Below are 144,179 nucleotides of genomic sequence, written 5' to 3'. Positions count from 1 at the left end.
ACTCCAGTCCTCTATGGTCCAATCCTTATGGTCTTTGGCAGTCTTCAGCCTGGCTCTCCTTTGCTTCTCTTTGATGAAAGGCTTTTTTCTAGCTTTACATGACTTGAGTTCTGCCTCTAGGAGCCTGTTACGAACTGTTCTTGCTCTTCACCCCAGCTGCCTTTTGCCAGTCCTTTTGTAGGTCACTTGATGTCATCCTGCAGTTGCTGTGTGACATTCGAATAAGATGACGGTCATCCCAGTCAGTGGAAAGACGTTTTCGCCCTCTGCTGGTTTGTAGCTTTGTTGTCCCCAATGTCTGCTGCTTGACCTTGTTGTAATGGACTGCCGTCTTAGAAATTTTAAGGATGAAGGCAACATGATGCTCACTGTGTCCCTCTGCTAGTAAATCCAGAATTGAGCCCTTCTTTTCCTCACACAAGACTTTTCTCTTCTACTCCTTTGGCATGGCTAAAAGTTGTTTTTCATTCCTATTACTTTTGGGATATTCCTAGCACTTGTTTTGCCATCCAGCTTGTCCGATTGCAGGAGGATTGTGAAGACCACAGCAGGGTTTTTTTTTATACTTTCCTTCATTAAATAAGATTTGGTTCAGGTGATCACCTAATCAGAAGCACATTAAGTAGAATGAGGTGGACGCTGGATGGAATTCAGCTGACACTGGAATGGAAGTCAGTCATGGAGAGAAGCGGAATTATATAAAACAGGGCAGTGGGCTCTTCATTTTTGCTAGAGCTGTATTCATTTTATTAGTTCAATTACGCACTTTTTTTTACATTCTGTTTTTGTTTGTGAATCCAATAATACGGTAAATCTTTTTGTAGGACTGGAAGCTTCAATCTCCAAAACCAAACACTGCAACGCAGAATATTGTCAACTTAGTGGTCTCCTACACAGTCCACTGCCAGGCTTGGCTCCATAGAAGGCTTCACATGGCAAGCATGGAGGCTTTCAGAAGATCCTTTTTGGGTGTGGTGGATCACCTGGTGCTCCCTGTCTTGGTTGCGTTATTTTTATACATGGATGGATTGATTACAGTTTGTTGGTGATTTACTTTATGTAGCTTACTATCACTTTCCTCTTTTGCTTTCTCCTGTTACCCGTGTCGTAACATGTTTGAAGATAAGAGAAAATGTATTTTCCAAGGGTATGTCCACCATTAGGCAATTCTATGTTAATGGGCACAGGGAGATGAAGAAAACAAAAACTCACTTTCCAGACCAATGTCTGTTCTTCATACTCAGAGCAGTGTCCCCCGGCGTTCAGCTAGTATCATCATCCAGCTTCAGCCAATCAGAGACCTATGACTGCAGCATTCACATTTAACTCAAGAAATAGCGGTGGTCACGTGAGAAATATGTTAAGGTGGTCACGTGATAAAAAAAGGTCAGGGTGGTCACGTGAGAAATAGGTCAGGTTGGTCACATGAGAAATAGGTCAGGTTGGTCACATGAGAAATAGGTCAGGGTGGTCACAAAAGGAAGGTTAGGGTGGTCACAAGAGAAATAGGTCAGGGTGGTCACATGGGAAATAGATCAGTGTGGTCACGTGAGAAATAGCTCAGGGTGGTCACGTGAGAAATAGGTCAGGGTGGTCACGTGAGAAATAGGTCAGGTTGGTCACATGAGAAATAGGTCAGGGTGGTCACATGGGAAATAGATCAGTGTGGTCACGTGAGAAATAGCTCAGGGTGGTCACGTGAGAAATAGCTCAGGGTGGTCACGTGAGAAATAGCTCAGGGTGGTCAGGTGAGAAATAGCTCAGGGTGGTCACGTGAGAAATAGGTCAGGGTGGTCACGTGAGAAATAGGTCAGGTTGGTCACATGAGAAATAGGTCAGGGTGGTCACAAAAGGAAGGTTAGGGTGGTCACAAGAGAAATAGGTCAGGGTGGTCACATGGGAAATAGCTCAGGGTGGTCACGTGAGAAATAGCTCAGGGTGGTCACGTGAGAAATAGCTCAGGGTGGTCAGGTGAGAAATAGCTCAGGGTGGTCACGTGAGAAATAGCTCAGGGTGGTCACGTGAGAAATAGTGGCCAAATGCCGGAATAGGCGCATCTTCCAGATGTGCCTTTTCTGGGGTGGCTGGGGGCAGATATTTTTAGCCGGGGGGGGGGGGGCAATAGCCGTGGACCCTCTCCAGGCTATTAATATCTGCCCTCAGTCACTGGCTTTACTGCTCTGCCGGAGAAAATTGCGCGGGAGCCCACGCCAATTTTTTCCGCCATTTAACCCTTTAATTTAATAGCAAGAACGGCCAAATTTTGCATAGACACTACTAACATTAGTAGTGAGGAATATGCAAAAAAAATGGTGATATGAGATGGTTTACTGTATGTAATCATGTCTCATATCATGTCGGGTTTAGGAAGGAGAAAGCAAAAGCCGGTAATTGAATTACCGGCTTTCTGCTATATCGCGCTGGATGAAATATTAATATATATACATATATGTGTCTACTGACATATATATATATATATATATATATATATATATATATATATATATATATAGACAGTATATATGTTTTTTTAATTTTTTTAACACATGGATCCCTTCTATAGCGGTATGTCGGTTTTGCAAGCCTGCGATAAAAACACGCAGTACGGATGCCATACGGATTACATACGGAGGATGCCATGCGCAAAAAACGCTGACACACCCTGCCTACGGAGGAGCTACGGACCACTATTTTCGGGACTTTTCAGCGTATTACGGTCGTAATATACGGACCGTATTTTCATACGCTGTGTGTGACGCCGGCCTTAAAGGAATAATGCTTCAAAGTTTGACAATTGCTTTTTTTTTTTTTCATTTTTGTCAAATTTCTGATATTTTTTTATAAATAAACACAAAACATGTCAACCTAAATTTACCATTATCATAAAGTATGATGTGTGACGAAAAAACAGTCTGAAAATCACAGGAAAGTCTCTAACTGGGTCGCTGTGACCAGTGGGGTACCGCAGGGGTCAGTATTGGGACCTGTTCTCTTCAACATATTCATTAATGATCTGGTAGAAGGTTTACACAGTAAAATATCGATATTTGCAGATGATACAAAACTATGTAAAGCAGTTAATACAAGAGAAGATAGTATTCTGCTACAGATGGATCTGGATAAGTTGGAAACTTGGGCTGAAAGGTGGCAGATGAGGTTTAACAATGATAAATGTAAGGTTATACACATGGGAAGAGGGAATCAATATCACCATTACACACTGAACGGGAAACCACTGGGTAAATCTGACAGGGAGAAGGACTTGGGGATCCTAGTTAATGATAAACTTACCTGGAGCAGCCAGTGCCAGGCAGCAGCTGCCAAGGCAAACAGGATCATGGGGTGCATTAAAAGAGGTCTGGATACACATGATGAGAGCATTATACTGCCTCTGTACAAATCCCTAGTTAGACCGCACATGGAGTACTGTGTCCAGTTTTGGGCACCGGTGCTCAGGAAGGATATAATGGAACTAGAGAGAGTACAAAGGAGGGCAACAAAATTAATAAAGGGGATGGGAGAACTACAATACCCAGATAGATTAGCGAAATTAGGATTATTTAGTCTAGAAAAAAGACGACTGAGGGGCGATCTAATAACCATGTATAAGTATATAAGGGGACAATACAAATATCTCGCTGAGGATCTGTTTATACCAAGGAAGGTGACGGGCACAAGGGGGCATTCTTTGCGTCTGGAGGAGAGAAGGTTTTTCCACCAACATAGAAGAGGATTCTTTACTGTTAGGGCAGTGAGAATCTGGAATTGCTTGCCTGAGGAGGTGGTGATGGCGAACTCAGTCGAGGGGTTCAAGAGAGGCCTGGATGTCTTCCTGGAGCAGAACAATATTGTATCATACAATTATTAGGTTCTGTAGAAGGACGTAGATCTGGGTATTTATTTATTATGATGGAATATAGGCTGAACTGGATGGACAAATGTCTTTTTTCGGCCTTACTAACTATGTTACTATGTTACTATGTTACTATGAATTTGGCAAAGCGTTCCAGAGTTATTATCACATAAAGTGACACTGGTCAGATTTTAAAAATTTGGCTCCGTCACTAAGGGGTTAATGTATCATGAACGATCCAATCAGGAGATAACCGTGTGTTTTTCTGATTTATGAGCTGAACTGTGACATATTTACAGGCATCAATAGTTTATGAGTAGTGCAGGTAACACTGCCCAAAGGAAGAAGCCCCCGACCTCAAGTCACTGACCACCGTCTGAGGAGACTTCCTACACTTCCAGATACCTGGGTGAGGATTATTATGGTCTAATGGCCAATGGCCTTGCGACTGGATGAAGGCTCTGTAGAAAGATCAATCTTGTGAAAACCTAGATAGGACAACCATGGTCTTCTGGACCTTCATCTTGATAGTATCAGGCCATCAGGTTGCTGGTCTTCCTCTTCACCTTGTTCCTTCTATTCCACTGACCATGATGTCCTTCTCCAGTGATCTTTGGATGATGTGTCCAAAGTAGACACCTTGTAGCTTGGTGACAGAGTCATCTGGGTGATCTCTGAGTAATCCAGGAGAGTTTTCATATGTGTGAATGTGGATTAATTGCTAAAACTTTTCTATAAATTTTTTTGTTTGTCTCACGTAGTAAATGTCCGAGACTAATTCATCAGGACCCAGAGTTCTGCAAATATTTTGCCTGGCCTGGGTTTTCGCTCTTTCTGGACTGAGCACCCTGGGGCCCGGCTGTGTTGGCCATGGGATGTTTGTTCTTGTGCTGTGGAGCCTGGGAGTCTTGTTTGCTCTGGGAGTCAGAGGTTGCAGCAGTCAGAGGTCTAAGCACTTTGAGCTTGTCCGAGTTCCCAGAGACATGCAGAGTGTGAGAGGTGTTGGCCAAGACCTGGCTTCTCATCGCGCCAGGGTCTGACCTGCTGTCCTTTTTCATAACCTGGCTGCCGGCCAAAGCTAACAGATCATTATTAAAATCACTGGCCATACTCTATGGGACAAGGACGAGAGGCACAAGGTCTTGTGCTGAGGAGAGTCTGCGTGAGAAGGCCTGGAGGTGGCGTAAACACCTCTGCATAATCCCCTGTATTTCAAGGAACACACTGTCAGTATTCAGTATCACTAATACTCCATCATTGTACTCCATGAGTATCTCTTGTGTCAGCTCAGGTCTATATAAGTGTATAAAGCATATATAGCAAGTCACAGTACCTTAATGATAATCACGTACTTATCTATACAGTAGCCGTCCCCAAGAGCCTCTAATCTAGGTCATACTAATAATACACATAGTATATTATTGCAATAAAAAATATATATTCTCGATGTAAGGGTTAATCACAGTTTACTCTATTGTTGGAGATTTGTGATGTGATATATGATATGGCGACTACAGGGCAGCAGCAAGAGGCTGGAGTTAGAGTGCTGGAGGTTTTGGCGGTTGTGGGCAGTTGGGGGAGATTCGACATGAGCTGACTCAGTGAGGACAATCTAGTACACAGAATTCTGGGCTAGGCCATGTGAGGTCTTATCTCTAAAGACTTATTGAAGTCCTGCATTGGAGAGATTGGTATTCCCTAAGAGCTTCAAGACGTTTCAGTTTATTCAGGACTCAACCCAGCAAGGACTCTACTACTTCAATCTCAGGTACCATCTTACATCTGAATATATATGCGCATACTTGTATATGAATAGCCTTATAGAGGTCCAGCTAGTTAGGAGAAAAAACTCTTCTGTAGAGGCACTTTGAAAACTCCTCCGAGTAGGCGATTACTAACGTACTGGCACAACACTGTCATTTTATTGATTTATGTATAGAAAGGGTTACTTGTCTTGTATTTTGCTCACATATAACTGTTAATTCTGTTACTGTCCCGGCATATACTCTTAGACGGTGTTATTCAGAGGAACTGCTGTCTTTGTGTTTGTTGTACACTGTTTACTTTCCATCCTTTCCTTTGCTTTATAAACTAATTAGTAAATATTCATGTTATCTAATCTTTGTGTGTGTCTGCTGCTCACTGTTGTACCTCTCGTCCTGTGGCCGTACCTTCATCCTGTGGCCATACCTCGTCCATGTTTCATTTCAGCTGGCTACTTACTCACAATACAGAAAACGACTGGAGATGGTCGTACAGTACAGGCCGCAAGGCCCTTTGGAGGACCTGTTCCAGTCACTCTACTGACGACTCAAAATGGTCCAAGCCTGAGCTTGCCTGCAAGGTCCATACTCTGATATGTCAGGGTTCCACCGTGACTGCCAACACTAAGTTGCGGGTCACACCAATATGTCAGGGATCCCGGATAGGATATCTTTATCGTCCCCACTAATCACACCAATTTGTCACGAACTGGGGTTATTTGGTTGCCCCTGGTTCCCTCTGAAGGAGATTTATCTATATCCCACTTCCCAGTTCTGGTTTGGAACTTGCAGCTCTCTGGCGCCCCCCTTACCCTCAGGTCAGATTTGGTACTGCACCAAGGATAATTAGTCGCCAGAAAGGCTGCCTGTTATGTACTGGTTATTGGGCATGATGTAGCGAGGGCGATATAACTACTCCCACTCAGGCAAGAACAATAATTATCAATGCCACCGTCGCTACAGCAATTCCCAATTGCACAGAACAAGTATGCTGCCACCAGCTCTGATTAAACGGGTCAGAAGCCAACCCAAATTAGTAGCGCAATTCACTTCAGAGGACACAGTTTGTTTATAGAGCAGAAGAGAAAAGCTTAGTAAAATTATATATTTTACTCCATTAAAAGATAGGCAGTGTTTACAAAAAGATTAAAAAGATATTATAAAAGAGATGATCATATGTACAATACAGATTACAAAATAAAATAGCGATTAAAATAGAAGATTACTGTTGTGAATTCTGCTCTTGGGTTCCCTCCAGTGGTTGTTGGTGGGAATGCAGTTGTCTCTGACTCGCAGTCCTGGCCAGGTGTATCGGATTATTACAATTCTGACTGGGATATTTAGGTGTGCAGGATCCTTTAGCCCTTGCCAGTTGTCAATGTTACTTGTGAAGTGTTGGATCACTTTCTGGCTTCTCCTGTTGCTGCCAAATTCAGCAAAGATAAGTGTTTGGTTTTTGTATCTGTGGCACACTGCTGTGTGCTTGTTTCAGTTTTATTCCTGCTCTGATTGTAGGATTCACTGGAGTTGCATATTTACGCTCCTACATCTTTTAGTAGATGTAGGAAGTTTTTATTATATTCTGCTGTGTATGTTTTGAAGGGTTTTAATACTGACCGCACAGAACTCTGTCCTATCTGGTCCTATCTAGCTAGAGTGGCCTCCTGTGCTAAATCCTGTTTTTCTGCCTGTGTATGTTTTTTCCTCTCCGACTCACCGCCAATATTTGTGGGGGGCTGTCTATCCTTTGGGGATTTTCTCTGAGGCAAGATAGTATTCCTATTTCCATCTTTAGGGGTATTTAGTCCTCCGGCTGTGACGAGGTGTCTAGGTGTGTTAGGTACACTCCACAGCTACTTCTAGTTGCGGTGTTAAGTTCAGGATTGCGGTCAGTATAGTGGACACCTTCTCCAGTGAAAGTTCTCATGCAGCTCCTAGGTCACCGGATCATAACAGATTACACTCACATTTTGCTTAAGTCATTGCCGACAAACCATGCTGGTTGAGGATCCAGACATCACAGTGCATGACAAAGGGTCTGCATGGATTAAGGTCCCAGGCAAGAATGAAAGCCGGGCTAAGTGCAGGAACCTACACCTCTGAGCTTCTGACATCACTAAAGGGGCTGGTTAATGACATGCACTGATGGGACAGTTCTTTACATTTTCCAAGGTCTGAGACAAAAGAAATTCCTAAGTGAGAAGGGAAGGACAACAGGTGGCTTTGCAGGATTGGTCACCTGCAGTTTAAAGCCACACCCTGCTCACACACTAGCTACAAGTTACCCAGTGTCTCGGCCATAGGGCTTTTTTGTTCTATTCAGGGGGGAGAGAGGGGGGTCAAAGCTGCCGTGTGTTTTCGGGACCATGGTCACATGTGCAAAAATCCCCCAGCAATGGTATTTTACATTATCGTGACACCTCCCCCTTTTTGGACTGTGCTACTGAGGCAGAACCACTCGGTACTCCTCCATGCACATCTCAGCAGGTTCACCCTGGCGGGATAACCCATCCGCATTGCTATGTTCCCTGCCCGTTTTGTGCTCGATGGTAAAATCAAACTGCTGGAGGGCAAGGCTCCAGCGTAGCAACCGTCCGTTGGTTCCACACACGGCTTGTAGCCAGCGCAGAGGGTTGTGGTCGGTCACCATAGTGGAGGTGCGACCGTCCAAGTAGGGCTGCAAGCGTTGCAGGGCCCAGACTATGGCCAGGCACTCCTTCTCGATGGTGGAATAGGCCACTTCCCTCGGCAGAAGTTTACGGCTCAGGTACAACATGGGGTGCTCTTGGTCCTCCGAGTCAACCTGGCTGAGCACAGCACCAAGGCCAAACTCGCTGGCGTCGTTCTGCACCAAGAACGGTCGACTGCTGTCGACTGCTTTCAACACAGGGGCGTTGCACACTGCTGTTTTCAACACCTGGAAGGCACCCTCACAGCCATCAATCCAGTTGACGATGTGTGGTAGCTTCTTCCTGGTGAGGTCCATCAGGGGTTTTGCCAGGCTAATATAGTTCTGTACGAAGCGCCTATAGTACCCTGCAGTGCCCAGGAAGGACATCACCTATTTCTTGGTCCTGGGGGTGGGCCAGTTCACGATCGCGCCCACCCCTACTCTGGAACCCTCTACCACAACATATCAGACTCTCGCCTATTATTGAAACCTTCAAAAAGAACCTGAAGACCTACCTCTTCCGACAAGCCTACAACCTGCAGTAACCAGATAGACCAAACCACTGCATGACCAGCTCTACCCTCACCTACTGTATTCTCACCCATCCCTTGCAGATTGCAAGTGCACCGTGTTCACTAGAGGCAGTGCAGAAGATCCAGTAATCCAATGATAGGAAGTTACACACGCACCATAATAACAACCTACTGACGAAATAATCCTCCCGCTTATCACCATACTCACAGACCCGAGCTGCCATATACTGTACCTGTAGTCTCCTGACCACTTTTATAAGGGCTCCCCTTAGCATTATTCTTAACACACCATCCCTCTCGCAATGGGGCTGTTTGATCTATCAGAATAGGAGATAAGAGACACAAAAGGGCAAAAGGTAGACAAAGACGACAATAAACATGTAATATAAACATAGAAAATAAATAAATTGTGTAGGTTTAACAATATTCCCATGGCAAATCCTGAAAGGGGGCTGTTTCTGTGACACTACGTGAACCCACTTCGCAATATAAGAAACGTTTGGTGACTAAATCGCCCTTAACTCCTGGGGGGAGAGAACGTAAAAAAATGTTTTAGTTGTGGGAGGAGCCAAGTAAGAAATGTAACCACTTGGCTATCAAAGCATCGAAGCATCCCGCCAAACGTTTATTACTAAGAATAAGAAAGAAAAAAGAGGCGGAAAAGGGGAGAGTGAAAAACCTGCATACTCCTTTAACTGCAAATTATTAATTGTACCCGTTTGTTTTAGCACTGGCCAGTACTAATTAAACAGCCGTCTATGAAGGGAGAAATGAAGCAGAGACCAGGGAAACCCCTCCCCAGCCACAATACATTAAAGTTTTGGCTTTCTTGTTGGGTGCCTGGTCTTCTAGGTGCCCCACTCTACCTTGCACATCTCTATCCAACCTTCCCAACTTGGCGCCAAACCAGTGGAAGGGCATCCAGTGGTGACAAGACATGCAAGTCCTGGATTTTTGGCAGATACAAGTTCGGTTTGAATTAAATTCAATTCAAAGAAGCTTTATTGGCAGGACCAAATAAACATTAGTTTTGCCAAGGTTTCTCACAGAATTAAGGTAGATAATCCACACAGTGCCGCCGAGGCGCCATCTCTACGTTCGGTTAGAGTGAACGGAAATCCCACCTAGGAAATCCCACCTATAGAGAATCCTCTGATCTTGCATAGACTTTAGATGAGGTCTGAGACGTCTTCTCTTCTGAAGTGTTATGTGAGAGAGATCCAGAAAAAGTTGTATCTCATTCCCCAGATGTGTCAAGAACTTCAAAGATCGAGAACTCGTCATTATTCTCTCATTAGTTTCAAAATCATGTCAAACAACAAGTTATGTCCAGAGGGTGAGGTGTAGATCCTTTAGGTTTTAGAGCCCTGTGGACCCTATCTAACTTAACCCTGCTGTTGTCTTCGGTCAAAAATGACCGACCTTGAACTTCAATATTCTTTAAAGTATTCAAGATGCGGCTCTGAAACCCGTGGCCGACCGACCCATCCTCATTTAAGTCAATCAACCACAAGTTTCAGAACCGCATCTTGAACACCCCAAAAAATACCAAAGTTCACAATCGGTCTCCCCAGATCGAAGACAACAGCAGAAGATAGAGGGTCCCCCAAAATGGAGTTAAAGTTCGTTTGTAGCAGGTTCTTAGGCTTCTCCTGGTTATCAGCTCCAGCACCTCTCGCACCCTTATATTGCACCTTCTTCCCCTATTATCCAGGTCATCAGTATGAGAAAGGGGGTCATTTACCATTTTGTTTTGTGATATTATTAATTGGTGCAGGTGAATTTTAGTCTTATCCATTGACCAGGGCTTTGTATTCTCCATTAACACGCTGTCATCAGAAAATAGTTGGGCAGCTAGGATTATTAGACAGTTGTTGTTTTTATTGTTTAACCCCTTAACGACCGCCGATACGCCTTTTAACGGCGGTCATTAAGGGTACTTAAACCACAGCGCCGTTAATCAACGGCGCTGTGGAAAAAGTGAATAGCGCCCCCCCAGAGTCTGATTTTCTCTGGGGTCTCGCCTGCCGAGGGGTAGCTGAGACCCCAGAGAACATGATTTGGGTCGGTTTTTACCGACCCTGCTTTTGCGATCGCTGGTAATTAACCGTTTTGCATTTATTTTCTCTCCCCTCTGATGTGATCACACATTAGAGGAGAGAGAAATAGGGTCCCCTGAGCCCCCCACGGTACCTTATGTACTGAAAAAGCTGTCCCCGGCCCTCCTCCGTCTCCTCCGGCATTAAGAAAAATCTAGCTTTCCCAGGATTTGGGAGCTGATTGGGGTCGGTTTTTACCAACCCCAGGGGCGACCCCCGGGGCGATCGCAATCCCGGAGGTCTTTACAGACCCCTGGGGTTGCGATCGCCCCATATAACATACAGTATATATATATATATATATATATATAAAAAAAGTTAGTTTTGCATTTTCTCTCCCATCTGATGTGATCGCACATCAGAGGGGAGAGAAATAGGGGCCCCCGAGCCTCCCACGGTACCTATTAAGTCCCCGCAGATGCTGTCCCCCGGTCCCCGGCCCACAGCTCCTGGCCCCCCTTCTTCTTCTCGGCTGGAAGAAAATGGCGGGCGCATGCGCAGTGCGCCCGCCAAGATCTGCCAGCGGACACCCGGCAACCAGTGAGAATTTTCTCATTGGCTGCTGGGTTTTGATTACTGTAATATGTCCTATCACAGTGATCAAAACCCCTAATATTTGATGAACATGGCAGCACTTGGGCTGTACCTCTCTCTTCTCTCCTTGTAGTTGTTCTGGGAGAGAAGAGAGAGACTACAGTTGAAGTGCTGCCTTGTCAGTGACAAAAAAAACCCTTTTTTTATATAATTTTTTTTCTAATAATTTTTAAATAATTTTTTAGGGTTAGGGTTACGCATATTAGGGTTAGGGTTACACAGATTAGGGTTACACATATTAGGGTTAGGGTTACGCATATTAGGGTTAGGGTTACGCATATTAGGGTTACGCATATTAGGGTTAGGGTTACACAGATTAGGGTTAGGGTTACACAGATTAGGGTTAGGGTTACGCATATTAGGGTTATGCATATTAGGGTTATGCATATTAGGGTTAGGGTTACGCATATTAGGGTTAGGGTTACGCATATTAAGGTTACGCATATTATGGTTAGGGTTACACAGATTAGGGTTAGGGTTACGCATATTAGGGTTATGCATATTAGGGTTAGGGTTACGCATATTAGGGTTAGGGTTACGCATATTAGGGTTACGCATATTAGGGTTAGGGTTACACAGATTAGGGTTAGGGTTACACAGATTAGGGTTAGGGTTACACAGATTAGGGTTAGGGTTACGCATATTAGGGTTATGCATATTAGGGTTAGGGTTACGCATATTAGGGTTAGGGTTACACAGATTAGGGTTAGGGTTAGGGATAGGGTTAGGGTTAGGTTTACGCATCTTAGGGTTACGCATATTAGGGTTAGGGTTACGCATATTAGGGTTAGGGTTACACAGATTAGGGTTAGGGTTAGGGATAGGGTTAGGGTTAGGGTTACGCATCTTAGGGTTACGCATATTAGGGTTAGGGTTATACATATTAGGGTCAGCAGAGGAAATAAATAAAATGGCTCGCAGAACTTTCAGGCGGAGCAAGCTTACAGCCTGCTTTGCTCCGGCAGTTCCGGCAGTGAAACAGAATCTGCCTCTGAAGCTGAGCAGCTTTCAGACAGTGATGACCACTCTTCCTCCACGGGATCCCCCAGCCCGGTGGTAGCGGAGTCGTCACTGCTAAAGCTTCAGAAGCAGGACCAAGTACCGCAGTCCCCCCCACCGCTGTGGTATAATGACACCTCATTTTCCCCTCAAATTCCCCCTTTTCTGCAGTCCCTGGAATAAGAGTAGATGTCGCCAATTTTACCTCCATTTATTTTTTTCAAATTTTCATTAGCCCCGAAGTCCTGCAATTAATCGTCCACCAAACAAACCTATATGCCCGACAATATATTTCCCAAAAACCCACTGCCTTTCATTCCTGTTCCTGGATCCCCACAAATGTCCCCGAAATAAAAAAATTCTTAGGCCTCACCCTGAATATGGGTTTCTAAAAAAAACCACTCTCCGCTCTTACTGGGCAACAAAAGCTGTCCCTGTATTTGCAGCCGTCAATGTCCCGAGTCCGTTACGAAGCCCTGATGAGATTCCTCCACTTCAGTGACAATTCCCAAGCCCTTCCAAGAACTGACCCCAACTATGATCAGCTAAATAAATTGAGACCCCTAATTTCCCTCCTAAAAACTTCCTTTCTAAATTCCTATACCCCAGAGCAAAATGTGGCAGTCGACGAGTCCTTGATGAGCTACAAGGGCCGTCTGTCATTCCGCCAATTTATTCCCTCCAAGAGAGCCAAATACGGCATAAAATTATACAAAACTTGCGAGAGCTCATCAGGGTACACGTCCACCTTGCTAATTTATGAAGGTAGGGACCGCCAAATAAACCCCCCAAACTGCCCATAGACAATTGGTATCCCAGGCAAAATTGTCTGGGAGCTAATGACGCCCTTTCTCAATCAAGGGTACCACGTGTATACTGACAACTACTACACGAGCATCCCCCTACTGTATGTAAATCCCTCCATGCTGCAAATACAGGGGCCTGTGGGACAGTCAGGAAAAACAGAGCGGGGTTTCCGTCACAGTTGGTGTCCAGACGTTTGGAGAGGGGGGCGTCATTCTCATTCGCAAGTGACCAACTTCTTGCAGTGAAGTGGAAAGACAGGAAGGACGTCTATATGCTTTCCACACTGCATGCGGACACCACTGTGACGGTCAGATAGAGGGGTGCCACCAGGGACAAGGAAAAACCAGTCTGCGTCACAGACTATAACAAACATAGACTTGTCAGACCAGGTTCTGCAACCATACCTGGTCAAGAGGAAGACCAGGGCGTGGTATAAAAAGGTGGCAATCTACCGTATTTAAACTGCCACATATAACAGCTTTGTCCTGTATGAAAAGTCCCAAGGACCACTTACGTTCCTGCACGTTCAGGAAAAAGTTGTAGAGAGCCTCATATTTGAGTCAATGGCACCGGAAGAAGCCTTCGACTCTGAGGATTCCCGGAGACTTGCAGAACGCCATTTTCCTCACCCTGTCCCTGTCACTCCCACCCAAAGGTATCCTCAAAAAAGATGCCGAGTTTGCAGAAAGCATGGCAGACGGAGTGATTCCCGATTCTATTGCCCCACATGCCCATCCCAACCAGGCCTTGGTATCTCCCCCTGTTTGGAGACCTACCACACCACCTACAATTATTAGTTTGTTTGTTTTTTCAATAATTTGTATTTTCTGCTTAGCGGCCCCAGTAGAACAATTTGGAACAATTGATAAAGAATATTTTAATTAGTAGATCCCATTTTACCCCATTTCACAATTAATTCCAGAACTTGATCAATCCCATACCAAACGACTATCCCAACAAATTCTCGTCCACGTACCCACGTCTGTACGCTCCAGAGTGTGGACCCCACAAATGTTCTTGCAAAGTCAGGTCATCTGAAAATTCTAGGACTCGATCAATCCCATACCAAACTACTATCCCAACAAATTCTCATCCACGTACCCACGTCTGTACGCTCTAGAGTGTGGACCCCACAAATGTTCTTGCAAAGTCAGGTCATCTGAAAATTCTACGACTCGATCAATCCCATACCAAACTACTATTCCAACAAATTCTCGTCCACGTACCCACGTCTGTACACTCTAGAATGTGAACCCCAGAAATGATCTTGAAAAGTCAGATCATCTGAAAATGAATTCTAGGACTTGATTACTCACAAACATTTTTGACCATTTATCTAACTTTGACTGTTTTTACGACTGTCTTGCTACACAAAACTTTGGCTTCCATTTATATTACTTATATTTATGTTGATGATACGGGCATGATCATTATATTGTAGGATTTCTAAAAATGAGGAAGTTCCGTATTTATATACTATGGGCTTTACTTTATGGTTCTTGCCGAACCTCTGGTACCAGACAATACTTTCTATAGAGAACTGGTTGTTTTGTGCATATAGCGGTTCTGACCTTGGCGGGTGGAGCTTGCTATGGTGTACTGTTGTGAATTCTGCTCTTGGGTTCCCTCCAGTGGTTGTTGGTGGGAATGCAGTTGTCTCTGACTCGCAGTCCTGGCCAGGTGTATCGGATAATTACAATTCTGACTGGGATATTTAGGTGTGCAGGATCCTTTAGCCCTTGTCAGTTGTCAATGTTTCTTTGGAAGTGTTGGATCTCTGCCTGGCCTCTCCTGCTTATCTGCCAGTTCAGCAAAGATAAGTGTCTGTTTCTTTTCCTGTGGCACACATGCAGTGTGCTTATTTTCAGTACTGTTCATTTGTTTTTCTTTTGTCCAGATTAGACTGTGTCTGTGTTTTCTCAGTCTGGTTGGTTTCACTGGAGTTGCAGATATACGCTCCTACATCTTTAGTTAGATGTAGGAAGTTTTTTGTATATTCTGCTGTGGATTTTTTGAAGGGTTTTAATTCTGACCGCACAGAACTCTGTCCTATTCTGTCCTATCTAGCTAGAGTGGCCTCCTGTGCTAAATCCTGTTTTTTCTGCCTGTGTATGTTTTTTCCTCTCCGACTCACTGCCAATATTTGTGGGGGGCTGTCTATCCTTTAGGGATTTTCTCTGAGGCAAGATAGTATTCCGATTTCCATCTTTAGGGGTATTTAGTCCTCCGGCTGTTACGAGGTGTCTAGGTGTGTTAGGTACACTCCACGTCTACTTCTAGTTGCGGTGTTAAGTTCAGGGTTGCGGTTAGTATAGTGGCCACTTTCTCCAGTGAAAGTTCTCATGCAGCTCCAAGGTCACCGGGTCATAACAGTGTACCACGTCTATTGGCACATTCGTCTCTCATATAGGGATTGATGAGCTAGAAGGACGTTGTACGAGCAGTCTCTGAAAGTGTCGGCCATTCTAGCCCTGATGGTGTTCGCACATCTTTGGAACAAACTCCGCTTTACCACATAGTTGGCTGCATTTTCCTACACATTTTGCCCTTCATTCCAGTACAGTTTATGACGACCTAATGTTATCAAACTCTGTGTCGTATATGTGGGTTCAAATTGCTCAATATACCCCTGATTAAAATTTTTGAGGGGTGTAGTTTCCAAAATGGGGTCAGTTGTGGGGGGGTTTCTGCTGTTAGGGACATCACATCCAAAATGGCGTCCGGTCTCACAAGAGATTAAAAAGTCAAACGACGCTCCTTCCCTTCTGAGCTCCGCAGTGCATCCAAACAGTGGTTTACACCCACATATGGGATATCGACATACTCAGGATAAATTGCACAACAACTTTTGGGGTCCAATTTCTCTTGCTACTCTTGGGAAAATAAAAAATTGGGGGCGAAAAGATCATTTTTGTGAAAAAAATATGATTTTTAATTTTTTCGGCTCTACGTTTTAAACTTGTGTGAAGCACTTGGTGGGTCAAAGTGTTGACCACACACCTAGATAAGTTCCTTAGGGGTCTAGTTTCCAAAATGGTGTCACTTGTGGGGGTTTCCACTGTTTAGGCACATCAGGGGCTCTCCAAACGCGACATGGTGTCCGATCTCAGTTCCAGGGAATTCTGTGTTGAAAAAATCAAATGGCGCTCCTTCCTTTCTGAGCTCTGCTGTGCACCCAAACAGTGGTTCCCCCCCACATATGGGGTATCAGCATTCTCCGGACAAACTGCACAACACATTTTGTGGTTAGTTTTCTCTTTTTACACTTGTGAAAATAAAAAAAAATTGGTTCTGAAGTAAAATGTTTGTGAAAAAAAGTTAAATGTTCATTTTTGCCTTCCACATTGCTTCAGTTCCTGTGCAGCAACTGAAGGGTTAATAAAGTTCTTGAATGTGGTTTTGCGCACCTTGAGGGGTGTAGTTTTTAGAATGGTGTCACTTTTGGATATTTTCTGCCATATAGACCCCTAAAAATGACTTCAAATGTGAGGTGGTCGCTAAAAAAAAATGGTTTTGTTAATTTTGTTGTAAATATAAGAAATTGCTGGTCAAGGTTTAACCCTTATAACTCCCTAATAAAAAAAATGTTGTTTCCAAAATTGTGCTGATGTAAAGTAGACATGTGGGAAATGTTACTTATTGACCATTTTGTGTGACATATCTCTCTGATGTAAGGGCATAAAAATTGAAAATTTGAAAATTGCAAAAGTTTCAAAATTTTCGCCATATTTCAATTTTTTTTAATAAATAAACGCAAGTAATATCGAAGAAATGTTACCACTAACATGAAGTACAATATGTCATGAAAAAAAATTCTGAGGATCAGTGGGATCCGTAGAAGCATTCCCGAGTTATAACCTCATAAAGGGACAGTGGTCAGAATTGTAAAAATTGGCTCGGTCATTAAGTACCAAATTGGCTCTGTCACTAAGGGGTTAAAATACATAGTAACATAGTAACATAGTTAGTAAGGCCGAAAAAAGACATTTGTCCATCCAGTTCAGCCTATATTCCATCATAATAAATCCCCAGATCTACGTCCTTCTACAGAACCTAATAATTGTATGATACAATATTGTTCTGCTCCAGGAAGACATCCAGGCCTCTCTTGAACCCCTCGACTGAGTTCGCCATCACCACCTCCTCAGGCAAGCAATTCCAGATTCTCACTGCCCTAACAGTAAAGAATCCTCTTCTATGTTGGTGGAAAAACCTTCTCTCCTCCAGACGCAAAGAATGCCCCCTTGTGCCCGTCACCTTCCTTGGTATAAACAGATCCTCAGCGAGATATTTGTATTGTCCCTTATATACTTATACATGGTTATTAGATCGCCCCTCAGTCGTCTTTTTTCTAGACTAAATAATCCTAATTTTGCTAATCTATCTGGGTATTGTAGTTCTCCCATCCCCTTTATTAATTTTGTTGCCCTCCTTTGTACTCTCTCTAGTTCCATTATATCCTTCCTGAGCACCGGTGCCCAAAACTGGACACAGTACTCCATGTGCGGTCTAAGTAGGGATTTGTACAGAGGCAGTATAATGCTCTCATCATGTGTATCCAGACCTCTTTTAATGCACCCCATGATCCTGTTTGCCTTGGCAGCTGCTGCCTGGCACTGGCTGCTCCAGGTAAGTTTATCATTAACTAGGATCCCCAAGTCCTTCTCCCTGTCAGATTTACCCAGTGGTTTCCCGTTCAGTGTGTAATGGTGATATTGATTCCTTCTTCCCATGTGTATAACCTTACGTTTATCATTGTTAAACCTCATCTGCCACATTTCAGCCCAAGTTTCCAACTTATCCAGATCCATCTGTAGCAGAATACTATCTTCTCTTGTATTAACTGCTTTACATAGTTTTGTATCATCTGCAAATATCGATATTTTACTGTGTAAACCTTCTACCAGATCATTAATGAATATGTTGAAGAGAACAGGTCCCAATACTGACCCCTGCGGTACCCCACTGGTCACAGCGACCCAGTTAGAGACTATACCATTTATAACCACCCTCTGCTTTCTATCACTAAGCCAGTTACTAACCCATTTACACACATTTTCCCCCAGACCAAGCATTCTCATTTTGTGTACCAACCTCTTGTGCGGCACGGTATCAAACGCTTTGGAAAAATCGAGATATACCACGTCCAATGATTCACCGTGGTCCAGCCTATAGCTTACCTCTTCATAAAAACTGATTAGATTGGTTTGACAGGAGCGATTTCTCATAAACCCATGCTGATATGGAGTTAAACAGTTATTCTCATTGAGATAATCCAGAATAACATCCCTCAGAAACCCTTCAAATATTTTACCAACAATAGAGGTTAGACTTACTGGCCTATAATTTCCAGGTTCACTTTTAGAGCCCTTTTTGAATATTGGCACCACATTTGCTATGCGCCAATCCTGCGGAACAGACCCTGTCGCTATAGAGTCCCTAAAAATAAGAAATAATGGTTTATCTATTACATTACTTAGTTCTCTTAGTACTCGTGGGTGTATGCCATCCGGACCCGGAGATTTATCTATTTTAATCTTATTTAGCCGGTTTCGCACCTCTTCTTGGGTTAGATTGGTGACCCTTAATATAGGGTTTTCATTGTTTCTTGGGATTTCACCTAGCATTTAATTTTCCACCGTGAATACCGTGGAGAAGAAGGTGTTTAATATGTTAGCTTTTTCCTCGTCATCTACAACCATTCTTTCCTCACTATTTTTTTAAGGGGCCTACATTTTCAGTTTTTATTCTTTTACTATTGATATAGTTGAAGAACAGTTTGGGATTAGTTTTACTCTCCTTAGCAATGTGCTTCTCTGTTTCCTTTTTGGCAGCTTTAATTAGTTTTTTAGATAAAGTATTTTTCTCCCTATAGTTTTTTAGAGCTTCAATGGTGCCATCCTGCTTTAGTAGTGCAAATGCTTTCTTTTTACTGTTAATTGCCTATCTTACTTTTTTGTTTAGCCACATTGGGTTTTTCCTATTTCTAGTCCTTTTATTCCCACAAGGTATAAACCGCTTACACTGCCTATTTAGGATGTTCTTAAACATTTTCCATTTATTATCTGTATTCTTATTTCTGAGGATATTGTCCCAGTCTACCAGATTAAGGGCATCTTTAAGCTGGTCAAACTTTGCCTTCCTAAAGTTCAGTGTTTTTGTGACTCCCTGACAAGTCCCCCTAGTGAAAGACAGGTGAAACTGTACAATATTGTGGTCGCTATTTCCTAGATGCCCGACCACCTGCAGATTTGTTATTCTGTCAGGTCTATTAGATAGTATTAGGTCTAAAAGTGCTGCTCCTCTGGTTGGATTCTGCACCAATTGTGAAAGATAATTTTTCTTGGTTATTAGCAGAAACCTGTTGCCTTTATGGGTTTCACAGGTTTCTGTTTCCCAGTTAATATCCGGGAATACAACATTTGGCTTAAAGTCAAGCTGTCTTTGAGCGATAATATGCTAGTTCCTAACTCCCTTTGTCGCCACCAGTGGTCCGTTTTCCACCAGCAGGCATCGGAAGCTGACAAGGAGGGAGCATCATCTTTGGGAAGTAGTCTGGGGTTGATTTCATATTTCATTGAACAATCCCTAACTAATAGAACATGGGCGGACTACTCAGTGGGGGAATTTTTACATCAAGAACAGTTTTGACTATGCAGATTCTCCTCCCGAGCCAGCTTAGAGGTTTTCTGAGTCTTCAATTATTAAAGGGTACTTATGCCTCAGCGCCGCTTTTTCATGTCACTGAGAAATAAATGTATAGCACCCCCAGAGTTGGAATTTTTCCAGGGACTTGGCTACCGGGGGTACCTGAGACCCTAGAGAACATGATGTGGGGCGGTTTTTACTGACCGGAGTGTTGTGATCACCATTATTAACGGTATAATGGCGACCACAAAACAAATAAGATTTTCTATTGAATTTCTCTCTCCTCTGATGTGATCGCACATCAGAGGAGAGAGAAATAGGATCCCCCTGATCCCTCCCCGGTACTTCCGGAGTCCCTGCATCCCCCCGTGAATTCCCCCTGGCTGCCGGCGTCTTCTTCCTGGAGAAAATGGTGGGTGCATGCGCAGTGTGCCCGCCAAGGTCTGTCGGCCAGCACCCCGGAATAATAGAAATTTTTTCTTATTGGTTCATTTTGATCACTGTGATAGACTCTATCACAGTGATCAAAATAAAACAAATAGTAAATCAAACCCCCTCTTTTAGCACCCCCTTAGATAGGGAAAAATAATAAAAAATATATATTTACTTCCATTTTTCCATTAGGGTTAGAGTTGGGCTAAAGTTAGGGTTAGGGTTGGGCTAGGGTTAGGGTTGAGCTAGGGTTAGGGTTAGAGTTGGGCTAAAGTTAGGGTTAGGGTTGGACTAAAGTCAGTTGGGCTAAAGTTAGGGTTAGGGTTGTGGTTATGGTTGGGATTACAATTAGGGTTGGGATTAGGGTTAGGGGTGTGTTAAGGTTAGATTTGTGGTTAGGGTTATGGTTGGGATTAGGGTTAAGGATGTGTTGGGGTTCGGATTGTGGTTATGGTTATGGTTAGGGTTGGGATTAGTGTTAAAGGTGTGTTTAAGTTAGAGTTGGAGTTAGAATTGGGGGTTTCCACTATTTAGGTACATCAGGGGGTCTCCAAACGCAACATGGTGCCACCATTGATTCCAGCCAATTTTGCGTGCAAAAAGTGAAATGGTGCTCCCTCCATTCTGAGCCCTGCCATGCGCTAAAACAGTGGCTTTCCCCCACATATGAGGTATCGGTGTACACAGGAGAAATTGCACAACACATTTTGGGGTCCATTTCCTCCTGATACCCTTATGAAAATTTAAAAAAATGGTTCCAAAGTAAAAAATTTTGTGAAAAAAGTAAAATGTCCATTTCACAGAAGTTTATAACGTAGAGCCGTGAAAATAAAAAATAATTTTTCTTTCCTCAAAAATTATTTTTAGCCCACAATTTTAATTTTCACATGGGTAACAGGAGATATTGGACTCCAAAAGTTGTTGTACAGTTTGTCCTGAGTACACTGATACCCCATATGTGGGGGGGAACCACTGTTTGGAAACACTCAGAGCTCGGAAGGGAAATAGTGACGTTTTGGAATGCAGACTTTGATGGAATGGTCTGCGGGCGTCATGTTACATTTGCAGAACCACTGATGTACCTAAACCGGAATGGCTGGAATCAATGGTGGCACCATGTCGCGTTTGGAGACCCCTGATGTGCCTAAACAGTGAAAAACCCTTAATTCTAACTCCAACACTAACCCCAACACACCACTAACCCTAATCCCACGTCTAGCCATAACCCTAATCACATCCCTAACCCCAACACACCCCTAACCACAACCCTAACCCTAACACACCCCTAACCCTAATCCCAACCCTAACCCCAACACACCCCTAACCCTAATCTTAACAATATTTCCAACCCTTACCCTAATTCCAACCCTAACTCTAATTACAACCCTAACCCTAAGGCTCACTTTGCGGATTTGTGTGAGGATTTTTCCGCACAGTTTTTTAAAAATCCGCAGGTAAAACACACTGCGTTTTACTTGCATATTTATTGCGGATTTCCAGAGTTTTTTGTGCGGATTTCACCTGCGGATTCCTATTGAGGAACAGGTGTAAAACGCTGCGAAATCCGCACAAAGAATTGACATGCTGCAGAAAATACAACGCAGTGTTTCAGCGTGGTACTTTCTGCACCATGGCCACATCGGATTGGTGTTCCATACATTTACATGGTACTGTAAACCTGATGGAAAACTGCTACGAATCTGCAGCAGCCAATCCGCACTGTGTGCATATAGCTCAATTCTAACACTAATTCTAACCCTAACCCTAATTGCAACCCTAACCCTAGTTCTAACCCTAACCCTAGCCCTAACCCTAAAGATAACCCTAACCCTAGTTCTAACCCTAACCCTAGCCCTAACCCTAAAGATAACCCTAACCCTAGTTCTAACCCTAACCCTAGCCCTAACCCTAAAGATAACCCTAACCCTAGTTCTAACCCTAACCCTAGCCCTAACCCTAAAGATAACCCTAACCCTAGTTCTAACCCTAACCCTAGCCCTAACCCTAAAGATAACCCTAACCCTAGTTCTAACCCTAACCCTAGACCTAACCCTAAAGATAACCCTAACCCTAGTTCTAACCCTAACCCTAAAGATAACCATAACCCTAGTTCTAACCCTAACCCTAGACCTAACCCTAAAGATAACCCTAACCCTAGTTCTAACCGTAACCCTAATTGCAACCCTAACCCTAGTTCTCACCCTAATTCTAACCCTAACCCTAGTTCTAACCCTAACCCTAGTAGAAAAATAAAAGTAAATACATTTTCTTTATTTTATTATTGTCCCTACCTATGGGGGTGATAAAGGGGGGGTTTATTTTATTTTTTTATTTTGATAGGTTCTACCACAGCGATCAAAATGTACCTGGAACGAATCTGCCGGCTATTTTGTAAGATGGCGGCGCCCATGCAGAAGACAGACAGACACCGGGAGGGACACCAGAGGTCTTTAAGTATGCGGGGGTGGGATCGGACAGCGGGGGTGAGATCAGACTGTGGGGGAGCAGACAGGAGGATGAAGGGGAGCAGAGCACACGACAGGACAGGACGGGGGCGGTGGATCGGTGGCAATGGCGGGGGCAGATCAAGGTTTCGAGCCATGGCCGATGATATTGCAGCCATGGCTGGATTGTAATATTTCACCAATTTTCATTGGTGAAATATTACGATCGCTCTGATTGAAAGTGAAACGTCACTTTCAACCGCCAATCAGAGCGATCGTAGCCATGGGGGGGGGGGGCGAAGCCACCCCCCCTGGGCTGAAGTACCACTCCCCCTGTCCCTGCAGGTCGGGTGAAATTACAGTTAACCCTTCACCCGGCCTTCAGGGACGTGATCATTCTGTGACGTATATGCGTCACAGGTTGGATTGGCACCGACTTTCATGACGCATACGCTTTGTCACAGGTCGGGAAGGGGTTAAAGAAAACCTTTGGGTTTGTTAATTGAGATATCTCATTTAAGGTTTCATATATACTTGTATTTATCAGGAAATCCAAGACAGATCAGCTTGGGAGGGGCGCAACTATTAGATTGGACCTCATTTCAAACCCCGCCATTTGCCCTGTAGCTAATGCTATAAAATGGTTGGAATCGAGGCCTAAAGTCCCTCACCCCAATGTTTGTTCATTCCAATAAGGAACCAATTTAACGCAGTACTAAAATAATGCTTGACTAATCTATGGAAAGAGAATGTCCTCTTTGGATTGATTTACATTCATTTATCCACGGGGTTGAGAGGAGAGCAAGCCCGAGGTCCTGTGCTGGAAACCATCATTTGGTTCTTCTTCAATGCAGGTCTTCTGGCCCAGCGTCGGGGGAATGAAATGGATGGATCTGATGCCGGAATCGAGGAATCCGAAGGCCGAATCCTGACTTCATTTACTAAGGAACGATCTGGATAAACACAACACTCCAGATCTTCGTGCCTTGAGGAGAAGGGATCTTTCCTTTCTAAAGTTAGAATTTAAGAGCTCTCGTGTTTTTACTATTTTAATTTATAGGTTTTGTGTTACCGCTCGCTGCCGTGCCACCACCGCAACACCCCCAGCTCCAGGCCCACAGCATTGACCCCTCGGGAAGAACAGTGTTCGGGTTATAAGACGCACCCCCATTTTTCCCCTTACTAAAAGTGTGTGTTATAACCCGAAATATACGTTTTGGTTTATTTCTTCATTTTTAGTGGGTGAAAAGTTGGGACATTTATTTTTTCATTAATTTTTTCATATTTTTTGTAACTTTTTTTGGGACTTTATACTGTATTTGTTAGTCCCCGTAGGGGACTTGAAGTTGCAATCATCAGATCGCTTGAGCTATGATACAGTAATACCAGAGCATGGCTGTACATAGCAGAAGTCATGGTTTCCCATGAATGCCGGCCATGACCTTTTACAGGAATACAGTCATGGCATTCACAGGCGTCTTCACTAGACCCATGGTCATCATGGCCTCAGACCCCCGCTATCATGTCATGGGTGTGCGTCCCACTGCCAATTGACAGCAGAATTTGACAGGTTAACATGGTGTTGGAGCTCTGCTCCACCTGCAGCCGTCACAGGCAGATGATGGCTGATTATTACAGCAATCATCTGCCGGCATATGGTGTATCTGAGCATCATTTGTCGAAAAGTTGTTAACAGAGATGATCTGTCCTACTGTAGGATACATGATATCATTCACATATTAATATTGTCCATTCTGAGAAACACGATTTATTACAATATTAATAAATAACAGTATTGTGCTCATCAATAATATAATGTTCCTTACAGGAAAATAATTATCTCTACATGAAAATATATATTCATTGCATAAATCAATAAATTAAACTGACCCCACTCAGGCTTGGACTGGCCAATAGGCGAGCAGGAGAATCCTCCGGTGGGCTGCTGTACAGGACTGGCCACTACCCTCTTATATGAGCAGTACCAGACACTATATACATGGATCACTATGTACAGGCGGCATCTTATTCATTAACAATCAGATCATTGTTATATAAATCTGTTATTCAGGATCATGTCACAGTTACATGTAGCTGAAAGGTGGCTACTGGAGTTGGTTACCGGTGGGGGCCTGGAGTGGGTTACCAGTGGGCCCTGGAGTGGATTACTGGTGGGCCGTGGAGTGGATTACTGGTGGGTCCTGGAGTTGGTTACTGGTGGGCCCTGGAGTGGATTACTGTTGGGCCCTGGAGTGGATTACTGGTGGGTCCTGGAGTGGATTACTGGTGGGCTATGAAGTGGGTTACTGGTGGGCCCTGGAGTTGGTTACTGGTGGGCCCCGGAGTTGGTAAATGGTGGGCCCTGGAATAGGTTACTAGTGGGTCCTGGAGTTGGTTACTGGTGAGCCATGAAGTTGATTTCAGGTGGGCCATGGAGCTGGTTACAGGTGGGCCCTGGAGTTGGTTGCTGGTGGATCCTGGAGTTGGTTACTGGTGGGCCCTGGAGTTGGTTACAGGTGGATCCTGGAGTTGGTTACTGGTGGACCCTGGAGTTGGTTACTGGTGGACCCTGGAGTTGGTTACTGGTGGACCCTGGAGTTGGTTACTGGTGGACCCTGGAGTTGGTTACTGGTGGACCCTGGAGTTGGTTACTGGTGGACCCTGGAGTTGGTTACTGGTGGACCCTGGAGTTGGTTACTGGTGGACCCTGGAGTTGGTTACTGGTGGACCCTGGAGTTGGTTACTGGTGGACCCTGGAGTTGATTTCAGGTGGGCCCTGGAGTTGTTTACTGCTCAGCCCTGGAGTTCAGTAAATAAGGCAGCACACTGCAGCGCTAAAACATGCAAACTTGAAAACACAAACTTTGAACTGCATTACTGCAAATCTCGTGTTTTCAAGTTTGCATGTTTTAGCGCTGCAGTGTGCTGCCTTATTTACTTAACTATATACGAGTTGGCGACTCTAGGTTCAGCACCTGTTCACACTGAGTCTATGTTTGGATGTGCCGGTCAGGTTTTTGAAATGTATTCTCCAGCCCTGGAGTTGGTTACTGTTAGGCCCTAGAGTTGGTTACAGGTGGGCCCTGGAGTTGGTTACAGGTGGGCCTTGGAGTTGGTTACAGGTGGGCCCTGGAGTTGGTTACAGGTGGGCCTTGGAGTTGGTTACTGGTGGGCCCTGGAGTTGGTTACTGGTAGACCCTGCAGTTGGTTACTGGTGGGCCCTGGAGTTGGTTACTGGTAGACCCTGCAGTTGGTTACTGGTGGGCCATGGAGTTGGTTACTGGTGGGCCCTGGAGTTGGTTACTGGTGGGCCCTGGAGTTGGTTACAGGTGGGCCCTGGAGTTGGTTACTGGTGGACCCTGGAGTTGGTGACAGGTGGGCCCTGGAGTTGGTTACTGGTGGACCCTGGAGTTGGTTACTGGTGGACCCTGAAGTTTACTGGTGGGCACTGGAGTTGGTTACTTGTGGACCCTGGAGTTGGTTACTGGTGGGTCCTGGAGTTGGTTACTGGTGGACCCTGGAGTTGGTTACTGGTGGACCCTGGAGTTGGTTACTGGTGGACCCGGGAGTTGGTTACTGGTGGGCACTGGAGTTGGTTACTGGTGGGTCCGGGAGTTGGTTACAGGTGAGCCCTGGAGTTGTTTACTGCTGGGCCCTGGAGTTTGTTACTTGGGAATCCTGGAGTTGGTTACTGATGGGCCCTGGAATTGGTTACTGGTGGGTCCTGGAGTTGGATACTGGTGGACCCTGGAGTTGGGTCCTGGTGGGAACTGGAGTTAGTTACTGGTGGGTCCTGGAGTTGGTTATTGGTGGGTCCTGGAGTTAGTTACAGGTGGATCCTTGAGTTGGTTACTGGTGGGTCCTGGAGTTAGTTACAGGTGGGCCTTGGAGTTGGTTACTGGTGGATCCTGGAGTTGGTTACTGGTGAGCTATTAAGTTGGTTACTGGTGGGCCCTGGAGTTGGTTACCGGTGAGTCCTTGACACCCCAGTCCAACACTGCACACATAGTATGTACAGTATGTAATGAAAGTACACATTTCCCATGATGGATGGTGGCCACTCCTCACCTTACAAGGTAATAAAATAATAATAATATAGAACCTCCCCACCCACCATAGCATCTAGGTGACAAAATACATAGAATGTGGCCTTCAGCAAGGTGATAATAAAAGAGATCCTGCCCTTTTCCTTGCAGGGCAATATAGATAGACAGGAGCTGTGACCCCGCCCCCTGCAGAGTGATACAGATAGAAGGGAGCTGTGGCCCCACCCCCTGCAGTGACACAGATAGAAGGGAGCTGTGACCCCACCCCCTACAAAATGACACAGTTAGAAGGGAGCTGTGGCCCCACCCCCTGCAGGGCCATACAGATAGAAGGGAGCTGTGACCCCACCCCCTGCAGAGTGACACAGATAGAAGGGAGCTGTGACCCCACCCCCTGCAAAATGACACAGTTAGAAGGGAGCTGTGGCCCCACCCCTGCAGGGCCATACAGATAGAAGGGAGCTGTGACCCCACCCCCTGCAGGGCCATACAGATAGAAGGGAGCTGTGACCCCACCCCCTGCAGGGCCATACAGATAGAAGGGAGCTGTGACCCTGCCCCCTGCAGGGCCATACAGATAGAAGGGAGCTGTGACCCTGCCTCCTGCTGGGTGATACAGATAGGAGGGAGCTGTGACCCCGCCCCTTGCAGGGCCATTTAGATAGAAGGGAGCTGTGATTCCACCCCCTGCAGGGTGATGCTGTTCCTTTTCAGTTCAGCATGGCTTGTTTGCAGAAGACAAGGTCAGAGGAGTGGGGGAGGTTGATAGTCACTGTCTCTTCTATTCCTCCTCCTTTTCTTTCTTTGGTGGGCACGGTTTTACATATGGAAGGGTTTCCCAGACTTCCACTATTCGTTGTGGTGATAGACCATGGACCACCAGGACATCCATGTAGTGACAATAGTCATCATTCTTCAGACCAAACGAGAAGAATCGTCTATCATGGTGAAACTCAACTTTGGTAGCTAAGGCCAGGAATCCCAAGAAGACGTCATCCAAAGGGAAAACGGGAATAATGGATGCAGCCCAATGGAGAGATGGAACTAACTCTGCAGGTATGAGGAAGCCCCCGCCAGACACAAATCGTGGGTAGTACCCATGAGGGTAGACGGATAGTGGCACCGCGTACTTTCCATAGCGCTCGGGAAATGGGTGAACCTGTAGTTGTCCATGTATCTTAAGTCGATGAGTTGGGTCTGAGGAGGTAATGTAGGCCGCCAGTGCATGGGGGTTAACGAACTCGTCATCATCACCTGCATGGAAAGAAACACCAATAAGTGATCCAAATAAATGGCATCATACAGAGAATGAGAACATTACATGGTCATAAACCGTCTCGACAGCTCAGATCTCCAGACCCTTCAGGAAGACGTATTGTGGAAGTTTTATAAGTAATTTTTATGGGTCCTAAATAAAATTTAAAATATGTATCCTGAGTAAAGAAGGAAGGGTCCCTGCGGTCTTCCATAGCTGGTCTGACTGTATTTGAGGGGGCCTTGCACTACTCTGCTTAAGGCTAAAAGTGAATAAAACCATTTAAAAAGGATTAAGAAGAACATCCATCACAAGTGCAGATCAGAAAGCCCTTATCAGCAAAACTATAGACTAAAGCAGGGGTGGGGAACCTTAGGCCTGGGGGCCGTTTATAGCCCATGTCAAGGATACCAGCCAGGGGTGAGAGAACGCAGATCCAACACACAGATGACACCAGAAAGATCAGCCAGATCCCACCACTGTCACCATTATGTCAAGGAAATGCAACTCCGCTGCCTCCAATCATCAGGACAAATACACAATTGAGTGAGACGAGGCCGCGGCTGCTTCCACTACCGGCCTGGATATTGAGGAACTCACAGTGAGCATACGGTATATACACCTCCAATTCCAGCGTGTGGAATATATATGTATAAATACCATGGAAAAGTCACTGCCAGCACCTAAATAACAAAGCAAACTGAACCGCTAATAGCTGCCACCACCAATCATTATACAGGCTGGCTGGACCCCCATTACAGGCAGTGTATGAATTCAGAGGTGCGGTTTACAGAACAAAAGGAACAGCACTAATCAATTTTACATATTTAATCCAGAAAGATAGGCAGTGTTTATAAAAACTATATAAAGGTGATAGAAAATGGACAAAACCATACAGTATATACAATTACATAAAAAGGAATAAAGAAAGAGCATTACTAAACCTGTTTCACGGAAATAGCTCAGAGTGTAGCAGAGGGAGGTACCCTTTAGGAAAACAGATAGAAACCACAGCAAGCTGCACCTTTCAGGGACTGAGAAAGGACCAAACTCAATTTCCGCTTTTTATTAGATTAAAGTTACGCCCACATACCTCACTTTGATGAGCTCATGTGAGGGCTGTTTTTGAGATATGCTTGGCCCTTCAGAATTGTATGATATCCCTAACTTACAGGATATCTGTTCCCCTGGAGGTCCCAGGCAGTAGATATCGTCATCATGTTTCCGATCGTGATTTTGCCTTTTGATAGAGTAAATATGGCAAGGATATGGCAAGGATTCCTATGTTTCTAGATTCCTCACTTAATTAGTTTCTCTCTTCTCTAGTTGTAATTAATCTCATATGTAGAATGTGAAGGAGGATATGTACCCTTCTCACGAGATGTCTGTGTGGATTTTAATTTTTCTCTTTGATAGCCCACGATGACAGATTCCTGGGGACCACAGTGCTTGGGCCAGCATCTGTGTTTTTATGACTGCCTGCTCTTTAATTTCTTGTTACCCTGCAAGGGTGAGCATGCACACGCTGCGCTTACTAATGAACGCTGCAACGTGTGCAATGAATGATTATGTCCTGGCCATTTGCAGCCCGTGTTTCCTCCTGTAATGTATACACAGTAGTGATGAGCGAGTTTACTCATTGCTCGGATTTTCCGAGCGCGCTCGGGTGATCTCTGAGTATTTGTTAGTGCTCGGAGATTTAGTTTTCTCTCAGCTGAATGATTTACGGCTGCTGGACAGCCTGAATACATGTGGGAATTCCCTAACATACAGGTAACCCCCACATGTACTTATGCTGGCTAACAGATGTAAATCATGCAGTTGCAGCGCCGAAAACTAAATCTCCGAGCACTAACAAATACTCGGAGATCACCCGAGCGTGCTTGGGAAAACCCGAGCAACGAGTATACTCGCTCATCACTAATACACAGTAGTCTTGGTGTCTCCTATGTGTTGTATGTACAGCAGTCTCGGTGTCTCCTATGTGATAAATACACAGCAATCTCAGTGTCTTCTATGTGACGTTAGCACAGATGTCTTGGTATCTCCTATGTGATGTATGTACAACAGTTTCTGAGTCTTCTATGTATTTTATGTATAGTAGTCTATGTGTCCCACAAGTGATGTACACAGCACTCTCAGTGTCTCCTATGTGATGCATATGGAATACTCAGTGTCTACTATATGATGCATATGGAAATCTCAGTGTCTCCTATGTGATGTATATACAGTAGTCTCATTGTCTCCTAGGTGATGCATATGGAAGTCTCATTGTCTCCTATGTTATGTACATACAGTAGTCCGTTATCTCGTAGGTGATGCATATGGAAGTCTCACTGTCTCCTATGTGATGTATATACAGTAGTCTGTGTCTCCTAGGTGATGCATATGGAAGTCTCAGTGTCTCCTATGCAATGTATACATAGTAGTAGTAGTAGTATATACCGTAGTCTTGGTGTCTCCTAGGTGATGCATATGGAAGTCTCACTGTCTCCTATGTGATGTATATACCGTAATCTTGGTGTCTCCTAGGTGATGCATATGGAAGTCTTAGTGTCTCCTATGTGATGTATATACAGTAGTCTCGGTGACTCCTAGATGATGCATATGGAAGTCTCATTGTCTCCCATGTGATACATATACAGTAGTCTCAGTGTCTCCTAGGTGATGCATATGTAAGTCTCACTGTCTCCTATGTGATGTATATACCGTAGTCTCTGTCTCCCAGGTGATGCATATGGAAGTCTCAGTGTCTCCTGTGTTATGTATACTCCAGACATCCCACTGCTAGAGTTCTGTAAATGTTACGAGAGCAGTGATGAATTTCCCCCTGTGAAGAGATCTGCAGTGTAATACACATGTGTGTTTGGAACAACTTACTGCTGCGAGTTCTTTACAAAACTTTTCCCAAAGAGTTGCCTTCACTTCAGACCAACACAAGCCTGGAAAAGCATTAAAGGGTAGCAACATCATCCATCCCACCTAACATCACACCTCATAGGAGAGGAGCAGCTTCTGGCGTCACAATAGAGGTGAGCTAATTAAATGTTTGACCAAATATAGTAGAGTAATTTTCAAATAGATAATTGGCAGAAATTACCGGACACTATCCAGAGTGGGCAGACCCGCTGTATTGTATGGACTTTTTACTTTGTGGTTTCACTTTGTGCAGGATAAGGCTGTTCTTTTGTTTGCTTATAGCAATACCGCTTCCTGTACCTCAACCATGGCTGAGTGAGTACAATACATATATTTTTTATATATATAAATAACAAATCTGCTCTTTCAACCTATGTGCCATATCCCCTGATTCTTTCTGGCAAAACAAAAGAAAGCTCAATTCCATCTTGCTCAAGACAGGAGGACATCGAACACAGTGAGGTGCCAGCTTACCACCTCCTCTTATATTCCATGTAGAAGGAAGGAGCACAGTGAGAGAAGCACATAAAGGAATACACAGAAAGACTGCACTGAGTGTAAAGTTAATCACAGGTTACTGTATTGTTGGAGATTTGTGATGTAATGTAGGCCAGAGATGGAGTGCGAGGAGTTTTGGCGGTTGTTGGGCGATTGGGAGGAATTGAAGGTGAGTCTGAGGTGGAAGTGAAGCTTCGGATCTTTGGAGAAAGTCTAGATAGGGTGGTGCAACTCTAGATCTGTTGTTGGTGACTGCGTTGCGTTGTTTGGCTTGTGATAAGCCGACTTGTTGAGGACAACCAAGTACAGAGCATCTTGAGCTAGGTCACATGGGGCCTTATCTCTAAGGACTCAGGAAAGGCCTATGTTGGAGAGGATGGCTTCCCTAAGAGCTTCAAGACGGTGTTTTGGATTATTCGAGACTCAGCCCAGCAAGGATCCTTCAATTTCAGTCTCAGGACATAACGGTACCGTCTTACATCTGAATATAGCCTTATAGAGGTCCAGAAAAGGCCTCTTCTGTAAGAGACACTTTGAAAACTGCTCGAGTAGGCAATTACCGTACTCAAGTACTGGCACAACACTGTCATTTCATTGATTTATGCATAGAAAGGGTTAATCGTCGTGTGTTTTGCCCGCATATAATTGTTAACTCTGTGTAAGTGTACCTGCGTATACTCTTAGATGGTGTTATTCAGAGTAACTACTGTAATTGTATTTGTTATTTATACACTGTTTACTTTCGTTCCTTTGTTTTTACAAACTGGTTATTAAATATTCACATTATCTAATCTTAGTGCTTGTCAGCTGATTGTTGCTGTACCACTTGTCCTGCGGCCGTCCCTTGTCCACGTTTCACTGAGCATTCTAACCAGTCTTTTCCCTCACCCTATAGCTGGATTCACATCTGAGCTGCTCAGCAGAGGTGTATCTGACCACATTCCAACTAGGCGTGCCTGGCCTCGCTCAGTTCATTTCCACTGACGGAGACCACACATGTCTAGAATCCTGACAGCATGCAGTGCGCATTGTGAGAACTCTGAAGTCACAAAGAATGACTGCAGACTCATAACCAACCTGGACATCCCCTTTAATTCCACCTCTCGTGTCTCCCCTTTTCCCCATAGTTTGTAAGCTTGCGAGCAGGGCCCTTACTCCTCTTGGTATCTATTTTGAACTGTGATTTCTGTTATTCTGTAATGTCTATTGTCTGTACAAGTCCCCTCTATAATTTGTAAAGCGCTGCGGAATATGTTGGCGCTATATAAATAAAATTGTTATTATTATTATTAATGCTCCTAACATAAATAAAAACATGAGAGTTAGTATCACAAATAACATTTACATCCAGGTACCTTATAGATGGCGTCATCTCTCGAGACGTTCTCCTTTTCTTCTTCATCTTGTCCAGACCCCATGATGAGTTTTCTCAGCCACAGCCGTCTCTGCAGACTTCCATCTTCTGCAGAAAATCCCCACATGATGCCCTTAAAGATAGAAGTGTCATTATAATGCTCCTGTATAAAAAATTGCCCCTCACTATATTGTCTGCACAAATTATGACCCCCACACTGTCCCTCTTATGGTACATGCTCTCCACACTGACCTCTCCTTTCCATACCGGTCCCCTCTTCACACTGTCCTCTCATACTGTGTCCCCCTCTATAGAGCCCAGTATTTATACTGTACTCTCTCATCACACTCCCCCTCCTTGGTATACTGTCCCGTCCTGGCTGTGCCCTTAAACTGTCCCTCCATTCTAAGCCCCCACTACTCAGTTTCTATTCTGTGCCCACTCACTTTTCTCCCCCCATACTGTCTCCTCACACTATTTCCCTCCCGCCTCATACTGTCTCTTCTCACATCCCTCCTGTTCACCATACTGTCTCCTCATGAATTTACCCTCTCACTTTCTATACTGCCTGCTCACCTGACTCCCCATACTGTGCCTGCACACATCCCATCACCTCACTCCCCGTACTTTGTCCACATACATTTTTCACATCTCTACTCATTTTGTGTGCACATACATTCCCCCGTTCGCTCCCCATACTGTCTGCACCCATCACCCATACTGTTTCCTCATACATGCCAATTCTCCCACACTGTTTCCTCACACATGCCCCCCATTCCCCCGTACTGTTTCCTCACACATGCCCCCCATTCCCCCGCACTGTTTCCTCATACATGTCCCCAATTCCCCCGTACTGTTTCCTCATACATGCCCCCCATTCCCCTGTACTGTTTCCTCATACATACCCCCATTCCCCCGTACTGTTTCCTCATACATGCCCCCCATTGCCCCGTACTGTTTCCTCATACATGCCCCCCATTCCCCTGTACTGTTTCCTCATACATGCCCCCCATTGCCCCGTACTGTTTCCTCATGCATGCCCCCCATTGCCCCGTACTGTTTCCTCATACATGCCCCCAATTCCCCCATACTGTTTCCTCATGCATGCCACCATTCCCCATATTGTTTCCTCATACATGCCCCCCATTCCCCTGTACTGTTTCTTCATACATACCCCCCATCCCCCATACTGTTTCCTCATACATGCCCCCCATTGCCCCGTACTGTCTCCTCATACATGCCCCCCTTTCCCCTGTACTGTTTCCTGATACATGCCCCCCATTCCCCTGTACTGTTTACCCATTCATACCCCCCATTCCCCTGTACTGTTTCCTCATACATGCCCCCAATCTTTGGTGTCTTCAGCTCCATTACCCCGCCGTCTGGAGCTGGAGCACTTACCACCAACTGCAACGCTGCCTGTGACCTGGATCTTCACCTCTGAAGAGCCGGCAAGTGACATCAGCAGCGTGATCATGTGACCTTCACTGATGCAGAAGTGGCGGCAGTGGTCAGGGCTTAGGGTACTAGCACCTGAACACGCTAGTACATCCTTGGGAACCGACGTGCAGCACTTTCTTGGAGCCGGCTGTCAATTTGACAGCCGGCTCAGAGAACGGGAGAATCTTGGTGTGGGGGCGGCAGAATTCTGCCGACAGGCAGCCTCCTCCTTGGACCGTCGCATCAGGTGGCCCGCTGGCGCCCCCTGTCAGCTGCGCCCGGGGCACATGCCCTGGCTTCCCCCCTGGATACGCCACTGCTGCTCAGTACTGCTGAATATTGTCCACCATGCTGCTGCTGCTTTCTGTGTGCTAACAATGGCCTATGGAGCAGGAATACCTGTTAGTGTGCAGTGCTCTGTATGGGATACATCATAGCTCGTGATGAACAAATTCATTCAGCACTGTTTGTTACTTGCACAAATAGTGTCACGCCGTTAACGGCGATAAAGGGACAGGACGGCGTACTGGGACCTGCACCTGTCCCTGCCATTATAATGGGGCCCTGACTTTCCCTTATCTCAGGGGTACCTATGATGTTTAGGAGGCCTGAGCCGCCAGCGTATCCCTGTCTCCTGTGTAGGCCCTATCAATGGCCCCCTCACCCCCCAAAGGAGGTGGACTGCACCAGTGTATAAATACAACAATAAACAGAGTATACAGACAAGGTAACTAAAAGTCTCAAACTCACCAAATGCTCACACAACCACAGAGGGTACACATAGAAGGAAAGAGAAGGAAAAAACTAGGAAGGAAAACAGGTTTAACATGCAACCAAGACAGCAGACATCAATCTCTGTAAATAAACCTCCAAGCTCCTAATACACCACGCTCCTTTAACCTCCAAGCCAGGCAGCTGAACTGATCACTGACAATAGCTGAAGTCAAGGCTGGGTCTATATAGAGGAGGAGATTAAAAAATCAACTTCAGCTGAGAGACCCAGCTCACAGCAACTCAGCAACAAGATTAACTCCTGCACTGCTGGCACAAAGCAGCCAGGTCAGAATACGGGAGAAGAGCTTCTGTTCACTGTGTGTGAATGAGGCCCAGAGCGCTGCGGTTCTCTGGAACCTCTCTGTCGCGGTAGCCCTGTGACAAATAGTATGAAATTCAAGCTATTCATTACTCAGCGAGTAATTTGGTATTTGCCTTTCGTATATTTGGATGACCCGCACAGCATGTTTGGCGCTTTATTTGCTTCCCAATCACATTACTGCCGGCACCATCATTGGTGTGGCATTACTGTGATTGGCTGCCCGAACAGCAGGTGTTTGTTGTGCTGTCATGTGCATGACAGCACGGCAAACACCGCTTCTGATCGGCGGTGAAATCATCCCCACCGGCCACAGACCGTGGTTCCCATGCTGTCAAAAGACAGCGTGAGTGCTCAGCTGTGATCGAAGGTCTAAAGTTTACCTCTGGTCACTGGTGTCACCTGATGGGGCTACAGCTCTCGACAGCCGACGCCTGCTGCTGCTAATAACAATGAGAGCAGGAGCGGCTGATGGGAGTATTTATTAGCCGGCTACTGCACTTTAAAGAAATAATTTGTAAAAATAACCCAGAGTGGGTTCCCCTGTATTTTTGATAACCAGCCAGGCAAAACTCAGAGCTGGGGGCTGCAACCCTCAGCTGTCAGCTTCAAAAATGCTGATTATCAAGACTAGAGGGATCCCAACTCCATATTTTTTAATTATTTAAATAAATAATAACAAAATAATGGCATGGGGTGAGATTTTCTCACTGTGATCTGCGGTGAAGTCACTGAGCTGGAACTGCGGTGACCTCATCACTGACTTTTTCCTACGGTGCTGAGTTCACCGCAGTTCAGCCCAACTGGGAACACATCCTAAGTGACCGGAGGTAAACTCGATGACCTCACCGCCAGTCACTAACGCTGTGCTCGCAGCAGCTCAGTCATCAGTGGTTCTCAGTCTGGACGGTCGCATCTTGGCAACGTCCAAGTTGAAAACTATTTATCCCCAGACACGGATTATGGCGTGGGACAGAATGTCAGACAGGTGAGTTATATGGTTGTTTTTTATTTTTGTTTTCTTGCAGGAGACAAGGGATTCAGTGGAATTAGGCATTAGGTGAGTATATTTGTGTTTGTTATTTATAAATACAAAAGTTAAATTGTGTTTTGTTTTATTTCTAACTAAATACTTTATTATGGCTGTGTCTTTATTTACCATACAGCTAAAGAATTAGTAATGGATAGTATCTTATAGACACTTCTGCATTACTAATCCGTGGGCTTGATGTCACCTGACAATACAAAGGTGACATCAACCCGACAAATATGAATTGCCACCGCTACAGGGCAAATGGGGAGAGCCGGGCAAAGCATCTAATGTGCCTTTTCTGGGGCGGCTGTGGGCTGCTATTTTTAGGCTGGTGGGGTTCAATATCAATGGCCCCTTACCAGCCTGAGAATATCAGCCCCCAGCTGTCTGCTTTAGCAAGGCTGGTTGTCAAAAATTAGGTGGACACCACGCTTATTTTTTTACATTATTTATATAAATAATTAAAAAATACGGCATGGGGATCCCTCTATTCCTGATAACTAGCTTTGCTAACACTGACAGCTGAGGGTTGCAACTTCCAGCTGTGACTTTTGCCTGGCTGGTTATAGAAAATACAGAGAAACCCACACCGTTTTTTTTTCATTTATTTAATTTTAGCGCAGGAGCCAGCTGATGAATACTCCCATCAGCCACTCCTGCTCTTACTGTTATTAGTGGCAGTAGGTGTAGGCTGATGGGAGTAATAGTCCCATCAGACACCGCCTGCTATCATTGTTGTCAATTGAATTCAACTCTCATCATTCTCCCCTGCTCGTGCTGATCTCTGGCAGAGCAGGGGAGAATGAAGAGAGTAATTTTCAGCACCCGTCGCTGGGGAACAGCACTTACTGTAACACTGCTTCCCTGGCGCCTGCGGTGTGGTACTGATGCGGCACACAGGCAGCACACGGTTGCAACACGCGTGCCACACATATTACACAAACAGACATTGACATCCCCGATACCAATTTGACATTAGGGAGAGTGCCGTGGGAAAATTACTAACTGTGCTTGCGATAACATCAGAAAGGTGAAGTGAGTTCATTGGCTGTGAACTTCCAGGACCTTTCTGATTGCACCAGGAGTGTAAGAACTTTCTCACGCTCGCGGTGACATGAGACAGGTCTTGCCAATTCACCGCGAGACACCAGGCAGTGGTAGCAAACTCTGGTCAGTATCTCTGCTGGATGGCAGGCTGTATGGTCACATCATGCAACCATGCAGCCTGCCATCTACATGTAGCAGAGCTAAACCCCTCGTGGGACAAATGGATAATCATCATCTCAACGGAAACGTGAGAAATACGGTTGTTGTTTTTTTTAACTTTTACAGATGACAATGGCGTCGGGGGAATGGGCGAGGTCATAAGTATGGTTTAATTAAGATTTATTAAAGGAGTCTGTGTCTTTATTTCAATTAAAGGACTTTTTCTGGGTGTGTGTGTTTTTCTACAATATGACTATGTCACTTGACAATACAAAGGTGACATCAATCCCCCATCCCAACTATCACCCCACTTGCCACCGCTACAAGGCAAGTGGGAAGAGTGAGGCCAAGTGCCAGAATTGGTGCATCTTAGACATGTGCCTATTCTGGGGTGGCTTGGAGCTGATGTATCGAAGGCCCCTTCCTAGGGTATTAATATCAGCCCTCAGCTGTCTGCATAGCCTTTGCTGGTTATTAATTATAGGAGGACCCTACATCATTTTTTGGGGGGTCCTCCATTTTAATAGCCAGTAAAGGCTAAGTATACAGCTGGGAGCTGATATTAATAGCCTGGGAAGCTCCATGGGTATTTCCCTCTTCCCATGTTATAAACATCGGCCTTCAGCCATCAGCTTTCCATCTGCTGGATAAGAAAATTAAGCTGGAGCCCACACCATTTTATTCTGAAAAATATTCTTTTAATAATTAAATACATGTACAGTAAGCTGCATGTACACTGTATTGATTGTATATGTCACTGACATCTGTATATCTATCTATTCTATATGTATATACTGTATGTAATCCATCTCTTCTATCCTGTCGGTTACTGCAATGATTTTACTGTACGCAGCAGATGAATTGCCAGCTTTTATTCTATCTATCTATTCAATCCATTTCAGCTTTTTTCTCAGGCCCCCAGACCTGTTTGTTGGGTCCAGCAGAAAAATATTAAACTTTCCCATTGACTTGCATTGATCCATCATTCGGTACAAATACACGGATATTAGAAAGTATTTGTGCCACTTTTCCCAAATCCGAATATTTCAATATTCGCTCATCACTAATCATAGCAGCTAGTCTCCTTCCACCAGCTCAGAATCATTTACAAATTAATAAAAGATATCCTGCAGAGGGGAAAACTGGGGAAATATGTAGGATACAAGTAATGGTTAAAATGATAAACGCCATAATGAGAAAAATACAAAATGAGAATCATGTTTTGTTTTTGTTTTTTGGGTTGTCATAACACAGTGCAAAATGCAGTAATAAGTGATCAAAACATCATGTCTACCCCTAAATGGTATCAATATATATGTCAACAAAATAATACAAGTCGGGCGGCACAGTCTCCAGAGCGGAGGTTATAACCAGACTCATAATAGGTGCTCGGCAGCGGTAAAAACAGCCATAATATTTCCGACCTCCGGTGCTCCTCAAAACAGAAAAAAACAGCTGTGTAATCCAAAATTGTGAGAAAGAAAATGAGGGCACTCACCGGTCTTCTTGAAATACAAAAACTTTTATTGGCAACACATTCAGATAAAATTCATGGCCGGGAACGACGGAGCCGGAGCTCTGGTGAGCAGGGGAGAACAGGGACGACGGCCGTTTCGCGCTGTGCTTGCGCTTCTACGGGTCCAGAAGAAGGGTCCGTAGAAGCGCAAGTACAGCGCGAAACGGCCGTCGTTCCCGGCCATGAATTTTATCTGGATGTGTTGCCAATAAAAGTTTTTGTATTTCAAGAAGACCGGTGAGTGCCCTCATTTTCTTTCTCACAATTTTCAATATATACGTCAACTCGCTCTCAGATTGCTACATCAACAAAGAACTTATAATCTTACGGCTCTCAGAAAATGCCAACACAAGCAAATATTTTTCTCACGAATTTCCAAATTTTTTCCAACATCTTGAAAAAAGCAAAATAAAAGAAACTATATATGTTTGGCATCTCTGTGACATCTTCTCAAGTCATTTTAACTAATTACTGTAGAGACATGGGGTGTTAGCGGGTGCTCTAGTCTGCTTGCTAAAACCGCGTGAACCGGGGCTCATCGCCCCCACTCTCCTTTCCCTGTGGACATAATACTGCTCAGACAACACAGGGTGAGGTTATAACAGTATGGCAATACTTTTATTGAACCACAAAACAGGCAAATACCATGTAGAACAGTCCAAGCAAAATACCCAAGATGGTGCACATTACAGAGTCTCACCCTTCAGCTGACTCGCTGGGTAATGGCAGCTGAGACTTCAGAGCTTCCAGAGCCAACTACCCCCACCTGTGTCACGCAGAGAGAAGGTAATGACAAGCTTAAGAAGCTGACAATCCATTCAGGTACAAGGCCAGTTGACCAGAGGGTCAAAACCTAGCCTCTCCGAAGATCTTCATGGAGCCAGGTGACCGGTGGGTCCCAATCCTGACTTTCCAAAATGTATACATGGGGCTCAGGGGACCGATGAGTCCACATCCTGACCTCTGCAAACCTATCTATGGGTTCAGTGATGGTCAATGGAGCAGTTATGTATTCTTTCAGCCAGGGCAGTGGTCCCCTAAGCTGACATTCTGTAGAATGTCAAATCCGTGTCTGTGGAGATGAAGACATTTTCTGGCAGCTATCCTCTAGAGTGTTCCTTGCTGTAGTTTTGTAAAGAGTCTCTGGTTCTCTGGATGTCTTTGATATATTGAATCTCTTGTTAGGCTACTTTCACACATCAGGTTTTTGCCGCCAGGCTTAATCCGGCGAATTTTGAATAAACGGATCCTGCAAAAGTTGCCGCCGGATCCGTTTTTTCTCATAGACTTGTATTAGTAACAGATTGCCTCATGTTTCATCCGTTTTTCGCCGGGTCCATCAAAAATGTGTTTTCCGGCAGCACGAGAAAAAGGACATAGTAACTTTTTTTGTCCATCGAAAAAAACGGACAGCAATGACTCCGGCGGCATCCAGAGTTTGCTATAATGAAAGCCTATGGCGCTGGATCCATGAAATGATGAATCCGGCAACCGATTCCATTTTTTTCAATTAAGCATGCCCTGTAGCAGCACTTTCCATTCTGGAGTCCGTTCTCTCTCTCTCTCCCCCCTGCCCCCCACCCCGGACCAGCTAGTGCCCGGATATCAGCTTGTCGGATCCAGCAAAAAAAATGATTTGTCGCATCAGTTTTTCACAATTTGTAACTGATCCGTTTTTTTCAAAAGTAACTGAATTCAGCCTGATGGCGAAAACCTGATGTGTGAAAGTAGCCTTACAGAGACATATCCCTTTTTATAGTTCACAACTGTTCTACAAGCCATCATTCAAGGGGAAGAGGTGATGTGATTAACTCGCATTGTTTGATTATTCATAGTTTATCCTTCAATGTTTGCAAGTCAACCAACTGCATGGCCTCCTATAATATGTAATTAACATATCATCAAACATCCTTGTTCAGTGACCCTGCATCCTTGTTTTGCAAAGATAACAATACAATAGACTGTAGGAGCTGAGATAAGAGGTAAATAACTGTCAGGAAATAGGAAGAAGTTCTGACTACTTCAGTTACACATACAGGGCTCTCAGTTGCAGTTTCCTGTGCCTGCCAGCAGAAGGCTGGAATCCTAAACCCCCTCATTTCCCCCTCCCTCAAGAATTTTTGTGGCTTTGAGCTGCAAAGCAGATATCCTTAAAACTCCTTCCCCCCCCTCCCACCTAATACCAGCCAAAACTGGTACAGAATGCATGGGATTCTATTGTTCTTTTAAAGTCATATTTATGGGCACCGATCAGGGCTAGAGATATAAGGATTATATATTCCGTATGTCCATCAAGAAATCTATCACTCACTGAAACCGCTAGAAGCTAAACCCAACGAGTGCAAGGAGCGGGTTTCTGTTACTGATCTGCAACACAGGACTAAGGTAGAAGAAAGGGGGAAAACTGACCCTGCACTATGACTAGGCTGAAACCCTACAATGGAGTGGGTGACCCATTCCTTGCGAATAGACCCACTGACGATCCTAGGTTAATCTCAAGCGAAGACCTATAGATAAGGGGAAGGGGTTCCCTAAAAGAACTAAGGACTGGGTACGAAAACGGGTCACCTCCTAATGGAAAACAGAGACTATGGCTAGCAGAACCAGAGGTACCAGCACTGCACAAATAACACTCACAGAACACAAAGCAAAGCACCAAGCTAGAGCTCAGGGGGATTGACTCCTTTCTAAAAAAAATTCTGTATTCTCACACTCTGTGTAAATTCAGCAAAACGGAGGCCGGCTGCTCATGCACAGAGATGTACTGAACTGTACACCTAGGCCTGGTATGTCTCTGTGCATGCGTCTTGTAAGCTCTTGGAAATATCATGATGTAATGACATATGCCGCGGCTTTACAACTTGCACTCTAGGTTGGGCCGAGTCGTGACAAGAAGTCCCAGCCAAACTTGGAGATGCAGCATGTGGTAGCGGTAAGATGTGCTGAGAACTGTACGCAGGGCGGTGAGCAGCAGAGATATTAGCTGCTTGTATTAACTAGGGGATCCTAGTTAATGATAAACTTACCTGGAGCAGCCAGTGCCAGGCAGCAGCTGCCAAGGCAAACAGGATCATGGGGTGCATTAAAAGAGGTCTGGATACACATGATGAGAGCATTATACTGCCTCTGTACAAATCCCTAGTTAGACCGCACATGGAGTACTGTGTCCAGTTTTGGGCACCGGTGCTCAGGAAGGATATAATGGAACTAGAGAGAGTACAAAGGAGGGCAACAAAATTAATAAAGGGGATGGGAGAACTACAATACCCAGATAGATTAGCGAAATTAGGATTATTTAGTCTAGAAAAAAGACGACTGAGGGGCGATCTAATAACCATGTATAAGTATATAAGGGGACAATACAAATATCTCGCTGAGGATCTGTTTATACCAAGGAAGGTGACGGGCACAAGGGGGCATTCTTTGCGTCTGGAGGAGAGAAGGTTTTTCCACCAACATAGAAGAGGATTCTTTACTGTTAGGGCAGTGAGAATCTGGAATTGCTTGCCTGAGGAGGTGGTGATGGCGAACTCAGTCGAGGGGTTCAAGAGAGGCCTGGATGTCTTCCTGGAGCAGAACAATATTGTATCATACAATTATTAGGTTCTGTAGAAGGACGTAGATCTGGGGATTTATTATGATGGAATATAGGCTGAACTGGATGGACAAATGTCTTTTTTCGGCCTTACTAACTATGTTACTATGTTACTATGTTACTATGTATTGTTCTCTAGATCTTATATTACATCCTGGGGTCTCTCATAGCCCAGAACGTAATAAGGAACATTTAATTATGTGAGAATAAATTTGCTGCAACTCGAATTTCCCAGAAAAATCTGTACATTTTGGGAAGTTTGAATCTCGTCAAATCTACTCATCTCCAGGAACAAAACTTTTGCCCACGACTCCAATAAAACGTTGATAATCCATTTGGTTCTGAATGACCAGCACTTAGGACATGACCAAGCTCCTTTCTGTTGATGCCACTTAGATTCAGTATGAGCCCAGGTTTTGTTCGGACTGGCGGCATCTGTTACTGGAGCATTTCTTGTTGGTATATTGGCTGTTAGGTATTTTGTCCATTATAATGTGTCATGGCTCTAAGCACAATTTATTTATTATTTTAGCTGCCGTCAGCTTGATCTCGAGCCATAGTGACTTGATGGATGAATGATTTGTAGAATGATCGATCTTGTGAAAGTCTAGATAGGTCCAATAGGGTCTTCTCCATTGTTATCTTATTACTATAAAGCCTTCAGGTTGCTGGTTTTCCTGTTCGCCTTGTTCCTTCTATTCTTCCGATCATAATGTCCTCCAGTGATTGGCCTCATCGTATGATACATCCAAAGTAGACAAGTTGTAGCTCGGTGATCCTTGCTTCCAGTCACATGTCTGGCTTGATTTCTTCTTCTTGCCATCCATGGTATTGATAACATCCTTCTCCACCACATTTCGAAGGCGTCGATTCTTCTTCTGTCTTATTTCTTTATCGTCCAGGTTTCACATCCGTACCTTACCACAGTGAAGACCACACTATGTACGAGCCGAGTCTTCATCACTGGTGAAATGTTGCTTGATTTGAAGACCTTGTTTAGTGACTTCATTGTGGAGGTGCCCATAGCGATTCTTCTCTTGACTTCCGGTGTCGTTGTTGCATCTTCAATGAGCATTGATCTGAGTAGGTTGAAATCCTTTACAAGTTACGGTTCATCACCGTCCATCTCAGATGTGTCAGATGTGTCCCGGTCGTACATGGCAGTAGTCAATATCTTTGTCTTCATTGTATTGAGTATCAGCCCCATGTTCGAGCTTCCATCTTGACACTCGATAATAAATCTCTGTATTTAGGATTGTCTATGATTCTAAAGACAGATCTGAGTATATATAAGGGTTATTCTCATCCCATAACATGAGGGCATATTGCATCATTTTCTGATCCATGAAGTTGTGGCCACTTAGACCACCCCCAATCCTGAGAAGACAGATGCGGTTCCTCATCACATTTCCCTTTCTCCCTCTATACAGTGATCATTGAGTGACATGTGCTGAATAGAGGCATCAGAGAAGCTGGTGATTACCAGGTGACTTCCGTGTGACCCCGATAAGCTCTGCTCATGACTTCTGTCACTCTAAGCAGATATCTTTCTTATAACTGTGGCTCCTCAGGTTGAGGGCATGTTCACACACAGTTTTTTTTTTCAGTGGATCTTCTCTAAAATCTTTCTCTGCCTATTTATTTCTATGGGAAATCCACTTTGGTTTTCATATTAAGAATATTTTTGAGAGTTTTTTTTCATTCCCCTGAAGAAAAGATGATGTTCTAAGGGCAGCACACATGCCCCTGTTGAGGAAGCCATTACGGCGAAACAGCGCTGTCGGGGTATTTGAGGGTGCAGACACCGGGACTAACACTTATGTAAGTAATATGATTTAGTCTACTCATGGGCAGGAGCCTTTACGAATGCAGCTATTTGCACTAGGCTCTTTGCATCTCTTATTATATTACCATCTGGTCACCACAACAAAGATTAATTGCACTGAGCATTTTTTATAAAGTGTTGTTGGTTGAGTACTTAAACTGATTAGGTGTTTTATGGCATTAACTACATATGTCCCATTGTTCATAATCACTGGTCTTTGTATGACCCTCAATAATTTGGTGATATTCCCTTGTTACATTTTTAATATTTATATGTGAAATAAATTATTAAATTTTAAAAATACGTTATTTTGTTTTTTCCTCTGTTTTTTCTATTATACATATGGGGGATTTGATTAGTTCCTCTAAAGTGGTCACCGATGATAATTATTAAAGATCGGGCTCATCTAAACTGGTCACCGATGATAATTACTAAATATCGGGCTCATCTAAAGTGGTCACCGATGATAATTACTAAAGATCGGGCTCATCTAAACTGGTCACCGATGATAATTACTAAATATCGGGCTCATCTAAAGTGGTCACCGATGATAATTACTAAATATCAGGCTCCTGTAAAGTGATCACCAATGATGATTACTAAAGATCGGGCTCCTGTAAAGTGGTCACCGATGATAATTACTAAAGATCGGGCTCTTCTAATGTGGTCACCGATGATAATGACTAAAGATCGGGCTCCTGTAAAGTGGTCACCGATGATAATTGCTAAAGATCGGGCTCCTGTAAAGTGGTCACCAATGATAATTACTAAAGATCGAGTTCCTCTAAAGTGGTCACCGATGATAATTACTAAATATCGTGCTCTTCTAAAGTGGTCACTGATGATAATTACTAAAGATCGGGCTCATCTAAAGTGGTCACCGATGATAATTACTAAAGATTGTGCTCCTGTAAAGTGATCACCGATGATAATTACTAAAGATCGGGCTCCTCTAAAGTGGTCACCGATGATAATTACTAAAGATCGGGCTCCTGTACATTGGTCACCGATGATAATTACTAAAGATCGGGCTCCTGTACAGTGGTCACCGATGATAATTACTAAAGATCGGGCTCCTGTACAGTGGTCACCGATGATAATTAATAAAGATCGTGCTCCTGTACAGTGGTCACCGATGATAATTAATAAAGATCGTGCTCCTGTACAGTGGTCATCGATGGTAATTAATAAAGATCGGGCTCCTGTACAGTGGTCATCGATGGTAATTAATAAAGATCGGGCTCCTGTATAGTGGTCACCGATGATAATTACTAAAGATCGTGCTCCTGTACAGTGGTCACCGATGATAATTACTAAAGATCGTGCTCCTGTACAGTGGTCACCAATGGTAATTAATAAAGATCGGGCTCCTGTACAGTGGTCACCAATGATAATTACTAAAGATCGGGCTCCTGTAAAGTGGTCACCGATGATAATTACTAAAGATCGGGCTCCTGTAAAGTGGTCACCAATGATAATTACTAAAGATCGGGCTCCTGTAAAGTGGTCACCGATGATAATTACTAAAGATCGGGCTCCTGTAAAGTGGTCACTGATGATAATTACTAAAGATCGGGCTCCTGTAAAGTGGTCACCAATGACAATTACTAAAGATCGGGCTCCTGTAAAGTGGTCACCGATGATAATTACTAAAGATCGTGCTCCTGTAAAGTGGTCACCGATGATAATTACTAAATATCGTGCTCTTCTAAAGTGGTCACTGATGATAATTACTAAAGATTGTGCTCCTCTAAAGTGGTCACCGATGATAATTACTAAAGATTGTGCTCCTGTACAGTGGTCACCGATGGTAATTAATAAAGATCGGGCTCCTGTACAGTGGTCATCGATGGTAATTAATAAAGATCGGGCTCCTGTATAGTGGTCACCGATGATAATTACTAAAGATCGTGCTCCTGTACAGTGGTCATCGATGATAATTAATAAAGATCAGGCTCCTGTACAGTGGTCACCGATGATAATTAATAAAGATCGGGCTCCTGTACAGTGGTCACCAATGGTAATTAATAAAGATCGGGCTCCTGTATAGTGGTCACCGATGATAATTACTAAAGATCGTGCTCCTGTACAGTGGTCACCGATGGTAATTAATAAAGATCGGGCTCCTGTACAGTGGTCACCAATGGTAATTAATAAAGATCGGGCTCCTGTATAGTGGTCACCGATGATAATTACTAAAGATCGTGCTCCTGTAAAGTGGTCACCGATGATAATTACTAAAGATCGTGCTCCTGTAAAGTGGTCACCGATGATAATTACTAAAGATCGTGCTCCTGTAAAGTGGTCACCGATGATAATTACTAAAGATCGTGCTCCTGTAAAGTGGTCACCGATGATAATTACTAAAGATCGGGCTCCTGTAAAGTGGTCACCGATGATAATTACTAAAGATCGGGCTCCTGTAATGTGGTCACCGATGATAACTACTAAAGATCGGGCTCCTGTACAGTGGTCACCGATGATAATTACTAAAGATCGTTATTCTGCCACCGATATACGTGGATGAGATGTGTCTGAGGGATGTGATCACAAATCGCTATATAAACAATGGCAGGTAGCGTTACTCACTAACTGTGCCACCAGTCTCTATCAGCCGCGCGTGGTGATCCGGAAGGATGATGCAGTGATACATTCAACAGGTTTATTTACAGTACCTTGGTGAGAGTGAGGACTGTAGGTTAGAGCTGTTACAGAATCACCAGATAGAGATAATAGAAGCTTCAGGTTAGAGGTAACAAGAGAATCCTTTCTCCAGCTCTGCAGCACATGTGGGATCCAAGATGGCACGGAGTACAAAACAGGAAGAGAAGGAAAAAGATAGGAGGAGCTAAAGACAGAAAGGTGTTGTGGGAAAATTCCATAACAAATATTACAGTGATATAGCAAACGGCCAGTAGATGGCAGCAAAGTATAACAAATGATAGAACCAGGCTTATTAGCACTACATAATGTCCATGTATGGGTGAAAGTGTATCATAATAAACTGAGCAGCACACTCCCCGTCTGAAATCCTTGGATTTCACTATACCATAAGTCTCGAATTGGGAGTGTTCACCAGAAGTGCATGGAGGGATACCTCAACCTGTAAGATAAAAACAACGCATGCAATGCAACAATAACATATTGAATAACAAGTCTAGAACGATTTCTTGAAGTAATCCAAAGGATAATCCATCTTCGGATTGGAGAAGCCGCGCTAGGCCAAACTGTCTCCAACCCATTTGTAATCCAAAGGTTGAAGTTCCTTGAAAGAGTTCCTACTGATTGGATGGATAATCAATCCTCAACCGGTATGAGTAAGATAATCTCTGATATAGGCCTAATGAAAGTTTTGGGGTCACCTTGCTTAGTAACTGTCACTTCTACCTTGCGTACCTTGCCATCGTCACTTGGAAAGGTTTTAGATATAAGTCCCATAGGCCATTTGTTTCTTTCCTCCTTCTGGTCTTTCATGAGGATAATATCTCCTACTTGTAAATTTGGCTTTACTTGTTGCCATTTTCTTCGTTTTTGGAGAAGTGTCAGGTACTCCCTCTTCCATCTATTCCAGAAACAATTAGCCAGATGTTGCACATATTTCCACCGTCTCTGATATTTGTTACCGGACACAGAGTCTTCAGGCGGGTTAGGAAAAGTTCCAAGTTTCTGGGTGAGGAGAGTTGCCGGAGTGAGAATTGTAGGAGATTCTGGATCCGTAGATATGGGTACAAGAGGTCTTGAGTTTACTATAGCAGAGACTTCTGCTAAGAAAGTGGTCAAGGTCTCGTGAGTGAGTCTTGAAAGATTTGAGTCCATCAGCATAGATTCTAGTTCCTTGTGAAAAACATTCTGCTGCACATTGCGTATCACAATGAGTTCACTCAGAGCAATGTCTTCTGCAGAGAGAGGCTTATGGCAGATATGCCAACCGTGACAATCAGTGTTACTGTCCTTATTGCGATAGCATTGTACAATGTGTACTAACCTTGCAATGGCACGAACCAGCCTCGTCCATCTTGAGAAGCGATCAAAACGCCGACAGTCCAAGCCAACCTCCTCCTTGAGTTTGGTGATGAAGGTGCTGACATCAGGACGGATCTCTGGGTCGACATCTGGATCCTCAAGGCTGAAGCTGTCTTCAACGGCAGTCTCTTTGCACTGTTCGTGAAGGAACTCCGGTCCTGTCAACCAAGAAGAGCTTGCGAAGGCACCAATAGACACTGGTCTAGTAGCAAGGTCCGCAGGGTTAAGATGGGATGGGACGTGCTGCCATTGCTGGGGTTTGGAGGATTTCCTGATCCTTTCCACTCGGTTACTGACATAGACGTAGAAGCGTTTCGTCTGGTTGTATATGTAGCCCAGAACTACCTTACTGTCTGTGTAGAATCTTATGTCATCCACGTGAATAGCTAGTTCGCTCTGTATGAAGTCTGCAATCTCTATGGCTAGTACAGCCCCACAGAGCTCGAGTCTGGGTATGGTGTGCTCGGGTTTAGGAGCCAGTTTAGCCTTTCCAAACAGAAATCCAACATGGGCTTCATTGTTAGAGTCTACAACCTTCAAGTAAGCGACAGCGGCAATAGCTTCAGTGGAGGCATCAGCGAATACATGAATCTCCTTCCTTTGACTTGTAGTTAGGGATGCTGGAGTGTAACAACGTGGTATGTGGATCTTATCAAAGGCGCAAAGAGATTCTCTCCATGACTTCCACTTTAGTTGTTTGTCTGCAGGGAGTGGTATATCCCAGTCCTTAATGTACTCTGAGAGTTGTCTCAGCAGGAGCTTGCCTTGTATAGTCAGGGGTGCGACAAACCCAAGTGGATCATATAGACTGTTCACCACTGACAGAACCCCACGCTTAGTAAATGGTTTTTCTGCACCACTAACCTGAAAGCTGAAGGAGTCATTTAGCAAGTTCCACCTCAGGCCTAGACTTCTCTGTACTGGTGGATTGTCTGAGCCTAGGTTCAAGTCCCTAAATTCTGCGGCATGATCATTAGGGTGAAAGGCCTTCATGACAACAGCACTATTGGAGGCAATTTTATGCAATCTTAAATGAGCTTTAGAAAGCATACCTTGTGTCCGTTGGAGCAGATCTATGGCTTCCTCCACTGTAGGAAGGGATTTAAGACCGTCGTCCACGTAGAAGTCCTTTTCAACGAACTGTTGAGCATCCTTCCCGAACTCTGCTGCACCATCGGAGGTGGTCCTACGTAGGCCGTAGGTGGCGACTGCAGGAGAAGGACTGTTTCCGAAAACGTGCACCTTCATGCGGTATTCGATCATTTCCTTGTTGGTGTCGTTGTCTCGATGCCATAGAAAACGGAGATAATTTCTGTGATCTTGTTGCACGATGAAGCAATGGAACATTTGTTCGATGTCGGCGGTAATGGCGACTGGTTCCTTTCTGAATCTCATGAGCACTCCCACCAGGTTATTAGTCAGGTTCGGACCAGTGAGGAGAACGTCATTCAGAGATACGCCGTCATGTTTGGCGCTTGAATCGAACACCACCCTGATTTGTTTCGGCTTTCTTGGATGATACACTCCAAAGGAAGGTAGATACCAGCATTCTTCATCAGCTTGCAATGGTGGAGCTGGCTCTGCGTGATCATTGCGAAATATCTTGTCCATAAAAGCTATGAAATGTTCCTTCATTTCAGGCTTGTTCCTTAATGTTCTCTGCAGTGAGATGAATCTAGATAAGGCCTGTTCTCTGTTGTTAGGAAGCCTGGTCCTTGAAGCCTTGAAGGGTAAGGGAGCAACCCAGCGGTCAGATTCATTTTTGAAGAATCCACTGTCCATGATTTTAAGAAACTCCTTGTCTTCTATGGATAAGGCAACTTTGTTGTCATGTTTTGTTGTGTGAAACACTGTTCTCCCTAAGTCATCACCGTAGGGAGTGGGAATGATGTCAGGCTCCTGGATGGAATCAGAGAACCTCTCTTTCACTTCGTAGTGATGAAGGCATGGCTTAAAGTGAGTTGCGCGACCATTTTGGAGCACATACGTTTTACAGGCGTTGACTTCGGATGCCTTGTGACTCCTATCCAGACATACATCGCCCACGATTACCCAGCCTAGGTCGAGTCTTTGGGCGTATGGAGCATCATCTGGGCCGTTGCATTGTTGGCGTACCTTGTGGACCTTCAGAATGTCCCTTCCGAGTAGGATTAGAATATCAGCATTCATGTCCAGAGGAGGAATTTCATTAGTCAGGTGCCTCAAGTGGCGATGATAAAGTGCGGCTTCCGGAGTGGGAATCTCCTCCCTGTTATCAGGTATCTGGTCACATTCAATTAGGGTTGGCAAAGGTATATGCACGTTTCCCTTGATTGAAGAGACTATGTACCCAGAGGCTCTCCTGCCAGAAGTCTCAATACGACCAGAGCAGGTGTTGAGGGTGTATGGAGTCATTTGTCCCTTTATGTTGAAGATCTCAAAGAATTTGGGCCTTGCTAGAGATCGGTTACTTTGCTCATCTATTATGGCATACATTTTGGAGGCCTTGTCGGGTTGTCCTTCTGGATAGACCTCAATCAGACATACCTTGGCACAGCATTTAGGATCAGTCCCTTCTCCACATACCTCAGTACATGAGGAGGAAACAGCGGTTGCAGTTGGGTCAGGGACCTGTGGCTCCCCGCCATGCTTTTGAGCAGGGTTAGATGCTGCAGAAGGTTGTGAGTTGTATGGAGCTGGCGTGGGATGCATGGCTGTGACGTGTTTATCACTGCTGGATTCAGTGCACTTAATGGCGGCCTTACACTCCTTAGCGAGGTGGTCTGAGGAGGTGCAACACTTATAACATATCCCAAGCTCCTTGAGGGTATCTATACACTCCTGCAAAGTCCTTGCTCTGAATCCACGGCATTCTTTAAGTGGGTGAGGCCTTTTGTGGATAGGGCACATACGGTTACTGTCCATGACTTTAGGAGCAACATTATTTGTCTTAGTGAAGGCAGGTGTAGTAAGTGGAACGTCAGTCTTTCTCACAGATACTGTGTTCCTTGAATCTCTACGTTTGGCAATGTTATCATACCTTGTAGATGATGATGATGCTGGTGGAGTAGGCTCAGTGAAGTCGAAGCTGGGATCACTCTTCTTCCGAGCTTGGTCACTGATGAACCTGGAAAAATATGAAAAGGGGGGAAAGGACACATTATACTGCCTTTTATACCGTGAGCCGTGGTCTGCCCATTTATCCTGCATGCCGTGTGGCAACTTGGACACTATTGGATTAACGCCATGAGCAGTATCTAGGTAGCTCAGTCCTGAGAGACGTGGGTCTAATTTTGCCAATTCTATTTCCTTTAGCAGGTCGCTCAGATCTTGAAGTTTTCTATTGTCCTTGTTAGTTATCTTTGGGAAGGTTTGCAGTCTTTTAAATAAGGCACATTCTATAGCTTCTGAGCTGCCATAGGTTTGTTCCAGTCTCTCCCAGGCTGCAATAAGACCTGCATCTGAATAGTCCACATGAACTGCCCTTATTGTCTTTATGCGCTCTGCTGATTCAGGGCCTAACCAGTTAACAAGCAAATCCAGTTGTTCCTTGCCGGTGAGATTAAGGTCTTGGATCACTGCTTGAAAGGTGGATTTCCAGGCTCTATAATTCTCAGCACGATCATCAAACTTTGAGAGACTAATGTCTATTAACTCCCGGCGAATCATGTATCTGGCGAAGTCAGACATATCCGATCTCCCGGTCATTGTTGCAGGATGAACTTGTGGTATCCGTAGGGAATGTAAGTTCTCTGGCTTATATGACTGCGACAAATCAGGACAAAATGATGCGGCATAAGGGTTAAACTGCGGATTAGTCTCTATAGGTTCTGCTGGCTGTGGCCTAAATTGTGAGTCAGTGCTGGAAGTTACCTTGTCCGCAGTAGGTGGCGACATTTCTTGACTTGCGGGCGCATCCGTGTTAGAAACTGGAGGTGGTGCTGGTGCAGATGTTGCATGTCTTAGCACGTAGTCTGAAGTTCGATCAGCTGCGTCTTCCATTTCTTCTGGAATAAGACAGTCCGGATTATCATCTTGTCCCAGTGCTTGTTCAAGGACCTTCAGTTTAGCAAGGGCTGTTGCTTCTTCCTTTTCTGCTTGGAGTATTTTTAATTTCCTTTGAGCTTCCATCTCATTTCTTTGAGCTTCCACTTCCACTTCAGCCTCCCTTTTAGCAAAGGAGCTTTTTACCCTAGCTTCCTCTGCAGCTGCACGGATCTCCAGTAGCTTGTCAGACAATGTTGATTTCCTGGAGTGAGATGATCTGGAAGACCGAGCTGTGATTTTGGTCGATGTTGTGCGCTGTGACCTAACCTCTTGGAGGTGAGCAATGCGGAGTTCTGCTTTATCCTGGGCATCTCGTACTAATGAGGTCTTTTCTTGGAGAAGAGTTTCCCTTTCAGTTACTTCTGCATGGGCATCTTCCATGTCACAGTTACTCAGGAATGTGATGAACTTTGCAGACAGTCTCTGGTAGCGATCATAGGCGGCAGATAAACTCTTCAATGTGGCGGTTAAACCTGCAGCGTCACTGTGATAGCGTGGAAGAGCTGCTAAATAGTAACATAGTAACATAGTAACATAGTTAGTAAGGCCGAAAAAAGACATTTGTCCATCCAGTTCAGCCTATATTCCATCATAATAAATCCCCAGATCTACGTCCTTCTACAGAACCTAATAATTGTATGATACAATATTGTTCTGCTCCAGGAAGACATCCAGGCCTCTCTTGAACCCCTCGACTGAGTTCGCCATCACCACCTCCTCAGGCAAGCAATTCCAGATTCTCACTGCCCTAACAGTAAAGAATCCTCTTCTATGTTGGTGGAAAAACCTTCTCTCCTCCAGACGCAAAGAATGCCCCCTTGTGCCCGTCACCTTCCTTGGTATAAACAGATCCTCAGCGAGATATTTGTATTGTCCCCTTATATACTTATACATGGTTATTAGATCGCCCCTCAGTCGTCTTTTTTCTAGACTAAATAATCCTAATTTCGCTAATCTATCTGGGTATTGTAGTTCTCCCATCCCCTTTATTAATTTTGTTGCCCTCCTTTGTACTCTCTCTAGTTCCATTATATCCTTCATGAGCACCGGTGCCCAAAACTGGACACAGTACTCCATGTGCGGTCTAACTAGGGATTTGTACAGAGGCAGTATAATGCTCTCATCATGTGTATCCAGACCTCTTTTAATGCACCCCATGATCCTGTTTGCCTTGGCAGCTGCTGCCTGGCACTGGCTGCTCCAGGTAAGTTTATCATTAACTAGGATCCCCAAGTCCTTCTCCCTGTCAGATTTACCCAGTGGTTTCCCGTTCAGTGTGTAATGGTGATATTGATTCCCTCTTCCCATGTGTATAACCTTACATTTATCATTGTTAAACCTCATCTGCCACCTTTCAGCCCAAGTTTCCAACTTATCCAGATCCATCTGTAGCAGAATACTATCTTCTCTTGTATTAACTGCTTTACATAGTTTTGTATCATCTGCAAATATCGATATTTTACTGTGTAAACCTTCTACCAGATCATTAATGAATATGTTGAAGAGAACGGGTCCCAATACTGACCCCTGCGGTCCCCACTGGTCACAGCGACCCAGTTAGAGACTATACCATTTATAACCACCCTCTGCTTTCTATCACTAAGCCAGTTACTAACCCATTTACACACATTTTCCCCCAGACCAAGCATTCTCATTTTGTGTACCAACCTCTTGTGCGGCACGGTATCAAACGCTTTGGAAAAATCGAGATATACCACGTCCAATGACTCACCGTGGTCCAGTCTATAGCTTACCTCTTCATACAAACTGATTAGATTGGTTTGACAGGAGCGATTTCTCATAAACCCATGCTGATATGGAGTTAAACAGTTATTCTCATTGAGATAATCCAGAATAAGATCCCTCAGAAACCCTTCAAATATTTTACCAACAATAGAGGTGAGACTTACTGGCCTATAATTTCCAGGTTCACTTTTAGAGCCCTTTTTGAATATTGGCACCACATTTGCTATGCGCCAGTCCTGCGGAACAGACCCTGTCGCTATAGAGTCCCTAAAAATAAGAAATAATGGTTTATCTATTACATTACTTAGTTCTCTTAGTACTCGTGGGTGTATGCCATCCGGACCCGGAGATTTATCTATTTTAATCTTATTTAGCCGGTTTCGCACCTCTTCTTGGGTTAGATTGGTGACCCTTAATATAGGGTTTTCATTGTTTCTTGGGATTTCACCTAGCATTTCATTTTCCACCGTGAATACCGTGGAGAAGAAGGTGTTTAATATGTTAGCTTTTTCCTCGTCATCTACAACCATTCTTTCCTCACTATTTTTTAAGGGGCCTACATTTTCAGTTTTTATTCTTTTACTATTGATATAGTTGAAGAACAGTTTGGGATTAGTTTTACTCTCCTTAGTGATCAACTCTGCCCCATAAATGTTCTAGGTTATCATGGAACTCGTCTCTAGTAGTCTCAAAGTTCTCTCTGGCCTTTTGTGTCGGCTTGGTTACACGTTTGGGTCGTACGTCCTGCTCTGCAGTAAGTGTGGACTCTGCTCCTGCAGCATCTATGGTGTCGGGAACATGATGTGCTTCACTTGCAGATGGGTCCACGGTGCCGTTTGTGGACATGTTTTAGCTAAGATGGCGGACGGTTAAGACTTGCTAGCAGACAATGCATATGCACACAGACACTGTAGACTTAGGTCTCTTGTTACTCTTCTGCCACCGATATACGTGGATGAGATGTGTCTGAGGGATGTGATCACAAATCGCTATATAAACAATGGCAGGTAGCGTTACTCACTAACTGTGCCACCAGTCTCTATCAGCCGCGCGTGGTGATCCGGAAGGATGATGCAGTGATACATTCAACAGGTTTATTTACAGTACCTTGGTGAGAGTGAGGACTGTAGGTTAGAGCTGTTACAGAATCACCAGATAGAGATAATAGAAGCTTCAGGTTAGAGGTAACAAGAGAATCCTTTCTCCAGCTCTGCAGCACATGTGGGATCCAAGATGGCACGGAGTACAAAACAGGAAGAGAAGGAAAAAGATAGGAGGAGCTAAAGACAGAAAGGTGTTGTGGGAAAATTCCATAACAAATATTACAGTGATATAGCAAACGGCCAGTAGATGGCAGCAAAGTATAACAAATGATAGAACCAGGCTTAATAGCACTACATAATGTCCATGTATGGCTGAAAGTCTATCATAATAAACTGAGCAGCACAATCGGGCTCCTGTAAAGTGGTCACCGATGATAATTACTAAAGATCGGGCTCCTGTAAAGTGGTCACCGATGATAATTAATAATGATCGTGCTCCTGTAAAGTGGTCACCGATGATAATTACTAAAGATCGGGCTCCTGTAAAGTGGTCACCGATGATAATTAATAATGATCGGGCTCCTGTAAAGTGGTCACCGATGATAATTACTAAAGATCGGGCTCCTGTAAAGTGGTCACCGATGATAATTACTAAAGATCGGGCTCCTGTAAAGTGGTCACCGATGATAATTACTAAAGATCGGGCTCCTGTACAGTGGTCATCGATGATAATTACTAAAGATCGAGCTCCTGTACAGTGGTCACCGATGATAATTACTAAAGATCGAGCTCCTGTACAGTGCTCATCGATGATAATTACTAAAGATCGAGCTCCTGTACAGTGGTCATCGATGATAATTACTAAAGATCGAGCTCCTGTACAGTGGTCACCGATGATAATTACTAAAGATCGGGCTCCTGTACAGTGATCACCGATGATGATTAATAAAGATCGGGCTCCTGTAAAGTGGTCACCGATGATAATTACTAAAGATCGGGCTCCTGTAAAGTGGTCACCGATGATAATTACTAAAGATCGGGCTCCTGTACAGTGGTCATCGATGATAATTACTAAAGATCGAGCTCCTGTACAGTGGTCACCGATGATAATTACTAAAGATCGAGCTCCTGTACAGTGCTCATCGATGATAATTACTAAAGATCGAGCTCCTGTACAGTGGTCATCGATGATAATTACTAAAGATCGAGCTCCTGTACAGTGGTCACCGATGATAATTACTAAAGATCGGGCTCCTGTACAGTGATCACCGATGATGATTAATAAAGATCGGGCTCCTGTAAAGTGGTCACCGATGATAATTACTAAAGATCGGGCTCCTGTACAGTGGTCATCGATGATAATTACTAAAGATCGGGCTCCTGTAAAGTGGTCACCGATGATAATTAATAAAGATCGTGCTCCTGTAAAGTGGTCACCGATGATAATTAATAAAGATCGGGCTCCTGTACAGTGGTCATCGATGGTAATTAATAAAGATCGAGCTCCTGTACAGTGGTCACCGATGATAATTAGTAAAGATCGGGCTCCTGTACAGTGGTCACCGATGATAATTACTAAAGATCGGGCTCCTGTAAAGTGGTCACCGATGATAATTAATAAAGATCGGGCTCCTGTACAGTGGTCACCGATGATAATTACTAAAGATCGGGCTCCTGTACAGTGGTCACCGATGATAATTACTAAAGATCGTGCTCCTGTACAGTGGTCACCGATGATAATTAATAAAGATCGGGCTCCTGTAAAGTGGTCACCAATGGTAATTACTAAAGATCGGGCTCCTGTAAAGTGGTCACCGATGATAATTAATAAAGATCGTGCTCCTGTAAAGTGGTCACCGATGATAATTAATAAAGATCGTGCTCCTGTAAAGTGGTCACCAATGGTAATTACTAAAGATCGGGCTCCTGTAAAGTGGTCACCGATGATAATTAATAAAGATCGTGCTCCTGTAAAGTGGTCACCGATGATAATTACTAAAGATCGTGCTCCTGTAAAGTGGTCACCAATGGTAATTACTAAAGATCGGGCTCCTGTAAAGTGGTCACCGATGATAATTAATAAAGATCGTGCTCCTGTAAAGTGGTCACCGATGATAATTAATAAAGATCGTGCTCCTGTAAAGTGGTCACCGATGATAATTAATAAAGATCGGGCTCCTGTACAGTGGTCATCGATGGTAATTAATAAAGATCGAGCTCCTGTACAGTGGTCACCGATGATAATTAGTAAAGATCGGGCTCCTGTACAGTGGTCACCGATGATAATTACTAAAGATCGGGCTCCTGTAAAGTGGTCACCGATGATAATTAATAAAGATCGGGCTCCTGTAAAGTGGTCACCGATGATAATTAATAAAGATCGGGCTCCTGTAAAGTGGTCACCGATGATAATTAATAAAGATCGGGCTCCTGTACAGTGGTCACCGATGATAATTACTAAAGATCGGGCTCCTGTACAGTGGTCACCGATGATAATTACTAAAGATCGGGCTCCTGTACAGTGGTCACCGATGATAATTACTAAAGATCGTGCTCCTGTAAAGTGGTCACCGATGATAATTACTAAAGATCGGGCTCCTGTACAGAGGTCACCGATGATAATTACTAAAGATCAGGCTCCTGTACAGTGGTCACCGATGATAATTACTAAAGATCGTGCTCCTGTACAGTGGTCACCGATGATAATTACTAAAGATCGGGCTCCTGTAAAGTGGTCACCGATGATAATTACTAAAGATCGGGCTCCTGTACAGTGGTCACCGATGATAATTACTAAAGATCGTGCTCCTGTAAAGTGGTCACCGATGATAATTACTAAAGATCGGGCTCCTGTACAGTGGTCACCGATGATAATTACTAAAGATCGTGCTCCTGTAAAGTGGTCACCGATGATAATTACTAAAGATCGGGCTCCTGTACAGTGGTCACCGATGATAATTACTAAAGATCGGGCTCCTGTAAAGTGGTCACCGATGATAATTACTAAAGATCGGGCTCCTGTACAGTGGTCACCGATGATAATTACTAAAGATCGGGCTCCTGTACAGTGGTCACCGATGATAATTAATAAAGATCGGGCTCCTGTACAGTGGTCACCGATGATAATTACTAAAGATCGAGCTCCTGTACAGTGGTCACCGATGGTAATTACTAAAGATCGGGCTCCTGTACAGTGGTCACCGATGATAATTACTAAAGATCGTGCTCATCTAAAGTGGTCACTGATGATAATTACTAAAGATCGGGCTCCTGTACAGTGGTCACCGATGATAATTAATAAAGATCGGGCTCCTGTACAGTGGTCACCGATGATAATTACTAAAGATCGGGCTCCTGTACAGTGGTCACCGATGATAATTACTAAAGATCGAGCTCCTGTACAGTGGTCACCGATGATAATTACTAAAGATCGGGCTCCTGTACAGTGGTCACCGATGATAATTACTAAAGATCGGGCTCCTGTACAGTGGTCACCGATGATAATTACTAAAGATCAGGCTCCTCTAAAGTGGTCACCGATGATAATTACTAAAGATCGAGCTCCTGTACAGTGGTCACCGATGGTAATTAATAAAGATCGTGCTCCTATAAAGTGGTCACCAATGATAATTACTAAAGATCAGGCTCCTGTACAGTGGTCAGCGATGATAATTAATAAAGATCGTGCTCCTGTACAGTGGTCACTGATGATGATTACGAAAGATCGGGCTCCTGTACAGTGGTCACCGATGATAATTACTAAAGATCTGGCTCCTCTAAAGTGGTCACCGATGATAATTACTAAAGATCGAGCTCCTGTACAGTGGTCACCGATGATAATTACTAAAGATCGAGCTCCTGTACAGTGGTCACCGATGGTAATTAATAAAGATTGTGCTCCTGTACAGTGGTCACTGATGATGATTACGAAAGATCGGGCTCCTGTACAGTGGTCACCGATGATAATTAATAAAGATCGTGCTCCTGTACAGTGGTCACCGATGATAATTAATAAAGATCGGGCTCCTGTACAGAGGTCACCGATGATAATTAATAAAGATCGGGCTCCTGTACAGTGGTCACCGATGATAATTACTAAAGATCGGGCTCCTGTAAAGTGGTCACCGATGATAATTAATAAAGATCGTGCTCCTGTACAGAGGTCACCGATGATAATTAATAAAGATCGGGCTCCTGTACAGTGGTCACCGATGATAATTACTAAAGATCGGGCTCCTGTACAGTGGTCACCGATGATAATTACTAAAGATCGGGCTCCTGTACAGTGGTCACCGATGATAATTACTAAAGATCGGGCTCCTGTAAAGTGGTCACCGATGATAATTACTAAAGATTGGGCTCCTGTAAAGTGGTCACCGATGATAATTACTAAAGATCGTGCTCCTGTACAGTGGTCAGCGATGATAATTTCTAAAGATCGGGCTCCTGTAAAGTGGTCACCGATGATAATTACTAAAGATCGTGCTCCTGTACAGTGGTCACCGATGATAATTACTAAAGATCGTGCTCCTGTACAGTGGTCACCGATGATAATTTCTAAAGATCGGGCTCCTGTAAAGTGGTCACCGATGATAATTACTAAAGATCGTGCTCCTGTACAGTGGTCACCAATGGTAATTACTAAAGATCGGGCTCCTGTAAAGTGGTCACCGATGATAATTAATAAAGATCGGGCTCCTGTACAGTGGTCATCGATGGTAATTAATAAAGATCGAGCTCCTGTACAGTGGTCACCGATGATAATTAGTAAAGATCGGGCTCCTGTAAAGTGGTCACCGATGATAATTACTAAAGATCGGGCTCCTGTAAAGTGGTCACCGATGATAATTAATAAAGATCAGGCTCCTGTACAGTGGTCACCGATGATAATTACTAAAGATCGTGCTCCTGTAAAGTGGTCACCGATGATAATTACTAAAGATCGGGCTCCTGTACAGTGGTCACCGATGATAATTACTAAAGATCGGGCTCCTGTACAGTGGTCACCGATGATAATTACTAAAGATCGTGCTCCTGTAAAGTGGTCACCGATGATAATTACAAAAGATCGGGCTCCTGTACAGTGGTCACCGATGATATTTACTAAAGATCAGGCTCCTGTACAGTGGTCACCGATGATAATTACTAAAGATCGTGCTCCTGTAAAGTGGTCACCGATGATAATTGCTAAAGATCGGGCTCCTGTAAAGTGGTCACCGATGATAATTACTAAAGATCGGGCTCCTGTACAGTGGTCACCAATGATGATTACTAAAGATCGGGCTCTTCTAAAGTGGTCACTGATGATAATTACTAAAGATCGTGCTCCTGTACAGTGGTCACCGATGATAATTACTAAAGATCGTGCTCCTGTAAAGTGGTCACCGATGATAATTACTAAAGATCGGGCTCCTGTACAGTGGTCACCGATGATAATTACTAAAGATCGTGCTCATCTAAAGTGGTCACTGATGATAATTACTAAAGATCGTGCTCCTGTAAAGTGGTCACCGATGATAATTACTAAAGATCGGGCTCCTGTACAGTGGTCACCGATGATAATTACTAAAGATCGTGCTCATCTAAAGTGGTCACCGATGATAATTACTAAAGATCGGGCTCCTGTACAGTGGTCACCAATGATAATTAATAAAGATCGGGCTCCTGTACAGTGGTCACCGATGATAATTACTAAAGATCGAGCTCCTGTACAGTGGTCACCGATGATAATTACTAAAGATCGAGCTCCTGTACAGTGGTCACCGATGGTAATTACTAAAGATCGGGCTCCTGTACAGTGGTCACCGATGATAATTACTAAAGATCGTGCTCATCTAAAGTGGTCACCGATGATAATTACTAAAGATCGGGCTCCTGTACAGTGGTCACCGATGATAATTAATAAAGATCGGGCTCCTGTACAGTGGTCACCGATGATAATTACTAAAGATCGGGCTCCTGTACAGTGGTCACTGATGATAATTACTAAAGATCAGGCTCCTCTAAAGTGGTCACCGATGATAATTACTAAAGATCGAGCTCCTGTACAGTGGTCACCGATGGTAATTAATAAAGATCGTGCTCCTATAAAGTGGTCACCAATGATAATTACTAAAGATCAGGCTCCTGTACAGTGGTCAGCGATGATAATTAATAAAGATCGTGCTCCTGTACAGTGGTCACTGATGATGATTACGAAAGATCGTGCTCCTGTACAGTGGTCACCGATGATAATTACTAAAGATCTGGCTCCTCTAAAGTGGTCACCGATGATAATTACTAAAGATCGAGCTCCTGTACAGTGGTCACCGATGATAATTACTAAAGATCGAGCTCCTGTACAGTGGTCACCGATGGTAATTAATAAAGATCGTGCTCCTGTAAAGTGGTCACCGATGGTAATTAATAAAGATCGGGCTCCTGTACAGTGGTCACTGATGATGATTACGAAAGATCGGGCTCCTGTACAGTGGTCACCGATGATAATTACTAAAGATCGAGCTCCTGTAAAGTGGTCACCGATGATAATTACTAAAGATCGAGCTCCTGTAAAGTGGTCACCGATGATAATTAATAAAGATCGGGCTCCTGTACAGTGGTCAGCGATGATAATTAATAAAGATCGGGCTCCTGTACAGTGGTCACCGATGATAATTAATAAAGATCGTGCTCCTGTAAAGTGGTCACCGATGGTAATTAATAAAGATCGGGCTCATCTAAAGTGGTCACCGATGATAATTAATAAAGATCGTGCTCCTGTACAGTGGTCACCAATGATAATTAATAAAGATCGGGCTCCTGTACAGTGGTCACCGATGATAATTAATAAAGATCGTGCTCCTGTACAGTGGTCACCGATGATAATTAATAAAGATCGGGCTCCTGTACAGAGGTCACCGATGATAATTAATAAAGATCGGGCTCCTGTACAGTGGTCACCGATGATAATTACTAAAGATCGGGCTCCTGTACAGTGGTCACCGATGATAATTACTAAAGATCGTGCTCCTGTACAGTGGTCACCGATGATAATTAATAAAGATCGGACTCTTGTACAGTGGTCACCGATGATAATTACTAAAGATCGTGCTCCTGTACAGTGGTCACCGATGATAATTACTAAAGATCGTGCTCCTGTACAGAGGTCACCGATGATAATTACTAAAGGTCGGGCTCCTGTACAGTGGTCACCGATGATAATTAATAAAGATCGGGCTCCTGTATAGTGGTCACCGATGATAATTACTAAAGATCGTGCTCCTGTACAGTGGTCACCGATGATAATTAATAAAGATCGGGCTCCTGTACAGTGGTCACCGATGATAATTACTAAAGATCGGGCTCCTGTACAGTGGTCACCGATAATAATTACTAAAGATCGGGCTCCTGTACAGTGGTCACCGCTGATAATTAATAAAGATCGGACTCTTGTACAGTGGTCACCGATGATAATTACTAAAGATCGGGCTCCTGTAAAGTGGTCACCGATGATAATTACTAAAGATTGGGCTCCTGTAAAGTGGTCACCGATGATAATTACTAAAGATCGGGCTCCTGTACAGTGGTCACCGCTGATAATTAATAAAGATCGGACTCTTGTACAGTGGTCACCGATGATAATTACTAAAGATCGTGCTCCTGTACAGTGGTCACCGATGATAATTAATAAAGATCGGGCTCCTGTACAGTGGTCACCGATGATAATTACTAAAGATCGGGCTCCTGTACAGTGGTCACCGATAATAATTACTAAAGATCGGGCTCCTGTACAGTGGTCACCGCTGATAATTAATAAAGATCGGACTCTTGTACAGTGGTCACCGATGATAATTACTAAAGATCGTGCTCCTGTACAGTGGTCACCGATGATAATTACTAAAGATCGTGCTCCTGTACAGTGGTCACCAATGGTAATTACTAAAGATCGGGCTCCTGTAAAGTGGTCACCGATGATAATTAATAAAGATCGGGCTCCTGTACAGTGGTCATCGATGGTAATTAATAAAGATCGAGCTCCTGTACAGTGGTCACCGATGATAATTAGTAAAGATCGGGCTCCTGTAAAGTGGTCACCGATGATAATTACTAAAGATCGGGCTCCTGTAAAGTGGTCACCGATGATAATTAATAAAGATCAGGCTCCTGTACAGTGGTCACCGATGATAATTACTAAAGATCGTGCTCCTGTAAAGTGGTCACCGATGATAATTACTAAAGATCGGGCTCCTGTACAGTGGTCACCGATGATAATTACTAAAGATCGGGCTCCTGTACAGTGGTCACCGATGATAATTACTAAAGATCGTGCTCCTGTAAAGTGGTCACCGATGATAATTACTAAAGATCGGGCTCCTGTACAGTGGTCACAGATGATAATTACTAAAGATCAGGCTCCTGTACAGTGGTCACCGATGATAATTACTAAAGATCGTGCTCCTGTAAAGTGGTCACCGATGATAATTACTAAAGATCGGGCTCCTGTAAAGTGGTCACCGATGATAATTACTAAAGATCGGGCTCCTGTAAAGTGGTCACCGATGATAATTAATAAAGATCGGGCTCCTGTAAAGTGGTCACCGATGATAATTACTAAAGATCGTGCTCCTGTAAAGTGGTCACCGATGATAATTACTAAAGATCGGGCTCCTGTACAGTGGTCACCGATGATAATTACTAAAGATCGTGCTCATCTAAAGTGGTCACTGATGATAATTACTAAAGATCGTGCTCCTGTAAAGTGGTCACCGATGATAATTACTAAAGATCGGGCTCCTGTAAAGTGGTCACCGATGATAATTACTAAAGATCGTGCTCATCTAAAGTGGTCACCGATGATAATTACTAAAGATCGGGCTCCTGTACAGTGGTCACCAATGATAATTAATAAAGATCGGGCTCCTGTACAGTGGTCACTGATGGTAATTACTAAAGATCGAGCTCCTGTACAGTGGTCACCGATGGTAATTACTAAAGATCGAGCTACTGTACAGTGGTCACCGATGGTAATTACTAAAGATCGTGCTCATCTAAAGTGGTCACTGATGATAATTACTAAAGATCGGGCTCCTGTACAGTGGTCACCGATGATAATTACTAAAGATCGTGCTCATCTAAAGTGGTCACTGATGATAATTACTAAAGATCGGGCTCCTGTACAGTGGTCACCGATGATAATTAATAAAGATCGGGCTCCTGTACAGTGGTCACCGATGATAATTACTAAAGATCGGGCTCCTGTACAGTGGTCACCGATGATAATTACTAAAGATCAGGCTCCTCTAAAGTGGTCACCGATGATAATTACTAAAGATCGAGCTCCTGTACAGTGGTCACCGATGGTAATTAATAAAGATCGTGCTCCTATACAGTGGTCACCGATGATAATTACTAAAGATCAGGCTCCTGTACAGTGGTCAGCGATGATAATTAATAAAGATCGAGCTCCTGTACAGTGGTCACCAATGATAATTACTAAAGATCAGGCTCCTGTACAGTGGTCAGCGATGATAATTAATAAAGATCGTGCTCCTGTACAGTGGTCACTGATGATGATTACGAAAGATCGTGCTCCTGTACAGTGGTCACCGATGATAATTACTAAAGATCGTGCTCATCTAAAGTGGTCACCGATGATAATTACTAAAGATCGGGCTCCTGTACAGTGGTCACCAATGATAATTAATAAAGATCGGGCTCCTGTACAGTGGTCACTGATGGTAATTACTAAAGATCGAGCTCCTGTACAGTGGTCACCGATGGTAATTACTAAAGATCGAGCTCCTGTACAGTGGTCACCGATGGTAATTACTAAAGATCGTGCTCATCTAAAGTGGTCACTGATGATAATTACTAAAGATCGGGCTCCTGTACAGTGGTCACCGATGATAATTACTAAAGATCGTGCTCATCTAAAGTGGTCACTGATGATAATTACTAAAGATCGGGCTCCTGTACAGTGGTCACCGATGATAATTAATAAAGATCGGGCTCCTGTACAGTGGTCACCGATGATAATTACTAAAGATCGGGCTCCTGTATAGTGGTCACCGATGATAATTACTAAAGATCGAGCTCCTGTACAGTGGTCACCGATGATAATTACTAAAGATCGAGCTCCTGTACAGTGGTCACCGATGGTAATTAATAAAGATCGTGCTCCTGTAAAGTGGTCACCGATGGTAATTAATAAAGATCGGGCTCCTGTACAGTGGTCACTGATGATGATTACGAAAGATCGGGCTCCTGTACAGTGGTCACCGATGATAATTACTAAAGATCGAGCTCCTGTACAGTGGTCACCGATGGTAATTAATAAAGATCGGGCTCATCTAAAGTGGTCACCGATGATAATTAATAAAGATCGTGCTCCTGTACAGTGGTCACCAATGATAATTAATAAAGATCGGGCTCCTGTACAGTGGTCACCGATGATAATTAATAAAGATCGTGCTCCTGTACAGTGGTCACCGATGATAATTAATAAAGATCGGGCTCCTGTACAGAGGTCACCGATGATAATTAATAAAGATCGGGCTCCTGTACAGTGGTCACCGATGATAATTACTAAAGATCGGGCTCCTGTACAGTGGTCACCGATGATAATTACTAAAGATCGTGCTCCTGTACAGTGGTCACCGATGATAATTAATAAAGATCGGACTCTTGTACAGTGGTCACCGATGATAATTACTAAAGATCGTGCTCCTGTACAGTGGTCACCGATGATAATTACTAAAGATCGGGCTCCAGTACAGTGGTCACCGATGATAATTAATAAAGATCGGGCTCCTGTATAGTGGTCACCGATGATAATTACTAAAGATCGTGCTCCTGTACAGTGGTCACCGATGATAATTAATAAAGATCGGGCTCCTGTACAGTGGTCACCGATGATAATTACTAAAGATCGGGCTCCTGTACAGTGGTCACCGATAATAATTACTAAAGATCGGGCTCCTGTACAGTGGTCACCGCTGATAATTAATAAAGATCGGACTCTTGTACAGTGGTCACCGATGATAATTACTAAAGATCGGGCTCCTGTAAAGTGGTCACCGATGATAATTACTAAAGATTGGGCTCCTGTAAAGTGGTCACCGATGATAATTACTAAAGATCGTGCTCCTGTACAGTGGTCACCGATGATAATTTCTAAAGATCGGGCTCCTGTAAAGTGGTCACCGATGATAATTACTAAAGATCGTGCTCCTGTACAGTGGTCACCGATGATAATTACTAAAGATCGTGCTCCTGTACAGTGGTCACCGATGATAATTAATAAAGATCGGGCTCCTGTACAGTGGTCACCAATGGTAATTACTAAAGATCGTGCTCCTGTATAGTGGTCACCGATGATAATTACTAAAGATCGGGCTCCTGTACAGTGGTCACCGATGATAATTACTAAAGATCGGGCTCCTGTACAGTGGTCACCGATGATAATTACTAAAGATCGGGCTCCTGTACAGTGGTCACCGATGATAATTACTAAAGATCGGGCTCCTGTACAGTGGTCACCGATGATAATTACTAAAGATCGGGCTCCTGTACAGTGGTCACCGATGATAATTATTAAAGATCGGGCTCCTGTACAGTGGTCACCGATAATAATTACTAAAGATCGAGCTCCTGTACAGTGATCACCGATGATAATTAATAAAGATCGTGCTCCTCTAAAGTGGTCACCGATGATAATTACTAAAGATCGAGCTCCTGTACAGTGGTCACCGATGATAATTACTAAAGATCGAGCTCCTGTACAGTGGTCACCGATGGTAATTAATAAAGATCGTGCTCCTGTACAGTGGTCACTGATGATGATTACGAAAGATCGGGCTCCTGTACAGTGGTCACCGATGATAATTACTAAAGATCGAGCTCCTGTACAGTGGTCACCGATGGTAATGAATAAAGATCCGGCTCATCTAAAGTGGTCACCGATGATAATTAATAAAGATCGTGCTCCTGTACAGTGGTCACCAATGATAATTAATAAAGATCGGGCTCCTGTACAGTGGTCACCGATGATAATTAATAAAGATCGGGCTCCTGTACAGTGGTCACCGATGATAATTAATAAAGATCGGGCTCCTGTACAGAGGTCACCGATGATAATTAATAAAGATCGGGCTCCTGTACAGTGGTCACCGATGATAATTACTAAAGATCGGGCTCCTGTACAGTGGTCACCGATGATAATTACTAAAGATCGTGCTCCTGTACAGTGGTCACCGATGATAATTACTAAAGATCGTGCTCCTGTACAGTGGTCACCAATGATAATTAATAAAGATCGGGCTCCTGTACAGTGGTCACCGATGATAATTACTAAAGATTGGGCTCCTGTAAAGTGGTCACCGATGATAATTACTAAAGATCGTGCTCCTGTACAGTGGTCACCGATGATAATTACTAAAGATCGGGCTCCTGTAAAGTGGTCACCGATGATAATTACTAAAGATCGTGCTCCTGTACAGTGGTCACCGATCATAATTAATAAAGATCGGGCTCCTGTACAGTGGTCACCAATGGTAATTACTAAAGATCGTGCTCCTGTATAGTGGTCACCGATGATAATTACTAAAGATCGGGCTCCTGTACAGTGGTCACCGATGATAATTACTAAAGATCGGGCTCCTGTACAGTGGTCACCGATGATAATTACTAAAGATCGGGCTCCTGTACAGTGGTCACCGATGATAATTACTAAAGATCGGGCTCCTGTACAGTGGTCACCGATGATAATTACTAAAGATCGGGCTCCTGTACAGTGGTCACCGATGATAATTACTAAAGATCGGGCTCCTATACAGTGGTCACCGATGATAATTAATAAAGATCGGACTCTTGTACAGTGGTCACCGATGATAATTACTAAAGATCGTGCTCCTGTACAGTGGTCACCGATGATAATTACTAAAGATCGGGCTCCTGTACAGTGGTCACCGATGATAATTACTAAAGATCGAGCTCCTGTACAGTGGTCACCGATGGTAATGAATAAAGATCCGGCTCATCTAAAGTGGTCACCGATGATAATTAATAAAGATCATGCTCCTGTACAGTGGTCACCAATGATAATTAATAAAGATCGGGCTCCTGTACAGTGGTCACCGATGATAATTAATAAAGATCGTGCTCCTGTACAGTGGTCACCGATGATAATTAATAAAGATCGGGCTCCTGTACAGAGGTCACCGATGATAATTAATAAAGATCGGGCTCCTGTACAGTGGTCACCGATGATAATTACTAAAGATCGGGCTCCTGTACAGTGGTCACCGATGATAATTACTAAAGATCGTGCTCCTGTACAGTGGTCACCAATGATAATTAATAAAGATCGGGCTCCTGTACAGTGGTCACCGATGATAATTACTAAAGATCGTGCTCCTGTACAGTGGTCACCGATGATAATTACTAAAGATCGTGCTCCTGTACAGTGGTCACCAATGATAATTAATAAAGATCGGGCTCCTGTACAGTGGTCACCGATGATAATTACTAAAGATCGGGCTCCTGTACAGTGGTCACCGATAATAATTACTAAAGATCGGGCTCCAGTACAGTGGTCACCGATGATAATTACTAAAGATCGGGCTCCAGTACAGTGGTCACCGATAATAATTACTAAAGATCGGGCTCCTGTACAGTGGTCACCGCTGATAATTAATAAAGATCGGACTCTTGTACAGTGGTCACCGATGATAATTACTAAAGATCGGGCTCCTGTAAAGTGGTCACCGATGATAATTACTAAAGATCGGGCTCCTGTACAGTGGTCACCGATAATAATTACTAAAGATCGGGCTCCAGTACAGTGGTCACCGATAATAATTACTAAAGATCGGGCTCCTGTACAGTGGTCACCGCTGATAATTAATAAAGATCGGACTCTTGTACAGTGGTCACCGATGATAATTACTAAAGATCGGGCTCCTGTAAAGTGGTCACCGATGATAATTAATAAAGATCGGGCTCCTGTATAGTGGTCACCGATGATAATTACTAAAGATCGGGCTCCTGTAAAGTGGTCACCGATGATAATTACTAAAGATTGGGCTCCTGTAAAGTGGTCACCGATGATAATTACTAAAGATCGTGCTCCTGTACAGTGGTCACCGATGATAATTACTAAAGATCGGGCTCCTGTAAAGTGGTCACCGATGATAATTACTAAAGATCGTGCTCCTGTACAGTGGTCACCGATGATAATTACTAAAGATCGTGCTCCTGTACAGTGGTCACCGATGATAATTAATAAAGATCGGGCTCCTGTACAGTGGTCACCAATGGTAATTACTAAAGATCGTGCTCCTGTATAGTGGTCACCGATGATAATTACTAAAGATCGGGCTCCTGTACAGTGGTCACCGATGATAATTACTAAAGATCGGGCTCCTGTACAGTGGTCACCGATGATAATTACTAAAGATCGGGCTCCTGTACAGTGGTCACCGATGATAATTACTAAAGATCGGGCTCCTGTACAGTGGTCACCGATGATAATTACTAAAGATCGGGCTCCTATACAGTGGTCACCGATGATAATTAATAAAGATCGGACTCTTGTACAGTGGTCACCGATGATAATTACTAAAGATCGTGCTCCTGTACAGTGGTCACCGATGATAATTACTAAAGATCGGGCTCCTGTAAAGTGGTCACTGATGATAATTACTAAAGATCGTGCTCCTGTAAAGTGGTCACTGATGATAATTACTAAAGATCGTGCTCCTGTAAAGTGGTCACTGATGATAATTACTAAAGATCGGGCTCCTGTACAGTGGTCACCGATGATAATTAATAAAGATCGGGCTCCTGTACAGTGGTCACCGATCATAATTACTAAAGATCGGGCTCCTGTACAGTGGTCACCGATGATAATTAATAAAGATCGGGCTCCTGTACAGTGGTCACCGATGATAATTACTAAAGATCGGGCTCCTGTACAGTGGTCACCGATGATAATTACTAAAGATCGGGCTCCTGTACAGTGGTCACCGATGATAATTAATAAAGATCAGGCTCCTGTACAGTGGTCACCGATGATAATTAATAAAGATCGGGCTCCTGTATAGTGGTCACCGATGATAATTACTAAAGATCGGGCTCCTGTAAAGTGGTCACCGATGATAATTAATAAAGATCAGGCTCCTGTACAGTGGTCACCGATGATAATTAATAAAGATCAGGCTCCTGTACAGTGGTCACCGATGATAATTAATAAAGATCGGGCTCCTGTATAGTGGTCACCGATGATAATTACTAAAGATCGGGCTCCTGTAAAGTGGTCACCGATGATAATTACTAAAGATTGGGCTCCTGTAAAGTGGTCACCGATGATAATTACTAAAGATCGTGCTCCTGTACAGTGGTCACCGATGATAATTACTAAAGATCGGGCTCCTGTAAAGTGGTCACCGATGATAATTACTAAAGATTGGGCTCCTGTAAAGTGGTCACCGATGATAATTACTAAAGATCGTGCTCCTGTACAGTGGTCACCAATGGTAATTACTAAAGATCGTGCTCCTGTATAGTGGTCACCGATGATAATTACTAAAGATCGGGCTCCTGTACAGTGGTCACCGATGATAATTACTAAAGATCGGGCTCCTGTACAGTGGTCACCGATGATAATTACTAAAGATCGGGCTCCTGTACAGTGGTCACCGATGATAATTACTAAAGATCGGGCTCCTGTACAGTGGTCACCGATGATAATTACTAAAGATCGGGCTCCTGTACAGTGGTCACCGATGATAATTAATAAAGATCGGGCTCCTGTACAAAGGAGGGCAACAAAATTAATAAAAGGGATGGGAGAACTACAATACCCAGATAGATTAGCGAAATTAGGATTATTTAGTCTAGAAAAAAGACGACTGAGGGGCGATCTAATAACCATGTATAAGTATATAAGGGGACAATACAAATATCTCGCTGAGGATCTGTTTATACCAAGGAAGGTGACGGGCACAAGGGGGCATTCTTTGCGTCTGGAGGAGAGAAGGTTTTTCCACCAACATAGAAGAGGATTCTTTACTGTTAGGGCAGTGAGAATCTGGAATTGCTTGCCTGAGGAGGTGGTGATGGCGAACTCAGTCGAGGGGTTCAAGAGAGGCCTGGATGTCTTCCTGGAGCAGAACAATATTGTATCATACAATTATTAGGTTCTGTAGAAGGACGTAGATCTGGGTATTTATTATGATGGAATATAGGCTGAACTGGATGGACAAATGTCTTTTTTCGGCCTTACTAACTATGTTACTATGTTACTATGTTACTATGTACAGTGGTCACCAATGGTAATTACTAAAGATCGTGCTCCTGTATAGTGGTCACCGATGATAATTACTAAAGATCGGGCTCCTGTACAGTGGTCACCGATGATAATTACTAAAGATCGGGCTCCTGTACAGTGGTCACCGATGATAATTACTAAAGATCGGGCTCCTGTACAGTGGTCACCGATGATAATTACTAAAGATCGGGCTCCTGTACAGTGGTCACCGATGATAATTACTAAAGATCGGGCTCCTATACAGTGGTCACCGATGATAATTAATAAAGATCGGACTCTTGTACAGTGGTCACCGATGATAATTACTAAAGATCGTGCTCCTGTACAGTGGTCACCGATGATAATTACTAAAGATCGTGCTCCTGTACAGTGGTCACCGATGATAATTACTAAAGATCGAGCTCCTGTACAGTGGTCACCGATGATAATTACTAAAGATCGAGCTCCTGTACAGTGGTCACTGATGATGATTACGAAAGATCGGGCTCCTGTACAGTGGTCACCGATGGTAATGAATAAAGATCCGGCTCCTGTACAGTGGTCACTGATGATGATTACGAAAGATCGGGCTCCTGTACAGTGGTCACCGATGGTAATGAATAAAGATCCGGCTCCTGTACAGTGGTCACTGATGATGATTACGAAAGATCGAGCTCCTGTACAGTGGTCACCGATGGTAATTAATAAAGATCGTGCTCCTGTACAGTGGTCACTGATGATGATTACGAAAGATCGGGCTCCTGTACAGTGGTCACCGATGGTAATGAATAAAGATCCGGCTCCTGTACAGTGGTCACCGATGGTAATTAATAAAGATCATGCTCCTGTACAGTGGTCACCAATGATAATTAATAAAGATCGGGCTCCTGTACAGTGGTCACCGATGATAATTAATAAAGATCGGGCTCCTGTACAGTGGTCACCGATGATAATTAATAAAGATCGGGCTCCTGTACAGTGGTCACCAATGATAATTAATAAAGATCGGGCTCCTGTACAGTGGTCACCAATGATAATTAATAAAGATCGGGCTCCTGTACAGTGGTCACCGATGGTAATTAATAAAGATCATGCTCCTGTACAGTGGTCACCGATGATAATTAATAAAGATCGGGCTCCTGTACAGAGGTCACCGATGATAATTAATAAAGATCGGGCTCCTGTACAGTGGTCACCGATGATAATTAATAAAGATCGGGCTCCTGTACAGTGGTCACCGATGATAATTACTAAAGATCGTGCTCCTGTACAGTGGTCACCGATGATAATTACTAAAGATCGTGCTCCTGTACAGTGGTCACCAATGATAATTAATAAAGATCGGGCTCCTGTACAGTGGTCACCGATGATAATTACTAAAGATCGGGCTCCTGTACAGTGGTCACCGATAATAATTACTAAAGATCGGGCTCCAGTACAGTGGTCACCGCTGATAATTAATAAAGATCGGACTCTTGTACAGTGGTCACCGATGATAATTACTAAAGATCGGGCTCCTGTAAAGTGGTCACCGATGATAATTAACCCCTTTACCCCCAAGGGTGGTTTGCACGTTAATGACCGGGCCAATTTTTACAATTCTGACCACTGTCCCTTTATGAGGTTATAACTCTGGAACGCTTCAACGGATCCCAGTGAATCTGACATTGTTTTCTCGTGACATATTGTACTTCATGACAATGGTAAAAATTCTTTGATAGTACCTGCGTTTATTTGTGAAAAAAACGGAAATTTGGCGAAAATTATGAAAATTTCGCAATTTTCCAACTTTGAATTTTTATGCAATTAAATCACAGATATATGTCACACAAAATACTTAATAAGTAACATTTCCCACATGTCTACTTTACATCAGCACAATTTTGGAACCAAAATTTTTTTTTGTTAGGGAGTTATAAGGGTGAAAATTTGACCAGCAATTTCTCATTTCTACAACACCATTTTTTTTTAGGGACCACATCTCATTTGAAGTCATTTTGAGGGGTCTATATGATAGAAAATACCCAAGTGTGACACCATTCTAAAAACTACACCCCTCAAGGTGCTTAAAACCACATTCAAGAAGTTTATTAACCCTTCTGGTGCTTCACAGGAATTTTTTGAATGTTTAAATAAAAATGAACATTTAACTTTTTTTCACAAAAAATTTAATTCAGCTCCAATTTGTTTTATTTTACCAAGGGTAACAGGAGAAAATGGACTGCAATCATTGTTGTACAATTTGTCCTGAGTACGCCAATACCCCACATGTGGGGGTAAACCACTGTTTGGGCGCATGGCACAGCTCGGAAGCGAAGGAGCGCCATTTGACTTTTCAATGCAAAATTGACAGGAATTGAGATGGGACACCATGTTTCGTTTGGAGAGCCCCTGATGTGCCTAAACATTGAAACCCCCCACAAGTGACACCATTTTGGAAAGTAGACCCCCTAAGGAACTTATATAGAGGTGTGGTGAGCTCTTTCACCCACCAAGTGCTTCACAGAAGTTTATAATGTAGAACCGTAAAAATAAAAAATCATATTTTTTCACACAAATTATCTTTTCGCCCCCAATTTTTTATTTTTCCAAGGGTAAGAGAAGAAATTGGACCCCAATAGTTGTTGTACAATTTGTCCTGAGTAAGCTGATATCCCATATGTGGGGGTAAACCACTGTTTGGGCGGATGGGAGAGCTCGGAAGGGAAGGAGCGCCGTTTGACTTTTCAATGCAAAATTGACAGGAATTGAGATGGGATGCCATGTTGCGTTTGGAAAGCCACTGATGTGCCTAAACATTGAAACCCCCCACAAGTGACACCATTTTGGAAAGTAGACCCCCTAAGGAACTTATCTAGAGGTGTGGTGAGCACTTTGACCCACCCAGTGCTTCACAGAAGTTTATAATGCAGAACCGTAAAAATAAAAAAATCATATTTTTTCACAAAAATTATCTTTTCGCCCCCAATTTTTTATTTTTCCAAGGGTAAGAGAAGAAATTGGACCCCAATAGTTGTTGTACAATTTGTCCTGAGTGCGCTGATACCCCATATGTGGGGGTAAACCACTGTTTGGGCGGATGGGAGAGCTCGGAAAGGAAGGAGCGCCGTTTGACTTTTCAATGCAAAATTAACAGGAATTGAGATGAGACGCCATGTTGCGTTTGCAGAGCCCCTAATGTACCTAAATAGTAGAAACCACTCACAAGTGACACCATTTTGGAAAGTAGACCCCCTAAGGAACTTATCTAGATGTGTGGTGAGCGCTTTGACCCACCAAGGGCTTCACAGAGGTTTATAATGGAGAGCCGTAAAAATAAAACAAAAATTTTTTCCCACAAAAATTATTTTTTAGCCCCCAGTTTTGTATTTTCCCGAGGGTAACAGGAGAAATTGGACCCAAAAATGTGTTGTCCAATTTGTCCTGAGTGCGCTGATACCCCATATGTGGGGGGAAACCACTGTTTGGGCGCATGGGAGGGCTCGGAAGGGAAGGAGTGCCATTTGAATGCAGACTTAGATGGAATGGTCTGCAGGCGTCACATTGCGTTTGCAGAGCCCCTAATGTACCTAAACAGTAGAAACCCCCCACAAGTGACACCATTTTGGAAAGTAGACCCCCTAAGGAACTTATCTAGATGTGTGGTGAGCGCTTTGACCCACCAAGGGCTTCACAGAGGTTTATAATGGAGAGCCGTAAAAATAAAACAAAATTTTTTTCCCACAAAAATTATTTTTTAGCCCCCAGTTTTGTATTTTCCCGAGGGTAACAGGAGAAATTGGACCCAAAAATGTGTTGTCCAATTTGTCCTGAGTGCGCTGATACCCCATATGTGGGGGGAAACCACTGTTTGGGCGCATGGGAGGGCTCGGAAGGGAAGGAGTGCCATTTGAATGCAGACTTAGATGGAATGGTCTGCAGGCGTCACATTGCGTTTGCAGAGCCCCTAATGTACCTAAACAGTAGAAACCCCCCACAAGTGACCCCATATTGGAAACTAGACCCCCCCGGGAACTTATCTAGATGTGTTGTGAGAACTTTGAACCCCAAGTGTTTCACTACAGTTTATAACGCAGAGCCGTAAAAATAAAAAATCTTTTTTTTCCCACAAAAATTATTTTTTAGCCCCCAGTTTTGTATTTTCCCAAGGGTAACAGGAGAAATTGGACCCCAACAGTTGTTGTCCTATTTGTCCTGAGTACGCTGATACCCCATATGTTGGGGTAAACCCCTGTTTGGGCACACGGGTGAGCTCGGAAGGAAAGAAGCACTGTTTTACTTTTTCAACGCAGAATTGGCTGGAATTGAGATCGGACGCCATGTCGCTTTTGGAGAGCCCCTGATGTGCCTAAACAGTGGAAACCCCCCAATTATAACTGAAACCCTAATCCAAACACTCCCCTAACCCTAATTCCAACGGTAACCCTAACCACACCTCTAACCCTGACACACCCCTAACCCTAATCCCAACCCTATTCCCAACTGTAAATGTAATCTAAACCCTAACTGTAACTTTAGCCCCAACCCTAACTGTAGCCCTAACCCTAGCCCTAACCCTAGCCCTAACCCTAGCCCCAACCCTAACCCTAGCCCTAGCCCTAACCCTAGCCCTAACCCTAGCCCTAACCCTAGCCCTAACCCTAGCCCTAACCCTAACCCTAGCCCTAACCCTAGCCCTAACCCTAACCCTAACCCTAGCCCTAACCCTAACCCTAGCCCTAACCCTAGCCCTAACCCTAGCCCTAGCCCTAACCCTAGCCCTAACCCTAGCCCTAACCCTAACACTAGCCCTAACCCTAGCCCTAACCCTAGCCCTAACCCTAGCCCTAATGGGAAAATGGAAATAAATACATTTTTTTATTTTTCCCTAACTAAGGGGGTGATGAAGGGGGGTTTGATTTACTTTTATAGCGGGTTTTTTAGCGGATTTTTATGATTGGCAGCCGTCACACACTGAAAGACGCTTTTTATTGCAAAAAATATTTTTTGCGTTACCACATTTTGAGAGCTATAATTTTTCCATATTTTGGTCCACACAGTCATGTGAGGTCTTGTTTTTTACGCGACGAGTTGACGTTTTTATTGGTAACATTTTCGGGCACGTGACATTTTTTGATCGCTTTTTATTCCGATTTTTGTGAGACAGAATGACCAAAAACCAGCTATTCATGAATTTCTTTTGGGGGAGGCGTTTATACCGTTCCGCGTTTGGTAAAATTGATAAAGCAGTTTTATTCTTCGGGTCAGTACGATTACAGCGACATCTCATTTATATCATTTTTTTATGTTTTGGCGCTTTTATACGATAAAAACTATTTTATAGAAAAAATAATTATTTTGGCATCGCTTTATTCTCAGGACTATAACTTTTTCATTTTTTTGCTGATGATGCTGTATGGTGGCTCGTTTTTTGCGGGACAAGATGACGCTTTCAGCGGTACCATGGTTGTTTATATCTGTCTTTTTGATCACGTGTTATTCCACTTTTTGTTCGGCGGTATGATAATAAAGCGTCGTTTTTTGCCTCGTTTTTTTTTTTTTTTTCTTACGGTGTTTACTGAAGGGGTTAACTAGTGTGCCAGTTTTATAGGGCGAGTCGATACGGACGCGGCGATACTAAATATGTGTACTTTTATTGTTTTTTTTTTTTTTTATTTAGATGAAGAAATGTATTTATGGGAATATTTTTTTTTTTTTTTCATTATTTAGGAATATTTTTTTTTAATTTTTTTTACACATTTGGAAAATTTTTTTTTTACTTTTTTACTTTGTCCCAGGGGGGGACATCACAGATCAGTGATCTGACAGTTTGCACAGCACTCTGTCAGATCACTGATCTGATAGGAGTGCAGGCTTCACAGTGCCTGCTCTGAGCAGGCTCTGTGAAGCCACCTCCCTCCCTGCAGGACCCGGATCCGCGGCCATCTTGGATCCGGGACCTGGAGCAGGGAGGGAGGGCGGCAAGACCCTCGCAGCAACGCGATTACATCGCGTTGCTGCGGGGGTCTCAGGGAAGCCCGCAGGGAGCCCCCCTCCCTGCGCGGTGCTTCCCTGCACCGCCGGCACATCGCGATCATCTTTGATCGCGGTGTGCCGGGGGTTAATGTGCCGGGGGCGGTCCGTGACCGCTCCTGGCACATAGTGCCGGATGTCAGCTGCGATAGGCAGCTGACACCCGGCCGCGATCGGCGCCGCTCCCCCCGTGAGCGCTGCCGATCGCATATGACGTACTATTGCGTCCTTGGGAAGTAGGGCCCACCCCCCATGGACGCAATAGTACGTCTGATGGCAGAAAGGGGTTAATAAAGATCGGGCTCCTGTATAGTGGTCACCGATGATAATTACTAAAGATCGGGCTCCTGTAAAGTGGTCACCGATGATAATTACTAAAGATTGGGCTCCTGTAAAGTGGTCACCGATGATAATTACTAAAGATCGTGCTCCTGTACAGTGGTCACCGATGATAATTACTAAAGATCGGGCTCCTGTAAAGTGGTCACCGATGATAATTACTAAAGATCGTGCTCCTGTACAGTGGTCACCGATGATAATTACTAAAGATCGTGCTCCTGTACAGTGGTCACCGATGATAATTAATAAAGATCGGGCTCCTGTACAGTGGTCACCAATGGTAATTACTAAAGATCGTGCTCCTGTATAGTGGTCACCGATGATAATTACTAAAGATCGGGCTCCTGTAAAGTGGTCACCGATGGTAATTACTAAAGATCGGGCTCCTGTAAAGTGGTCACCGATGGTAATTACTAAAGATCGGGCTCCTGTACAGTGGTCACCGATGATAATTACTAAAGATCGGGCTCCTATACAGTGGTCACCGATGATAATTAATAAAGATCGGACTCTTGTACAGTGGTCACCGATGATAATTACTAAAGATCGTGCTCCTGTAAAGTGGTCACTGATGATAATTACTAAAGATCGTGCTCCTGTAAAGTGGTCACCGATGATAATTACTAAAGATCGGGCTCCTGTAGAGTGGTCACCGATGGTAATTAATAAAGATCGGGCTCCTGTACAGTGGTCACCGATGATAATTACTAAAGATCGTGCTCCTGTACAGTGGTCACAGTTGATAATTACTAAAGATCGGGCTCCTGTACAGTGGTCACTGATGATAATTACTAAAGATCGGGCTCCTGTACAGTGGTCACTGATGATAATTACTAAAGATCGGGCTCCTGTACAGTGGTCACCGATGATAATTAATAAAGATCGAGCTCCAGTACAGTGGTCATCGATGATAATTACTAAAGATCGGGCTCCTGTACAGTGGTCATTGATGATAATTACTAAAGATCAGTCTCCTGTACAGTGGTCATTGATGATAGTTACTAAAGATCGGGCTCCTGTAAAGTGGTCACCGATGATAATTACTAAAGATCGTGCTCCTGTACAGTGGTCATCGATGATAATTACTAAAGATCGTGCTCCTGTACAGTGGTCACCGATGATAATTACTAAAGATCGAGCTCCTGTTCAGTGGTCATCGATGATAATTACGCGCGCCGAATTTTTGCCTGTAGGACATTTTTGCAAGAGAGCTTGGCTGAGTAGATTACACAAGAAGGAAAACACACAGCAAGTCAGCAGGATCTAGGAGCAACATGGCAGATGTGACAACCTACATGGTGAGCTGCAGCATGTGCTACATGTTCACAGATCGACCAGAAGAAGAATTAAATTTCACCTGTCAGAAGTGTAGACTAGTGGCCCTTTTAGAAGAAAAGGTGCGGGGTCTGGAAGAAAGAATAGCAACTTTGAAACTCATCAAAGAGAATGAAGACTTTCTAGACAGAACAGAAGCATCTCTACTGGTCACAGAAGGTGAAAAAAGTGTCAGAGAACCTCCAAAAGCAGATGAGTGGAAGCATGTGACCAAAAGAAGCAAGAAGACCATGGAGAAATCACCAACCACACAACTGAAGAACCGATATCAAATCTTTGTAGAGGATGAAGATGGCACACCTAAGGATGAAGCAATACCAGCAAGCAAAAAAGAAAAGGGCACACAGCAACAAGTGACAGCAAAAAGTACAGCCAAGAAGCAACGAAGAGTGGTGGTGGTGGGAGACTCACTACTGAGAGGCACAGAAGCAGCCATCTGCAGACTGGACATAACTGCAAGAGAAGTATGCTGCCTTCCAGGTGCGATGATCAAGGATGTGACCGATAGGATACAAAAGCTCTTCAACTCCAAGGACGTCCACCCATTTCTTCTGATACATGTTGGCACCAATGACACGGCAAGGAAGGACCTACCGACAATCTGCAAAGACTTTGAAGAGTTGGGGAAGAAAGTAAAGGAACTGGATTCACAGGTAGTTTTTTCTTCTATCCTTCCAGTAGACGGGCATGGCACCAGGAGATGGAACAGGATCCTTGATGCAAACAACTGGCTAAGACGATGGTGCAGACAACAAGGATTTGGATTCCTGGACCACGGTGTGAATTACTTGTACGATGGACTCCTCGCCAGAGACGGACTACACCTCAACAAACCTGGGAAACACACATTCGCCAGAAGACTCGCTACACTCATCAGGAGGGCGTTAAACTAGAAGAAGAGGGGACGGGAAGAAAAACATTAGACTTGAACAAAGAAGATCCAGGAAAACATACTCAGAAGGGAGGTAAGAACATTTCTAAAACAATCCACAGTGAGGAGATTGGAACAAAACAAAATCCTCTAAACTGCATGCTCGCAAACGCCAGAAGCCTGACAAACAAGATGGAAGAACTAGAAGCAGAAATATCTACAGGTAACTTTGACATAGTGGGAATAACCGAGACATGGTTAGATGAAAGCTATGACTGGGCAGTTAACTTACAGGGTTACAGTCTGTTTAGAAAGGATCGTAAAAATCGGAGAGGAGGAGGGGCTTGTCTCTATGTAAAGTCTTGTCTAAAGTCCACTTTAAGGGAGGATATTAGCGAAGGAAATGAGGATGTCGAGTCCATATGGGTCGAAATTCATGGAGGGAAAAATGGTAACAAAATTCTCATTGGGGTCTGTTACAAACCCCCAAATATAACAGAAACCATGGAAAGTCTACTTCTAAAGCAGATAGATGAAGCTGCAACCCATAATGAGGTCCTGGTTATGGGGGACTTTAACTACCCGGATATTAACTGGGAAACAGAAACCTGTGAAACCCATAAAGGCAACAGGTTTCTGCTAATAACCAAGAAAAATTATCTTTCACAATTGGTGCAGAATCCAACCAGAGGAGCAGCACTTTTAGACCTAATACTATCTAATAGACCTGACAGAATAACAAATCTGCAGGTGGTCGGGCATCTAGGAAATAGCGACCACAATATTGTACAGTTTCACCTGTCTTTCACTAGGGGGACTTGTCAGGGAGTCACAAAAACATTGAACTTTAGGAAGGCAAAGTTTGAACAGCTTAGAGATGCCCTTAATCTGGTAGACTGGGACAATATCCTCAGAAATGAGAATACAGATAATAAATGGGAAATGTTTAAGAACATCCTAAATAGGCAGTGTAAGCGGTTTATACCTTGTGGGAATAAAAGGACTAGAAATAGGAAAAACCCAATGTGGCTAAACAAAGAAGTAAGACAGGCAATTAACAGTAAAAAGAAAGCATTTGCACTACTAAAGCAGGATGGCACCATTGAAGCTCTAAAAAACTATAGGGAGAAAAATACTTTATCTAAAAAACTAATTAAAGCTGCCAAAAAGGAAACAGAGAAGCACATTGCTAAGGAGAGTAAAACTAATCCCAAACTGTTCTTCAACTATATCAATAGTAAAAGAATAAAAACTGAAAATGTCGGTCCCTTAAAAAATAGTGAGGAAAGAATGGTTGTAGATGACGAGGAAAAAGCTAACATATTAAACACCTTCTTCTCCACGGTATTCACGGTGGAAAATGAAATGCTAGGTGAAATCCCAAGAAACAATGAAAACCCTATATTAAGGGTCACCAATCTAACCCAAGAAGAGGTGCGAAACCGGCTAAATAAGATTAAAATAGATAAATCTCCGGGTCCGGATGGCATACACCCACGAGTACTAAGAGAACTAAGTAATGTAATAGATAAACCATTATTTCTTATTTTTAGTGACTCTATAGCGACAGGGTCTGTTCCCCAGGACTGGCGCATAGCAAATGTGGTGCCAATATTCAAAAAGGGCTCTAAAAGTGAACCTGGAAATTATAGGCCAGTAAGTCTAACCTCTATTGTTGGTAAAATATTTGAAGGGTTTCTGAGGGATGTTATTCTGGATTATCTCAATGAGAATAACTGTTTAACTCCATATCAGCATGGGTTTATGAGAAATCGCTCCTGTCAAACCAATCTAATCAGTTTTTATGAAGAGGTAAGCTATAGGCTGGACCACGGTGAGTCATTGGACGTGGTATATCTCGATTTTTCCAAAGCGTTTGATACCGTGCCGCACAAGAGGTTGGTACACAAAATGAGAATGCTTGGTCTGGGGGAAAATGTGTGTAAATGGGTTAGTAACTGGCTTAGTGATAGAAAGCAGAGGGTGGTTATAAATGGTATAGTCTCTAACTGGGTCGCTGTGACCAGTGGGGACCGCAGGGGTCAGTATTGGGACCTGTTCTCTTCAACATATTCATTAATGATCTGGTAGAAGGTTTACACAGTAAAATATCGATATTTGCAGATGATACAAAACTATGTAAAGCAGTTAATACAAGAGAAGATTGTATTCTGCTACAGATGGATCTGGATAAGTTGGAAACTTGGGCTGAAAGGTGGCAGATGAGGTTTAACAATGATAAATGTAAGGTTATACACATGGGAAGAGGGAATCAATATCACCATTACACACTGAACGGGAAACCACTGGGTAAATCTGACAGGGAGAAGGACTTGGGGATCCTAGTTAATGATAAACTTACCTGGAGCAGCCAGTGCCAGGCAGCAGCTGCCAAGGCAAACAGGATCATGGGGTGCATTAAAAGAGGTCTGGATACACATGATGAGAGCATTATACTGCCTCTGTACAAATCCCTAGTTAGACCGCACATGGAGTACTGTGTCCAGTTTTGGGCACCGGTGCTCAGGAAGGATATAATGGAACTAGAGAGAGTACAAAGGAGGGCAACAAAATTAATAAAGGGGATGGGAGAACTACAATACCCAGATAGATTAGCGAAATTAGGATTATTTAGTCTAGAAAAAAGACGACTGAGGGGCGATCTAATAACCATGTATAAGTATATAAGGGGACAATACAAATATCTCGCTGAGGATCTGTTTATACCAAGGAATGTGACGGGCACAAGGGGGCATTCTTTGCGTCTGGAGGAGAGAAGGTTTTTCCACCAACATAGAAGAGGATTCTTTACTGTTAGGGCAGTGAGAATCTGGAATTGCTTGCCTGAGGAGGTGGTGATGGCGAACTCAGTCGAGGGGTTCAAGAGAGGCCTGGATGTCTTCCTGGAGCAGAACAATATTGTATCATACAATTATTAGGTTCTGTAGAAGGACGTAGATCTGGGGATTTATTATGATGGAATATAGGCTGAACTGGATGGACAAATGTCTTTTTTCGGCCTTACTAACTATGTTACTATGTTACTATGTTACTAAAGATCGAGCTCCTGTACAGTGGTCACCGATGATAATAAATAAAGATCGGGCTCCTGTACAGTGGTCACTGATGATAATTACTAAAGATCGGGCTCCTGTACAGTGGTCAGCGATGATAATTAATAAAGATCGTGCTCCTGTACAGTGGTCAGCGATGATAATTAATAAAGATCGGGCTCCTGTACAGTGGTCAGCGATGATAATTAATAAAGATCGTGCTCCTGTACAGTGGTCACCGATGATAATTAATAAAGATCGAGCTCCTGTACAGTGGTCAGCGATGATAATTAATAAAGATCGTGCTCCTGTACAGTGGTCAGCGATGATAATTAATAAAGATCGAGCTCCTGTACAGTGGTCAGCGATGATAATTAATAAAGATCGAGCTCCTGTACAGTGGTCACTGATGATAATTAATAAAGATCGGGCTCCTGTACAGTGGTCAGCGATGATAATTAATAAAGATCGGGCTCCTGTACAGTGGTCAGCGATGATAATTAATAAAGATCGGGCTCCTGTACAGTGGTCACCGATGATAATTAATAAAGATCGAGCTCCTGTACAGTGGTCACCGATGATAATTAATAAAGATCGGGCTCCTGTACAGTGGTCAGCGATGATAATTAATAAAGATCGGGCTCCTGTACAGTGGTCACCGATGATAATTAATAAAGATCGAGCTCCTGTACAGTGGTCAGCGATGATAATTAATAAAGATCGGGCTCCTGTACAGTGGTCAGCGATGATAATTAATAAAGATCGGGCTCCTGTACAGTGGTCACCGATGATAATTAATAAAGATCGAGCTCCTGTACAGTGGTCACCGATGATAATTAATAAAGATCGGGCTCCTGTACAGTGGTCAGCGATGATAATTAATAAAGATCGGGCTCCTGTACAGTGGTCACCGATGATAATTAATAAAGATCGAGCTCCTGTACAGTGGTCACCGATGATAATTACTAAAGATCGGGCTCCTGTAAAGTGGTCAGCGATGATAATTAATAAAGATCGGGCTCCTGTACAGTGGTCAGCGATGATAATTAATAAAGATCGAGCTCCTGTACAGTGGTCACCGATGATAATTAATAAAGATCGAGCTCCTGTACAGTGGTCAGCGATGATAATTAATAAAGATCGAGCTCCTGTACAGTGGTCAGCGATGATAATTAATAAAGATCGGGCTCCTGTACAGTGGTCAGCGATGATAATTAATAAAGTTCGGGCTCCTGTACAGTGGTCAGCGATGATAATTAATAAAGATCGGGCTCCTGTACAGTGGTCACCAATGATAATTAATAAAGATCGGGCTCCTGTACAGTGGTCAGCGATGATAATTAATAAAGTTCGGGCTCCTGTACAGTGGTCAGCGATGATAATTAATAAAGATCGAGCTCCTGTACAGTGGTCACCGATGATAATTAATAAAGATCGGGCTCCTGTACAGTGGTCACCGATGATAATTAATAAAGATCGGGCTCCTGTACAGTGGTCAGCGATGATAATTAATAAAGATCGGGCTCCTGTACAGTGGTCAGCGATGATAATTAATAAAGATCGGGCTCCTGTACAGTGGTCACCAATGATAATTAATAAAGATCGGGCTCCTGTACAGTGGTCAGCGATGATAATTAATAAAGATCGGGCTCCTGTACAGTGGTCAGCGATGATAATTAATAAAGATCGGGCTCCTGTACAGTGGTCACCAATGATAATTAATAAAGATCGGGCTCCTGTACAGAGGTCACCGATGATAATTAATAAAGATCGGGCTCCTGTACAGTGGTCACCGATGATAATTACTAAAGATCGGGCTCCTGTACAGTGGTCACCGATGATAATTACTAAAGATCGGGCTCCTGTACAGTGGTCAGCGATGATAATTAATAAAGATCGGGCTCCTGTACAGTGGTCACCAATGATAATTAATAAAGATCGGGCTCCTGTACAGTGGTCACCAATGATAATTAATAAAGATCGTGCTCCTGTACAGTGGTCACCAATGATAATTAATAAAGATCGGGCTCCTGTACAGTGGTCAGCGATGATAATTAATAAAGATCGGGCTCCTGTACAGTGGTCACCAATGATAATTAATAAAGATCGGGCTCCTGTACAGTGGTCACCAATGATAATTAATAAAGATTGAGCTCCTGTACAGTGGTCAGCGATGATAATTAATAAAGATCGGGCTCCTGTACAGTGGTCACCAATGATAATTAATAAAGATCGGGCTCCTGTACAGTGGTCACCAATGATAATTAATAAAGATCGTGCTCCTGTACAGTGGTCACCAATGATAATTAATAAAGATCGGGCTCCTGTACAGTGGTCAGCGATGATAATTAATAAAGATCGGGCTCCTGTACAGTGGTCACCAATGATAATTAATAAAGATCGGGCTCCTGTACAGTGGTCACCAATGATAATTAATAAAGATCGTGCTCCTGTACAGTGGTCACCAATGATAATTAATAAAGATCGAGCTCCTGTACAGTGGTCAGCGATGATAATTAATAAAGATCGGGCTCCTGTACAGTGGTCACCGATGATAATTAATAAAGATCGGGCTCCTGTACAGTGGTCACCAATGATAATTAATAAAGATCGGGCTCCTGTACAGTGGTCAGCGATGATAATTAATAAAGTTCGGGCTCCTGTACAGTGGTCAGCGATGATAATTAATAAAGATCGAGCTCCTGTACAGTGGTCACCGATGATAATTAATAAAGATCGGGCTCCTGTACAGTGGTCACCGATGATAATTAATAAAGATCGGGCTCCTGTACAGTGGTCAGCGATGATAATTAATAAAGATCAGGCTCCTGTACAGTGGTCAGCGATGATAATTAATAAAGATCGGGCTTCTGTACAGTGGTCACCAATGATAATTAATAAAGATCGGGCTCCTGTACAGTGGTCAGCGATGATAATTAATAAAGATCGGGCTCCTGTACAGTGGTCACCAATGATAATTAATAAAGATCGGACTCCTGTACAGTGGTCACCGATGATAATTACTAAAGATCGGGCTCCTGTACAGTGGTCACCGATGGTAATTAATAAAGATCGGGCTCCTGTACAGTGGTCACCGATGATAATTAATAAAGATCGGGCTCCTGTACAGTGGTCACCGATGATAATTAATAAAGATCGGGCTCCTGTACAGTGGTCACCGCTGATAATTAATAAAGATCGGGCTCCTGTACAGTGGTCACCGCTGATAATTAATAAAGTTCGGGCTCCTGTACAGTGGTCACCGATGATAATTAATAAAGTTCGGGCTCCTGTACAGTGGTCATCACCAACGATAAATACAAAACACGGGAAAATGGGAAAATCTAATTACAAAACAAGTGCGATTGCAGCATGACAGCCGGTGAACACGTCCGTGCCACATCTCAGATCCTGGGTCGGCTTAGTTTTACGCTACATAAATACAGATGTTGTGGGACTTTGGGGGTCTTGATTTTATCACTCCCTGAGGGGAACCCTCCACTTTACAAGCCTGTAATGGTTGACTTCACGTTTCACACACTTCCTGCTGAGCAGATTCCTGCACATATCTGTTTCCCAGGACTGTGATGTCTGAGGAAGTCGGTCACACAGCGGGATCTGCTCCAGCTATTTATACACATGATTCTGGACACGTTTTCACATTTATCATCTTCTTCAAATGCAAATGAATCTAGAATGTTCTGCGAGAAATGAGACATGGAGGAAGGCAGGCGACGCAACACTGTGCAGAGGAAAAAACCGCATCAAAGTAGTTATATTCTTCCACATAGGGGCAGTATTATAGTAGTTATATTCTTGTACATAGGAGCAGTATTATAGTAGTTATATTCTTGTACATAGGAGCAGTATTATAGTAGTTATATTCTTGTACATAGGGGCAGTATTATAGTAGTTATGTTCTTGTACATAGGGGCAGTATTATAGTAGTTATGTTCTTGTGCATAGGGGCAGTATTATAGTAGTTATATTCTTGTACATAGAGGCAGTATTATAGTAGTTATATTCTTGTACATAGGGGCAGTATTATAGTAGTTATATTCTTGTACATAGGGGCAGTATTATAGTAGTTATATTCTTATACATAGAGGCAGTATTATAGTAGTTATATTCTTGTACATAGGGACAGTATTATAGTAGTTATATTCTTGTACATAGGGGCAGTATTATAGTAGTTATATTCTTGTACATAGGGGCAGTATTATAGTAGTTATATTCTTGTACATAGGGGCAGTATTATAGTAGTTATGTTCTTGTGCATAGGGGCAGTATTATAGTAGTTATATTCTTGTACATAGGGGCAGTATTATAGCAGTTATATTCTTGTACATAGGGGGCAGTATTATAGTAGTTATATTCCTGTACATAGGAGCAGTATTATAGTAGTTATATTCTTGTACATAGGAGCAGTATTATAGTAGTTATATTCTTGTACATAGGAGCAGTATTATAGTAGTTATATTCTTGTACATAGGGGCAGTATTATAGTAGTTATATTCTTGTACATAGGAGCAGTATTATAGTAGTTATATTCTTATACATAGAGGCAGTATTATAGTAGTTATATTCTTGTACATAGGGGCAGTATTATAGTAGTTATATTCTTGTACATAGGGGCAGTATTATAGTAGTTATGTTCTTGTGCATAGGGGCAGTATTATAGTAGTTATATTCTTGTACATAGGGGCAGTATTATAGCAGTTATATTCTTGTACATAGGGGGCAGTATTATAGTAGTTATATTCTTGTACATAGGGGCAGTATTATAGTAGTTATATTCTTGTACATAGGAGCAGTATTATAGTAGTTATATTCTTGTACATAGGAGCAGTATTATAGTAGTTATATTCTTATACATAGGGGCAGTATTATAGTAGTTATATTCTTGTACATAGGAGCAGTATTATAGTAGTTATATTCTTGTACATAGGAGCAGTATTATAGTAGTTATATTCTTGTACATAGGGGCAGTATTATAGTAGTTATATTCTTGTAATTAGGGGCAGTATTATAGTAGTTATATTCTTGTACATAGGGGCAGTATTATAGTAGTTATATTCTTGTACATAGGGGGCAGTATTATAGTAGTTATATTCTTGTACATAGGAGCAGTATTATAGTAGTTATATTCTTATACATAGAGGCAGTATTATAGTAGTTATATTCTTGTACATAGGGGCAGTATTATAGTAGTTATATTCTTGTACATAGGGGCAGTATTATAGCAGTTATATTCTTGTACATAGGGGGCAGTATTATAGTAGTTATATTCTTGTACATAGGGGCAGTATTATAGTAGATATATTCTTGTATATAGGAGCAGTATTATAGTAGTTATATTCTTGTACATAGGGGGCAGTATTATAGTAGATATATTCTTGTATATAGGAGCAGTATTATAGTAGTTATATTCTTGTATATAGGAGCAGTATTATAGTAGTTATATTCTTGTACATAGGGGCAGTATTATAGTAGTTATATTCTTGTATATAGGAGCAGTATTATAGTAGTTATATTCTTGTACATAGGGGCAGTATTATAGTAGTTATATTCTTCCACATAGGGGCAGTATTATAGTAGTTATATTCTTGTACATAGGAGGCAGTATTATAGTAGTTATATTCTTGTACATAGGGGCAGTATTATAGTAGTTATATTCTTCCACATAGGGGCAGTATTATAGTAGTTATATTCTTGTACATAGGAGGCAGTATTATAGTAGTTATATTCTTGTACATAGGGGCAGTATTATAGTAGTTATATTCTTGTACATAGGGGGCAGTATTATAGTAGTTATATTCTTGTACATAGGAGCAGTATTATAGTAGTTATATTCTTATACATAGAGGCAGTATTATAGTAGTTATATTCTTGTACATAGGGGCAGTATTATAGTAGTTATATTCTTGTACATAGGGGCAGTATTATAGTAGTTATGTTCTTGTGCATAGGGGCAGTATTATAGTAGTTATATTCTTGTACATAGGGGCAGTATTATAGCAGTTATATTCTTGTACATAGGGGGCAGTATTATAGTAGTTATATTCTTGTACATAGGGGCAGTATTATAGTAGATATATTCTTGTATATAGGAGCAGTATTATAGTAGTTATATTCTTGTACATAGGGGGCAGTATTATAGTAGATATATTCTTGTATATAGGAGCAGTATTATAGTAGTTATATTCTTGTATATAGGAGCAGTATTATAGTAGTTATATTCTTGTACATAGGGGCAGTATTATAGTAGTTATATTCTTGTATATAGGAGCAGTATTATAGTAGTTATATTCTTGTACATAGGGGCAGTATTATAGTAGTTATATTCTTCCACATAGGGGCAGTATTATAGTAGTTATATTCTTGTACATAGGAGGCAGTATTATAGTAGTTATATTCTTGTACATAGGGGCAGTATTATAGTAGTTATATTCTTCCACATAGGGGCAGTATTATAGTAGTTATATTCTTGTACATAGGAGGCAGTATTATAGTAGTTATATTCTTGTACATAGGGGCAGTATTATAGTAGTTATATTCTTGTACATAGGGGGCAGTATTATAGTAGTTATATTCTTCCACATAGGAGCAGTATTATAGTAGATATATTCTTGTATATAGGAGCAGTATTATAGTAGTTATATTCTTGTATATAGGAGCAGTATTATAGCAGTTATATTCTTGTACATAGAGGCAGTATTATAGTAGTTATATTCTTCCACATAGGAGGAGTATTATAGTAGATATATTCTTGTACATAGGAGGCAGTATTATAGTAGTTATATTCTTGTATATAGGGGCAGTATTATAGTAGTTATATTCTTGTACATAGTAGCAGTATTATAGTAGTTATATTCTTCCACATAGGGGCAGTATTATAGTAGATATATTCTTGTACATAGGAGCAGTATTATAGTAGTTGTATTCTTGTACATAGGAGCAGTATTATAGTAGTTATATTCATATACATAGAGGCAGTATTATAGTAGTTATATTCTTGTACATAGGGGCAGTATTATAGTAGTTATATTCTTGTACATAGTAGCAGTATTATAGTAGTTATATTCTTGTACATAGGGGCAGTATTATAGTAGTTATATTCTTGTACATAGGAGCAGTATTATAGTAGTTATATTCTTGTATATAGGAGCAGTATTATAGTAGTTATATTCTTGTACATAGGGGGCAGTATTATAGTAGTTATATTCTTGTACATAGTAGCAGTATTATAGTAGTTATATTCTTCCACATAGGGGCAGTATTATAGTAGATATATTCTTGTACATAGGAGCAGTATTATAGTAGTTGTATTCTTGTACATAGGAGCAGTATTATAGTAGTTATATTCATATACATAGAGGCAGTATTATAGTAGTTATATTCTTGTACATAGGGGCAGTATTATAGTAGTTATATTCCTGTACATAGGGGCAGTATTATAGTAGTTATATTCTGTACATAGGAGCAGTATTATAGTAGTTATATTCTTGTACATAGGAGCAGTATTATAGCAGTTATATTCTTGTATATAGGAGCAGTATTATAGTAGTTATATTCTTGTACATAGGAGCAGTATTATAGTAGTTATATTCTTGTACATAGGGGCAGTATTATAGTAACTATATTCTTGTACATAGGAGCAGTATTATAGTAGTTATATTCTTATACATAGAGGCAGTATTATAGTAGTTATATTCTTATACATAGAGGCAGTATTATAGTAGTTATATTCTTGTACATAGGGGCATTATTATAGTAGTTATATTCTTGTACATAGGAGCAGTATTATAGTAGTTATATTCTTGTATATAGGGAGCAGTATTATAGTATCATCATGGGCGACTTCAACATCCCCATTGACACTTCCCTCTCAGCTGCCACTAAACTTCTATCTCTCACTTCCTCCTTTGGCCTCACTCAATGGTCTTCTACAGCCACCCACAAAGATGGTCACACACTGGACCTCATTCTCACCCGCCTCTGCTCCCTATCTAACCTCTCAAACTCACCTCTTCCTCTTTCTGACCACAACCTACTTACATTCTCTTCCCTTTCCACTCCTTGTCTACAACCCCCACCCCACAAACTCTCACACCCTCGCAGAAATCTTAAACACCTTGATCTTCACTCACTCTCTGAATCCCTCCTCCCTCTCACAGACATAAGCTCCCTACACAATGCGGATGATGCTGCCGCTCTATATAACACCACAATAGCTGCAGCTTTGGAATCTCTTGCCCCTCTCACACATACCAAAGCTCGCAAAATCAACAGACAACCCTGGCACACCAGCATGACAAAAGAACTGAGGCGAGCTTCCAGAGCTGCTGAGCGCAGATGGAAAAGATCCCACTCCATCGAGCACTTCATCGCATTCAAACAGTCCCTCACTGCTTTCAAAACCATGCTCGCCACAGCAAAACAAACCTACTTCTCATCTCTCATATCCTCCCTGTCTCACAACCCCAAACAGTTATTCAACACCTTCAACTCTCTCCTCCGTCCCCCAGCACCTCCTCCCTCCCCACTCATCTCAGCTGAAGACTTCGCCTCATTTTTCAAGCAGAAAATTGAGAACATCAGAGACAATTTTAGTAAACAACCCCCAGAACCCTTCCTCCCAACTACCCAGCCCTCCACCTCCAAAACCAACTTCTCCACCATTACAGAAGACGGACTCTCCACTCTACTCTCAAGATCGCATCTCACCACCTGTGCACTTGACCCACTCCCATCCCACTTCATCCCAAACCTCACCACAGTCTTCATCCCAACCCTAACCCATCTCTTTAACCTATCACTAACAACTGGCATTTTCCCCTCAAGCTTTAAACATGCCACAATCACACCTATCCTCAAAAAGCCCTCTCTTGACCCATCCTCTGTATCTAGCTATCGCCCTATATCACTTCTCCCCTTTGCCTCAAAACTACTGGAACAACATGTCCATATTGAACTGTCCTCCCATCTATCTTCCTGCTCCTTCTTCGACCGCTTTCAATCAGGCTTCCGGTCACACCACTCCACTGAAACTGCCCTAACTAAGGTCACCAATGACCTATTAACCGCCAAGAGCAAGCGACACTACTCTGTCCTCCTCCTCCTGGACCTGTCCTCTGCCTTTGACACAGTGGACCATTCCCTGCTGCTGCAGACCCTCTCATCTCTTGGCATCACAGACTTGGCCCTATTCTGGATCTCATCATACCTAACTGACCGTACATTCAGCGTCTCCCACTCACACACCACCTCCTCACCTCGCCCCCTATCTGTCGGAGTCCCGCAAGGTTCAGTTCTAGGACCCCTGCTCTTCTCCATCTACACCTTTGGCCTGGGACAGCTCATAGAATCTCACGGCTTTCAGTATCATCTCTATGCTGACGACACACAGATCTACATCTCTGGACCAGATATCACCTCCCTACTAACCAGAATCCCTCAATGTCTGTCTGCTATTTCATCCTTCTTCTCCACTAGATTTCTAAAACTTAACATGGACAAAACAGAATTCATCATCTTTCCCCCATCTCACGCGATCTCCCCAACGAACCTATCCATTACAGTAAACGGCTGCCCACTCTCCCCAGTCCCACAAGCCCGCTGTCTCGGGGTAATCCTTGACACTGATCTCTCCTTTAAACCACATATCCAAACCCTTTCCACTTCCTGCCGCCTCCAACTCAAAAATATTTCACGGATCCGCACATTCCTAAACCAAGAATCTGCAAAAACTCTAGTCCATGCCCTCATCATCTCTCGCCTTGACTACTGTAACCTCCTGCTCTGTGGCCTCCCCTCTAACACTCTTGCACCCCTCCAATCTATTCTAAACTCTGCTGCCCGACTAATCCACCTGTCCCCCCGCTATTCCCCGGCCTCTCCCCTCTGTCAATCCCTGCACTGGCTCCCCATCACCCAGAGACTCCAGTACAAAAGCCTAACCATGACATATAAAGCCATCCACAACCTGTCTCCTCCATACATCTGTGACCTCGTCTCCCGGTACTTTCCTGCACGCAACCTCCGATCCTCACAAGATCTCCTTCTCTACTCCCCTATTATCTCCTCTTCCCACAATCGCATACAAGATTTCTCTCGTGGATCCCCCCTACTCTGGAATGCTCTACCACAACATATCAGACTCTCGCCTACCATCGAAACCTTCAAAAAGAACCTGAAGACCCACCTCTTCCGACAAGCCTACAACCTGCAGTAACCACCGATTGACCAAACCGCTGCACGGCCAGCTCTACCCTCACCTACTGTATCCTCACCCATCCCTTGTAGATTGTGAGCCCTCGCGGGCAGGGTCCTCTCTCCTCCTGTACCAGTTGTGACTTGTATTTTTCAAGATTATTGTACTTGTTTTATTATGTATACCCCTCCTCACATGTAAAGCGCCATGGAATAAATGGCGCTATAATAATAAATAATAATAATAATAATAATAATAATAATAGTAGTTATATTCTTGTGCATAGGGGGCAGTATTATAGTAGTTATATTCTTGTACATGGGGGCAGTATTATAGTAGTTATATTCTTGTACATAGGAGCAGTATTATAGTAGTTATATTCTTGTACATAGGAGCAGTATTATAGTAATTATATTCTTGTACATAGGGGCAGTATTATAGTAGTTATATTCTTGTACATAGGGGCAGTATTATAGTAGTTATATTCTTGTACATAGAGGCAGTATTATAGTAGTTATATTCTTGTACATAGGGGCAGTATTATAGTAGTTATATTCTTATACATAGAGGCAGTATTATAGTAGTTATATTCTTGTACATAGGGGCAGTATTATAGTAGTTATATTCTTGTACATAGTAGCAGTATTATAGTAGTTATATTCTTGTACATAGGGGCAGTATTATAGTAGTTATATTCTTGTACATAGGAGCAGTATTATAGTAGTTATATTCTTGTATATAGGAGCAGTATTATAGTAGTTATATTCTTGTACATAGGGGGCAGTATTATAGTAGTTATATTCTTGTACATAGTAGCAGTATTATAGTAGTTATATTCTTCCACATAGGGCAGTATTATAGTAGATATATTCTTGTACATAGGAGCAGTATTATAGTAGTTGTATTCTTGTACATAGGAGCAGTATTATAGTAGTTATATTCATATACATAGAGGCAGTATTATAGTAGTTATATTCTTGTACATGGGGGCAGTATTATAGTAGTTATATTCTTGTACATAGTAGCAGTATTATAGTAGTTATATTCTTCCACATAGGGGCAGTATTATAGTAGATATATTCTTGTACATAGGAGCAGTATTATAGTAGTTGTATTCTTGTACATAGGAGCAGTATTATAGTAGTTATATTCATATACATAGAGGCAGTATTATAGTAGTTATATTCTTGTACATAGGGGCAGTATTATAGTAGTTATATTCTTGTACATAGTAGCAGTATTATAGTAGTTATATTCTTGTACATAGGGGCAGTATTATAGTAGTTATATTCTTGTACATAGGAGCAGTATTATAGTAGTTATATTCTTGTATATAGGAGCAGTATTATAGTAGTTATATTCTTGTACATAGGGGGCAGTATTATAGTAGTTATATTCTTGTACATAGGGGCAGTATTATAGTAGATATATTCTTGTACATAGGAGCAGTATTATAGTAGTTATATTCTTCCACATAGGGGCAGTATTATAGTAGATATATTCTTGTACATAGGAGCAGTATTATAGTAGTTATATTCTTGTACATAGGAGAAGTATTATAGTAGTTATATTCTTGTACATAGGGGCAGTATTATAGTAGTTATAGTCTTGTACATAGGGGCAGTATTATAGTAGTTATAGTCTTGTACATAGGAGCAGTATTATAGTAGTTATATTCTTATACATAGAGGCAGTATTATAGTAGTTATATTCTTGTACATAGTAGCAGTATTATAGTAGTTATATTCTTGTACATAGGGGCAGTATTATAGTAGTTATATTCTTGTACATAGGGGCAGTATTATAGTGGATATATTCTTGTACAGAGGAGCAGTATTATAGTAGTTATATTCTTGTATATAGGAGCAGTATTATAGTAGTTATATTCTTGTACATAGGGGCAGTATTATAGTAGTTATATTCTTCCACATAGGGGCAGTATTATAGTAGTTATATTCTTGTACATAGTAGCAGTATTATAGTAGTTATATTCTTGAACATATGGCGCAGTATTATAGTAGTTATATTCTTGTACATAGGGGCAGTATTATAGTAGTTATATTCTTGTACATAGGGGGCAGTATTATAGTAGTTATATTCTTGTACATAGGGAGCAGTATTATTGTAGTTATATTCTTGTACATAGGGGCAGTATTATAGTAGTTATATTCTTGTACATAGGGGGCAGTATTATAGTAGTTATATTCTTGTACATAGGGGGCAGTATTATAGTAGTTATATTCTTCCACATAGGAGCAGTATTATAGTAGTTATATTCTTGTACATAGGGGCAGTATTATAATAGTTATATTCTTGTACATAGAGGGCAATATTATAGTAGTTATATTCTTGTACATAGGGGCAGTATTATAGTAGTTATATTCTTGTACATAGGGGCAGTATTATAGTAGTTATATTCTTGTACATAGGGGCAGTATTATAATAGTTATATTCTTGTATATAGGAGCAGTATTATAGTAGTTATATTCTTGTACATAGGGGCAGTATTATAGTAGTTATATTCTTCCACATAGGGTCAGTATTATAGTAGTTATATTCTTGTACATAGGAGGCAGTATTATAGTAGTTATATTCTTGTACATAGGGGCAGTATTATAGTAGTTATATTCTTGTACATAGGGGGCAGTATTATAGTAGTTATATTCTTGTACATAGGAAGCAGTATTATAGTAGTTAAATAATTGTATATAGGAGCAGTATTATAGTAGTTATATTGTTGTACATAGGGGCAGTATTATAGTAGTTATATTATTGTATATATGAGCAGTATTATAGTAGTTATATTCTTGTACATAGGGGCAGTATTATAGTAGTTATATTCTTCCACATAGGGGCAGTATTATAGTAGTTATATTCTTGTACATAGGAAGCAGTATTATAGTAGTTATATTCTTGTACATAGGGGCAGTATTATAATAGTTATATTCTTCCACATAGGGGCAGTATTATAGTAGTTATATTCTTGTACATAGGAGGCAGTATTATAGTAGTTATATTCTTGTACATAGGGGCAGTATTATAGTAGTTATATTCTTGTACATAGGAGCAGTATTATAGTAGTTATATTCTTGTACATAGGAGCAGTATTAAAGTAGTTATATTCTTGTACATAGGGGGCAGTATTCTAGTAGTTATATTCTTCCACATAGGGGCAGTATTATAGTAGTTATATTCTTGTACATAGGAGGCAGTATTATAGTAGTTATATTCTTGTACATAGGGGCAGTATTATAGTAGTTATATTCTTGTACATAGGAGCAGTATTATAGTAGTTATATTCTTGTACATAGGAGCAGTATTATAGTAGTTATATTCTTGTACATAGGGGGCAGTATTATAGTAGTTATATTCTTCCACATAGGGGCAGTATTATAGTAGTTATATTCTTGTACATAGGAGGCAGTATTATAGTAGTTATATTCTTGTACATAGGGGCAGTATTATAGTAGTTATATTCTTGTACATAGGAGGCAGTATTATAGTAGTTATATTCTTGTACATAGGGGCAGTATTATAGAAGTTATATTCTTGTACATAGGGGCAGTATTATAGTAGTTATATTATTCCACATAGGAGGCAGTATTATAGTAGTTATATTCTTGTACATAGGAGGCAGTATTATAGTAGTTATATTCTTGTACATAGGGGCAGTATTATAGTAGTTATATTCTTGTACATAGGGGGCAGTATTATAGTAGTTATATTCTTCCACATAGGAGCAGTATTATAGTAGATATATTCTTGTACATAGGAGGCAGTATTATAGTAGTTATATTCTTGTACATAGGAGCAGTATTATAGTAGTTATATTCTTATACATAGAGGCAGTATAATAGTAGTTATATTCTTGTACATAGGGGCAGTATTATAATAGTTATATTCTTGTACATAGAGGGCAGTATTATAGTAGTTATATTCTTGTACATAGGGGCAGTATTATAGTAGTTATATTCTTGTACATAGGGGCAGTATTATAGTAGTTATATTCTTGTACATAGGGGCAGTATTATAGTAGTTATATTCTTGTATATAGGAGCAGTATTATAGTAGTTATATTCTTGTACATAGGGGCAGTATTATAGTAGTTATATTCTTCCACATAGGGGCAGTATTATAGTAGTTATATTCTTGTACATAGGAGGCAGTATTATAGTAGTTATATTCTTGTACATAGGGGCAGTATTATAGTAGATATATTCTTGTATATAGGAGCAGTATTATAGTAGTTATATTCTTGTACATAGGGGGCAGTATTATAGTAGATATATTCTTGTATATAGGAGCAGTATTATAGTAGTTATATTCTTGTATATAGGAGCAGTATTATAGTAGTTATATTCTTGTACATAGGGGCAGTATTATAGTAGTTATATTCTTGTATATAGGAGCAGTATTATAGTAGTTATATTCTTGTACATAGGGGCAGTATTATAGTAGTTATATTCTTCCACATAGGGGCAGTATTATAGTAGTTATATTCTTGTACATAGGAGGCAGTATTATAGTAGTTATATTCTTGTACATAGGGGCAGTATTATAGTAGTTATATTCTTCCACATAGGGGCAGTATTATAGTAGTTATATTCTTGTACATAGGAGGCAGTATTATAGTAGTTATATTCTTGTACATAGGGGCAGTATTATAGTAGTTATATTCTTGTACATAGGGGCAGTATTATAGTAGTTATATTCTTCTACATAGGAGCAGTATTATAGTAGATATATTCTTGTATATAGGAGCAGTATTATAGTAGTTATATTCTTGTATATAGGAGCAGTATTATAGCAGTTATATTCTTGTACATAGAGGCAGTATTATAGTAGTTATATTCTTCCACATAGGAGGAGTATTATAGTAGATATATTCTTGTACATAGGAGGCAGTATTATAGTAGTTATATTCTTGTATATAGGGGCAGTATTATAGTAGTTATATTCTTGTACATAGTAGCAGTATTATAGTAGTTATATTCTTCCACATAGGGGCAGTATTATAGTAGATATATTCTTGTACATAGGAGCAGTATTATAGTAGTTGTATTCTTGTACATAGGAGCAGTATTATAGTAGTTATATTCATATACATAGAGGCAGTATTATAGTAGTTATATTCTTGTACATAGGGGCAGTATTATAGTAGTTATATTCTTGTACATAGTAGCAGTATTATAGTAGTTATATTCTTGTACATAGGGGCAGTATTATAGTAGTTATATTCTTGTACATAGGAGCAGTATTATAGTAGTTATATTCTTGTATATAGGAGCAGTATTATAGTAGTTATATTCTTGTACATAGGGGGCAGTATTATAGTAGTTATATTCTTGTACATAGTAGCAGTATTATAGTAGTTATATTCTTCCACATAGGGGCAGTATTATAGTAGATATATTCTTGTACATAGGAGCAGTATTATAGTAGTTGTATTCTTGTACATAGGAGCAGTATTATAGTAGTTATATTCATATACATAGAGGCAGTATTATAGTAGTTATATTCTTGTACATAGGGGCAGTATTATAGTAGTTATATTCTTGTACATAGAGGCAGTATTATAGTAGTTATATTCTTATACATAGAGGCAGTATTATAGTAGTTATATTCTTGTACATAGTAGCAGTATTATAGTAGTTATATTCTTGTACATAGTAGCAGTATTATAGTAGTTATATTCTTCCACATAGGGGCAGTATTATAGTAGATATATTCTTGTACATAGGAGCAGTATTATAGTAGTTATATTCTTGTACATAGGAGAAGTATTATAGTAGTTATATTCTTGTACATAGGGGCAGTATTATAGTAGTTATATTCTTGTACATAGGGGCAGTATTATAGTAGATATATTCTTGTATATAGGAGCAGTATTATAGTAGTTATATTCTTGTATATAGGAGCAGTATTATAGTAGTTATATTCTTGTACATAGGGGCAGTATTATAGTAGTTATATTCTTGTATATAGGAGCAGTATTATAGTAGTTATAATCTTGTACATAGGGGCAGTATTATAGTAGTTATATTCTTCCACATAGGGGCAGTATTATAGTAGTTATATTCTTGTACATAGGAGGCAGTATTATAGTAGCTATATTCTTGTACATAGGGGCAGTATTATAGTAGTTATATTCTTCCACATAGGGGCAGTATTATAGTAGTTATATTCTTGTACATAGGAGGCAGTATTATAGTAGTTATATTCTTGTACATAGGGGCAGTATTATAGTAGTTATATTCTTGTACATAGGGGGCAGTATTATAGTAGTTATATTCTTCCACATAGGAGCAGTATTATAGTAGATATATTCTTGTATATAGGAGCAGTATTATAGTAGTTATATTCTTGTATATAGGAGCAGTATTATAGTAGTTATATTCTTGTACATAGAGGCAGTATTATAGTAGTTATATTCTTCCACATAGGAGGAGTATTATAGTAGATATATTCTTGTACATAGGAGGCAGTATTATAGTAGTTATATTCTTGTATATAGGGGCAGTATTATAGTAGTTATATTCTTGTACATAGAGGCAGTATTATAGTAGTTATATTCTTCCACATAGGGGCAGTATTATAGTAGATATATTCTTGTATATAGGAGCAGCATTATAGTAGTTATATTCTTGTATATAGGAGCAGTATTATAGTAGTTATATTCTTGTACATAGGGGCAGTATTATAGTAATTATATTCTTGTATATAGGAGCAGTATTATAGTAGTTATATTCTTGTAAATAGGAGCAGTATTATAGTAGTTATAATCTTGTACATAGGAGCAGTATTATAGTAGTTATATTCTTGTACATAGGGGCAGTATTATAGTAGTTATATTCTTCCACATAGGGGCAGTATTATAGTAGTTATATTCTTGTACATAGGAGGCAGTATTATAGTAGTTATATTCTTGTATATAGGGGCAGTATTATAGTAGTTATATTCTTCCACATAGGGGCAGTATTATAGTAGATATATTCTTGTACATAGGAAGCAGTATTATAGTAGTTATATTCTTCCACATAGGAGCAGTATTATAGTAGATATATTCTTGTACATAGGAGGCAGCATTATAGTAGTTATATTCTTGTACATAGGAGCAGTATTATAGTAGTTATATTCTTGTACATAGTAGCAGTATTATAGTAGTTATATTCTTGTACATAGGGGCAGTATTATAGTAGTTATATTCTTCCACATAGGGGCAGTATTATAGTAGTTATATTCTTGTACATAGGAGGCAGTATTATAGTAGTTATATTCTTGTACATAGGGGCAGTATTATAGTAGTTATATTCTTGTACATAGGGGGCAGTATTATAGTAGTTATATTCTTCCACATAGGGGCAGTATTATAGTAGTTATATTCTTGTACATAGGGAGCAGTATTATAGTAGTTATATTCTTGTACATAGGAGCAGTATTATAGTAGTTATATTCTTGTACATAGGGGCAGTATTATAGTAGTTATATTCTTGTATATAGGAGCAGTATTATAGTAGTTATATTCTTGTACATAGGAGGCAGTATTATAGTAGTTATATTCTTGTACATAGGAGCAGTATTATAGTAGTTATATTCTTGTACATAGGGGCAGTATTATAGTAGTTATATTCTTGTACATAGGAGGCAGTATTATAGTAGTTATATTCTTGTACATAGGGGCAGTATTATAGTAGTTATATTATTGTACATAGGGGCAGTATTATAGTAGTTATATTCTTGTACATAGGGGCAGTATTATAGTAGTTATATTCTTCCACATAGGGGCAGTATTATAGTAGTTATATTCTTGTACATAGGAGGCAGTATTATAGTAGTTATATTCTTGTACATAGGGGCAGTATTATAGTAGTTATATTCTTGTACATAGGGGCAGTATTATAGTAGTTATATTCTTCCACATAGGGGCAGTATTATAGTAGTTATATTCTTGTACATAGGGAGCAGTATTATAGTAGTTATATCCTTGTACATAGGGGCAGTATTATAGTAGTTATTTTCTTGTATGTAGGGGCAGTATTATAGTAGTTATATCCTTGTACATAGGGGCAGTATTATAGTAGTTATATTCTTGTACATAGGGGGCAGTATTATAGTAGTTATATTCTTGTACATAGGGGGCAATATTATAGTAGTTATATTCTTGTACATAGGGGGCAGTATTATAGTAGTTATATTCTTGTACATAGGAGCAGTATCATAGTAGTTATATTCTTGTACTTAGGGGCAGTATTATAGTAGTTATATTCTTGTATATAGGGACAGTATTATAGTAGTTATATTCTTGTACATAGGGGCAGTATTATAGTAGTTATATTTTTGTACATAGGGGCAGTATTATAGTAGTTATATTCTTGTACATAGGGGGCAGTATTATAGTAGTTATATTCTTGTGCATAGGAGCAGTATTATAGTAGTTATATTCTTGTACATAGGGGCAGTATTATAGTAGTTATATTCTTGTATATAGGGGCAGTATTATAGTAGTTATATTCTTGTACATAGGGGCAGTATTATAGTAGTTATATTCTTGTACATAGGAGGCAGTATTATAGTAGTTATATTCTTGTACATAGGGGCGGTATTATAGTAGTTATATTCTTGTACATAGGGGGCAGTATTATAGTAGTTATATTCTTGTACATAGGAGCAGTATTATAGTAGTTATATTCTTGTACATAGGAGCAGTATTATAGTAGTTATATTCTTGTACATAGGGGCAGTATTATAGTAGTTATATTCTTGTACATAGGGGCAGTATTATAGGAGTTATATTCTTGTACATAAGAGCAGTATTATAGTAGTTATATTCTTGTACATAGGGGCAGTATTATAGTAGCTATATTCTTGTACATAGGAGCAGTATTATAGTAGTTATGTTCTTGTACATAGGGGCAGTATTATAGTGGTTATATTCTTGTACATAAGAGCAGTATTATAGTAGTTATATTCTTGTACATAGGGGCAGTATTATAGTAGCTATATTCTTGTACATAGGAGCAGTATTATAGTAGTTATATTCTTGTACATAGGGGCAGTATTATAGTAGTTATATTCTTGTACATAGGGGCAGTATTATAGTAGCTATATTCTTGTACATAGGAGCAGTATTATAGTAGTTATGTTCTTGTACATAGGGGCAGTATTATAGTGGTTATATTCTTGTACATAAGAGCAGTATTATAGTAGTTATATTCTTGTACATAGGGGCAGTATTATAGTAGCTATATTCTTGTACATAGGAGCAGTATTATAGTAGTTATATTCTTGTACATAGGGGCAGTATTATAGTAGTTATATTCTTGTACATAGGGGCAGTATTATTATAGATATATTCTTGTACATAGGGGGCAGTATGATAGTCAGTAGCATGGCTACTGGTGGGGCAGAGGGGGCCTTCGCCCTAGGCCCTGTCATATGAAGGGGCCCACTGGGAGCCGGCACTGCCACTTCCGTGGTGAGGCACAATACAGCACAATGCCTGCTCTCCTGCCTGTGTGGTAACACAGTGGCCAGTTGCAAATCTCTTTTCTGCACTGTGTTGGTGCTGACGGACCTCAAGGCTGCAGGTTTCTTCCCTCCATGTGCATGCTGGGACTGGCTCAGGGCAGCACGCTGGGTCCTAGTGCCCACCTGTATTTCGCTCACTCAGACACTTCCTGGTCCTGCTGCAAACTTCTTTGGTAAGTGCGGATAAGTTGCATTAGATTGACAGGTGTTATGAAAGGCAATTCAGTACCCCAATGGACATAGAGGTCAGAGCACATACAGTGACCTGGCAATAACCCAAAATCATAGAACGAGCTCTGAGACGTGGGAACTCTGCAGACCGCAATCCCTAATCCTTTCCAAACAACACTAGAGGCAGCCGTGGATTGCGCCTAACTCTCCCTATGCAACTCGGCACAGCCTGACAAACTAACTAGCCTGAAGATAGAAAATAAGCCTACCTTGCCTCAGAGAAATACCCCAAAGGAAAAGGCAGCCCCCCACATATAATGACTGTGAGTTTAGATGAAAAGACAAACGTAGAGATGAAATAGATTCAGCAAAGTGAGGCCCGACTTTCTTAACAGAGCAAGGACAGAAAAGGTAACTTTGCGGTCTACACAAAACCCTAAAGAAAACCACGCAAAGGGGGCAAAAAGACCCTCCGTACCGAACTAACGGCACGGAGGTACACCCTTTGCGTCCCAGAGCTTCCAGCAAAAAATTAGACAAGCTGGACAGAAAAAATAGCAAACAAATAGCAAAGAAGAACTTAGCTATGCAGAGCAGCAGGCCACAGGAATGATCCAGGGAAAAGCAAGTCCAACACTGGAACATTGACAGGAAGCCAGGATCAAAGCATTAGGTGGAGTTGGCTGAGTAGATTACACAAGAAGGAAAACACACAGCAAGTCAGCAGGATCTAGGAGCAACATGGCAGATGTGACAACCTACATGGTGAGCTGCAGCATGTGCTACATGTTCACAGATCGACGAGAAGAAGAATCCAATTTCACCTGTCAGAAGTGTAGACTAGTGGCCCTTTTAGAAGAAAAGGTGCGGGGTCTGGAAGAAAGAATAGCAACTTTGAAACTCATCAAAGAGAATGAAGACTTTCTAGACAGAACAGAAGCATCTCTACTGGTCACAGAAGGTGCAAAAAGTGTCAGAGAACCTCCAAAAGCAGATGAGTGGAAGCATGTGACCAAAAGAAGCAAGAAGACCATGGAGAAATCACCAACCACACAACTGAAGAACCGATATCAAATCTTTGTAGAGGATGAAGATGGCACACCTAAGAATGAAGCAATACCAGCAAGCAAAAAAGAAAAGGGCACACAGCAACAAGTGACAGCAAAAAGTACAGCCAAGAAGCAACGAAGAGTGGTGGTGGTGGGAGACTCACTACTGAGAGGCACAGAAGCAGCCATCTGCAGACCGGACATAACTGCAAGAGAAGTATGCTGCCTTCCAGGTGCGATGATCAAGGATGTGACCGATAGGATACCAAAGCTCTTCAGCTCCAAGGACGTCCACCCATTTCTTCTGATACATGTTGGCACCAATGACACGGCAAGGAAGGACCTACCGACAATCTGCAAGGACTTTGAAGAGTTGGGGAAGAAAGTAAAGGAACTGGATGCACAGGTAGTTTTTTCTTCTATCCTTCCAGTAGACGGGCATGGCACCAGGAGATGGAACAGGATCCTTGATGCAAACAACTGGCTAAGACGATGGTGCAGACAACAAGGATTCGGATTCCTGGACCACGGTGTGAATTACTGGTATGATGGACTCCTCGCCAGAGACGGACTACACCTCAACAAACCTGGGAAACACACATTCGCCAGAAGACTCGCTACACTCATCAGGAGGGCGTTAAACTAGAAGAAGAGGGGACGGGAAGAAAAACATTAGACTCGAACAAAGACGACCCAGGAAAACATACTCTGAAGGGAGGTAAGAACATTTCTAAAACAATCCACAGTGAGGAGATTGGAACAAAACAAAATCCTCTAAACTGCATGCTCGCAAACGCCAGAAGCCTGACAAACAAGATGGAAGAACTAGAAGCAGAAATATCTACAGGTAACTTTGACATAGTGGGAATAACCGAGACATGGTTAGATGAAAGCTATGACTGGGCAGTCAACTTACAGGGTTACAGTCTGTTTAGAAAGGATCGTAAAAATCGGAGAGGAGGAGGGGTTTGTCTCTATGTAAAGTCTTGTCTAAAGTCCACTTTAAGGGAGGATATTAGCGAAGGGAATGAGGATGTCGAGTCCATATGGGTTGAAATTCATGGAGGGAAAAATGGTAACAAAATTCTCATTGGGGTCTGTTACAAACCCCCAAATATAACAGAAAGCATGGAAAGTCTACTTCTAAAGCAGATAGATGAAGCTGCAACCCATAATGAGGTCCTGGTTATGGGGGACTTTAACTACCCGGATATTAACTGGGAAACAGAAACCTGTGAAACCCATAAAGGCAACAGGTTTCTGCTAATAACCAAGAAAAATTATCTTTCACAATTGGTGCAGAATCCAACCAGAGGAGCAGCACTTTTAGACCTAATACTATCTAATAGACCTGACAGAATAACAAATCTGCAGGTGGTCGGGCATTTAGGAAATAGCGACCACAATATTGTGCAGTTTCACCTGTCTTTCACTAGGGGGACTTGTCAGGGCAGGGCCGGCGTCAGCACCCGGCGCACCCGGGCAAATGCCGGGGCCCTGGCAAGACGGGGGGCCCGCCGGCCGCCGCCCGCCCATTGGTCAGCCGCCAGCGCGCGTCACTCAGTGACAGTCACTACATCTACATGATCCCGACAACGCGACGCGACCACGTCCCCCGGCGCCGCCGCAGGCGGCGCCTTCGCCTTGGCTGCAGGGGGCCGGCCGCCGGGCGGGGCACAGTCAGCTGCTGTGTCTCTGACTCTGAGGACTGAGTGAGTCACTGAGACCATTTCAATAGCAGCTGCCTGCAATACGTCACCGCCGCCCGGCCCTGGCCTCACCATTGGAGAAGACACTTCTTCCGGTTCGCGCGACGCTGGGTGTGGGTCATCTCTCCTCCTTACATCCGGTCGGCGGGCGGAGAGGAGAGACATAGAGAGCTGCGGTTCGGAGTTGAGCAAGTTGGAGTGGACGTCCACCGTCCAGGCTGAGGCTGCGTCCACGGTCCACCATCCTCCAGATCATGATCCAGCACAGTCAGCCAGGAGGAGACTAGGACAGATCCGGACCGGCAGCCGCAGCGCCAAGCAGGAGGAGAAGAGGACGACGAGGGAATCTTCCAGAGTGACCGTAGTACGTGGGCTGCGCTGCTATATACTACGTGGGCTGCGCTGCTATATACTACATGGGCTGCGCTGCTATATACTATGTGGGCTGCGCTGCTATATACTACGTGGGCTGCGCTGCTATATACTACGTGGGCTGCGCTGCTATATACTACATGGGCTGCGCTGCTATATACTACGTTGCCTGCGCTGCTATATACTACGTTGCCTGCGCTGCTATATACTACGTGGGCTGCGCTGCTATATACTACGTGGGCTGCGCTGCTATATACTACATGGGCTGCTATATACTACGTGGGCAGTGTTATATACTACATGGCTGTGTTTATATGCGATCATGAATCGGGGTATGTGTAAAAGGGGGGGCCCACTGAGACTCTTTCGCCCGGGGCCCTCAAAAACCTGGAGCCGGCCCTGTGTCAGGGAGTCACAAAAACACTGAACTTTAGGAAGGCAAAGTTTGACCAGCTTAGAGATGCCCTTAATCTGGTAGACTGGGACAATATCCTCAGAAATAAGAATACAGATAATAAATGGGAAATGTTTAAGAACATCCTAAATAGGCAGTGTAAGCGGTTTATACCTTGTGGGAATAAAAGGACTAGAAATAGGAAAAACCCAATGTGGCTAAACAAAGAAGTAAGACAGGCAATTAACAGTAAAAAGAAAGCATTTGCACTACTAAAGCAGGATGGCACCATTGAAGCTCTAAAAAACTATAGGGAGAAAAATACTTTATCTAAAAAACTAATTAAAGCTGCCAAAAAGGAAACAGAGAAGCACATTGCTAAGGAGAGTAAAACTAATCCCAAACTGTTCTTCAACTATATCAATAGTAAAAGAATAAAAACTGAAAATGTAGGCCCCTTAAAAAATAGTGAGGAAAGAATGGTTGTAGATGACGAGGAAAAAGCTAACATATTAAACACCTTCTTCTCCACGGTATTCACGGTGGAAAATGAAATGCTAGGTGAAATCCCAAGAAACAATGAAAACCCTATATTAAGGGTCACCAATCTAACCCAAGAAGAGGTGCGAAACCGGCTAAATAAGATTAAAATAGATAAATCTCCGGGTCCGGATGGCATACACCCACGAGTACTAAGAGAACTAAGTAATGTAATAGATAAACCATTATTTCTTATTTTTAGTGACTCTATAGCGACAGGGTCTGTTCCGCAGGACTGGCGCATAGCAAATGTGGTGCCAATATTCAAAAAGGGCTCTAAAAGTGAACCTGGAAATTATAGGCCAGTAAGTCTAACCTCTATTGTTGGTAAAATATTTGAAGGGTTTCTGAGGGATGTTATTCTGGATTATCTCAATGAGAATAACTGTTTAACTCCATATCAGCATGGGTTTATGAGAAATCGCTCCTGTCAAACCAATCTAATCAGTTTTTATGAAGAGGTAAGCTATAGGCTGGACCACGGTGAGGCATTGGACGTGGTATATCTCGATTTTTCCAAAGCGTTTGATACCGTGCCGCACAAGAGGTTGGTACACAAAATGAGAATGCTTGGTCTGGGGGAAAATGTGTGTAAATGGGTTAGTAACTGGCTTAGTGATAGAAAGCAGAGGGTGGTTATAAATGGTATAGTCTCTAACTGGGTCGCTGTGACCAGTGGGGTACCGCAGGGGTCAGTATTGGGACCTGTTCTCTTCAACATATTCATTAATGATCTGGTAAAAGGTTTACACAGTAAAATATCGATATTTGCAGATGATACAAAACTATGTAAAGCAGTTAATACAAGAGAAGATAGTATTCTGCTACAGATGGATCTGGATAAGTTGGAAACTTGGGCTGAAAGGTGGCAGATGAGGTTTAACAATGATAAATGTAAGGTTATACACATGGGAAGAGGGAATCAATATCACCATTACACACTGAACGGGAAACCACTGGGTAAATCTGACAGGGAGAAGGACTTGGGGATCCTAGTTAATGATAAACTTACCTGGAGCAGCCAGTGCCAGGCAGCAGCTGCCAAGGCAAACAGGATCATGGGGTGCATTAAAAGAGGTCTGGATACACATGATGAGAGCATTATACTGCCTCTGTACAAATCCCTAGTTAGACCGCACATGGAGTACTGTGTCCAGTTTTGGGCACCGGTGCTCAGGAAGGATATAATGGAACTAGAGAGAGTACAAAGGAGGGCAACAAAATTAATAAAGGGGATGGGAGAACTACAATACCCAGATAGATTAGCGAAATTAGGATTATTTAGTCTAGAAAAAAGACGACTGAGGGGCGATCTAATAACCATGTATAAGTATATAAGGGGACAATACAAATATCTCGCTGAGGATCTGTTTATACCAAGGAAGGTGACGGGCACAAGGGGGCATTCTTTGCGTCTGGAGGAGAGAAGGTTTTTCCACCAACATAGAAGAGGATTCTTTACTGTTAGGGCAGTGAGAATCTGGAATTGCTTGCCTGAGGAGGTGGTGATGGCGAACTCAGTCGAGGGGTTCAAGAGAGGCCTGGATGTCTTCCTGGAGCAGAACAATATTGTATCATACAATTATTAGGTTCTGTAGAAGGACGTAGATCTGGGTATTTATTATGATGGAATATAGGCTGAACTGGATGGACAAATGTCTTTTTTCGGCCTTACTAACTATGTTACTATGTTACTATGAGTTAAGTAGAGAAGCAGCTAACGACCTCACCAGATCACCTGAGGGAGGAAACTCAGAAGCCGCAGTACCACTTCCCTCCACCAACAGAAGCTCACAGAGAGAATCAGCCGAAGTACCACTTGTGACCACAGGAGGGAGCTCTGCCACAGAATTCACAACAGTACCCCCCCCCTTGAGGAGGGGTCACCGAACCCTCACCAGAGCCCCCAGGCCGACCAGGATGAGCCACATGAAAGGCACGAACAAGATCGGGAGCATGGACATCAGAGGCAAAAACCCAGGAATTATCTTCCTGAGCATAACCCTTCCATTTAACCAGATATTGGAGTTTCCGTCTAGAAACACGAGAATCCAAAATCTTCTCCACAATATACTCCAATTCCCCCTCCACCAAAACCGGGGCAGGAGGATAAACAGATGGAACCATAGGTGCCACGTATCTCCGCAACAATGACCTATGGAATACGTTATGTATGGAAAAAGAATCTGGAAGGGTCAGACGAAAAGACACAGGATTAAGAACCTCAGAAATCCTATACGGACCAATGAAACGAGGTTTAAACTTAGGAGAGGAAACCTTCATAGGAATATGACGAGAAGATAACCAAACCAGATCCCCAACACGAAGTCGGGGACCCACACGGCGTCTGCGATTAGCGAAACGTTGAGCCTTCTCCTGGGACAAGGTCAAATTGTCCACTACATGAGTCCAAATCTGCTGCAACCTGTCCACCACAGTATCCACACCAGGACAGTCCGAAGACTCAACCTGTCCTGAAGAGAAACGAGGATGGAACCCAGAATTGCAGAAAAATGGCGAAACCAAGGTAGCCGAGCTGGCCCGATTATTAAGGGCGAACTCAGCCAAAGGCAAAAAGGACACCCAGTCATCCTGATCGGCAGAAACAAAGCATCTCAGATATGTTTCCAAGGTCTGATTGGTTCGTTCGGTCTGGCCATTAGTCTGAGGATGGAAAGCCGAGGAAAAAGACAAGTCAATGCCCATCCTACCACAAAAGGCTCGCCAAAACCTTGAAACAAACTGGGAACCTCTGTCAGAAACGATATTCTCTGGAATGCCATGTAAACGAACCACATGCTGGAAAAACAATGACACCAAATCAGAGGAGGAAGGCAATTTAGACAAGGGTTCCAAATGGACCATCTTAGAAAAGCGATCACAGACCACCCAAATGACTGACATCTTTTGAGAAACGGGAACATCAGAAATAAAATCCATAGAGATATGTGTCCAAGGCCTCTTCGGGACCGGCAAGGGCAAAAGCAACCCACTGGCACGAGAACAGCAGGGCTTAGCCCGAGCACAAATCCCACAGGACTGCACAAAAGTACGCACATCCCGCGACAGAGACGGCCACCAAAAGGATCTAGCCACTAACTCTCTGGTACCAAAGATTCCAGGATGACCAGCCACCACCGAACAATGAACCTCAGAGATAACTTTATTGGTCCACTTATCAGGGACAAACAGTCTCTCCGCTGGACAACGATCAGGTTTATTAGCCTGAAATTTTTGCAGCACCCGCCGCAAATCAGGGGAGATGGCAGACACAATTACTCCTTCCTTGAGGATACCCGCCGGCTCAGACAAACCCGGAGAGTCGGGCACAAAACTCCTAGACAGAGCATCCGCCTTCACATTTTTAGAGCCCGGAAGGTACGAAATCACAAAGTCAAAACGGGCAAAAAACAGCGACCAACGAGCCTGTCTAGGATTCAACCGCTTAGCAGACTCAAGATAAGTCAAGTTCTTATGATCAGTCAATACCACCACGCGATGCTTAGCTCCTTCAAGCCAATGACGCCACTCCTCGAATGCCCACTTCATGGCCAGCAACTCTCGGTTGCCCACATCATAATTTCGCTCAGCAGGCGAAAACTTCCTGGAAAAATAAGCGCATGGTTTCATCACCGAGCAATCAGAACCTCTGCGACAAAACAGCCCCTGCTCCAATCTCAGAAGCATCAACCTCGACCTGGAACGGACGAGAAACATCTGGTTGACACAACACAGGGGCAGAAGAAAAACGACGCTTCAACTCTTGAAAAGCTTCCACAGCAGCAGAAGACCAATTGACCAAATCAGCACCCTTCTTGGTCAAATCGGTCAATGGTTTGGCAATACTAGAAAAATTGCAGATGAAGCGACGATAAAAATTAGCAAAGCCCAGGAACTTTTGCAGACTTTTCAGAGATGTCTGCTGAGTCCAATCATGGATGGCTTGGACCTTAACAGGATCCATCTCGATAGTAGAAGGGGAAAAGATGAACCCCAAAAATGAAACCTTCTGCACACCAAAGAGACACTTTGATCCCTTCACAAACAAAGAATTAGCACGCAGGACCTGAAAAACTGTTCTGACCTGCTTCACATGAGACTCCCAATCATCCGAGAAGATCAAAATGTCATCCAAATACACAATCAGGAATTTATCCAGGTACTCTCGGAAGATGTCATGCATAAAGGACTGAAACACTGATGGAGCATTGGCAAGTCCGAATGGCATCACTAGATACTCAAAATGACCCTCGGGCGTATTAAATGCAGTTTTCCATTCATCTCCTCGCCTGATTCGCACCAGATTATACGCACCACGAAGATCTATCTTGGTGAACCAACTAGCCCCCTTAATCCGAGCAAACAAATCAGATAACAATGGCAAGGGGTACTGAAATTTAACCGTGATCTTATTTAGAAGGCGGTAATCTATACAAGGTCTCAGCGAACCATCCTTCTTGGCTACAAAAAAGAACCCTGCTCCTAATGGTGACGATGACGGGCGAATATGCCCTTTCTCCAGGGATTCCTTCACATAACTGCGCATAGCGGCGTGCTCAGGCACGGATAAATTAAACAGTCGACCTTTTGGGAATTTACTACCAGGAATCAAATTGATAGCACAATCACAATCCCTATGCGGAGGTAGGGCATCGGACTTGGGCTCATCAAATACATCCCGGTAATCAGACAAGAACTCTGGAACCTCAGAAGGGGTGGATGACGAAATTGACAGAAATGGAACATCACCATGTACCCCCTGACAACCCCAGCTGGACACCGACATGGATTTCCAATCTAATACTGGATTATGGGCTTGTAGCCATGGCAACCCCAACACGACCACATCATGCAGATTATGCAACACCAGAAAGCGAATATCCTCCTGATGTGCAGGAGCCATGCACATGGGCAGCTGGGTCCAGTATTGAGGCTTATTCTTGGCCAAAGGTGTAGCATCAATACCTCTCAATGGAATAGGACACTGCAAGGGCTCCAATAAAAACCCACAACGTTTAGCATAATCCAAGTCCATCAAATTCAGGGCAGCGCCTGAATCCACAAATGCCATGACAGAATACGATGACAAAGAACAGATCAAGGTAACGGACAGAAGAAATTTTGACTGTACCGTACCAATGGTGGCAGACCTAGCGAACCGCTTAGTGCGCTTAGGACAATCAGAGATAGCATGAGTGGAATCACCACAGTAGAAACACAGCCCATTCAGACGTCTGTGTTCTTGCCGTTTAACTCTGGTCAAAGTCCTATCGCACTGCATAGGCTCAGGTTTAAGCTCAGGTAATACCGCCAAATGGTGCACAGATTTACGCTCACGCAAGCGTCGACCGATCTGAATGGCCAAAGACATAGACTCATTCAGACCAGCAGGCATAGGAAATCCCACCATGACATCCTTAAGGGCTTCAGAGAGACCCTTTCTGAACATAGCTGCCAGCGCAGATTCATTCCATTGAGTGAGCACGGACCACTTTCTAAATTTCTGACAATATACCTCTATCTCATCCTGACCCTGACAAAGAGCCAGCAAATTTTTCTCTGCCTGATCCACTGAATTAGATTCATCGTACAGCAATCCGAGCGCCAGGAAAAACGCATCGATATTACTCAATGCAGGATCTCCTGGCGCAAGAGAAAATGCCCAGTCCTGAGGGTCGCCGCGCAAAAAAGAAATAACAATCAAAACCTGTTGAACTGGATCACCAGAGGAGCGAGGTTTCAAGGCCAGAAATAATTTACAATTATTTTTGAAACTCAGAAACTTAGTTCTATCTCCAAAAAACAAATCAGGAATAGGAATTCTTGGTTCCAACATAGCTTTCTGATCAATAGTGTCTTGAATCTTTTGTACTCTTGCCGAGAGCTGATCCACACATGAAGACAGACCTTTAATGTCCATCACTACACCTGTGTACTGAACCACCCAAATGTCTAGGGGAAAAAAAAGGCAAAACACAGTGCAAAGAAAAAAAAATGGTCTCAGAACTTCTTTTTTCCCTCTATTGAGAATCATTAGTACTTTTGGCTTCCTGTACTGTTATGAAAGGCAATTCAGTAACACAATGGACATAGCGGTCAGAGCACATACAGTGATCTGACAATAACCCAAAATCATAGAACGAGCTCTGAGACGTGGGAACTCTGCAGACCGCAATCCCTAATCCTCTCCAAACACAACTAGAGGCAGCCGTGGATTGCGCCTAACGCTCCCTATGCAACACGGCACAGCCTGAGAAACTAACTAGCCTGAAGATAGAAAATAAGCCTACCTTGCCTCAGAGAAATACCCCAAAGGAAAAGGCAGCCCCCCACATATAATGACTGTGAGTTAAGATGAAAAGACAAACGTAGAGATGAAATAGATTCAGCAAAGTGAGGCCCGACTTTCTTAACAGAGAGAGGACAGAAAAGGTAACTTTGCGGTCTACACAAAACCCTAAAGAAAACCACGCAAAGGGGGCAAAAAGACCCTCCGTACCGAACTAACGGCACGGAAATACACCCTTTGCGTCCCAGAGCTTCCAGCAAAAAATTAGACAAGCTGGACAGAAAAAATAGCAAACAAATAGCAAAGAAGAACTTAGCTATGCAGAGCAGCAGGCCACAGGAATGATCCAGGGAAAAGCAAGTCCAACACTGGAACATTGACAGGAAGCCAGGATCAAAGCATTAGGTGGAGTTAAGTAAAGAAGCAGCTAACGACCTCACCAGATCACCTGAGGGAGGAAACTCAGAAGCCGCAGTACCACTTCCCTCCACCAACAGAAGCTCACAGAGAGAATCAGCCGAAGTACCACTTGTGACCACAGGAGGGAGCTCTGCCACAGAATTCACAACAGACAGGTATGTCATGATCACTGGGGGGTGAATGTGAGAGGATGGGGGTATTGTGGGGACTTAGGTGGGGGAGGGGGACAGGGCACTGGGGCGTGAATGTGAGCAGATAAGGATATTGTGAGGGCTGAGGTGGGTGAGGGGCGACGGCACTGGGGGGCTGAATATTATACCGTTTTGTTAGGAGCATTTTTTCTATTTCACGGCTGGAGTGGCGCTTTAAGGCTCTGTGCACACGTTGTGGATTGGCCGATGCGGATCTGCAGCTGTTTTCCATGCGGGGTACAGTACCATGTAAACCTATGGAAATAAAAAATCCGCTGTGCCCATGCTGCGGAAAATACCGCGCGGAAACGCAGCGGTTTAGATTCCGCAGCATGTCAATACTTTGTGCGGATTCCGCAGCGTTTTACACCTTTAATAGGAGTCCGCAGGTGTAAAACCGAAGGTGGAATCTGCACAAAAACTGCACTAAATCCGCAGTAAATCCGCAATGGAATCCGCGACGTGTGCACATAGCCTAGAGCTGCTGCTGTCTATACACAGAGCGGTGACTGAAACCGTGCCATCGCCACCCCCAAGGCTGCAGTGAGGAATAACGTTAATTTCCTCCAGGCAGTGTGACTCTCAGTGCAGGCGGCGCTGGGTGTCAGAACACTATTAACTATTATACTGTGCTTGGGGGACCAATGGGGACATCATTCTATGTATAGGGCAACTCTAGTGGACATCATACTGTTTGTACGGGAGCTGTGAGCTCACCATTCTGTGAATGGGGGAGCTATGGGGGCATTATACTGTGTATATGGGAGCGATTAGCCCATTATACTGTGTACAGGGGAATTGTGGGGGACATCATACTGTGTGTAGGGGAGCAGTGGTGACATCATACTGTGTATAGGGGAGCAGTGGGGACATCATACTGTGTATAGGGGAGCTGTGGTGACATCATACTGTGTATAGGGGAGCAGTGGGGACATCATACTGTGTATAGGGGAGCAGTGGTGACATCATACTGTGTATAGGGGAGCAGTGGGGACATCATACTGTGTATAGGGGAGCAGTGGTGACATCATACTGTGTATAGGGGAGCAGTGGTGACATCATACTGTGTATAGGGGAGCAGTGGGGACATCATACTGTGTATAGGGGAGCAGTGGTGACATCATACTGTGTATAGGGGAGCAGTGGGGACATCATACTGTGTATATGGGAGCTGTGGTGACATCATACTGTGTAGAGGGGAGCAGTGGGGACATCATACTGTGTAGAGGGGAGCTGTGGTGACATCATACTGTGTATAGGGGAGCAGTGGGGACATCATACTGTGTATAGGGGAGCTGTGGTGACATCATACTGTGTATAGGGGAGCAGTGGGGACATCATACTGTGTATAGGGGAGCAGTGGTGACATCATACTGTGTATAGGGGAGCAGTGGGGACATCATACTGTGTATAGGGGAGCTGTGGGGGACATCATACTGTGTATATGGGAGCTGTGGTGACATCATACTGTGTATAGGGGAGCAGTGGTGACATCATACTGTGTATAGGGGAGCAGTGGTGACATCATACTGTGTATAGGGGAGCAGTGGGGACATCATACTGTGTATAGGGGAGCAGTGGTGACATCATACTGTGTATAGGGGAGCAGTGGGGACATCATACTGTGTATAGGGGAGCTGTGGGGGACATCATACTGTGTATATGGGAGCTGTGGTGACATCATACTGTGTATAGGGGAGCAGTGGGGACATCATACTGTGTAGAGGGGAGCTGTGGTGACATCATACTGTGTATAGGGGAGCAGTGGGGACATCATACTGTGTATAGGGGAGCTGTGGTGACATCATACTGTGTATAGGGGAGCAGTGGGGACATGATACTGTGTAGAGGGGAGCTGTGGTGACATCATACTGTGTATAGGGGAGCAGTGGGGACATCATACTGTGTATAGGGGAGCTGTGGTGACATCATACTGTGTATAGGGGAGCAGTGGGGACATCATACTGTGTAGAGGGGAGCTGTGGTGACATCATACTGTGTATAGGGGAGCAGTGGGGACATCATACTGTGTAGAGGGGAGCTGTGGTGACATCATACTGTGTATAGAGAAGCTGTGGGCTCATCATACTGTGTAGAGGGGAGCTGTGGGCTCATCATACTGTGTATAGGGGAGCAGTGGGGACATCATACTGTGTATAGGGGAGCAGTGGGGACATCATACTGTGTATGGGGGGCTGTGGGCTCATCATACTCTGTATAGGGGAGCTGTGGGGGCATTACACTGTGTATAGGAAAGCTGTGGGCCCACCATACTGTGTATAGTCAAGCTGTACATGTAGGCTACTTAGGGGACATTATTAAATGTTAAGTGGGAACTTAAACATTATTGTTATAGGGGCACTCAGAGCACTGAGACCATCAAAATTTCATATGTGGTATTATTACTTTTTAGAGACACAATGTGGAGGGCACTAGCATTGGGCATTAATGTTTTCTAGGGGTGAATTTTATTATCTAGAGAGCACAAAGGAATCATTATTGCTATGTAAGGGGCACAGTGGTGGCATTACCATGTGGGGCGGCACCATTATTGTACCACACTGCGGGTGCTGTAGGACACATGGGAGCAGCGGCTCAGTATTGGGGAGTTGGTACAGGTTGGGGATAGATGGCAACGGGGCTGGAAATGTGAGAAGTCTGATGTGTCGTCATAATTTCTGCAGACGAGTCCTGGGGGGAGAAGTTGTCATGTCGGTCTGGGCCAGATGGAAAAGACGAGAAAAGTGAACGATTCCATCAGAAAGAACGTCAGCGGTAGGTTATCATCTATAACTGTGCTGTGGTCTCTTATATGGTCTGCAGGACTGGTATTACCAATATATGGTTCTCATATAGTAATATCAGTGTTCGTTTTTGTATATAGATGTATTTTCAGTCACAGTGTGGTCATCTGCTGATGTTCCCCTATGGTCACAATTAGGGTGCACCACGTAGCTGTAGTCAGGGGTACCTGGTTAGGGGCCCACTCCAATTTTTCACCCCCCCCAAGCTGAAACCCTAGCTACACCTCTGATTATAGTAGTTATATTATTGTGCATATTGGCAGTATTATAGTAGAACATTGGTGTCAACATTGAAGTAGCCTAGAGAACGAGCAATGTTCTATTTGTTTTGCCGGAAATACTTGATGCTATATTAGGATCCAACATTGGTAGTAACAATTGTTCTGATCCAGGATTGTATTAATAATAATATGTAGTTAAGTAGGCTGAAGTGGAGCTGCGATTGGGCTCACTCCAGGTTTGAGCGCAAGAAAGCGGATACCGGAAGTTTGAGGTTGTGCGCGAATTGTATGCCCGACAGCAGAAACCGGCGGGCAGGAGATCTCAAGTCTCCTGGCCACAATTACACCCGAAGGCACAGCAGCAGATTAGAGCCCAAAGTCACCACGAGATGGAGAGACACCTATAAAAAGGCTCAAGCTGCATGCCATGCGGGTAGTGTTCACCTAAAGGGACAGACTGAGAGAGGACCTTGTGTGAAGCCTCAGGCAGCAAGGGACTGAGAATACAGTGCAGTAAGGAAGGCTTCCAACCGCACCTGGCTAGGGGGATTCCGAATCGCTTCCAGGCTGCCCGGATTCCAAAGATCACCTGTAACCTGTACCTGAACTTCACCAGTAAAAGGTAGAAACTGCAACCCTGTGTCCTCCAATTCTGTCCTGCACTTCACCATCTATCATCCTTTACCAACTGCACTGGGAGCCCTGGCGACTAAGCTCTACCTGTGGGGAGCTATACCACCTCTGCTGCAATACCATCATCCCCAGTGGACCCCTTTAAGCAGCGTCGGCCATCCCTGGCCGAGTACCACAGGTGGCATCAAGAACATTGCTACATTAGACTTTATTTCCATTTCCACCCATCCCCATTTACTGGACGCCCAGGGCCATGGAACGGGTCACTGCCCTTTAAGAACTGACCCGGTTCCGAGTACCCCACAGTCCTAGCGGATGCTCCAACTCCAAGACCAGGGTCCTGGCATGGATTAATGAGGTCCTGTACTGTTCCCATTAGTTTTTGTCGGCCCATGTAATAGGGACGTATATATTCTGGAAGCTCCAATTGTGCTACTTATAAGACTTATATAATGTTTTTCTTCCATTCTTGCACCCATCTAAGAAGTAAGGAAGCGTCTTGCACGCCGCCCGTCCTCGTCACACAACGTTCACCTCCAATCCTGAATATAGGGCAGAAACTCACCTTTGAATATGTATTTTGCCTGTGAACAGCGATTATACAACCATTCCAGAAAACATCTTTCCTTCAGAGATAAGTTATGGTGGCTCTCGATGAAATCCCACAAAAGTATGTCTTTGTAAAAAAAAGCTTCTTCAATCAACCTCATCATTTGCCTCTTCCATCCAGAGGTTGCCATCAGAAACACCGGCTTAAAAGTGTAGCCATCAATCCTTCTCTCTTTTGCCCACGTCTTTCGGAGGGAATCTCGGCGGTCTCTGGCCACTGGATGGGACTTCACTGCCATCAGAATTAGGGGGTGCTCTGTGTGGCAATAATCCAATAGCCCTATGACGGCTCAACATCGATAGTTCTGGAGACCTGGGTAAGTCTTATTGTATTCGGAGAGGTCTAAGAAGAAGCTAAAGTTTGTGTCATAGAGAGTAGCAGAACGACGGAGAGATGGAGGAGAGCTGAGGTTTGCTGGGAATGGATCCTGTAAGTCTGGAATATCCTCTATTGGCTGCTCTTCCAATATAATCCAGGCAAGAAGACAGAGGGTGCAACAAAGGGCAAGTGAGAGGCCGGCAATGACGAAACGTCGTCGACGTACCATGACCTGCGAAAACAAAGGCTCTTAGTGATGATCTATCCTACATCCGGTCGTCTAAATATTCACACTTAGAGGAAAGGTGGTGCCACGTAATTTACAAGAATCAATCACTGACAATTTAGATCTAAAGGCAGGACAGGGGATGTACAGGTAGGATAGGGAAACAACAGACTAGGCAGGATAGGGATGGATGGAACGTACAGACAGGATGGTTATAGGCATGATAGGGATGGAAAGAATGTACAGGCAGGACGGTTATAGGCAGGATAGGGATGGAAGGAACGTACAGGCAGGATGGTTATAGGCAGGATAGGGATGGAAGGAACGTACAGGCAGGATGGTTATAGGCAGGATAGGGATGGAAGGAACGTACAGGCAGGATGGTTATAGGCAGGATAGGGATGGAACGAACGTACAGGCAGGACGGTTATAGGCAGGATAGGGATGGAAGGAACGTACAGGCAGGATGGTTATAGGCAGGATAGGGATGGAAGGATTGTACAGGCAGGACGGTTATAGGCAGGATAGGGATGGAAAAATGTACAGGCAGGACTGTTATAGGCAGGATAGGGATGGAAGGAATGTACAGGCAGGACGGTTATAGGCAGGATAGGGATGGAAGTAATGTACAGGCAGGACGGTTATAGGCATAATAAGGATGGAAGGAATGTACAGGCAGGATAGGGATTCAACAGACTAGGCAGCTTAGGGATGGAAGGAATGTACAGGCAAGATGGATATAGGCATGATAGGGATGGAAGGAACGTAAAGGCAGGATAGGGATACAACAGACAAGGCAGGATAGTGATGGAAGGATTGTACAGGCAGGATAGGGATACAACAGACTAGGCAGCTTAGGGATGGAAGAATTGTACAGGCAAAATGGTTATAGGTAGGGTAGGGATGAAAGGAACGTACAGGCAGGACACATATAGGCAGGATAGGGATGCAAGAGATGTACATGCAAGATGGATATAGGCATGATAGGGATGGAAGGAACATACAGGCAGGACGGATATAAACAGGATAGAGATGGAAGGACTGTACAGGCAGGCCGGTTGTAGGCAGGATAGGGTTGGAAGGAACATACAGGCAGGCCGGATAAAGGCAGGATAGGGATGGAAGGATTGTACAGGCAGGATGGATATAGGCAGGATAGTGATGCAAGGAATGTACAGGCAGGACGGTTATAGGCATGAAAGGAATGGAATGAACGTACAAGCAGGAGAGTTATAGGCAGGATAGGGATGCAAGAGATGTACAGGCAGGCCGGATATAGGCAGAATAAGGATGGAAGGAACGTACAGGCAGGACGGTTATAGGCAGGGTAGGGAAGGAAGGAACGTACAGGCAGGATGGTTTATTGGCAGGATAGGGATGGAAGGAAAGTACAAGCAGGACGTTATAGGCAGGTAAGGGATGGAAGGAATGTACAGGCAGGATAGGGATACAACAGACTAGGCAGGATAGTGATGGAAGGATTGTACAGGCAGGATAGGGATACAACAGACTAGGCAGGATAGTGATGGAAGGAATGTACAGGCAAGATGGATATAGGCATGATAGGGAAGGAAGGAACGTACAGGCAGGACAGTTATAGGCAGGATAGTGATGCAAGAGCCCCGGCAGCCCGCACAGAGCCCAGCAGCACGCACAGAGCCCTGGTAGCCCGCACAGAGCCCCGGCAGCCAGCACAGAGCCCCGGCAGGCTCGTACAGACCCCTGGCAGCCAGTACAGACCCCCGGCAGCCTGCACAGAGCCCAGGCAGCCCGCACAGAGCCCAGGCAGCCCGCACAGAGCCCCGGCAGGCCAGACAGAGCCTCGGCAGGCCGCACAGAGCCCCGGCAGACCGAACAGAGCCCCGGCAGGCCTGTACAGACCCCCGGCAGGCCGCACAGAGCCCCGAGAGGCCCGTACAGATCCCTGGCAGGCCCGCACAGACCGCGCCCGCACCACAGACACGCACAGTGTCCGCCCACGCACCACCCACACTATTCCCCCCTCCAGAAAAGGATGCAGAAGCACAGAAAGGGCTTATTTACATTCCGATATTTGTGTTCCATTGACTAGCAATAGTATCGGTATCGGCGATATCCGATATTTTTTGGATATCGGCCGATCCAATCCGATACCGATACTTCGGGATATCGGAAGGTATCGCTATACAGACAGGACTGAGCTCCAAGAAATATACCACAGGGCAGAAACTCTGAGGATATACAGACAGGACTGAGCTCAAAGAAATATACCACAGGACAGAAACTCTGAGGATATACAGACAAGACTGAACTCCAAGAAAAATACCACAGGACAGAAACTCTGAGGATATACAGACAGGACTGAGCTCCAAGAAATATACCACAGGACAGAAACTGAGGATATACAGACAAGACTGAGATCCAAGAAATATACCACAGGACAGAAACTCTGAGGATATACAGACAGGACTGAGCTCCAAGAAATATAGCACAGGACAGAAATTCTGAGGATATACAGACAGGACTGAGCTCCAAGAAATATACCACAGGACAGAAACTCTGAAGATATACAGACAGGACTGAGCTCCAAGAATTATACCACAGGACAGAAACTCTGAGGATATACAGACAGGACTAAGCTCCAAGAAATATACCACAGGACAGAAACTCTGAGGATATACAGACAGGACTGAGCTCCAAGAAATATACCACAGGACAGAAACTCTGAGGATATACAGACAGGACTGAGCTCCAAGAAATATACCACAGGACAGAAACTCTGAGGATATACAGACAAGACTGAGATCCAAGAAATATACCACAGGACATAAACTCTGAGGATATACAGACAAGACTGAGCTCCAAGAAATATACCACAGGACAGAAACTCTGAGGATATACAGACAGGACTGAGCTCCAAGAAATATACCACAGGACAGAAACTCTGAGGATATACAGACAGGACTGAGCTCCAAGAAATATACCACAGGGCAGAAACTCTGAGGATATACAGACAAGACTGAACTCCAAGAAATATACCACATGACAGACACTCTGAGGCTATACAGACAGGACTGAGCTCCAAGAAATATACCACAGGACAGAAACTCTGAGGATATACAGACAAGACTGAGATCCAAGAAATATACCACATGACAGACACTCTGAGGATGTACAGACAGGACTGAGCTCCAAGAAATATACCACAGGACAGAAACTCTGAGGATATACAGACAGGACTGAGCTCCAAGAAATATACCACAGGACAGAAACTCTGAGGATATACAGAAAAGACTGAGCTCCAAGAAATATACCACAGGACAGAAACTCTGAGGATATACAGACAGGACTGAGCTCCAAGAAATATACCACAGGACAGAAACTCTGAGGATGTACAGACAGGACTGAGCTCCAAGAAATATACCACAGGACAGAAACTCTGAGGATATACAGACAGGACTGAGCTCCAAGAAATATACCACAGGACAGAAACTCTGAGGATATACAGACAGGACTGAGCTCCAAGAAATATACCACATGACAGACACTCTGAGGATATACAGACAAGACTGAACTCCAAGAAATATACCACAGGACAGAAACTCTGAGGATATACAGACAAGACTGAGCTCCAAGAAATATACCACATGACAGACACTCTGAGGATATACAGACAAGACTGAGCTCCAAGAAATATACCACAGGACAGAAACTCTGAGGATATACAGACAGGACTGAGCTCCAAGAAATATACCACAGGACAGAAACTCTGAGGATATACAGACAAGACTGAGCTCCAAGAAATATACCACAGGACAGACACTCTGAGGCTATACAGACAGGACTGAGCTCCAAGAAATATACCACATGACAGAAACTCTGAGGCTATACAGACAAGACTGAACTCCAAGAAATATACCACAGGACAGAAACTCTGAGGATATACAGACAAGACTGAGCTCCAAGAAATATACCACATGACAGACACTCTGAGGATATACAGACAAGACTGAGCTCCAAGAAATATACCACAGGACAGAAACTCTGAGGATATACAGACAGGACTGAGCTCCAAGAAATATACCACAGGACAGAAACTCTGAGGATATACAGACAGGACTGAGCTCCAAGAAATATACCACAGGACAGAAACTCTGAGGATATACAGACAAGACTGAGATCCAAGAAATATACCACAGGACATAAACTCTGAGGATATACAGACAAGACTGAGCTCCAAGAAATATACCACAGGACAGAAACTCTGAGGATATACAGACAGGACTGAGCTCCAAGAAATATACCACAGGACAGAAACTCTGAGGATATACAGACAGGACTGAGCTCCAAGAAATATACCACAGGGCAGAAACTCTGAGGATATACAGACAAGACTGAACTCCAAGAAATATACCACATGACAGACACTCTGAGGATGTACAGACAGGACTGAGCTCCAAGAAATATACCACAGGACAGAAACTCTGAGGATATACAGACAGGACTGAGCTCCAAGAAATATACCACAGGACAGAAACTCTGAGGATATACAGAAAAGACTGAGCTCCAAGAAATATACCACAGGACAGAAACTCTGAGGATATACAGACAGGACTGAGCTCCAAGAAATATACCACAGGACAGAAACTCTGAGGATGTACAGACAGGACTGAGCTCCAAGAAATATACCACAGGACAGAAACTCTGAGGATATACAGACAGGACTGAGCTCCAAGAAATATACCACAGGACAGAAACTCTGAGGATATACAGACAGGACTGAGCTCCAAGAAATATACCACATGACAGACACTCTGAGGATATACAGACAAGACTGAACTCCAAGAAATATACCACAGGACAGAAACTCTGAGGATATACAGACAAGACTGAGCTCCAAGAAATATACCACATGACAGACACTCTGAGGATATACAGACAAGACTGAACTCCAAGAAATATACCACAGGACAGAAACTCTGAGGATATACAGACAAGACTGAGATCCAAGAAATATACCACAGGACATAAACTCTGAGGATATACAGACAGGACTGAGCTCCAAGAAATATACCACAGGACAGAAACTCTGAGGATATACAGACAAGACTGCGCTCCAAGAAATATACCACATGACAGAAACTCTGAGGATATACAGACAAGACTGAGCTCCAAGAAATATACCACAGGACAGAAACTCTGAGGATATACAGACAAGACTGAGCTCCAAGAAATATACCACAGGACAGAAACTCTGAGGATATACAGACAAGACTGCGCTCCAAGAAATATACCACAGGACAGAAACTCTGAGGATGTACAGACAGGACTGAGCTCCAAGAAATATACCACAGGACAGAAACTCTGAGGATATACAGACAAGACTGAGCTCCAAGAAATATACCACAGGACAGACACTCTGAGGCTATACAGACAGGACTGAGCTCCAAGAAATATACCACATGACAGAAACTCTGAGGCTATACAGACAAGACTGAACTCCAAGAAATATACCACAGGACAGAAACTCTGAGGATATACAGACAAGACTGAGCTCCAAGAATTATACCACAGGACAGAAACTCTGAGGATATACAGACAAGACTGCGCTCCAAGAAATATACCACAGGACAGAAACTCTGAGGATATACAGACAAGACTGCGCTCCAAGAAATATACCACAGGACAGAAACTCTGAGGATATACAGACAAGACTGAACTCCAAGAAATATACCACAGGACAGAAACTCTGAGGATATACAGACAAGACTGCGCTCCAAGAAATATACCACAGGACATAAACTCTGAGGATATACAGACAAGACTGAGCTCCAAGAAATATACCACAGGACAGAAACTCTGAGGATATACAGACAAGACTGAGCTCCAAGAAATATACCACAGGACAGAAACTCTGAGGATATACAGACAGGACTGAGCTCCAAGAAATATACCACATGACAGACACTCTGAGGATATACAGACAGGACTGAGCTCCAAGAAATATACCACAGGGCAGAAACTCTGAGGATATACAGACAAGACTGAGCTCCAAGAAATATACCACAGGACAGAAACTCTGAGGATATACAGACAAGACTGAGCTCCAAGAAATATACCACAGGACAGAAACTCTGAGGATATACAGACAAGACTGAACTCCAAGAAATATACCACAGGACAGAAACTCTGAGGATATACAGACAGGACTGAGCTCCAAGAAATATACCACATGACAGACACTCTGAGGATATACAGACAGGACTGAGCTCCAAGAAATATACCACAGGACAGAAACTCTGAGGATATACAGACAAGACTGAGCTCCAAGAAATATACCACAGGACAGAAACTCTGAGGATATACAGACAAGACTGAGCTCCAAGAAATATACCACAGGACAGAAACTCTGAGGATATACAGACAAGACTGAACTCCAAGAAATATACCACAGGACAGAAACTCTGAGGATATACAGACAAGACTGAGCTCCAAGAAATATACCACAGGACAGACACTCTGAGGATATACAGACAGGACTGAGCTCCAAGAAATATACCACATGACAGACACTCTGAGGATATACAGACAGGACTGAGCTCCAAGAAATATACCACATGACAGACACTCTGAGGATATACAGACAGGACTGAGCTCCAAGAAATATACCACAGGACAGAAACTCTGAGGATATACAGACAGGACTGAGCTCCAAGAAATATACCACATGACAGACACTCTGAGGATATACAGACAGGACTGAGCTCCCAGAAATATACCACAGGACATAAACTCTGAGGATATACAGACAGGACTGAGCTCCAAGAAATATACCACAGGACATAAACTCTTAGGATATACAGACAAGACTGAGCTCCAAGAAATATACCACAGGACAGAAACTCTGAGGATATACAGACAAGACTGAGCTCCAAGAATATACCACATGACAGACACTCTGAGGATATACAGACAGGACTGAGCTCCAAGAAATATACCACAGGACAGAAACTCTGAGGATGTACAGACAGGACTGAGCTCCAAGAAATATACCACAGGACAGAAACTCTGAGGATATACAGACAGGACTGAGCTCCCAGAAATATACCACAGGACAGACACTCTGAGGATATACAGACAGGACTGAGCTCCAAGAAATATACCACAGGACAGAAACTCTGAGGATGTACAGACAAGACTGAGCTCCAAGAAATATACCACATGACAGACACTCTGAGGATATACAGACAGGACTGAGCTCCAAGAAATATACCACAGGACAGAAACTCTGAGGATATACAGACAGGACTGAGCTCCAAGAAATATACCACAGGACATAAACTCTGAGGATATACAGACAAGACTGAGCTCCAAGAAATATACCACAGGACAGAAACTCTGAGGATATACAGACAAGACTGAGCTCCAAGAATATACCACAGGACAGAAACTCTGAGGATATACAGACAGGACTGAGCTCCAAGAAATATACCACAGGACAGAAACTCTGAGGATATACAGACAGGACTGAGCTCCAAGAAATATACCACAGGACAGAAACTCTGAGGATATACAGACAGGACTGAGCTCCAAGAAATATACCACAGGACAGAAACTCTGAGGATATACAGACAAGACTGAGATCCAAGAAATATACCACAGGACAGAAACTCTGAGGATATACAGACAAGACTGAGATCCAAGAAATATACCACAGGACAGAAACTCTGAGGATATACAGACAAGACTGAGATCCAAGAAATATACCACAGGACATAAACTCTGAGGATATACAGACAAGACTGAGATCCAAGAAATATGCCACAGGACATAAACTCTGAGGATATACAGACAAGACTGAGCTCCAAGAAATATACCACAGGACAGAAACTCTGAGGATATACAGACAAGACTGCGCTCCAAGAAATATACCACAGGACAGAAACTCTGAGGATATACAGACAAGACTGAGCTCCAAGAAATATACCACAGGACAGAAACTCTGAGGATATACAGACAAGACTGAACTCCAAGAAATATACCACAGGACAGAAACTCTGAGGATATACAGACAAGACTGAGCTCCAAGAAATATACCACAGGACAGACACTCTGAGGCTATACAGACAGGACTGAGCTCCAAGAAATATACCACAGGACAGAAACTCTGAGGATATACAGACAAGACTGAGATCCAAGAAATATACCACATGACAGACACTCTGAGGATATACAGACAAGACTGAGCTCCAAGAAATATACCACAGGACATAAACTCTGAGGATATACAGACAAGACTGAACTCCAAGAAATATACCACAGGACAGACACTCTGAGGCTATACAGACAGGACTGAGCTCCAAGAAATATACCACAGGACAGAAACTCTGAGGATATACAGACAAGACTGAGATCCAAGAAATATACCACATGACAGACACTCTGAGGATATACAGACAAGACTGAGCTCCAAGAAATATACCACAGGACAGACACTCTGAGGCTATACAGACAGGACTGAACTCCAAGAAATATACCACATGACAGACACTCTGAGGATATACAGACAGGACTGAGCTCCAAGAAATATACCACAGGACATGAACTCTGAGGATATACAGACAAGACTGCGCTCCAAGAAATATACCACAGGACAGACACTCTGAGGATATACAGACAAGACTGAGATCCAAGAAATATACCACAGGGCAGAAACTCTGAGGATATACAGACAGGACTGAGCTCCAAGAAATATACCACAGGACAGAAACTCTGAGGATATACAGACAAGACTGAGATCCAAGAAATATACCACATGACAGACACTCTGAGGATATACAGACAAGACTGAGCTCCAAGAAATATACCACAGGACAGACACTCTGAGGCTATACAGACAGGACTGAACTCCAAGAAATATACCACATGACAGACACTCTGAGGATATACAGACAGGACTGAGCTCCAAGAAATATACCACAGGACATGAACTCTGAGGATATACAGACAAGACTGCGCTCCAAGAAATATACCACAGGACAGACACTCTGAGGATATACAGACAAGACTGAGATCCAAGAAATATACCACAGGACAGAAACTCTGAGGATATACAGACAAGACTGAACTCCAAGAAATATACCACATGACAGACACTCTGAGGATATACAGACAAGACTGAACTCCAAGAAATATACCACATGACAGACACTCTGAGGATATACAGACAGGACTGAGCTCCAAGAAATATACCACAGGACAGAAACTCTGAGGATATACAGACAAGACTGAGCTCCAAGAAATATACCACAGGGCAGAAACTCTGAGGATATACAGACAAGACTGAACTCCAAGAAATATACCACAGGACAGAAACTCTGAGGATATACAGACAAGACTGAGCTCCAAGAAATATACCACATGACAGACACTCTGAGGATACACAGACAAGACTGTGCTCCAAGAAATATACCACAGGGCAGAAACTCTGAGGATATACAGACAAGACTGAACTCCAAGAAATATACCACAGGACATGAACTCTGAGGATATACAGACAGGACTGAGCTCCAAGAAATATACCACAGGACAGAAACTCTGAGGATATACAGACAAGACTGAGCTCCAAGAAATATACCACAGGACAGAAACTCTGAGGATATACAGACAAGACTGAACTCCAAGAAATATACCACAGGGCAGAAACTCTGAGGATATACAGACAGGACTGAGCTCCAAGAAATATACCACAGGACAGAAACTCTGAGGATATACAGACAGGACTGAGCTCCAAGAAATATACCACAGGACATGAACTCTGAGGATATACAGACAGGACTGAGCTCCAAGAAATATACCACAGGACATGAACTCTGAGGATATACAGACAGGACTGCTACATACATTATGCATGCTACGTAATACTACATCGTAAACTAATACTTACCTGATAGCACAGTCCAATCAGAGTTATACCTGGAAGATCCAAGGTCTGAATGTCAAATCTGTACCTGGGTCCTCTCGCCATCATCTGTCCTATCCAACCACGTTATCCTTGTGAATTAAATCTTTGAGCCCCACAGGCGCCGGGGCCCGGGTCTGACTTCTCCGTCTACTGCTAGGAGCCTAATTCTTGTACTCAGTCCTTCATGTTTCTATAGCTGGAGATATCCCAGGGATCACTTACACACCCTCGTCCTCCCCTCATCAGCATCGGCACTTTGCCGTCCGTCAGGACAGTCATCTCCATCTCTGCTCCTGGTATGAGGTGACAACATATCATTACTGCTGATGATGACAGTCTTCCATGCCGAATTTAAAAACACATAAACCTGGATTACACTACTTTTTTTAAATGAAATTTATAACATGGCGAAAAGAGACAATGTAATTAAAGTGCAAGTCTCTTACACTTCACAGGGCGTGACGTGACACAGGGTGAGACCTGCTGCGTCCCTTCTGCTGGGATGACACTGGCACAAAACAATTCCAGGCTCCTCCTTAGGAGACTAATGTGTGTTCTGATGAGTAACAGCAGCTCTGGCTCCTGAAGATTTAGAATATCGAGATATAACTGACGGAGGAGACTTCCGACAAAACCTCTTATAGCATGGTCACGATGGCTAAAAACATGTCTCCCAACTACCCCCAATGCGCATGACACGTGGCGATTCAGAATAATATTTGGAAGGAGGGAACAGGGCAAAGTTAGTTTACTGAGTAGTTGATGTGGTCGGCTTGTTTGAAGAGATGGGTTTTCATAGCGCGCTTGAATAGGTCGGGGCTAGGTATCAGTCTGATCGTCTGGGGAAGTGCATTCCAGAGAGCTGGCGCAGCACGAGAGAAGTCTTGTAGACGGAGGTGCGAGGTTCGGATTACAGGGGATGTTAGGTCATTTGTAGAACGGAGGGCACGTGTAGGGCGATAGACGGAGATGAGAGAGGAGATATAAGGCGGTGCAGAACTGTGGAGAGCTTTGTGGGTGGGAGAGATGAGTTTATACTGGACCCTGTAGCGAATGGGTAGCCAGTGTAATGACTGGCACAAGATGGAGGCATCGGTGAAGCGGCTGGACAGAAATATGACCCTGGCTGCCGCATTCAAGATGGATTGGAGAGGAGAAAGTTTGGTAAGAGGGAGACCGATCAGAAGAGAGTTGCAGTAGTCCAGACGAGAATGAATAAGAGCGACAGTAAGAGTCTTAGCAGTTTCAAAGGTGAGAAAAGGTCGGATTCTGGAGATATTTGTAAGATGCAGGTGACAGGAGCGAGTGAGTGATCGGATATAGGGAGTAAAGGAAAGTTCGGTGTCGAATATGACTCCAAGACAGCGGGCATGCTGCTGGGAGTTATGGTTGAACCCTCCAGGGTAATTTCGATGTTGGGTAGAGTGAGGTTAGTAGAAGGGAGAAACACAAGAAGTTCCGTTTTGGAGAGATTTAGAGGGAGGACATGATGTTAGAGACAGCAGACAGACAATCCTTGGTATTCTGAATTAGGGTAGGGGTGATGTCGGGGGAAGAAGTGTATAATTGGGTGTTGTCAGCATAGAGATGATACTGGAACCCAAATCTGCTGATTGTTTGTCCAATAGGGGCAGTGTAAAGAGAGAAGAGGAGGGGGCCTAGGACTGATACCTGCAGAACCCCGACAGTAAGGGGACGAGAAGAGGATATGAGGCAAACAGCAGCCATTCAAAAATATCAAGAATCAACTTTTAATACTCATATGAGAACAGTCTATGGTTCCTGACCTACTGAAAATAGTTGTCTGGATAGTTCAAATTAAATGATGTTGTCACACACATGAACACTCATTTAGATAATGGCTATCTCTCCTGGCTCCCTCATGCATATGAACAATCATTTGGCTGATGGATATTTTGGCAACATGGTGGGCCAGTGGGTGCTCTTGTCCGCTGGCCCGAGATGGCATGGACCAAAGCAGATCCCACTAAATGCCCACTCTCTTTTTAACTGTGGGCTTAATCCTACTCAGACAACACATGGTGAGGGTAAAACAGTGTGGAAATGCTCTATTGAACCACCAAACAGACAACTTATAGAAAAGTCCTAGCAAAATACCCAAGATGGTGTAAAATTACAGAGTCCGACTTTTCCGCTGACTTGCCGGGATTACAGCAGCTGCTACTCCGGATCTTGTTCATGGGGGGGGTTAGGAAAGATAGCCATCAGCCGAACGATTGTTCATGCGTAAAGGGGAGTTAGGAAAGATAGCCGTTACCTGAACGAGTCTCCATGTGTACGGGGGAGGTAGGAAAGATAGCCATCAGCCAAACAAGTGTTCATGTGTATGGGGGAGTTGGGAAAGATATCAGCCAGCCTAATGAGTGTTTGTGTGTATGGGTGAGTTAGGAAAGATAGCAGTGAGGCTATTGTGAAGATACAGCATTGTATCTTAATTAACCAGACGACTATTGTTAGTAAGCCTGTAATATTGACTTGTAAGCTGATATTTGATATAACATAGTGTTCTCTTATCCTTGATGACTAGTGATGTTACTGATATGCTAATTATGCATTGTGTAGGCCAAATAGTTTGTTGACTTCGAAAACAGAGGAAAACCTATGCAAATAGATCTCATCTCCATTCTTACCCTTCAATACTGAAGGACACTTGTTACACAAGTGGTCAAAATTGTTGCTAGCCCTCATTTAACACTTTCGCTCTCGAGCCTGTTTTGCCTTCGTGCCCGGGCCAATTTTTACTGACCACTGTCACTTTATGAGATAATACCTGGAACGCTTCGACGGATCCTTCTGATTCTGAGACTGTTTTCTCGTGACATATGGTACTTTATTAGAGTGGTAAAATTTCTTCGATATCACTTTTTTCTGAAAAAAAAAGGAAATTTGGCGAAAATCTTGAAAATTTTGCAATTTTTGAACTTTTAATTTTTATGCCCTTAATCAGAGAGTGATATCTCAAAAAATAGTTAATAAATAACATTTCCCAAATGTCTACTTTACATCAGCATAATTTTGGAACCAAATTTTTTCTTTTGTTAGGAAGTTATAAGGGTTAAAAGTTGACCAGCAATTTTTCATTTTTTCAACAAATTTTACAAAACCATTTTGTTGGGGACCACCTCACATTTGAAGTCACTTTGAGGGGTCTATATGAAAGAAAATGCCCAAAAGTGACACCATTCTAAAAACTGCACCCCTCAAGGTGCTCAAAACCACATTCAAGAAGTTTATTAACCCTTCAGGTGCTTCACAAGAATTAATGGAATGCGGAAGGAATAAATTAACATTTGACTTTTTCCCCTCAAAAATGTTTCTATATCGTCATATTTTTTATTTTCACAAGGGTAACAGAAGAAAATGCACCATAAAATTTGTTGTGAGATTTCTCCTGAGTATGCCGATACCACATATGTGAGGGAAAGCTACTGTTTGGGTGCACGGCAGGGCTTGGAAGGGTAGGAGCACCATTTGACTTTTGGAATACAAAATTGGCTGGAATCGATAGCGGACGTCATGTCTCGTTTGCAGAGCCCCTGATGTGCCTAAACAGTGGAAACTCCCTACAAGTGACCCCATTTTAGAAACTAGACCCCCAGGGAACTTATCTAGATTTGTGGTGAGCACTTTGAACCCCCACCTGACCACCTGAAACAAATAAATGATTTACTTCTTATACCAGGGCTATGATTTTCTTGATACCTGGTATGGCTGTAGAACCTGATCTGCAAGGTCAACACCCCCCATATATTTGTTTTAGTCAATGACTGTCACAGGTTTTTGGTTTGGAGTAGAGGATCCCTGTTCTTCAGTGGCCCTTGTCGCATCTGTGTGGATCGAGCTCAGGATAAAAATATATCTTTTATCCTTATACTTAAGGCCAAGCATCTCTCCATTGCTTAAAGCCCCTGACTGCACCTTTCGGAACTTTTCATTGACCAATGACTGTGGAAACCCCTGATTGTTTTTGCGAATGGTCCCACAAGCCCCCATGTTATGTTCAACCAGACTTTTAAGGGATATGCTGGTGTAGTAGTTGTCAATATACAGATTGTAGCCTTTTTGTAAAAAACGATTTTTCCAGATGTCCCCAGATAAGTAGGGCATACTGGTGGGTTTAGTTGGCTAATTGTCCCCTCATAAATGCGAAAAGTTGATGTGTATCTGGTTGAACTCTTGCACATTCATAATGGGTCCTAGGAAGAACAGCAGGAAACATAGGGGTGGCTTGAACAGGGCGGTTGGACCAATAGAACCGAATGTTCAATTTTTTAACAAGCCCCGTAGCGAATGTAACTCCTTGTTTTCATTTCCAGGACATTAGTTGGTGTCCATAGATGTGACCTAGCATAATAGGATTGTGGATTTTGACTGATTAATTGGGACGCGTATAAATTTGCTTGTAGGACAATATGCTCTAGCAAGCTATCTGTCAGAAACAAATTTAACCCTGCTGCTCTATTTGGTCAAAAATGACCGTTTTTGAACTTTGATATTTTTTAAAAACTTCATTATGCGGTTCTGAAACTTGTGGCTACTTCTATTTTCCTAATTTGAGGGGTTCTTTCTAAGGGTACTTTTTTTTTTGCTTAAGTTTTTGCGCCACATTTATTTTTTACACTTGTACTGTTCCGGTCAATAATGACCGAATAGCATTTTATGCTCATTTCAGCCATTTTTTGAGTAAACAAATGAGTTATAATTTCTTTTGAGACTACTTATTGCATCTACTATTGTTTATGAAGTAAACAGTTGCTTTAGGTGCAGATTTACACATGCTTTCAGTACAAACCATACGCATTGGCCTTCAGTACAGTTCTGTGCATTTTTTTTTCTCTGTATGTTATTTACCCTGCTTTTCCTCTAAAAATAAATAAATTCAGTTGTCAGAAATAAACTGCATAAAAGAAGACTGTTTCTGGAAGAATTAGGATAATCCCTAATTAGGCCTTTTATTGAAGAGAGACATGTGAATCCCAGAAGTGAAGGAGCACTTGCCATTGGTCAATGCATCCAGCAGCATGCTCCAACCACAGCCTCCACCAGCACTGCAACTGAATCAACATCCTCCACCAGAACAGCTGCCAGCCTAAAAAGAAAGAGATGCTGCTTTTGCCCTCCTTCGAATGACCACAAATCAAGCATGACTTGTTTTCGTTGCGAAAAATATATGTGCAAGAGACATGTGTATTATTGTAGTTCCTGAATGTAAACAATAGAATTATGTGAAGATTTTCTGAAAAAAACTGATTTTTAAAAAATTATTTTTACTAATTTTTTCAAAATGATTGCACGCAGTTACATTTTATACTATAGTTAATTTTAGTTATAGTTATAGTTAGTTATAATTGTTATAGTAGTAGTAGTAGTAGTTGTTTTAGTTAGTTAGTTAGTTAAGCTCAAATTTGTAATTTCTGTGCCGAATTCAATAAGCCCTTGTAACCTTTATAAACACAAAATAAATACAAAAATTGAGTTTTTTTAAGTTTTTGTTTTTTTTATAATGACCAACCATGTTCACATACAATATAATAATGCAACAAGTATTCAAAAACATTTTTTTAAGTAGCTAAAACAGCATTTTAATAGGTCCGGTCAAAAATGACCGGAGCAGTACAAGTGTATTGTGGAAACGAACAAAACAGCAGGGTTAAAAAATTAATAGGTCCAAAATTTTCCACCCCCACATTTATACCAGGAATGGCATTAAAATTAGGGATGAATGGAGTAGCCAAATCCGAAGCCTCCCATCTGGGAAATGCTACATCAAGAGGCAAAGCCCCTTGGACTTTGGTGTGTGAGCACTAGGGACAGCGCTAGTACTGGGGATTGGAAACATTTCTCCAGAAGTGCTATTTGCCCATCTTTTTGTACTGGTCCTTGTGTGTGAGGAGGGACCAGAATCACTGCTCATTTCTGAGCTATCACTGTCTCCGCTACGAAAGCCCTCGAAATCCACATCGCCGTCTGACACTGCACTTTCTTCGCTGTCAGAAAATCAAAGTGCAAAAGCCTCCTCTGCACTAGAATACTGATGGGCCATTTTATTCATGTTTTATTTTTTTCTGCAAATAGAAATCTGTGACATGACTGACTGACATGACTGACTGATTGATGTGACTGACTGACGTGACCAAGTTATTGGTGAAACAATTGAAAAGACTAATTCTTTAGCCTAACCCTAACTTTAGAATAAACACTAACCCTAACTTTAGCCTAACCCTAACTTTAGCCTAACCCTTACTTTAGCCTATCCCTAACCTTAGCCTATTCCTAACCCTAACTTTAGCCTAACCCTAACTTTAGCCTAGCCCTAACCTTCGCCTAACCCTAACCGTAACTTTAGCCTAACCCTAACGTTAGCCTAACCCTAACCTTACCCTAATTTTAACCCAAACTTTAGCCTAACCCTAACTTTAGCTTAACCCTAACCTTCGCCTAACCCTAACCGTAACTTTAGCCTAACCCTAACGTTAGCCTAACCCTAACCTTGCCCTAATTTTAACCCAAACTTTAGCCTAACCCTAACTTTAGCCTTACCCTAACCTTTGCCTAACCCTAACCCTAACTTTAGCCTAACCCTAATTTTAGCCTAACCCTAACCCTAACTTTAGCCTAACCCTAACATTCACCTAACCCTAACTTTAGCCTAACACTAACGTTAGCCTTACCCTAACCTTCGCCTAACCCTAACTTTAGCCTAACCCTAACTTTAGCCTAACCCTAACTTTAGCCTTACCCTAACCTTCGCTTAACCCTAACTTTAGCCTAACCCTTACTTTAGCTTAACACTAACTTTAGCCTAACCCTAACTTTAGCCTAACCCTAACTTTAGCCGAACACTAACCTGTTTTATCTGTTTTTTTTTACTTATAGTAAGATTGCTGACTGGCAGCAGCACTTGTAACACTGTTTCTCCTCTAATCTCTCACTGACAGTAGATTAGAGGAGAAACAGCGTTTTTATGAGGCAGACCACCATGGAAGGTTTGTTGCTACAACAAGCTGTCCCAGTGATCTTTCTCTTTGGCTGGTGTAACCAATCAGGTCTCGATGAGGTCGGGGGTCACAGACAGCATTGTGCACCAGAATCCCCTCGTTATAAGGTACATGGGGGTCCCGATCAGCACAAAACCACCAACCATAGAAAAACGTCGGCACTGCACAAAGCTCTGCTAGTGCCGAAGTATATCTACCATTGGCGGTCATGAAGCAGTTAATGACAGAAAAACCCACAATAGTCACAGAAATAAATTGTATCTGACGTGTTGTTTTGTGTTCATATATCATGTTTGGTACACTGCATTGGGTGTTAGCATGGGTATATATATAATTTCTTTTAAGGCGCCTAATCATTTCTCTCTGTTTATGATTATATGTGCATTACACAGTGTATTACATTTGGCGCTTGCGCTAGTTTGGTCTGTGCGCCTGCGTACTTGCTATTCACCGCTTTACTAATTCTGTGGCTTCCAGCGCGTCTGCCGCGCTATGATTGGTCCGCGTCATTCTAGGTCACGCGCCTGCGTGTTGGACATCTACCGCTTTACAATCATTATGCTTAGAGCGCATGCGCCGTATCTGGCGGTCTCTCGGTGAACTTCCGTTTTCGCCGACGGCTAGAGCATGATAAGTGCTCCACGTGTATATGGAGGCTCCAGTGTACTTCTCCTGCATGGCGGTCTATGTGGTACTGCATTGCGCCTTCACTCCTATGGTCTAAGTCTAGTGCTAACAACATAGTGGATCGTTAAACAGGAAACTATTGGGCTGGAGCGTGTATATATAGGTGGCACCCACAGGTAATTAACTGCAGCCCTATCTCTACATTTTTTACTGCCATGTTGCTATCCAGTCTCTCCTGATGTGGGGGAAACGCGTCGAGAGGTGTTTTGGAAGTGTTGTTTGCCCATTCATCATGGTTTGAGCCACTATATCTGGATTCATCATCAGTTGTGGACGACTGAACGCAGTAGATAAGTACATTATCATTATCTAGATTATATGCTGCATTGTTCACACTGTTGAATTAATTTATTTTTTTCATTTATTGATCATCTGCCCGGATGTATATGGTGGCGTTGTATTATATATCTATATGGTATATGCATCTTGTATATGGTTAGTTAGTCCTGATCAGCATCGATTGTGGATCTTCTACTATGAGATTATTGATCAATCAACAACAGTGCTGGCTTATAGTGTGTGTCCTATAGTTTTTATTTGTTATCATTAATATCTGTAGTGGTATTATAGTTAGTCCTGCTATCCTTGGGTCTCACATCACATTGGAGGGGAGGGCCGGAGTTGCTGTATATTTGGCATCACATACAGTGGGGCAAAAAAGTATTTAGTCAGTCAGCAATAGTGCAAGTTCCACCACTTAAAAAGATGAGAGGCGTCTGTAATTTACATCATAGGTAGACCTCAACTATGGGAGACAAACTGAGAAAAAAAAATCCAGAAAATCACATTGTCTGTTTTTTTAACAATTTATTTGCATATAATGGTGGAAAATAAGTATTTGGTCAGAAACAAACAATCAAGATTTCTGGCTCTCACAGACCTGTAACTTCTTCTTTAAGAGTCTCCTCTTTCCTCCACTCATTACCTGTAGTAATGGCACCTGTTTAAACTTGTTATCAGTATAAAAAGACACCTGTGCACACTCTCAAACAGTCTGACTCCAAACTCCACTATGGTGAAGACCAAAGAGCTGTCAAAGGACACCAGAAACAAAATTGTAGCCCTGCACCAGGCTGGGAAGACTGAATCTGCAATAGCCAACCAGCTTGGAGTGAAGAAATCAACAGTGGGAGCAATAATTAGAAAATGGAAGACATACAAGACCACTGATAATCTCCCTCGATCTGGGGGTCCACGCAAAATCCCACCCCGTGGGGTCAGAATGATCACAAGAACGGTGAGCAAAAATCCCAGAACCACACGGGGGGACCTAGTGAATGAACTGCAGAGAGCTGGGACCAATGTAACAAGGCCTACCATAAGTAACACACTACACCACCATGGACTCAGATCCTGCAGTGCCAGACGTGTCCCACTGCTTAAGCCAGTACATGTCCGGGCCCGTCTGAAGTTTGCTAGAGAGCATTTGGATGATCCAGAGGAGTTTTGGGAGAATGTCCTATGGTCTGATGAAACCAAACTGGAACTGTTTGGTAGAAACACAACTTGTCGTGTTTGGAGGAAAAAGAATACTGAGTTGCATCCAACAAACACCATACCTACTGTAAAGCATGGTGGTGGAAACATCATGCTTTGGGGCTGTTTCTCTGCAAAGGGGCCAGGACGACTGATCCGGGTATAAGAAAGAATGAATGGGGCCATGTATCGTGAGATTTTGAGTGCAAACCTCCTTCCAACAGCAAGGGCATTGAAGATGAAACGTGGCTGGGTCTTTCAACATGACAATGATCCAAAGCACACCGCCAGGGCAACGAAGGAGTGGCTTCGTAAGAAGCATTTCAAGGTCCTGGAGTGGCCTAGCCAGTCTCCAGATCTCAACCCTATAGAAAACCTTTGGAGGGAGTTGAAAGTCCGTGTTGCCAAGCGAAAAGCCAAAAACATCACTGCTCTAGAGGAGATCTGCATGGAGGAATGGGCCAACATACCAACAACAGTGTGTGGCAACCTTGTGAAGACTTACAGAAAACGTTTGACCTCTGTCATTGCCAACAAAGGATATATTACAAAGTATTGAGATGAAATTTTGTTTCTGACCAAATACTTATTTTCCACCATAATATGCAAATAAAATGTTAAAAAAACAGACAATGTGATTTTCTGGATTTTTTTTCTCAGTTTGTCTCCCATAGTTCAGGTCTACCTATGATGTAAATTACAGACGCCTCTCATCTTTTTAAGTGGTGGAACTTGCACTATTGCTGACTGACTAAATACTTTTTTGCCCCACTGTATGTTTACACGTTATTTACAGCCATCTGGCCTTCTGTTTCTTCACCTATCTCCTATAGGGAGAAGGTAGGAGACCAGGGATAGTCATCGTACGAGCGGGGGCGCCATTCTCGTATTTCTCCTAGGGTGCCAACCTCCGCATCTAGGTAGTATCAGCTTTTAGGACTTTTTGTAGCATAGAGGGATATTTTCACTTACGGTATATCTATACACCCTTATAGCTGCTACCTAATATCAGTAATTGTTCAATTATGTGTATGTTCTGATATGTATTTTTTTCTGTGTGGGGCATTCTACTAGTGTGGACTAGGGTCTACTATAGGGGATTATATTCCTCTTCCCTTAAGGACTGACGCATTAGATAGGGTTTTGTTTTTTACTTTTTAGTATTTTTTCTATTATTGTTATCTAATAAAGTATCTGTTTTTATGGGGGGTTTTTCTACTGTAAAACATCTAACAAAAGTAATAATAAATAAAAAATCTATGATAATGAACAAATAAAAGTCAGACATTGCTTTCCAACCATGCTTCCACAAAAAAATAAATAAATAAAACTCATGAAATCGGCCTGGACAGAAATGATGGTAGCCTTAACTTAATATTTTGTTGCACAACCTATGAGGCAATCACTGCAATCACACGTTCCTGTAACTGTCAATGAGACTTCCGCACCTCTTGACAGGTATTCTGGCTGGTCCTCAAGAACAAACTGCTCCAGTTGTCTCGTGTGCGAAGGTCGCCTTTTCCAGACGGCATGTTTCAGCTCTTTCCAAAGATGATCAAGAGGATTTAGGTCAGGGCTCATAGAAGGCCCCTTCAGAACAGTCCAATGTTTCCTCTTAGCCGTTCTTGGGTGTTTGTAGCTTTGTGTTTTGGGTCATTATCCTGTTGCCAGACCCATGACCTGTGACTGAGACCAAGCTTTCTGACACTGGGCAGCACATTTCTCTCTAGATTCCCTTGATAGTCTTGAGATTTCACTGTACCCTGCACAGATTCTAGACACCCTGTGCCAGATGCAGCAAAGCAGCCCCAGAACATAACAGGCCTCCTCCATGTTTCACAGTAGGGACAGTGTTCCTTTCTTGATATTCTTCATTTTTCCTTCTGTGAACATAGAGCTGATGTGCCTTTCCAAAAAGTTCCATTTTTGTCTCATCTGTCCATAGGACGTTCTCCCAGAAGCTTTCTGGCTTGTTAACATGTAGTTTGGCAAATTCCAGTCTGGCTTTTATATGATTTTTTTTCAACAATGATGTCCTCCTTGGTCGTCTCCCATGAAGTTCACTTTGGCTCAGATGACGGATGGTGCGATCTGACACTGATGTTCCTTGAACTTGAAGTTCACCTTTAATCTGTTTAGAAGTTTTTCTGGCTCTTTTGTTATCATTCGTATTATCCGTCTCTTTGATTTGTCATCATGGTTCCTCCTGCGGCCGCGTCCAGGGAGGTCGGCTACAGTCCATGGATCTTACATTTCTGAATAATATGTGCAGCTGTAGTCACAGAAACATCAAGCTGCTTGGAGATGTCTCATAACTTTTACCTGTAACATGTTTGTGTATAATTTCCTTTCTAATCTCCTCAGACAACTCTTTCCTTCGCTTCCTCTGGTCCATGCTGAGTGTGATACAACCATGTCACCACACAGCACGGTGAGGATCTGTAGCCCTATATACCGGCCACGCACTGACTCCAGGACTGTAGACCCCTGTGATGAGGGGACACACCGCGATCTAACATGTCACCACACAGCACAGTGATATCTGTAGCTCTATATACCGGCCACGCACTGACTCCAGGACTGTAGACCCCTGTGATGAGGGGACACACCGCGATCTAACATGTCACCACACAGCACAGTGATATCTGTAGCCCTATATACCGGCCACGCACTGACTCCAGGATTGTAGACCCCGGTGATGAGTGGACACACCGTGATCTAACATGTCACCACACAGCACAGTGATATCTGTAGCCCTATATACCGGCCACACACTGACTCCAGGATTGTAGACCCCTGAGATGAGGGGACACACCGCGATCTAACATGTCACCACACAGCACGGTGATATCTGTAGCCCTATATACCAGCCACGCACTGACTCCAGGATTGTAGACCCCTGTGATGAGTGGACACACCGCGATCTAACATATCACCACACAGCACGGTGATATCTGTAGCCCTATATACCAGCCACGCACTGACTCCAGGATTGTAGATCCCTGTGATGAGTGGACACACCGCGATCTAACATGTCACCACACAGCACAGTGATATCTGTAGCCCTATATACCAGCCACGCACTGACTCCAGGATTGTAGACCCCTGTGATGAGGGGACACACCGCGATCTAACATGTCACCACACAGCACAGTGATATCTGTAGCCCTATATACCGGCCACGCACTGACTCCAGGATTGTAGACCCCTGTGATGAGGGGACACACCGCGATCTAACATGTCACCACACAGCACAGTGATATCTGTAGCCCTATATACCGGCCACGCACTGACTCCAGGATTGTAGACCCCTGTGATGAGGGGACACACCGCGATCTAACATGTCACCACACAGCACAGTGATATCTGTAGCTCTATATACCGGCCCCTCACTGACTCCAGGATTGTAGACCCTTGTGATGAGGGGACACACCGCGATCTAACATGTCACCACACAGCACAGTGATATCTGTAGTCCTATATACCGGCCACACACTGACTCCAGGATTGTAGACCCCTGTGATGAGGGGACACACCGCGATCTAACATGTCACCACACAGCACGGTGATATCTGTAGCCCTATATACCGGCCACGCACTGACTCCAGGATTGTAGACCCCTGTGATGAGGGGACACACCGCGATCTAACATGTCACCACACAGCACGGTGATATCTGTAGCCCTATATACCGGCCCCTCACTGACTCCAGGATTGTAGACCCCTGTGATGAGGGGACACACCGTGATCTAACATGTCACCACACAGCACAGTGATATCTGTAGCCCTATATACCGGCCACGCACTGACTCCAGGATTGTAGACCCCTGTGATGAGGGGACACACCGTGATCTAACATGTCACCACACATCACAGTGATATCTGTAGCCCTATATACCGGCCACGCACTGACTCCAGGATTGTAGACCCCTGTGATGAGTGGACACACCGTGATCTAACATGTCACCACACAGCACGGTGAGGATCTGTAGCCCTATATACCGGCCACGCACTGACTCCAGGATTGTAGACCCCGGTGATGAGGGGACACACCGTGATCTAACATGTCACCACACAGCACAGTGATATCTGTAGCCCTATATACCGGCCACGCACTGACTCCAGGATTGTAGACCCCTGTGATGAGGGGACACACCGCGATGTAACATGTCACCACACAGCACAGTGATATCTGTAGCCCTATATACCGGCCACGCACTGACTCCAGGATTGTAGACCCCGGTGATGAGTGGACACACCGTGATCTAACATGTCACCACACAGCACGGTGAGGATCTGTAGCCCTATATACCGGCCACGCACTGACTCCAGGATTGTAGACCCCGGTGATGAGGGGACACACCGTGATCTAACATGTCACCACACAGCACAGTGATATCTGTAGCCCTATATACCGGCCACGCACTGACTCCAGGATTGTAGACCCCTGTGATGAGTGGACACACCGTGATCTAACATGTCACCACACAGCACAGTGATATCTGTAGCCCTATATACCGGCCACACACTGACTCCAGGATTGTAGACCCCTGTGATGGGAGGACACACCGCGATCTAACATGTCACCACACAGCACAGTGATATCTGTAGCCCTATATACCGGCCACACACTGACTCCAGGATTGTAGACCCCTGTGATGGGAGGACACACCGCGATCTAACATGTCACCACACAGCACAGTGATATCTGTAGTCCTATATACCGGCCACGCACTGACTCCAGGATTGTAGACCCCGGTGATGAGGGGACACACCGCGATCTAACATGTCACCACACAGCACAGTGATATCTGTAGCCCTATATACCGGCCACGCACTGACTCCAGGATTGTAGACCCCGGTGATGAGTGGACACACCGTGATCTAACATGTCACCACACAGCACGGTGAGGATCTGTAGCCCTATATACCGGCCACGCACTGACTCCAGGATTGTAGACCCCGGTGATGAGGGGACACACCGTGATCTAACATGTCACCACACAGCACAGTGATATCTGTAGCCCTATATACCGGCCACGCACTGACTCCAGGATTGTAGACCCCTGTGATGAGGGGACACACCGCGATGTAACATGTCACCACACAGCACAGTGATATCTCTATCCCTATATACCGGCCACACACTGATCCCAGGATTGTAGACCCCTGTGATGAGTGGACACACCGTGATCTAACATGTCACCACACAGCACAGTGATATCTGTAGCCCTATATACCGGCCACGCACTGACTCCAGGATTGTAGACCCCGGTGATGAGGGGACACACCGCGATCTAACATGTCACCACACAGCACAGTGATATCTGTAGCCCTATATACCGGCCACGCACTGACTCCAGGATTGTAGACCCCTGTGATGAGGGGACACACCACGATCTAACATGTCACCACACAGCACAGTGATATCTGTAGCCCTATATACCAGCCACGCACTGACTCCAGGATTGTAGACCCCTGTGATGAGGGGACACACCGCGATCTAACATGTCACCACACAGCACAGTGATATCTGTAGCCCTATATACCGGCCACACACTGACTCCAGGATTGTAGACCCCTGTGATGAGTGGACACACCGCGATCTAACATGTCACCACACATCACAGTGATATCTGTAGCCCTATATACCGGCCACGCACTGACTCCAGGATTGTAGACCCCTGTGATGAGTGGACACACCGCGATCTAACATGTCACCACACATCACAGTGAGGATCTGTAGCCCTATATACCGGCCACGCACTGACTCCAGGATTGTAGACCCCTGTGATGAGTGGACACACCGCGATCTAACATGTCACCACACAGCACAGTGATATCTGTAGCCCTATATACCGGCCACGCACTGACTCCAGGATTGTAGATCCCTGTGATGAGGGGACACACCGCGATCTAACATGTCACCACACAGCACGGTGATATCTGTAGCCCTATATACCGGCCACGCACTGACTCCAGGATTGTAGACCCCGGTGATGAGAGGACAC

At 43.1% G+C, this 144,179-nt stretch overlaps 1 pseudogene; it reads right to left on the bottom strand.

The window, feature by feature from the left end:
* Positions 1–24,598: 24,598 nt before the first annotated feature.
* LOC138677426 (beta-1,3-galactosyltransferase 5-like) lies at positions 24,599–129,080 on the bottom strand (annotated as a pseudogene).
* Between the last annotated feature and the right edge of the window lie 15,099 nt (positions 129,081–144,179).

This window comes from Ranitomeya imitator, chromosome 4, assembly GCF_032444005.1.
Source record: "Ranitomeya imitator isolate aRanImi1 chromosome 4, aRanImi1.pri, whole genome shotgun sequence".
NCBI classification, from domain to species: domain Eukaryota; kingdom Metazoa; phylum Chordata; class Amphibia; order Anura; family Dendrobatidae; genus Ranitomeya; species Ranitomeya imitator.
Note: the sequence above shows the minus strand (reverse complement) of the source record. Positions and strands in the feature narration are given on the sequence as shown.